Source organism: Trifolium pratense, linkage group LG2 (genome assembly GCF_020283565.1).
Source record: "Trifolium pratense cultivar HEN17-A07 linkage group LG2, ARS_RC_1.1, whole genome shotgun sequence".
Taxonomy (NCBI): domain Eukaryota; kingdom Viridiplantae; phylum Streptophyta; class Magnoliopsida; order Fabales; family Fabaceae; genus Trifolium; species Trifolium pratense.
The window spans coordinates 31,440,526-31,548,554 of NC_060060.1; the positions used below are offsets into that span (position 1 = coordinate 31,440,526).

Below are 108,029 nucleotides of genomic sequence, written 5' to 3' on the forward strand. Positions count from 1 at the left end.
TTTTCTCCCCAGAATGTCCTCTCCTCCAAACTCTTAAATGGAACTTTAGAGTGTGACTCAAGTATTCGGGCAATGGTGATCGGATAGTAGATATAGTTGAATGAATCTTGAATAGATTATAATATCATCTTAATTAAACTTAGATTGAACCTGACTCGGCCTTTATAAAATCGGCTTGTAAAATACTCCTTCCGTCATAAAATATAAGCAAAAGTTGGTCAGCAAAAATGAATGTATTTAGTCCAAATCTTTAATACATCAAGTTTCTTTTACTCATATTTACTTATATATTTTAGGACAGAGGGAGTAATGATTAATCTATCTATATATTTATAACACGTGAAACTTTATGTGACTCCTATTAACATAAATCACGTTTCGAAAACTCAATATTGTCAAACATTCAAGTACTCTATTATCCTCTCTGGTCTTATATATAAGTAAGAATTTTTTTTCAAATTCATTGAATAATTGATGTATCTTATTTATATTATTGACCAGATACATCAATTTTCAATGAATCTAAAAAAAATCTTTGTCAATATATTATATAAGACAGGAGGTTTTTTTTTAACCAACATTGGCTTGACCTCCTTCCTCAAAGTGATTAAATTATTAACAATTTTTGTGCATGCCATGATAATGCACACTAGCTAGTAGTAATTTACAAAATCAAATTCATTAATCATTGATCATAATCATGCTCACCAAACACCAAATCATAATTTGATTGATACAATAGTATCAAACAAGTTTATGTCCAAATCATCATGCTAGACAATTTTAATGCAAAATCAATCATGTAATTGAATTGATGTTTTATACTAGAATCTTGGATATTTGGTTCATAGGATAAGGGATTTGCTCTTTACCTTTTTCCAGCTCTCTTCCTTTTATTTTGCCAACTTGATGCATTGGGGATCTTTTTGAAGTGGCTCCACTGCGATGGCTATGCGTTTTGAATGAGCGGAGTTAAATGTATCACATCACATGTAGTGTCCGATTTAAATGTAGTGTATGTTCCCTATTTGGGTGTATCATATCATATAATATAAGATTAAAAACTATACTTTATATTTATCAACAATGAATGGTTCATGTGATAAAGATTTTTAACAGCTTAAATAGATAGTTAATGTTTCAATTTTTTATTTCTACATGTGGAAAAAATTTAATTGGGAGGGAAGAATTCATTTTGTCTATCTCACAAATCACAAGTTTTCCGGTAGGTAAAATTTTGTACGACATCATGGTATAACGATAAAACATATATATTTTTTTGATTAACGATAAAACATATATTTTATTCTTCATTAAAAGTGAATTCATTAGCCAAGAGGAGTTGATTCTACCGAAAAGACAGGGTGACCTAATATAATTAGAGGCCTAAATCAGATTTTGTTGTGAGACCTTGTAAAAAGAAAATTACGCAAAGTAGTATGAAAAATAAATAGAAAATCTAAATATTGCTAAGATAGTGATTGGACCTGAATTTGAGACTTTCAACTTTACCAACACAACTAAAAAATACGAAAAAAAATAAAATTGTCTTAACATATATTTATAACTAAATTGAATTAATTTGAGGTTTTTTTTTTCCTCAAATCTTGGGGTCTAAAGCTCTTGCATGGGTTGTTGCCCTGCAGAAAAAACAAGACTTATATAATATGACAAATTAAATTTGAATTTGAACTAAAATGTATATTTATATTTAGTGTTTAACACGTTCAATTATATATAATTGAGTTGAGAAAATTTATAAAAGATAAAGAAAATAAAAAATTAGTTATTGTGTACCATAACCAAATAAAGTTCACATGCTAGCACTCAATAAAAAGGATTGGGCATTAACACTTTAGTAAAGGTGTTTGATTCGTGGAATCGTATGAATTCATCATGTAGCTAAAAGTGTTCTAATAACTCAATTATGGGATAATGGGACTTGATATTTTTCTAAGTATACATATTAACTTTTCCAAATTAATAACTTCAAGTACAATTAGTGTTTTTGTCAAAAAAAAAAAGTACAATTAGTGTTACAATAAATATTTAACATAGATATTTTGTCAAAAAAATATTTAACAAAGTTATGGAATATAAATTACGGCTAACAACTAGTCAACAATATATAAACTAATTGTCTGTCTCCTTTGACATGACTACCAAATCTAATTTGTTGGATATGCCTTGAAATCTCAGTTACAAGAAGTCAGAAAAATCTTTGTTGAATCTTTTTGCATCTTTGATGTTTTGAAGATTTTTTGGGAAAAAAATATATTTTTTTGGAAGACATTCTGACTTGGATTTGTTTTATTTTAAAACAGATTTGTTACTAATTTTTGGCATATATTTTTCTATAAATAGGGAGTGCTTTATTCATAGAAAAATTGAGAGAGAGAGAGAAAGAAAGTAGAGATGTAGAGGCAAGGATTAGGGTTTACCACCACACAAGGGCTAGGGTTTTAGAGAGGAAAAAGGTTTTTTTCTCTTGGTACAACTCTAGGGTGAGTGAACTATCTTTGCGGTACACCTTGGAAAACACTTATCAAATTGAGTCTCTTGGCCACGGGAAGAGATTCGGGATTTGGGTAGAATTAGGATTAATTCTTGTAACTCAATTGGAACTCTTTGTAAAGTTACTCGTTTGATATAGTGGAACGGAGGGGCTGCTCTCTCCCCCAGACTAGGTCATTATTGGACCGAACTGGGTAAACAAATTATCGTGTTCTTTCTTCTCCTTTATCTTGTTTATCGGTTATTATTATTATTGCTTATTCCGCTTGTTATTGGTTGCCGTTCTATTGCTCCACACATCAAGTTATTCATTGGTGTGATTTTACGACGAATTCACAACAATTGGCGCCCACCGTGGGGCAATTGGAACAATTTGAAGTGAGCACCATGGGTTTTAAGTCGGATATCGAGGGACTTTCCGAAAACAATTTGGAATTGTTGAAAGTGAAGATGGAAGCAATTTTAATGTTCGGGATGATGGATAAAACATGGAGTGTTGTTATCTGGTGCCTCGAAGATAAAAGGTTAATGGAGATAGCGAAGAAGGTCAGCCTGGAGAGGCGGTGCTAAGAATACTCGGGTTACTTCTGAAACAACAACTTTATTATGAGGATGTGGAGGTGCTAGTGGAAGTTGAGATTCGGTGGAGTGTTGAGTCATGGACGTTGGATGCTTCTATCACATGTGGTCAAAGAATGAATACTTTGAGACTCTAGAGCTAGTTGAAGGTGGAGCCGTTCATCTTGAAGACGGAAAGCTTGAAGTTTCAAGGTATGAGTTTAGCTTGTCTTACGAAGTTTGACAATCGTGAGTTTCTTTACACGATGTGAGGTATGTTTCTGAACTTAGATGCAAAGATATATGGTATGCATCAATAACTAGTGGTGATTCTCATAATGTGGTTGAGTTGTGGGACTTCGGGTGGACCTGTTAGTGACATGAGTTTAGTTGGAGTAGTGAACAAGGTTTAATAGGTGTTGAACTGAACTGGAATTGTTGGAGACTAACAATAGCTTGAAGTATGTTTCAGAGGAGTTGAAGAGGTCTTGCGTGTTACAAGGTGGAGATCATGGTGGGTATACTTTGGTGGAAACTCGGTTTGAGGTGGAGTCTTCCAATAGTGGTAGACAGTCAACATTATCTCTTGGCTATCTAATCGGAGATATGAAAGAGAGTGGTATTGTTGAACCAAAGGGGATTACCATGGAGACCTTGTGGATTATGTTTCAATTGTGGCTGAAGAAGTGCAAGACCTTGAGAGGATCTTCAGGGAGGCAATTGAAAGCAACAGGTGATCAGACTTGGTAACTTGTGAGACTGCTGGAGGTAGTTGGATACAAGGAGAGTTTGATGTTGCAGCTTGTGGAACCACCTAAAATTCCAAGGTTGGTTTGGAGCCAAGCAAAACTTCGAGAGTACGGAAGGCATTCCGGGGTCGAAGAGTGGTGAAGGCTTGTAGGGCTATCGCAAAATCCCATGGATAGTCGGAGGCAAGCGATTCTTCAGGAGGACGGAAAAGGCACAATCTGGGGGCTGAAGAGGGATGGTAGAGCTTGTTGAGCTATCTAAAATTCCGATGATAGTTGGGAGCAAGCGTTTCTTCAGGGAGGTACGGACTTGACCAGTTCGGAGTCTGAAGAGGGTGCGGTGAATCTTGTGGGGCTACCTAAAATCCTATGGTAGTGGGATGCAAGATCTTCATGAGAGCGGAAGGCATTCCGAGGATGAAGAGGGAGGTACAGTCCGGTGATCTTGAATAGAAGATTCAAGATGGAGAGAGCAGCACGGTGGTTGATGGGATCACCATCGATTTAAAGGCAAGGTGGAGAATTGTTGGATATGCCTTGAAATCTCAGTTACAAGAAGTCAGAAAAATCTTTGTTGAATCTTTTTGCATCTTTGATGTTTTGAAGATTTTTTGGGAAAAAAATATATTTTTTTTGGAAGACGTTCTGACTTGGATTTGTTTTATTTTAAAACAGATTTGTTACTAATTTTTGGCATATATTTTTCTATAAATAGGGAGTGCTTTATTCATAGAAAAATTGAGAGAGAGAGAGAGAGAGAGAAAGAAAGTAGAGATGTAGAGGCAAGGATTAGGGTTTACCACCACACAAGGGCTAGGGTTTTAGAGAGGAAAAAGGTTTTTTTCTCTTGGTACAACTCTAGGGTGAGTGAACTATCTTTGCGGTACACCTTGGAAAACACTTATCAAATTGAGTCTCTTGGCCACGGGAAGAGATTCGGGATTTGGGTAGAATTAGGATTAATTCTTGTAACTCAATTGGAACTCTTTGTAAAGTTACTCGTTTGATATAGTGGAACGGAGGGGCTGCTCTCTCCCCCAGACTAGGTCATTATTGGACCGAACTGGGTAAACAAATTATCGTGTTCTTTCTTCTCCTTTATCTTGTTTATCGGTTATTATTATTATTGCTTATTCCGCTTGTTATTGGTTGCCGTTCTATTGCTCCACACATCAAGTTATTCATTGGTGTGATTTTACGACGAATTCACAACATAATTCACCTAAATTATTTTTTTATATTGAAAAAATGCACAGACACCTAAATTTTATTATATAAGAAAAACAAAAAGAAATGTATTTTCTGAAAATAATATGAATGATGGTATGCAGACATCACTATAACATCTGCGATTTCAATTAGTTGGGCCCTTTAGTTACCAATTAATGTAGTAAGTCAAACTTTATCTAAAAAACCAAAAAGGAGGTAAAACTAATAACTCTCAGAATAATGAGCATTATTTTTATTTTATTTTTTCTACCACCAGTCTCCGGTAATCGAACTGTTTAATCTGGTTCGGTAGCAACAAGTGGTTTCAACTTCTTTCTGAACCATTGAATCAACTAACAATTGATTAAGGAGTATTATTTGAATATGCATAAAAGAAGACTTAAACGATGATAAAAGAAATCTCTTTTAATAAAATGATGTATTAAGAGCAAACAAACGAAAAAAACGAGGGACAAACAAAACCAAAACTCTCAAAATAAGGAGCATTATTTGAATTTGTATGAAAGAAGAATTAACCGATTAAATAAAATCTTCCTAAATAAAATCATGTGCTAAATCCCACCACTAAATATCTATAATACATTAATACTACTGCTAAAATTAGTAAACTCATCGATACAAGTGTTTCTTTTGTTAAAAATAATGTTAAGAGACATGAAAATTCATTTGTTGAGTGAGAGTGAGATATTTGCTCCGCCTATTTTGGAGCTTCTCAAGAGACCAAGTCCCTTGGCACACAAACACTTATGCCACTATAAGTAAATCACTATCAAGCCAAGATTGAACCGGCCTTTGGAGAAGGAAATCTCTATTACTAACACGACACCGTGAAATTCAACATGGAAAAATAGTTACATGGAAAGATGCAAAACAATCCATAGCATGATTATCTCAAACAAATATTCCACCATGATCCGTTGTGTCCAGGGAGTCTTGGCTAAACTATCAGAATCACACCTTACTCTTTGGCCTAGAGGAGGATACTGGGAAAAGATCGAGGACGACCTACCACCTTAAAATAATAAGTAGGTAATAAATTAAAGAATATATTCTTCCATAAAAGAATACGTTAATTAATCTTTTAGAGTATACTCTTCTCAAGGAGATGATTGAATTGTTATCCAATGAATTCAATATATTATGAAAATGAATAGCATTTCTGCAAGTCAAAAATTCTTCCATATATATGTATATATTCTCTAATCTACACACACATGATGTTAGTAAATATACCAATTAATATCTAGCTTGCAAAATTTTAAAAGAATTAAGGGTGTGACAAAATTAACAACGACAAACATTTCTATGACTAGTGTTGTTGATGGAAATTGAAAAAAGACAATAAATTAAACCAACAACATTCTAAAGCTAATTATACATGAAGCAATTCATGGTCCTACACACACACACACACACAAAGCAAGCCAGCCAATAATGTTCAATAGCAAATTATGTACATAATCCATATTCATGTAATCTTGCCATTGTCAACTATTGTCTTCCACTGTCCAGTTTTTGTCAGCATAAATAAAGCAAATTAAAGGCAAAAGATTAAGGCCTAATTGGCAAGACGTCCCAATTGACCAACGTGATTTGCACGTGTCTAAAAACTTGTGCATGCTTCTTTTTTTCCCTATATTACGTAAAGATTAACTTATATTTTGGACTATTATATAAGTACTACTAATAATCTTAGTGCTCTTCAATAAGTTTAAAGGTGTAATATATACTTTACGGAATCGGATTTGGTGTGGCTACTGCCTGATGCCGAAATCTATTTGGACCGTCTGATCAAAAGTTAACGATTGTTTTTTTTTATTTAATTTAAGACGTCCGATCATATATCAACAGTTAAAATTCAAAATAACCTAAAATCACGTGTTTTTTCTACGGCAGGCAATTCAAATCCTTTACTTTATGTAAAAAAACTATTATCCAATCATTCTTTTTGGAATCTGAATCTTCAAATATGAAAATATATTCGTGCACAAGGAAGTATAAATACCCCCTTTGATTTGGTGGTGGATATATATTCTACATCTTCACACATCTCTATTACTTCCAATTTCATATAGTTCTTGATTTGTCTCCAATATATTTCATAATTCATAGATAGATATATATCAATTATGAAAGGGGTGTGGAATAGAATGCATGGTTTGAAACCAGTGATGCTTATGGTGTTGGTGCAAATTGCATATGCTGCAGTTAATGTTCTCTATAAGCTTGCCATCAATGATGGAATGACTGTTAAAGTTGCTACTGCTTATCGTCTTGCTTTTGGTTCTGCTTTCACTGTTCCTCTTGCTCTCATTTCTGAAAGGTTTGCTTGCACCTCCTTCTCTTATCTAATTCATTTTATCAATTTGCGACAAATTTAGAGACCGAAAATGTTAAGCAATTGCTAAGATTAGCGATTAGTGGTTTAACCACAATTCGCAAATCAGTCTCTATTTTGGTCACAGACTCATATACTGACTTATCAACAATTACAAAATACGCTCGTTATAGAGACTGAAATAATTTGGTCACTAAATAGCAATTTTTTAGTAGTATACCTAATTACATATGGTAATAGTTAATTAACTTTGATTTGTTTTGTTTTGTTCTGTTCTATATATGAAGGAAGAAGAGGCCAAAGTTGACTTGGAGGGTACTTTTCATGGCATTTCTCTGTGGCTTGTTTGGGTACGTATGTTAACTAAACGATATGTATATGCATATAGGGTACCCTAATTATTAACTATGTAATAGGAAAACTATAAGGTTAGTTAATAAATAATTAATTAATTAATCAAACAGATTATGTAATTATGTTGCAGGGGAAGTTTATTTCAAAATCTTTTCTATGAGGCCTTGGCTTTAACATCAGCAACTTTTGCATCAGCTATCTACAACCTTATTCCAGCCATCACTTTTATCATGGCCGTTTCATGCGGGTAATTAATCATCATTTTCATGCAATTACACTAACTAATTACTTACTAGTAGTATATTAATTACTTTATTAGTATTTCATTAGTGTAATAATTAATTTATTTCAAATTTTGTACATACAGATTTGAAAAATTAAATTTGAGAGCAGCAAGTGGAAAAGCTAAGGTTTTAGGAACTATAATTGGAATTGGTGGGGCAATGATGTTGATTTTTCTCAAAGGTGTAGAAATTAATATCTGGCCTTTCCACATCAACCTTTTGGAACACCAAAATAGCCACGTGGCATCACTAAATGTTAATTCTGGTAGTAAATGGTTGGGTGTTCTGTGTGCAGTAGCAAGCTGCTTCTCTTTTTCTTTGTGGCTAATCATTCAGGTCAGCTTTATTTATTTTATTTTCTTACCTTTGAAATTTTATATTTTTTTTACTTTAAATGAAAGTAAATGAAGTAAACTGTCAAATACCCCCTGAAATTTTAAAATTCGTTAAATATCCCTCTGAAATTATAAAAAATCAGTCAAATTGCCCCTTGACGCTATCAGTTAGAGTCCACGTCAGGGGGTAATTTGATTGACTTTTTATAATTTCAGGAAGTATTTGCCTATTTTCAAATTTTGGGGGTATTTGAGGAATTTTAAAATTTAAAGGGGATATTTGACAGTTTACTCGAAAGGAAATACTATAATTTGGGACTTTTTCTAAGCTTATATAGCTCTTTTGTAAATGCTTCTTGATGGACTTAGAGTTAAGACTTAATAGGCCTCAAATTTGGGCCGACCCAAATGCTTAATTTAGCTTATTTTCATTTTGAAAAATTCTTCTCCCCCCCTCCAAAATTTCTTTTCTCACTTAGAAAACTTCGAAAAACGTTTTTCAAAATTTTTTCCAAACTTTAGTTGAATTTACACTACAAAAAAATTTGGTAAACGTTTCCCGAAATTTTTCGTGTGAAAAAAGAAATGTGAGGGGAGGGGGGAATTTTAGAAATTATCTTGCATTTTAGTGTATCAAAAATATATATGAAGGAGTTGTTTAATTATTGACATGTTTTGACTCTTGCGGCACACAGGCTAAGATGAGCAAAGAATATCCAAGTCATTACTCAAGTACAGCTTTAATGTCTACAATGGGAGCAATACAAGCCACTGCTTTTGGTCTTTGTGTTGAAAGAGATTGGAGCCAATGGAAGTTGGGTTGGAATATTAGATTATTAGCTGTGGCTTACTCGGTATATATACTCTTTTAATTTAAATCTCCAATTAGTTACACTCCTTTAATTGTATAAAATTTCATGTACAAATTGATAAAAGGAATTTAAGTATTTTTTTATGTAATGTTTAATTTTAATATTGTAGGGAATCGTTGCATCTGGATTAGTGGTAATCGTGACTTCGTGGTGCATAAAGATGAGGGGGCCACTATTTGCGTCTGTATTCAACCCTCTGATGCTTTTGTTTGTGACTATCGTCGCTTCTATGACGTTGGATGAAAATTTATATTTAGGAAGGTATGTATATATACTAACCTAGCTAATACATACTAACAATTTACATTGGTTTATAAAAGAAAAGTTGGTTATATATATTGATTATGGTTTGGTAATGTGTAGCTTGATTGGAGCAGTGTTGATTGTGTGTGGTTTGTACATGGTTCTTTGGGGTAAGAGTAAAGAAATGAAAAAGATTGCTCAATTGGCTACATCAAAAATTGCCCAAGAAACTGAAGATATAGAAGTTGTTGTTATGCCCACACTAGAAGTAGTAGATCATGATAAATTACATGTCAACAATAATCACACAGAAGTTGATAAAGATCATGTTGATTATTTATCAAAAAATAGAGAAATTAGTAGTAGTATTAGTGATGATCAAGAGATACAGAAATGTTCACCTAATTAACGTGTCTAAAATATTTCCATTGTAATGCTCCGGACATAATGAAGTTGCAGAGAGCATGTCCCTTTATAGTTTAAATTAATTTGTCCACTAATACTTTTGTCTATAGTTAACCAATTAATGAACTACGGATTTCAGTTTTTATTTTTTCTCAGATAGTATAATGGTTAGAATTTCTCTTTTTAAATATGAGTAAGTAGAGTATTCGTGGTTTGAATTCCGACTCCTACATATAAAATGTGATGTTCTTATCATCTGAACTAAATTCGGGTAACTTCAGTTTACTTTTTCCCAAAATGGCAAAGCCTAATAGCATTTGAAGTTATACAATATCTATATGAACTTACTTAGAGTCAAATTAAAATGGTCAATATATTCTAATAGCATTTGAAGTGACTCACATCACATAAGAAACAACAAATCATTCATTCCACACCACAGAAATCATAGATATATAGTTAAAGTAAAAAAGATATGTGAGATAAACAATAGCCATCTAACAATTGCGAAAACAAGATATAAATGATTGAAAGTAAAATTGATGCCATTTTTCAAAAACAAAATGTTTGTCTATGATTGCAAATGTGCCTCTAACACTCAAATCACTACGAATCTAAAAATGTGAGTGTGTCTTCTTTTCTAAATAGACCCCATTTTCATGCACCGATATTTTTCCTATTTCAAAAGTCCAATATAGCTAACTTCATATTGGGCTTGGCCCATTAGTGCTATTAGGTTATAATAATGTGCATCATTTTTATTCTTAAACGATTACTTGAGTGGTATAGACTGAGACGTTGAATGAGTATTAAGTTCTTTTTCTAACAAATCCTTCCCACTATATGATAATTAATTAACTACTAATATTTATCTATGAAGTATCATTGTCCACTTTTATGTGGCATGAGCCTATAGCAAAGGTTGTGGCAAGTAAAAAGCTCTCGTCATACTAAACCAAGTTGAGACCCAAAAATTGGTTAAAACGATTTTGTACATCCATATAGAAAATATTCTTATAAACTGTTTGATCAAATTTGACCATATAGAATTCATTATCATAAGTCTCATGAGCTTAGCTCAGTTGGCAGAGACATTATTATTATAATTTAGGGTGTCGGAATTCGAACTTTGAACCCTGATCATCCCACTTATTCACTTTAAAGATGAAATTTTTAGCCACAAAACTATTTGACAAAAAAAAATCATTATCATGATAATGGATCTATGATTTCGGATAATAATCAATTATCTTTATACTTCGAACCTAATTTTCCCAAATATTCATTTTTAAAATATGAAATTTTAATCACCAAACTATTTTAAAAAAAAAATACACCGTAAGATTAAGAGTTCATACTTCATATTGAGTATTCAATATAGGCGGCTTAGGATGGATGTTGATTATGGCAGACAGGTGTATGTAATTAGGCAGCATAGTACATGTGCTAGCTTGAGTGTTTTGAGTTGAGTTCTTCTTTTTTGGATAGCTATGCATTTATTATGACTTGGCATTATCGTAGTTTCTCCGTATGATTATGGTCATTTCTTAAAACTATACTAATCAATAAATCTCTCTCTATATATTTTCTATTCTACCTACCAAAACTAACCATAGAAAAACTAGAGAAATTAGTAAAGGGTGTGAAGAAGATGAAGAAAACAGTGGTTATGGTGATGCTTTTATTTCTTATATTTTCACAAATGGATACAGTTGTGCCTGATGCTTCTGATTGCTTAGATGGTTGCCAAACTGGCTGTGTTCAAAGAGACTGTATGTCACTCACTCTCATCCCTTTATTTTATTTTTTGCTTAATTTTTCTTTTACAAAACTAATATATCTCAATTAATCATTCATCTAATTATTATTGAGTCTTAGTTGATTATTTTGCTTCAAATTTTAAATTAATCATATTGTTTGTTTGCATAAAAGCTTCAATGATTTGAGACTTATATAGTATATATAACCCAACATGTATTAATTTGGATAATAGTTTTGATATATGTGTTACATGTGCAGCAAGGCTTCAAGCAAGGTGTGAGCGCAAGTGCCAGATTAGATGCGGTCCAGGTAACTAACAAACATTACCCAATTTTAATTTATGAAAACATAAATATATTTCTTTCTTTTTTTTATAAATATATATATTTTTCATATATTGGTCAACTCTCGTCAACTAGTGCTGAAGATAGATTATGGTTTAATACAGTTTATGGAAGATTTAGTATCAACAAGGTCTGGGTGGTGTAGTCGGTTATCACGCTAGTCTCACACACTAGAGGTCCCCAGTTCGAACCTGGGCTCAGACATTTCTGAATATTTTTATGTATTTTTTCTTTGTATTTAATTTTGCAGATTCTATGGTGGAGAAAGGCATGGATTGAATATTAATCAAAGAAGCATTAACTCACTTCACCAACACCTTATCAACTATAGTTATCATTGAAATAAATATTCTTAACTACCTTATCAATAATTTTCAAATTTGTTCGTTGTTGTAGTAGTATCTTTAAAATAAACTTGTACTATTAGTGCAAAGTTTTTTAAGATCAAATTTGTTCATGTACCATGAGGATAGACATGTTTTGTGATGACTGTCCATAAAAAAAGTTTGTAATGTGAATGAATATTGATATCGATATTTTTTTTTGTCATATAGTCTAGTGATTATAAAATTTACTTTAAATTTGAATAAGTGGAGTGTTCGTGGTTCGAACCCCGATTCTCACACATATAGTGTGATGTCTTTGTCAACTGAGATAAATGAACTAGATAAAATTACTTTAAAAAAAATGTTTAAGGCAATTTTGCTATCGCAACACACTTGTAAAATTGCTATCTATGCTTTCTATTTTTTAGGTTCTGTTTATTTTCTTATTAGAAAAGTTAAGATTAAATAATGCTAACAATATTTTTTTTTTATGAGTTAAAATTCATATTAATTGTACCAAAGTTATACAAAACCAACATATGTATAAATTTTATCCTAATAAAATAGAATGTGTATGTTGTCAACACTCTTGTTTTATAAATCTCTTTGTAATCTCTTTGTGTGTGCAGTGTGTATAAGTGTTATATAGAGACTAATAATAAAATTTAAAATAATTATAGAGTAAAATCAATTTTATTTCTTAAATAAATTATATAGACTAATGAAATATTTTATTTCTTATAATTCAATGTATTTACACTAAGTAGCAGCATGTGTTAGTAGAAAATATTTTGATTGTCATAATTATTTGGCTTTTACTTTACACACCCCTACGTTTTTTCCTTTTTACTCTTCCGCTACTTAAGTAATGGACATTATAAAGTTAAGGTATTTTTTGGTAATTTCATAGGGCGCACGAAAAATGTAATAAGATGAATCTAATTAAACACACTCATTGAAAATAAAAATATATTAATCAGGCCCGGCCCAATGCTTGTGATTATTGGACCCGGAAATTTTGGTGGAATTTTGTGGCCTCTAAATTTTAAGATCATAAAATAATAATTATATACGGTTAACACTAATTTAATTTCAAATCTGCATCAATGGATTATCGGTAAAATATGATTTTTGTGAACTCAAGGCATTGAGTTCGATTCTCAATATTGCCATATTTTTGCCTAATTTTATTCTTAGTTATTTCAAATTAAAATCATTAAATCATTTTTTACAGTCAATTTAATTTTTTTAATCTTATTTACAATGATATTTTTATGTTTTTGCTTCATTTATTTTATTTTAATTTTAAATAGAGGTTATTTTTTCTCATTTTTATTATGGACTTGTTTTAATATTCAAACAGAGTCTCGAAATAGTCAGAGTCAATCTACCTTGATATTAATGAACCAATAATATCTCTAAATAATGGCGAAGGTGATCATGCAGAACTTTTTTGCAATGGTGTGAAGCTTCCATAATGATAAGCGAGCATCAACAAATATAGCTGACCTCAATGTTACAGTAGATTTCATAGATTTTTTTTTTTTAATGGTGTTAGATTTCATAGATTGATCATTGAAGTAGCAAAGTATAAGAGGAAACTTTGAAAGGAAAATATACAATAGGAAACTCATTTGGTAGTACTAGTTTTTTTACTATGGAAAGTAGAAAGATAGAACAATTAACTACGTTTCGGAATTATGTCGAAAATAGAAAAATAAAGTCAACTCTATTTAAATATCTTTTAACTTTAATATTTGTAATGGATAGGTCATTTTTCTTTTTTAAGTTTTAAATGGGTCAGTATGTAAAATTTTATTTTACATTAAATTTAAATCATTTATTTTTTTACGTGAGATCTCACACATGACATGATTATTGCTCTTTCTTGTTTCTGTACTGCTTCTATATTTTTGGATCAATTAACCTAATTTGGCTTCGATGATTATACTCATATCCATAGTAATTCCACTCACTCACTAAAAAAATGAAATTTTAGCCACTAAATTATTTGAAAAAAATATAAATTTAATACTTGAAAAAGTTTAAATAATTAATTTATTACAAATATTAAGCTTAAAAAATACCGGAATATATTTGGCCTAAGATAACAATTTAACGATGCAGATAAGATAATACTAGGAAAGTGCATGACATTACATTCCTTTTGGATCGCCGCAACATTTTCGACACCATTTTGGTTTGGTGGTGGACAACAGGTGGATACGTTACATAAATACTTTATTATGTTTGTACATAAAAAAAAAAAAAAAACTCTTTTTATTTATCATCATCGTTATTTATTTATTTTGGTCAAGATCATCATTATTTTCTTAATCATAAATTCTATATGTCAGAATATAGTTATTATTGTAGTTAGGGTTGAGAATAAACCAGACGGTCTGTAAGTGCCTTCGGCCTGACCTATTTAAGTCTGGTCTGACCTGACTTATTTATTAAAAATGCTAGGCTCAGACTTTGAAAAAAAAACTTATTTACATCAATAGGCCAGACTCAAATTTTTTTAAAAAAACCTACAAAACCTGATAGGCAGGCCTGTTTATATTTAATAATTATTATTTATGTAATATTATTATGTAATATTATTATTTATATAATAATTTTATTATGACATACTTAACTTTGTCGTAATCGTATTTGTTATTTTATTAGCTTTTAATTCTTGTGCTAATCATTTTATTAGTTTTTTTTAATATTGTAGAAATTATAAAAATTTAAATGTGAAATAGGCTTTAAGGTCTGTTTAGCCTATTTAAAAAGACTATATAGAGTGATTAAAAAAAAAAACTATATAGAGACATTTATGTAACACATGTTTTTAAACAGACTACAAGGTCAGATCAGACTTTAAAAAGGCTCAGACCAGGCAAAAAAAAATTGTATTTAATAGGCCGTAGGCCATGCTTAGGCATGAAGAAAAATCGTAGGCCTGAGTCTGACTTGGCCTATTCCCAACCCTAATTGTAGTATAAGATCGTCCAATGGTGATACTATTTTGGATATATACATGTTTTTCCATTAAATAGTTTGGTGACTAAAAATTCTTATGAATAAATAGGCATCCATAATTCAAACTTCAATTTCAACATGTTCTATCCGATCATTATTATAAACAAAAAAAATATTTTTTAAATTTGTTGAAAAATTTAATAAAAAAAATTATCGAAAATTTAATGTATTTAGTCTATATTATAGATCAGATACATTAATTTTTGTTTTGTCTAATGGTCATATACATTAATTTTTTAATAAATTTAAAAAATAAATTTTTATTTATAATAGTAATCAGAAATAGTATATAATGTGATATCCCTACCAAATAAGCTAATTCCCATAGACCAAAACATACATATATTATTTTATAATATATTGAAATATACGAAATTCATACAAAAAGTCTTAGAAATTAATGATTAATTAATTATTTTAAACATGTAGTAAAATAACAATAAAATAATTGAACTTGATTCATTATTCATACTTTTTCATCTAGTTTCATGAACTAGATTCAATGAAATTTTGGAGTCCGGATACAAGAGTGTGAGTAAGAGAGAGAGAGAGAGAGAAAGAGAGAGAGAGATGAGGGAAGTGTAAGAAACTGAGATGTTACATTGTCTGACCTAAAGCTTTAATCTTTCTGTTTTGTTGCAAAGATTTCGTATCTCAGCTCAGCTCAATAGATTCTACTTTAGCTAGATCTATCCATTTTGCTTAGGTTTGTCATCAAAATCCAAACTTTATTTATTAATTTTTATTTTTCATTTAAATTATCTGTTGAACTTTTTCTTCAAATCTTTGAAGTATTTGGTCAACTGGGTTTCTGTTGAAATTACTTAGAAAAAAAGTTCATTTTTATTTCCAGCTTATAAAAATCTCTCTTTTAGGTTTGTAGAATGAAAAGGGTAAGCATAGATTGTAAGATTTGAAATTTGTAGATTATTTGATGATTTTTTCTCTAACATTTGCTAAGATTGTAATTTGCAGATAAAGGGTGGATTTTGATCTAGTTTAGGGGTTTTGATCATCTGAGATTAACTCAAGTTATAAGAGGTAATTTCTCTTTCTGCATCCTTTACATTATGATCCTTAATTCCATGTGTTAACAATTAAAGTTAAATGAAAATTATAAGTGATTTTTCCCCTTTCGTTTTCCTGAAATTTAGCTGCTAAATATCTCTGATGACTTTGCTATATTTGTTGTAATAATTTGTGATTTGTTTGCCTAATAAGGTGATCCATAACCATATAAAGTCTCATCAAGATTTATAGAGCAATGAAGTTATGGTTTATCTCGGTAGAATCAAAACAATGCCATTTTTACTTTAGTAATCTCCACTAACTTATAATGTTTAAACATCCCTTGCATTTGATTCATGTCTCTATGGCTATGTGGATGCTTCAAGTGGATTGTATTGTATGTAAACATTGAAATATTGGATGCTTTCTGATTTGGTTCGTTGCTTCAGATAGTTTTTTCCGTCTGATAATGCACAATAATAGTTGAATTCCATCAATGATAAATAAAAGGTTATTTGACTGTTGAGCTGAAATTTTCCTTTGATGGCAGGCTTATGCTCGCAGTGGTTAGATGGATATTGTTTAGAGAAGAGATATTAATATAGTTATTCTTGGGATCCTCCTGCAGAATGTCATTCCGCAGCATAGTTCGTGACGTTCGTGATAGTTTTGGGAGCTTATCTAGGCGTAGTTTTGATGTCAAACTTACTGGCCAGCATCATAGAGGAAAATCACATGGATCGGTGCAGGATTTGCATGACCAACCTCTAGTAATTCAAAATAGTTGCTGGGCGAACTTACCCCCAGAGTTACTATTTGATGTCATTCGACGGCTAGAGGAGAGTGAGAATACATGGCCTTCACGAAAGCATGTAGTTGCATGTGCTTCTGTTTGCCAATCTTGGAGGAATATGTGCAAGGACATTGTTAAGAGCCCTGAGTTCTGCGGCAAACTTACGTTTCCTGTGTCCCTGAAGCAGGTTGGTTGCATTATTTTGTAGTTCATCTCACTTTTTTATTAACAACTTATTACATTTATGTTGAGATAACAATGATAGTTGATATGGTATTAACATGCTAACATTTCGTTCGTTTCACTTTTCAGCCTGGGCCACGAGATGGAATCATTCAATGCTTTATCAAACGAGATAAATCTAACTTAACATATCACCTATTCCTTTGTTTGAGCCCTGGTAAACGCTCTTCTCTTACACGTAATTATCCTTGAGTTTATATGGTTTTACGTTCCGATGCTTCTGATGTAATTGTGTAGATTTGTTCTGATGTGATGTATCGAAATTAGAACAGCTTAGTTCTTTTTTGTTTTGTTGAAGTTACCGGATATATGAATGTTTTGTGTGTGTATGTTTGCATGGATATTTGATTTGCGCTGATGCAATTAATATTATTGGACGGTACTTTTGGAAATGGTCATTATTAGTTTGTGTTCACAATTTCCATAACAGTTATCACCCTGTGTTTTTTTTCTCACTTTGTGATGATTGATACTACGAGTCCCAGATATCCTTTGTTTGATATCCATTAAGTTAGGGTGAGACTTAACGATCTATTTTGTAGTTTTATATTATGGAGGTATCTTATTATGTAGTCAGCTAAGATTTGATTTTCTTCAGACCGATAAAATTAACAAGTTTTGTTATTTTATACTAATTTTTTTTTCCTACCGTGTGATGTGTGTTATGTTTTTTATGTTGATGTAATGAATCGTCTTTGCACTATTATATTCTAGTACATGCTGAACTTATTAAGTTTTTGTTCACGTTTCTGTTTTATTTAATTTGACTTTGCAGCTTTGTTGGTTGAAAATGGAAAATTCCTTCTTTCTGCTAAGAGGACACGGAGAACAACATACACTGAGTATGTTATTTCCATGGATGCTGACAACATCTCAAGATCAAGTAATACTTACATCGGAAAGCTGAGGTAACTTACTGCTTGCAAATGTTTGTCACCCGGTTTATTCTGTCATTGACTACGTTAAAAATGTCTTTTTGTCGATAAAAATACTGTCAAAACTACTATGGTTTAAGACTTGGACTATCAAAATGCATTCTAAGTTCTAACTCCTAGAAGTATGAAAGAGAATCAATGATTGTGCGAAGGTGTAAAGTAAATTTTTTTACCTTCATAATATTTAGATTCACATATATATAATTATTTAAGAATATGCTGTAATTGTTATTATCAAAGGTAATAAATAGTCTAGGGTTTTTATTTCATAACTAATTTTCCACTTATGTGATGCAGATATATCTTTGTTTGCTATTCATATTTTCAAGACCATTTACCGTTTTTTTTGTTTTATTTATATTATTATTTTGATACACCAGATCAAACTTTCTTGGAACAAAATTCATTATATATGATACACAGCCTCCCTACACTACTGCTCATATATGCCCTCCGGGGACTGGGAAGACGAGCCGCAGATTTTCTAAAAAGGTATCACCTAAGGTCCCATCCGGGAGTTACAACATAGCTCAGGTAACATATGAACTAAATGTGCTCGGTACTCGAGGCCCAAGGAAGATGCACTGCATTATGCATTCAATACCAAATTCAGCACTTGATGCGGGCGGCTCTGTTCCCGGACAGCCAGAACTTATTCCCCGTTCCCTGGAGGATTCATTCAGGAGCATCTCGTTTTCAAAGTCTCTAGATCATTCCATTGAGTTCAGCAGCTCGCGGTTTTCTGATATCGGGGGATCCTATAATGAGGAAGATGACGGCAAGATGAGACCTTTGGTTCTGAAAAACAAGCCTCCAAGATGGCATGAACAATTACAGTGCTGGTGCCTCAACTTCCGGGGACGAGTAACTGTTGCATCTGTTAAGAACTTTCAGTTGATTGCGTCCACCCAACCACCTGCTGGCGCGCCGACACCATCTCAACCAGCTCCACCGGAACATGATAAGATAATTCTGCAATTTGGCAAAGTTGGGAAAGATATGTTCACCATGGATTATCGGTACCCTTTATCTGCATTCCAAGCTTTTGCTATATGCTTGAGCAGCTTCGACACCAAGTTGGCTTGTGAATAGGTTTAATCATGAAGCAGATATTAGTCTTTAAAGTGAACTAATCAAACTTTTGTGATGGTAAAATTCTCTTTGTTTTTATCTCTTTGTCCTATTCTTACTACTAGTGTTTATGGGATTAGGCCATTGTTATTGCTCAGATATTATATGACTAAATTGTAACCGGTGTAATAGGGTTTAAAGCATTTTTAACTTAAATTGTTGCTGTGTTTCTTTCTCGGTAGATTCATGCGTATCGATACTATGTTATCCTTTTACCAACAAACTATCAGGTTGTCAAAAGGAGAAACAATCTACTAGTATTATGTTAAATATGTTTTTGGTCTTTTATAACAACAAAAAAACAGCTACTAAATTTGCTTTTGATTTCTAACAAAGTTTTAGTATATTAATGTGCTTTAGGCTAATGGCATGAAAGGATTTTAGGCTATGACATGGATAATGGAATTGTTTTCTTTGATCAACCACTGCATTTGGTTGCCTCTAGGAACGTGTGATTCAACTAGGAATGTCAATTTTGTTAAGGAAAAAAAAAAAAAGGAATGACAAGGCAATTATTCTAGTATAAAGTCAAACAATTATTAGTCTTTTTGTGTGAATACTGAATAGTCACACAATTATTAGTCACCTATGAAAAAGAAATTTCAATTTTGACATGACTCGTTTGAGTATAATAATCAAAGTCAAAAGTGATATATATCTTAGAGAAGGACCACAAACAATATTATAGGGCTCAAATTGTTATTTATACAAAAGTATTCAAATTGCGTTAAAAAAAACAAACTCAAATCGGCAATGTTATAATCTAGGCTTAAGCAGTAAAGAAAAGAATGATTTTTTTTTCTCACCAACAAACACAAAAAAAACACTCCTTAATACCACGAACTTCGGTCATTCCACTTATTCATTTTAAAGGTGAAATTTTTAGCCAATAGCCTACTTACCAAAAAAATAAAATTGTTGCCCCAAACTTTTTTAGGTGGATCCTTCGCAACTGAATTATTTCCATGCACAGGAACCATAAATCAAATCATTTGCTTAAGGGGCCGATATAATACCCTTACCATTTAGATCAATTTATTGTTGTTATCTCTAAACTTTTTTAATTAACCCAAAAAGAACTACAGCTCGATAAGGAGAAAATGAATTTGGTTTTTCCTGAGCCATCTTTAAGGTAATTTCTTTTATGCTATACATTTATATTAGGATGTTTTCTCTTCCCCTGAATCTTTTATACCCCCAATATTCCAATTTTGCCCTTGCAGAAAAATTCGGTTCGCAGAAACCGAATTTTTTCTAGTGCAAATTCAGAGTAAATTTCGGTTTTTAGAAACCGAAATTTGTTTTCAAGGCAAAAAAAAAACTTCGGTTTCTATGAACCGAAGTTTTTTCAAGGACAAAATTGGAAATTTAGGGGAGATAAAAGATTTATGGGGGGTGGGGAGAGAAAATATCTTATATTAGACCACTGGTCAAGTTAAGAAGAAATTCAAAAGTTGCAAGAATACTTTTTAGGGAATCTCGAGTAATCATTAAATTGGTCAATATATTTGTAACTCACTTTTAAATAGATACTCCATCCGTCCCAAAATATAAGAGTTAGTTTGATTAATGCACGTATGTCAACACACAATTTTGATCACTAATATTTTTAATTTTTCATTAGTAAAAATTATAAAAACTTGATATTTTGAAAATACTCATCAAAATAAATCAAACAAGATCTTATATGTTAATATTTATATGGCTTAAATGCAGTTTTACCCCCTGTTTTGATTAAATCGGAATTTTACCCCCTGTTTTAAAACGCGGACTTTTACCCCCCTGTTTTATAATTTTTTGGATTTTGCTCCCGCTAAAATTCTGTTTTCGAGTCACAACTTTAAAGTGTCGCACACAACTCAATTTGGATTAATAATTCACCAAACGTATACCGAAATGACCGTAATCGAGTTATCTTTCCACAGAATCAAACCTCACTAAATTTGGAGTTACAAAGAGAGATTAATTACTGTTTTAGTGAAGGTATGTCCCTCAAAATCTGCTTGAGTCACAACTTCAAAACTTCGCACATAATTCTATTTGGATCCATAATTCACCAAACTGATATCGAAATGACCGCAATTGAGTTACTTTTACACAGAATCAAACTCCACTAAATTTGGAGTTATAGAGAGAGATTAATTATCATTTTAGTGAATGTCTGTCCAAATCAATTATTGTATGGAACTACTACTGGTATTTTTATCACGTCTCTCACCCTGTAGCTCATTTTTCAATAGTATTTATATGTCCGGAAAGCTAACGAAATTACCCTTGTTGTCATTTAAATTTCGTCAAATTTGGAGTTACAACGTGTTTGGTAGACGATGTTGAATTTGAAGGTCATAAGTAGATTTCTGCAAAATTAGTAATTGGACAGACCTTCACTAAAACGGTAATTTAATCTCTTTTTGTAACTCCAATTTTAGTGGGGTTTGATTCCTTGAAAAGATAACTCGATTACGGTCATTTCGATATCCGTTTGGTGAATTATTGATCTAAATTAAGTTGTGTGCGAAACTTTGAAGTTGTGACTCGAAAGCAGAATTTTAGTGGGGACAAAATCCAAAAAATTATAAAACAGGGGGTAAAAGTCTGCGTTTTAAAACAGGGGGTAAAATTCCGATTTAATCAAAATAGGGTGCAAAACTGCATTTAAGCCTATTTATATTTATATATTATTAAAAAAATATGATCAAAGTAAGATAAATGAATAATGTCATTTTGTCAAATTAGCTCTTATATTTTGGGACGGATGAAGTATTATACTACGGTAAAACATGATATATTATCGTAGAAAACTTTATATATATGTATATTAAAAACGAGGACCCCATAGAAATAACTCTAACTCTGCCACCTATTGCTGATATGATAATTTTTTAATACATGTTAACATTCTCCTTTTAATAATTTATAATATTACTACGAGGAATAAACTTGTTTGATTGAAAATGTATGAAAACCCAAACTAGATTTAAGCAATTGAAACTATCGAACCAAAATTATATATTTCCTTAATATTAAGCCTAGATTAATAGAAACTTTGTTAGACAGACATCATCATTCACCACTTAAATAATTGAGAAAATATACACAAGCTCAAGTAATGAGATCAATCCAAACAAATTGAATGAATAGAGATAGAGCAACTGAATATGGTAGCAAAATTAATGTCTGATTTTGGACCTATATAAAGGTAGTTACATGATTGGAAAACAAATTTTATCTTGATATGGAAGTACTTGTACAACAAGAAAAAAAATCATGATTGTAGTTTGTCATATTCTTACCTTTTGCATAACTGCAAGAAAATGAATGTATTGTACACGAAAAACCTTCAATTTGCATTTAGAAACAGCTAGATCACACTATGAGACAAATGAGAAATGCAACGGCAAAGAAAGTGTGTATATGTGATGACATGAGATGCATCATGGCATGTTCAATTGAAATTTGGGACTGATTTAGGAGTAAAAGTCATTTTGATCTTTGAATGTATACGTGTTGCGCTGTCATGATAGTTCACATACTTTTTTTGGTTGATCACGACATACACATAAAGAAATTAGAGTTTAAATTTTGATCACGACATTCGATCTAATAATTTTAATATTTTCTAACAAATAATTTAAATTCTTTTCAAATTTTAGAATGCTATAACTAATCAATGTAATCCTAAATATTTAACCTAAAATAGGTTGTAAATAGGAGTAGTAAGCATCACTTTATAAATATGACAAGCACAATGTGATATATATGATTTTTAATTCAAAATTGATATTAGAGTCTCGTATTATATGAGATATATATGACAAGAACAATGTCTATAAATAGCAATGGTAATCATTTAGAAATCAATTTTGTAGAGTTTAATTAAGTTACGTCTAACCCAAATTTTAAGCACATCCAAATCATTTTTTGTATTTAATTATTTTTAAATTAATTTTAACATGTATCCATTAAAACTTTATGGTATACTAAGAAAAGTATATTAATTTTTTTTATAAGTCAAAATATTTTTGTCACGTAAACATGATTGATATGCCACGTAATTAGATAGTTAGGGAGGTAAATGATTTTGTGGCACGCTACCTACTAAAAAGAATAAACCCTCATGAACCCTGAATGACTTAATTAAGCATGAATGAAACACAACACTTTCGTTAATAATAACAATTAATACATACTTTGCGCCATTTTTTCTTTTTCTTTTTTATTCCTTTTTCTTTAATTTTTTCCTCATTTTAATTCTTTTTTATTCTTTTTTTTCCTTCTCACTCCGTGTCCATTTGTGTATATATAGCATGAGTTGCTCAACAAAACTTCTTCATTATTCAGTGCTAGCTTGCATGAGATTGAGGGGTTGATTTGGAAGAAAAACCAATCTTAAGGTTTTTCTTTCCTCTTCCCAAATCCTTACCCCAAAACCTTGTGCTAGCATTTTTCTTTTGTTTCATCATCAAAATCTCAAGATCTAGGAAAACGAAGAAGAAGATAATCATGGCTATGATTCCAATGAATCACCATACAGTCCATACTTTAGCCATTGTTTTTGGCATTCTAGGTAAACACATAATACCATTATCATCTTCATCATCTCAATCTTTTACAACTTTCTCATCATTTTCTTTCTTTCTTTCATTATTTTCTTGATTCTTTTTCTATCAAACGTATAAGTAAAATGCTATAATGAATGTGCATGGTTTCTACCACTTTCTCTTCTCTTTTTACTCTAATATTTATTTATTTTGGTTTGTTTTATTATTTTCTCTAACTTTAATTCGGAATCCTTCATAGATGATTCTAAATATTCATAAACAAATTTTGATTATAATTTCTTCCAACTAGTTCTTAATATTTTTTTTTGTATCTTGGGTGCAGTTATGAAGTGATAATCCTACGTACTACCATAGATTATGGTTGACGTATTGGTAGATCATAAATTCCCACTACATATAGTTTGTTGAATTTTTTTTTCTCTTTCTCTTTCTCTCTCTTTTTTTTTTTTATGAAATAAAATATTATAACTCTTACAAAATATTTTAATATACTGTTTTAATTAAAAAACACAAGCGACCGTGTCTCATAATATAATCTATAGTTTATTAAAAAAAAATAAAAATATAATCTATAGTGCTAATTATAACCACCTATATTTCTTAATAAAAAAGTAGTAACAAAATAACGAATTACTACTAACATATTTTTCTTTTGATGTGTAGGTAATGTCATTTCCTTAATGGTCTATTTGGCTCCAGTGTAAGTACATATACTCTCAATTTTCTTTAATCATGAATACTTAGCTAATATTTCTCTTTAACCAGGATATAGTATAAAATAAATCATGCCAATTTTATTTCAATTTTTTTTTTTGACTTAATAATCTAAATTATTACTGCAGGCCAACTTTTATCCGAATATTCAAAAATAAAAGTACAGAAAGTTTCCAATCATTGCCATATCTGGTGGCACTATTCAGTTCTATGTTATGGCTATATTACGCATTGATAAAGACAAATGCTATTTTCCTTGTTTCGATTAATTCATTTGGATGTGTCGTAGAAGTGATCTATTGTATCATGTACATACTCTATGCACCAAAAGATGCAAGGGTAAATTTCTCACAAATTATTGTCACATATTTTATAATTTTTTGTGAAACATTATTGTCACATATTATTAAGTTGTTTAATTTTTTTTAATTGCAGAAATTAACCATTAAACTGTTTGTCTTAATGAATGTGGTTTCATTTGTGATGATCTACTTGATCATACAATTTGCTATTAATGAAAATCATCGTGTCAGTTTCCTTGGATGGGTTTGTACCTTTATCTCAATTGCTGTCTTTGCTGCGCCTCTAAGCATTGTGGTAAGGAAATTAATTATTATTATAATTTCAATTAGTAATTGGTAATTAATCTCTATCAATTATTATTTTTTATATACTAAATTATTATTTATTTATTTATTATGTGCAGGTTCGAGTTGTTAAGACAAGGAGTGTACAATTTATGCCCTTTAATTTGTCACTTTTCCTTACATTGAGTGGTGTGGTATGGTTTGCATACGGTTTCTTTAAAAACGACATTTGTATTTATGTAAGTATATATATTAATTTGGTTAAATAAATTAAATTAACATTATGAAAGAAACTTTTCATCAATTAAATAATTATATGTATTTTTTTTGCAGCTTCCAAATGTGGTTGGATTTGTCTTAGGGATAATACAAATGTTGTTATATGGATATTACTCAAAATATGGTGGTGTTAAGGATGAGAAAATTGAAGCTGGAGTGGTGAATATTGTTGTTGTGAACCCATTAGGGACTTGTGAAGTGTTTCCAATTTCATTGGATGAAAATGAAGATATTATTGAAGATGTTATTAATCAACAAATTCAAGTACAAAAATTAGGTGTGGAAGAGAAGCAAGAGAAAAGTGATGATCAAGCTATAGGATTACAATATGTGGTGTGAATTGTGTGACCATATTATATACATATACATATATTGATATATATAGTATAGTATAGTATACTTTTGCGCATACATACATATGACATTATGATATGATCAATATAATCAAATATGACATTATGATCATAACTGTTTGTTTCATGATAAAAATGTGATGTGCATGATGATGGCTTCGATGACCAGCTAGCCGCTTTATCTCTAATGTTCTTTTATATATGTTATGCATGCATATGAGTGACTTCATCAGCATAATCAATTCATTGATATTATTTCAACGCAATCTTTAAAGTTTGATTAGTTCTAATGTCATCAAGTTTGGTTTAATAGCGAGATGTTTGAATAGTACGTTAGAGGTCGTTGGTACGATCCTCAGTTTCATTATAAAAAAAAAGTTTGATTAGTTCTATAATTAATAAGCTCTGGTATATGAATAATAAGAAATGATTAAATAATAAGAAAAACTTATTTTGTAAAACAAAAAAAAACTTATCATTTATTTTAGATTTTGCTATCCAAAAATTTGTTTGCATAAGTAATAATATTTTTATGTGTTAATACTAGGGCCGACTAGTGTTCAAGAATGAATGAAACATTTTACTGTGAATGAAGTTTAAATATGAAAATGAAAATGGAACTCAATGGAATGAATATAACCCTATCAATGTATCTTCAATTCCTTAACATTTAATTCAATTAATTCAACTAGTTTTTTTTTTTTTTTTTTTATAAGCAAAAATTGAATTATAAAGAGCATAAAATGTACACAACATTTACAATTCGGTGAACCTCCGTTATATACTATGGAAATTAATTCAACTAGTTGATCTACCTATCTCACTCCACCAAAGTTAAACTTAATTGGAAATAAAATGATTTCATAGATGGACGAAAATAGATACAAAGAGAATAACGACGCATAAAAAGTCGATAGAGAAAGTAATTAATCGAGTTTGTTTCTAATTAAAAAATTAAACATATTATTAGTCCATGTGTAAAAGTTTTCTTTAAATTTTGGTCTTCTAAAATTTCAATTTTTATTTTTATTTTTTTATAAAAGTTCAAGGTAACATGTTTCAAATGATTTTTTTATCAAATGTTTTTATTAAAATATTAAAATAATATTAGTTTGTCAAAAAAAAAAATAATATTAGTATATAAATTTAATTATTTAATCTTTAGTTTAATAATTTAATCTGAAATTTGAAGTTATATGTAAATTAATAATGATTAAAAATTAAATATTTAAGATCCTATAACATATCATTAAAAAGTTAGTTGGAACATGCAATGCAAATTTTTATAAAAAAATAGAGACTAAAATTGAAACCAATTTTTTTTAAGGGAACAAAGTTTGATTTTTTAAAAGGTTTAAAAAATAAAAATTGATTTATATGTATTTTAACAATTTATTTAATTTTTTTACAGTAAAAAAACGTGTTGGCTGCGATTAATAAACTTTGGAGGAATGTTGTACCGTTCAAGGGAAATGTGTTCGGATGACGGTTGTTATTAGAAAGGCTACCAACAAGATTAGCGCTCAATCATAGAGGTATTTTGCATAACCCGCATGATTTATCTTGCGTGTTTTGCTTTAATAATAATGAGGATTGCATTCATCTCTTTTTTCTTTGCTCATTTAGTAAAGGTGTATGAGAAGCGGTGTTTAATTGGGTAGGAAAGAGTATTCCAGCAGGATCAGATGGATGATATCACTTTAAGTTGTTCGGTGACATGGTAAAAGTGAAGAAAAACGGGTGTGTTAAACATTTGATTTGGTTGACCATTATGTGAAACATTTGGAAACTTAAAAACAAAGTGATTTTTGAAGGAACGATTCCAAATTCATCTTCCATTATTTTGATATTAGAGTAAACTCTTGGTTGTGGTTTAGTAGTCGGTTTAGCCGAAATTTATCATTTTCTCTTCCAGAGTGGTGTCTTGACCTTCTGAGTTGTTTTCAAAGCTTTTGATTTTTGGCTTTGTGATAAGAAATTGAGTACCTCTTGTACTCCCTTATAACATTATTTGTTTATAAAAAAAGAGTTTAATTGATATGCACTTACGGTGTAAAATAGTTTTATACGATCGTCCAATAAATAACCATCATATTGCAAAGTCATGTCAAGAAAGTGGGGTGACGTGACAGAAAACATGGTTGGTATTAGTTGACGGTGTAAAATTATTTTATACCGTCGGTACATATCAATTAAATCCATAAAAAAAATTAATTTTTTTTGGTGAGGTGAATAATTTTTGTGATTTATAATTAATCAAATAATAATACTATTGTTTGGTTCAGTATAAAAAAAAAAAAAACTATTGTTTGGTTCTGTCAAAAAAAAAAAAAAACACTCCGTACTATTGTTTGGTTGACATTTTTTAATCGAAAGAAAAAACGCCGTATTTATAAGCCATTGTTAAACCCTAATATCTCGTTGCTCAGTTGCAACCATAACCCTTCTTTCTCATCTCTCTCTTCTCAACACAACAAACCAAAAATGGTGAAGAAAAGCAAGAGTAAGTAATTCACTTTTTATCACTTCAATTATCGTTATTGTTCTTTATTATTATTTGATTAAATTGAATCGTTGTTTGTTTTAATTCAATTTGCAGAGAGTAAGAGTAAGAGGGTTCCATTGAAGAAGAAATACAAAATCATAAGGAAAGTGAAAGAGCATAACAAAAAGAAAACAAAAGAAGCTAAAAAGCTTCTTCTAAGTGGTAAGAAGAAGGTTGAGAAAGATCCTGGTATTCCAAATGATTGGCCTTTTAAGGAACAAGAATTGAAATTACTTGAAGCTCGTAGAGAAAAGGCTATTCAGGAATTGGAACAAAAAAAAGCCGATCGAAAAGAAAGGGTATTTTTATTCAACTTTATATTTTATTACTTCCTATGCATTAGGACCTGTTTGGATAAATAACTTAATAATTGTCTTATAGCATAAATGTTTACCATATAAGTGCTTATGTATATAAATTATTTGTATGTACAACAGATAAAATTAAGTCAAACTACTTTCATATAAGTTGTCATGCATATCTTATGAAGCCAAGCTGAAAACAACTTATAAGTTATCATGTCTATATGTTGTTATGATAAACTCTCCCAAACAGTCTTACAAAAGCTCATACTAGTAGATAAGCTTAGATAGGTCAATCCAAACAAAGCCTTAGTTTGAGAGTGCTTGTGTCTTGCTCTGTTTGTTTAGGCATATAAGTGCTTATGTATATAAACTATTCATACAACAAAAGATAAAATTAAGTCAAACTACTTTCGTATAAGTTGTCATAAATATCTCATGAAGCCAAGCTTAAAACAACTTATGAGTTATCATGTCTATAAGTTGTTATGATAAACTCTCCAAACAGTCTTATGAAAGCTCATACCAGTAGATAAGCTTAGATAGGTCAATCCGAACAAGGCCTTAGTGTGACTGTATGCTTGTGTCGTGCTCCGTTTGTTTTTCTTTCCAAAACCTGTTGTCCCAATCATTTGTAATCTTCAGGGACGAAGTTCAAATTACCTCGAAGACAGTAACGTCGATAATTAGAATTGAAATAATTAGGTACACACAAGAAACAAACAACTATTCTTTTGTGATGCTTCAGTGTAGTCAGAGATGTAGGAATATTTATATTATGTGTTATGCATGACACTAGTGGCTTTACAGAATTTAGAAATCCATTATTATAATTTCCAGTGTATGGATGATAACGCTATTCTTTTGTATGCATTGGATGATTTCCATTTTTCTTAGAATTTAGAAACTTTACCATGCTTAACTCTTGTTTCAGGCTCGTAAAAGGAAGTTGGGCTTGCCTGTGGATGATGATAATTCCCAATCAGTTGAAACAGCTTCTCTAGAAAATACTAATAGTGCCCCCACTGTTCCGACGACTAGAGGTATTTTTTATTTTCCATTTGCTGTAAACTTTGTTTAGGTCGAATAGCCTTACTTAATTGCTTGTGTTATATTCATTGTGTTTTCATGTCTTCTTTTTCCACAGATAGTTCAGACAGGGCCTTTTACAAGGATTTGGTAAAGGTTATTGAAGCTTCTGATGTTATCTTGGAGGTCCTTGATGCCCGAGATCCTTTGGGTACTCGTTGTGTTGACATAGAAAAAATGGTGATGAAAGCAGGACCTGATAAACGTCTTGTGTTGCTTTTGAATAAAATTGGTAACTACCATGGTCACTATTTTTGCATCTTTCTGTTTAGGAATACTTTTTTTTCATTGACTAATCATTTGTCCTTCTAATTCAGATCTTGTTCCTCGAGAGTCTGTTGAGAAGTGGCTGAAGTACCTTCGAGAAGAATTACCTACCGTTGCTTTCAAGTGCAGTACACAACAGCAAAGATCAAACCTAGGGTGGAAATCCTCTAAAAAAGTCAAACCAAGTAATACTTTGCAATTGAGTGATTGTCTTGGAGCTGAGACACTGCTCAAACTATTGAAGAATTATTCAAGAAGCTACGAGGTAACAAAAAATCATTTTTATGTTCAATGCTCAAAGCTTTTCATGCCCTTGCCCTTTGTCTTCACTTTTCATGTTCAATTTTCAAGAAGCCATTATGTTTGCAAGTGCTTTTATAATATGGTTGAATTATAGTTCACATTTTCATATTGTGATTAAGTGATATAGCTGCTTGTATAATTAAAGTGAGTTTTACAATTTCTGCGGTGTAAGAGAAGTATCTATCTCACAGCATATTCATTAAATTTGTCTTGAATTATAGTTTCGATGCCATTCAATCTGTCTTGAATTATAGTTTTGAAGTCATGTCTTTGATTTACAATGTCTTCTGCTTGTTTCTTTATCTATGTATGCATGAATTTGATGCTTTATGGATGTAAGTAACATATTCCATGATACTTTTAATGGTACACTGGGCTTGATCATGTAGCTTAATAATGTTGAAAGATCGTAAGTTAGAAGATTATGCTATACGTGCCTCTTCATTCATGTGATGTTATCTATTCAATGGAGATTGTAATTCTACATTTGCCTGATAATTTTATTTGCCCCCCAATTATTGTAGCTTTGCTTCTATGTAGTCTTATAATTTATGGTTCTTATCAATTCTTCCTTAATTATTTTGGCTGTCTTCACAGATCAAGAAGTCAATCACTGTCGGTCTGGTTGGACTGCCCAATGTTGGTAAGAGCAGTCTTATTAACAGTTTAAAGAGATGCCATGTTGTCAATGTCGGTGCTACTCCTGGGTTAACAAGGTCAATGCAAGAGGTTCATTTGGACAAAAATGTTAAGTTGCTTGATTGCCCGGGTGTTGTTATGCTGAAGTCTCAAGAAAATAATGCCACCGTTGCGTTAAAAAATTGCAAGAGAATTGAGAAGTTAGATGATCCCGTTAGCCCAGGTACTTGAAGTCATTTCCTCCCCCCGTTGATTAATCTGCTTATTTAGGTCTTTATATTGGAATAATGCCACGGGCAAAGCTTTATGTCCTCTGTATATCCCTCCATTAATCTGCTCATCTAGATGATGTAAATCAAAGTTTGGTTTATTGAAATGAAATCATTTGGCAAATGCTTTGAAGTCCCCTTATAATCTTAATTCTGAAATCCCGACTTTCAGGTTCCATTGGGAAGTCTAATCATTTTTTCCTTTTTTGTGTACAATGCAGTGAAAGAAATTCTAAAGCTCTGTCCTGCCAGGGTGCTGGTATCTCTTTACAAGATTCCAAGTTTTGATTCAGTTGATGACTTCCTACAGATTGTGGCTACTGTTAGGGGCAAGCTCAAGAAGGGTGGAATAGTTGACATTGATGCTGCTGCAAGAATCGTTCTTCATGACTGGAATGAAGGTATGAATATTCATAATGGAGTATGCTAGATAAACTCAAACATGTTTCTGTTGAAGTTGAAAATTACAAAGAATTTGATGCCTTACCAAAAGTAAGAATAATTTATAAATGTACTGTTTCAGGTAAAATTCCATATTATACTATGCCCCCAGCTAGGGATCAGGCAGAACCTTCAGAGGCCAAGATAGTTTCAGAGTTTTCTAAAGAGTTTAACATTGATGAGGTCTACAATAGTGAAACTTCATTTATTGGGAACCTTAAATCTACTGTTGACTTAGATCCTGTTGAAGTTCCTTCAAGTTGCCCTCTCAACTTTGATGAGACAATGTTAGAGGTATACTCTTGACATTATTCATGTCTACTCCTTTGAACCAAACGACACCCTTTAGTCATAAAAAACTTGTCGTGCGTAAATTTTATTAATCGAAACATCTTATCCTAAAACTTGTAATTTGTAAAATTTATTAATTAAAACATCTTACCTTCTTCAATATGTTTTTCTAGGATGATCAACCTGTTAAGTTGTTAAAACAAGATGAAGAACCTGGGAACATGGAGGACAACGATGAGGATGAATCTATGGAATGTGATAAAGATGAAGTTAGCAAGGAGAAGGGTAAAAGTGCATCTAGTAAACAAAATGAGAAGTTATATACAGCGGATGGTATACTTAATCCAAAGATCAGGCGAGCAGAGAAGAAGAAAAAGAAGAAGGCTAATAAAGCCGACACATCTGATCCCATGGATGGTGATTATGACTTCAAAGTTGATTACTTTAAAAAAGATACAATGGATGACGGAAGCAAGAGTGAAGAAGAAAACGATGGTGATGATGAACAAGTTAACACCGAGGTTCCTATGTCTGGTGTTGAGGTTGATGAATGATTGGGATGTGCACACACTTATAAAATAGACATGATGTACGGTTGTGCTCTTGAACTTTGCTTTTGTTTTTTCAATATCTTAAATTGTTGCATTAGTTGACACGCTTATACAGTTTTGCCATGACAGGAACTATCATTTTTGGATAGATCAAGAATTGAGGCATCTCGTGAAGATGATTTTTTCCAGATATTTTTCTGCCTCTATTAGTTCATTACAACACTCTTCAACAATTTGGTATGGGCACTCTTGTGAATGTCTAAGCCTCTAAGGTGTTGGTAGTTAAGGGGAATGCCAGTTTAAGGAACTATTCTCAACTTTCATTTTTTTTTGTCAGGACTTGTAATTTTATTTATTTAATATCATGCGTTCCTTAGGACTTTATAGTTTTATAATTGTTGTAGAATTCAGTTTTGATATCTGGAAAAGATTGTGTGAATTCTTAAATTTTATACAAGAAAAATGTTTGCAACATATTAGTAGGACTCATTTTCACAATAAAATATGATTTACCTAAATATAACATATTTGAGTGTGCTCAGAAGTGTTGGAGTATTTTAACAAATTCTCTAACAATATTTTGGGACTGCTTTTTATCTCTTGCAAATTGGGGACTTGGGGTTCCCTTATTTTGGATAATGTATTTTTACTATTTCATTAATAACTATACGAGATAATTATACATTAATGAAAGACAAACGGTTAATAAGTTGGACCATTAATTATTTTTTAATAGCAAAACCAATTCTCCTATGACCTCAGAGACATAATATTGCTATGCACGATCGGCCTCTAATGTGCATAAAGTAGACATACCTATCTATAATAATGATTCTACATATGTATCTAAATATTATGGCAGCATGAGACGAAGTTGGAAGTTCAAATAAGAATTGTAGGATTAAGCAAAGCATAGTGTAGCAGCTCCTGATTTTGTTCAAACAATTTCATCTCATCTTCATCAAGAGTAACAAAAGCTTCAACTCCACCACCATCTTTTGTATCCATCAAAGCAATTGTATTACTCACCAAATTATTCACACTACAACTCCACACAGGTTTTCCCCAACCGAAATCAAATTCAAGCAATGGAAATTTACACCAACTTGAACATTTGTAAATTACCAAACTACCCTCATTCTCATTTCCCTTCAAAATCTCTACTCTCTCTTTCAAACTCTCCATCACAACTTTAAACCCACCTTCCTCTTTAAACCTCTCTGCTTTATTCTCTATAAAGTCCATTATACCCTTCCTCATTCTTTTCACCATCTCATCTATTGCCACGTGGCTTTCTTCTTCAACCGTCACCCAAAACGGCCAAACCACATTTCCAACTGCAGTTTCTGGTACGGTGGGTTCCATCCGTGTACGGAGGTTCACTGCTTGGAACAAAATCGAACGCTTAAACGACGTCGTTTTGGAACCAGAAACTGCTATTGATGCCGAAAGAGCACATTTCCAAATCAGAGCTAAAACAACCTCTACCCTAGAAGGATGAAATTCAAATTCAAATTCGATTTTGTTTTTGATATTTGTCTTTAGTTCTTCTATTTTGGATGCTTCGAAAATGAATCTTCTAGTAGTGAATTTTGCATCGGAAGTTTTAACGGAACCAGACATACCGGGAATTTCTCTCGGAGGAAAAAGAGCGGCGGCTACAGTTAAATCAGGGAGTGGAATTTCATTTCCAGTGGTGATCGTGGTCCAAGTGTTGAGAAAAATTATGAGTGTATTAAAGTCAACGATCTTGTGTGTGAGGGATATGGTAATTGCAGTGGAACCGCAACTGAATAACGTGAATCGGAGTAATAACAACATGTTTCGTTTCTCCTCAGTGGTTGGGAGGAAGCATTCTAGTGTATTGAAATTAGGATCGGTGAGAATTTCGGAGAGAGTGGTGGTTGTTTGTGATTCGATGAAGAAAACACCGTCGTCGTTACAGTGAATGGTGGTGGCATCATGTAGACGGCCGGCGAGAGGGTAAAAATGGGATAATGTTTGAGAAAGTGAGTTTTGAAGAATTTTTGATTTATTAATAAAATCAGAAAAATGGTTGTGGTTATTGTTATTGTTGTTGTGATTTGGGTAGAAGAAAGTGGTGTTGCCATGAATATTAGGAGAAAGTTGATCTAGTAATGAGAGTTTGAAATTTTGAAGATGCGATGGTGTGGGTTTTGATGGTTTTATGAGTATTGTGTTTAATTTTTCAAGCTTAATCTCGTAGTACTTGTTATTACTACTATTCTCCATTGTTTTTTGTTATGTTTTACTTGATCATTGATCTTGCTCTATTTATATACATTGCTTCACCGAATTAATAAATGTTTTTATTTGCTGCTTGGCGGTGGCGGTGACTCTATTACGCCATCAAACTACTATAATATATTTAACTTTTTGTCACTATGTTGCATAATCAACTCCACACGTAAAATACTCATGCAATTGTTTAATTTTAGGTGAAGCTTGATTACAAGTAAAGAATTGGACTCAGTGTCACACACCAAAAGAGTAAAGAAAGTGAAAAACATATTTGATTACAATCTATACATTTTCTGAATTTTCAAGTTTGTTCTACTTCTACCTACTGAGCTAATGACACAAACTTTTGTATTCCACTATGTTGCCTGGGTGCGGGTACGGTACCGGTAGGTACCGGTATGAGGTACGTTATTTTTAGAAAAACTAAGGTATGGGTACGTCCCTATATTTTTTTTTTTAATATATATATATATATATATATATATATATATATATATATATATATATATATATATATATAGGGGAGAGATCAAATTACACTGGTGTAACATTTGAGTAATGTTACACCGCTCAATAACGCTTTAACGAATACAAATTTTATAAAATCCACCGTTGGATTAAAAGTTTATATCGTATAGATCATTTATGTTAAGTTTTATAAAAATCTAAAATCGTTTGATATGCTATTGTGATAGATCAAGATTAACGGTATTCAATAAAAACACATAAATCATTAATCTTGATTGGTGTCAATAACATATCAAACGATTTTAGAATTTTGTGAATCTTAACATGGATGATCTATACGATATAAACTTTCAATCCAACGGTGGATTTTATAAAATTTGTATTCGTTAAAGCGTTATTGAGCGGTGTAACATTACTCAAATATTACACCGGTGTAATTTGATCCCTCCCCATATATATATATATATATATATATATATATATATATATATATATATATATATATATATATATATATATATATATATCAAATAATATAGTTATATTGTTAAAACAAATAATTAAACATAAAAAAGATCACACCACACTTTAAATGTAATTTAAATTGTTCAAAACATCAAAATATGAAATTAAAAATCAATTAGCTCAAAAAGAGTCAATTATTTCCCTCTTCATCATCACTAAAAAGAGTGACCTCTAGTTAGGTTCACCGCGAGAAAGACTAGTAATTTCAAGAATATCAACTATATATTAAATAAATCTCATTCATCTCTACGAATATCCCACATTTTTGTTGTACTTTCATTATAAGTATTAATATTTCTCTTTCTTGAGAGAAGACGAAAATTTGTATGAATAAAAACTAGATCTTCGTCTCTATTTGAATTTAGTCTATTCTTTTTCAATGAATGAGTGAATAATTCCAGCGGCTACTTTGTTATTGTTTTTTATCAATAGTTGCTACTTTATATTATAAACAAATAAAAAACGTAAATCTTCTTTTAAAAAAAACTAATAATAAAAGAAAAAGGAGAAAAAAAAACCGTGTTTTTTTGGATTGGTGTACCACGCGTGTACCACAGGTGTACCACGCGTGTACCCATTGCAAAAAACAAAAACAAAAAATAGGTACGGCATCGGCGCGTACCGGGGGAGTACCATACGCGTACCGGTACCCGGTACCGGTACTCGGTCTAAAATGGAGTACCCATGCAACATAGGTTGCCCGGGTGCGGGTACAGTACCGGTACGAGGTACGTCATTTTTTGAAAAACTAAGATACGGGTACGTCCTTATAATTTTTTTAAAATATAATTATATATATTAAATAATAAAATTATATCGTTAAAACAAATAATTAAACATAAAAATATCACATCACACTTTAAAAGTAATTTAAATTGTTCGAAACATCAAAATATGAAATTAAAAAGCAATTAACTCAAAAAGAGTTTTTTTTTTTTTTGATAAGCAACTCAAAAAGAGTTAATGATTTTCCTCTTCATCATCCCTAAAAAGCGCGACCTCAAGTTAGGTTCACCGCGAGAAAGACTAGCAATTTCAAGAATATCAACTATATATTAAATAAATTTCATTCATCTCTACGAATATCCCACATTTTTGTTGCACTTTCATTATAAGTATTACTATTTCTCTTTCTCGAGAGAAGACGAAGATTGCTATGAATAAAAACTAGATAGTTGATACTTTGTTATTGGGCAAAATTACACTGCAGGTCCTTTATCTTATTTTTTTGTAACACTTTGGTCCTTTATCTTTTTTTTGTAACATTTTGGTCCTTTATCTTTTATTTGTAACACTTTGGTCTTTTATCTTTTTTATTTGTAACACTTTAGTCCTTTTTTTGTAACACTTTGGTCCTTATCTTATTTATTTATAAAAAATAAAAGGCCTAAATGTTACAAATAAAAAATAATAAAGGACCAAAGTGTTACAAAAAAAAGATAAAGGACCAAAGTGTTACAAAAAAATAAGATAAAGGACCTGCAGTGTAATTTTGCCTTGCTATTGTTTTTTAGTAGTAGTTATTACTTTTATATTATAAACAAATAAAAAACTTAAAATCTTCCTATAAAAAATACTAATAAAAGAAAAAAAGGAGAAGAAAAAAAAATTGTGTTTTTTTTTGGATTGGTGTACCACGCGCGTACCACACGCGTACCCATTGCAAAAAACAAAAAAAAAACTAGGTACGGCGTCGGTGCGTACCGTGGGAGTACCATACGCGTGCCGGTACCCGGTACGTACCCAGTACCGATACCCTGTCCAAAATGGAGTACCCATGCAACATAGGTATTCCAGCATCAACAAAATCGTGGTCAAGTTAAGTCACTAGGAGGGTTAGTGGTGAGGGATTTGGGTAGTACGCTATAAGTCTCGGGTTCGATCCTCAGCTCATTGTAAACAAAAAAAACGTGATCAAGTTTTGGATATTGACTTGGTCTTGCCAATGTACGGAGTATTAAGAGGTAGGTGAATTTTTCTATCCGGATATGTACAGATACATTTGCTGAGGTGGATGATTCTGATTGATTTACAAATAATATTTATTGATTTATTAAATACTATTTATGGACCAATTGTGTAATTCCTCTTTTATCAATCTCCGTTCATTTTGTGTTATTATTAGTGTTATGATATTAATTAAATGTGGTTACACTTTGTTATCTTTTAAGTAGAATAAAAATGTTGGACCTATTTCTATTGAAGGTCCACTTCTATTTATAGAGATGTACATATTCATGACTGACTCTCCAAAACCACCTCCACTTCTTTCATAGACAGGGAGGGATGATGGGCAGTTAAATTTACATCATGGGGGAGATCATGGAGCAACGACTGTGATGGGAGCTGCTTCCGCCTTTTTTATTGGGCTGCTTTTATTTTTTCACTTTGGACCGTTAAGGATACTTAAAATATATAACCAGTCCAATTAGTAATATATTTGCCGTTCCAAAAAAAAAGTTGAATGCCATATATCATAATATTAAAAGATAAATAAGTATTAGTAAAATATATGTATGCCCTTCTTGGCCAAAAAAAATATATATGTATGTCCTTTGAATCAGTTTTGAAAAATCAATCTGAAATTCAATTCGACGATTTTCACAAAAGAACACCAAAATGCATCGAAAAATATTTGATTTTTTGCGATTTTTGTTTTTTTTATCAATTTGCGGTTTTTATTTGGATTGGTTTTAATTTGAGCACCTCTAACTATCACTCTTCAAAATTTCCTTCTTTCTCTCACCAGTTTTCTCTCAACGCTAATTTCTTCTCCGCATCAACCACCAACACCGACCAACTTCCAATCAAACAAAACCTCCTTCCGGTGACCTTTATGAAAAAAAATTAAACATTGTTCATCCTCTGAATATTCTCTATCTTTCTATCAAATTAGATTTTTAAAATGAGGTTACTTAAAATTCGACTTTTAAAAGTGAGTTTTTCTAGCCACCGTGGTTCACCTTTGGATGCACCAAAACAACCTCATAAATCATCTTCCTCCTTTACAAAACGATCAAAGAAAAATCAAGATTGGACCACCTTTTCCAGCGGCCACAGTGTCTGAAACAATGTCTTTGCAAAGATCAAATAAAAAATGACCAATGATCAAGGGCTAAGACTTTGATAAGCACCGAGCAACCAATAAACACTCCAAGTTCTAAAATTTGAACTAAGTATTTACGAATTTTTTTAGGGGCCGGGAGATTTAGGGTTGAAAAGATATACACTTTGGAATGACTATTAAAGTGGAGTTTTTCTTGGCCTTCGTTTTTCTAGCGCGTCCACTTCACTTCTAATTTTACTCCCTCGTACTTAATCAATGGGTGTGTAAAAATACAATTTTTTGTAAAAAAAAAATTCTCCAGATAACCAGTGAACTCAGTTCGCATTTTAAAATGTGAAGTTGAACGGTGGCCAAAATTCCTAGTTTTGGACAATGGCCAATTTTGACTGGTCAGTCCTTGACTGTTACATGTCTTCGACCAATCACACACAACAAAAAAAAGACACATTTTAATTAGAACTTATGAGATTAATGATAACAAGTCTTCTATTATGCTATGAAAGTTTACATTCTAACTGACGATCCATATTTTTTTCAAAATCATTCATGATAGTGAGGAAAGGGTGAAGATGACCTAAATGATAATATTTTTACGACGCTCACTACCGGCAAACTCAAGAAGTCAATCACTATCTGTTTTTCCTTAATTATTTTGGCTTTGTCTTCACAGATCTAGAAGTCAATTACTATCGGGTTGGTTGGACTGCCCAATGTTGGTAAGAGCAGTCTTATTAACAGTTTAAAGAGATGCCATGTTGTCAATGTATGTCGGTGCCATTCCTGGGTTAACAAGGTCAATGCAAGAGGTTCATTTGTACAAAAATGTTAAGTTGCTTGATTGCCATGTTAGTTTCAACACTTTTTGTATTATTAAGCAAAAATGATGGTGAATAACAACCTGGTATCAATAAAACAAATGAAAATTCCTAACTACTAATCTGCATAGAAATAAAATCTCAAAGTTTACGGGTAGTATATACTAGCATTGTTCCACTAAAAAGGAGCCACCGAACATAACAACTCACATGAAACACACATCATTTGATACTTGTGAAGAAAAAATTAGGCATGACTTCTTATAAAATAAATAAAAAAATTAGGAATGACCGAGTTTAAACAAACGAGTAATAAAGACAAACGGCAATTCTGGAAAATTTACTTGGACACAAAATGAAAAATTACATAATTATCCAACATTTTAAACTATTTAAAATAATAATGAGAGATTATTTTTCTCGGTGCCGAGTCTCGAACTGACTACAAATCCTCAATCAAGTGACGGAAACAGGCAAAGAGAGATTATTAGAACTTTGAAGTTGAAATAAGAATTGTAGGATTAAGCACAGCATAGTGTAGCAGCTCCTGATTTTGTTCAAACAATTTCATCTCATCTTCAACAAGAGTAACGAAAGCTTCAATTCCACCACCATTTTTTGTATCCATCAAAATAATTAAATTAATCGCAAAATTATTATTCACACTACTACACCACACAGGTTTGCCCCACCCAAAATCAAACTCAAGCAATGGATAATTACACCAACTTGAACTGTTGTAAACTACCAAACTACCCTTATTCTCATTATTCCTTTTCAAAATCTCAACCCTCTCTTTCAAATTCTCCATCACAACCTTAAACCCACCTTCCTCTTTAAACCTCTCTGCTTTATTCTCTATAAAGTCCATTTTACCCTTCCTCATTCTTTTCACCATCTCATCTATTGCCACATGGCTTTCTTCTTCAACCGTCACCCAAAACGGCCAAGCCAAGTTCCCAACTGCAGTTTCTGGTACGGCGGGGTTCATCCGTGTACGGATGTTTATTGCTTGGAACAACATCGAACGCCTAAACGACGTCGTTTTGGAACCAGAAACTACTATTGATGCCGAAAGAGCACATTTCCAAATCAGAGCTAAAACAACCTCTACCCTAGAAGGATGAAATTCAAATTTGTTTTTGATTTTTATCTTTAGTTCTTCTATTTTGGATGCTTTGAAAATGAATCTTCTAGTAGTGAATTTTGCATTGGAATTTTTAACGGAACCAGACACGTCGGGAACTTCTCTCGGAGGAAAAAGAGCGGCGGCGACTGTTAAATCAGGGAGTGGAATTTCATTTCCGGTGGTGATGGCAGCCCAAGTGTTGAGAAAAATTATGAGTGTGTTAAGTTCAACGATCTTGTGTGTGACAAATGTGGTAATTGCGGTGGAACCGCATCTGAACAAGGTGAATCGGAGTAATAACAGCATGTTTCGTTTTTCCTCAGTGGTTGGGACGAAGCATTCTAGTGCATCGAAATTAGGATTGGTGAGAATTTGGGAGAGAGTGGTGGTTGATCGTGATTCGATGAAGAAAACGCCGTCGTCGTTACAGTGAATGGTGGTGGCGTCATGGAGACGGCCGGCGAGAGGGTAAAAATGGGATAATGTTTGAGAAAGTGAGTTTTGAAGAATTTTTGATTTATTGGAAAAATCAGAAAAATGATTGTTGGTATTGTTATTGTTGTTGTGATTTGGGTAGAAGAAAGTCTTGTTGGTATGATAATTAGGAGAAAATTGATCTAGTAATGAGAGTTTGAAAGTTTGAAGATGTAATGGTGTTGGTTTTGAGGGTTTTATGAGTATTGTGTTTAATTTCTCAAGCTTAATATTCATCTTGTTCTGCTTCTCCATTGTTTTGTTTTGTGTTCTGTTTTACTTTGATCGATTGTCTTGCCTTATATACAATGTTTTGTTCATTGCAAACCATTACCCCATATATTTTCATTCCACATGGCTATAGAGCAATTATTGTGTTTTTGTCAAGTGTCAAGTGCGTCGTACCAAATGGCATGACTCTTTTGCAAGCTGTCCAAATAATTTGAACGAAGTATTTACAAAAATTTTAGGTGACGAGTGTCTTTAGGTTGAAAAGATATACACTTCGGAATGGCCAATTCTAGTGTGTTCACTTCACTTATAATTTTATTCGCTCACTACTTAATCAACGAGTGTGTAAAAATACAATTTTTGGTAAAAAAACCTTTCACCAAATAACCAGCGAATTGAGTTCGCATTTTAAAATACGAAATTGGACCGTTGCCAAAATTCCTAGTTTTGGACAATGCCCAATTTTGACTAGTTACATGCCTTCAACCAATCACACACAATAAAAAAAGACACATTTTAGTTAGAACTTATGAGATCAATGATAATCTTTTATTATGCTATGAAAGTTTGCATGCTAACCGACGATTCATATTTTTTTCAAAATAATTCATGGTGGTGAGGAAAGGGTGAAGGTGATCAAATGATAATATTTTTCAAAATCATTCATGGTGCTTGATTGCCCTGGTGTTGTTATGCTCAAGTTTCAAGAAAATAATGCTATCGTAGCATTAAAAAATTGCAAGAAAATTGAGAAGTTAGATGAAGATGAACTGAGGCATCTCGTGAAGTCCTAGCTAGACGTAGCATTTTAGTTAGAACTTATGAGATCAATGATAATAAGTCTTTTATTATGCTACAAAAGTTTGCATGCTAACAGGCGATCCATATTTTTTTCAAAATCATTCATGGTGGCGAGGAAACGATAATATTTTGACGACACTCACTACTTAACCGGCAAACTCAAGAAGTCAATCATTATCGGTTTTTCCTTAATTATTTTTGCTTTGTCTTCACAGATCAAGAAGTCAATCACTATCGGTTTGGTTGGACTGCCCAATATTGGTAATAGCAGTCTTATTAACAGTTTAAAGAGATGCCATGTTGTCAATGTTGGTGCTACTCCTGGGTTAACAAGGTCAATGCAATCTCCCATAAGCACACTGCTTACTGCATCCTCATCAAGCTTTACTTATTCTTTTCTTTCCCCGTTTCACTTTTGGGCATAATATTTCTATGTTGTTCTTAATTCCAGTGCTTGGTTTAATTCAAAGTGGAATACAAAATTGAAAGTCCATAAAAATTCAAAGTGGAATAAAATTGATTGAATGTAGAATTCCAATCCCAATATTTATTCTAGCAATACAAGCAACAAGTAAAAAATAAAGAGTTTGAAAGAAGAAATTGAAATAAGAACTTATCAAAAAATAATTCTGGGATTAAGCTCTGTGCCGCAATCAATCAATGCGGTGCTGGGTATGCAAAGAGTTTGTTCAACCTAAAAAAATCTGGAATTGCAGCTCTTGATTTATGAGGAAGTATAATGATATGGAGTTATCTTATAAAAAAATAATAACAAAATAAGAGAGAATCTTTAATCTTTTTATGATTAATGATGTCATTTAAGCAAGTAGGCATTTCCAACAATAATGGTACCAATTCAGAAGTAGGAGCTATTTTAAATTCTTGTAAAACTTCACTCTTTTTTTTTCTTCAAATTTTAAGATAAGTTATTTTCGGCGACAAGCAAACAATGTGGCTCATTCATTAGCAAGAGCGTCATTGTCATATGCTAGTTCACATTGTTATGATCATATGTCATCTTGTATTGAATATATTGTTATGAATGAAATGAGTTAATTTGATTTTTGTCAAAAATAAAAGATATCCATTCATTCAAATTGATAAGAGTACATTGATATCATACAAATTCAAAAAGGATGAATCTGCGAATAAACTCACAACATCCGTGTTAATAGCATAAAAATGCATATTGCATAAGCCTACACATTTGACTATAATGAAGTTTCCTGAATATTCATGCTTCCGGATCTGTATTGTTGATGACACAAAAGTCATTGATTGGATCTGCACTGGATCAACTTTAATCCTTCAACCCATGGGCGATGATGCCGCCGGACATGCCTAACACATGCCTGGGCCGCCTTTTTTTTTGTTGTAATAATAAGAAACAGAAAAAGAAAAAAAAATGCATCTCGTAAAGGTATCGTACGAGACATATTTAGTCAATAATGTTTAGTTTAACTTTCAATTCTGGTTGTTTTGTTATAGGAACTTCAGACATCTCCCCTCTCTCTACCTATCCCCCAGCCACAACCACTGACACTCTGTCTCCGTCTGCTCCACCCTCACCCACCTCCCTCTTCTACCTCTACGAGGCGGCCACCTACCTCCACCAACTCAATGACGGGAGCGCCACCTACTGAATTCTCCCCGCCTCCTCCCAAATCCTCCCGGACAACAACTTTCTCAATGTCGGTTTCCCTCCCGGCCTGTGAATAGTAGTCGTACAGGAGAACCTAAATGACCCCCAGCGTGAGTACGATCACACTGGAAGTTGGGGAAAAAATTAATCAATATATTAATTTGTCAAAAAAATTAATATATAATGCAATTAGTTTAATTTTTTAATAGTCACGTCAATGTTAATATCATATTGTGGCGCTCACTATAAGACAAACGGTAAGTGCAAATGTCATGTATCGTACACTCCTTGTTCGAATGACTTGTACATACACACATGTTATTAATGAAGCATGCAACAAATTAACAATTAAAAATAATAATAGTAATAATAAAGTAGTATGTGTGTGCACTCGCGTGTGCATGCGTGCGTACGTGCGTGCGTCCGTGTGTGTTAAATAAATTATATATTTTTTTTTTTTGAAGAAGCCAAAATGAAATATAATTATTGTACCACCTCCCTATGCTACCTCTCTATGAGGTGGCCACCTACCTCCCAAATCCTCCTGAATAACAACTCTCTTAACGTCGGTTTGCCTACCGACCCGTGAGTAGTAGTTGTATAGGATAACTCAACACTTCTTGTTCGAATGACTTGTACCTACACACATGTTATTGATAAAGAATGCAAAAAATCAGCAGTTAAAAAAAAGTAGTAGTAGTAGTAGTAAAGTAGTTTAAATTATACATAATTAACTTACCATAACGCTCAGCGGTGCCGCAAAAACAACGATGGATAAAGAAGTACAAATCCATCCAAGTACCACGACATGATGCTTCTTAGCTATAGCAAATTGTATAACTAAAAAGATCGATAAAAATAAACCCACATTGATTGCCATAAGCAATTTGAGGGTTAATTGCTGTAATTAAAATACGACACATCCAAAAGCGTTGATAGAAATAATTATAACGCCGTCCATCTGTAGGAAGACATAATACAACCAAAGCACACAAGAAAATAATGCTACCAATTACGGTGGCGAATGAAAGCTTTATGCTGTTCTTCTTTTATATATTGTAATAAAAGAGGGAAAAATGAAAGTACAATGTGAAAGTAAGTCCAACGTGGAATTGAAGGAAAACCAAAACAAAATAAATCAAATGAAATATAGATACAACAACATTAAACATAAAACTTGCTTGTGACTTGCTATAATTTGTACTACAATATCAATGATAACATAGCCTGTACCCATAGACCAAAATCACAAGACCGTTTGTGAACGAAATAAGAAACTATATGTTGCTATCAAACTTAAAACTAGACAATACATAAAAGGGAAACAAAAATAAATGATTTAGCCAAACTTGAATCTACCTCTGAAAAAGAACAGAACACAATCAATCAATCAGATTCAATCACTCATTCTCCCTTTCCTCTCCTACCTACTACCTCACGCATCCAAATTAGTTCACAACGTAGGATATCTATTAGATTCAGATCTGCTGATTTTCTTTGCTTGTTTGTTTGAAGTTTGAAGCTTGCCAATCGATATCTATCAGATTCAGATCGCGCTTCTTCATTTCCTTCAAACAAACTTCAAACAAACGACCAACCAAGCACGCACGCACTTACTTTTATTTTAATGAAGCATGCAACAAATTAACAATTAAAAATAATAATAGTAATAATAAAGTAGTATGTGTGTGCACTCGTGTGTGCATGCGTGCGTCCGTGTGTGTTAAATAAATTAGGGTAAATGATCATTTACCCCCCTGCAAAATAAGCGAATTTTCGTTTACCCCCCTGTGCAGATTTTTTTTCTGTTTACCCCCCTGCAAAACATAGATTCCCTCATTTTGCCCCCCGGGTGTACAGCAGGACATGTGACTGTGCACATATGCTGACGTGGCTTGTACGCGTGGAAAAAAATTATTTATATTTTTTTTAAAAATTCCACATAAGATAATATATTATTTTTTTTTAAAAAAAAATCCTAAAATAAAAAAAAAAAAAAACGAATTTTTTTATTTTGCATCAAAAAATATAAATAATTTTTTTCCACGCGTACAAGCCACGTCAGCATATGTGCACAGTCACATGTCCTGCTGTACACCCGGGGGGCAAAATGAGGGAATCTATGTTTTGCAGGGGGGTAAACAGAAAAAAAATCTGCACAGGGGGTAAACGAAAATTCGCTTATTTTGCAGGGGGGTAAATGATCATTTACCCTTTCTTATATTATAAGCTTGCTAACATAAGCTAACCCTAAACCAAATTTTTCCCCTCTCATTTTCTCTTTCTTTTTATTGCAGCTTTATATTAAAAAAATACAGATTTGTCAATCGAACCTGCATCCCTTACTTACAATAAAACCTTTCAACCGCTAAAACTTGTGCTTCAATTATGAAAGAATTTAGGAATCCTAATATGTTAACCCTATTTTCAATAAATTTGAACGGCAGAATTAATCACAATTTTTATTTATTTATAAATGTCTACTTAAGTTTATGTTCTTGATTATGTCTTTGATTTTTTTTTAATCTTTAATTATCATCAATTTTTTAACCTTTAGTTATCATTAATTTTTTTTAATAAGTAAACAAAACGATGGGGTTCCAGAATTATTTAAAATATAAAATAAGCACATAAACAAATATAGAATAATTAGTTCATGAAATTCCCTATACTACTCTTATTGAAAACGCTCTTAGAATTTTTGTATTTTATTTTTTATTGTTACATATTACACCTAATTAGACTCATGCACCGCATGGGTCAAAGTTCTAGTTTTATATGTTTTTGTTGTTCAATTTTGAAACAATTAATTTATGATTTTTGTTTAAATTATGTTTGATCATCAAATAATAAATTTAGATAAAAATGTTAAAATGAAAATGCAATTGAGGAAACTCACACCCAGTTGTAGAAATTCACATGTCTTATTTTTTTTTTTCACCACCAGTTGAATCTGTTTCGGGTGTTAGTTCTGGTATCAAGTGATTTCAGCCCCTTCCCAATTGCAGTTGCGGGGATCAAACTGCGGTCCTCCCTACCAAGTTCAGCGTCAATCACCACTGAACCAACTATGAAATAAAGTTGGATAAAAGCATTTACTTCCTTTTTTTGGTACATTAAAAGCATTTACTTTAATTACCAGTTATGTAGATGGGGTGTTAAACAGCTATCCATCCAATATTTATGGGTATCCATTAATACTACATGGTTATTGTACCGGGCCATGGACCAGGGTGTGATTTGTTAAGGCCCAATACGAAAAAGCCCAATGGGAGCATCTAAAGGAGAAGCGTGAAAACAACAATGAAAAACACATGATAAGCATGATCCACCATGACTTGGAGAAGAAGGAAGAAACTTGGAGAAGAAGGAAGAAGCTTGGAGAAGAAGGAAAAGTAACCGCCCACTACCCATGAATTCCTCTCCAAGCAAGGCAGTTACTTAAGAAGCAAGGGAAGATTTTTTGCCTATAAATAGGGTCTGTTTCAAGAGAAGAGATATAGAACTTTTTCACTGATTCTACATAGACTCTCCCTCATTCTGAGAAATCACCATTCTTTCAATCTTGTAAAGAGAATCAATTTTTTCTCTGATCATACTTGTATCAATTATCAATCCTGAATATTACAAACCCCCTATGTTCTTCACCAGATCAAGAACAACTTCTGACTTATAAAACTCCCAGGGTTGTTGGGATTGAACCAAGTGTAATCACACCATTTAATCAATAATACAACCCCCTTTGAGTTTTTACCAGAACATTTTGGCGCCCACCGTGGGGCTGCGGTAAAATCATTTGATCCCAGCCTACCACATAAAACTAGACAAAAATCAAACATCTCCACAAACACACAGTGATACTGCTTTGCCGTCATACCAATTTTTCCATTTGAATTCTGATGATGTCACCGTCGTTGTCAATCAATTTGGGAAGTCATGGTTGATTCACGAAATCTTTGTTCTCATGATACTCCCTGGAAGCCATTATAGAAACGAAGAAAAACACCCACTGCGTGTTTTGTTACTTCAAATTAAGTTATCATCTGGGAGTGTGTTGTTTTCTCCCCCAGCATAGTATGGTCGCCGCTGGCCAAGCTTCATGTGGCAACAACGAAGCCGCCGCCGCCGTCGGTTGTGGAGAAAATGGCATCGCCGCAGTCAGACTTGTGAAGGAACCGTCGCGTCGCCGTCGGATTTGTGAAGGAATCGCCGTGTCATAGTTTGATTCGTATAGGAAACACCGCTTCATCACCAAGTTTATGAAGGAATCAGTGTAATTACCCAGGTTCGGAAAGAACATGACGACTGATCAAGACGAGCTCAACATCCGTCTCACAAGAATTCAAGCAACACAGACTCTATGCGGAACAGACTCTATTCAAAATCCTCAGGAAAGTACTCTGAAATGCTTTTTAACTATGAAACTTCTCTGCAATTTATTATCTTTGTTCGTTTAATGACATTATCCTCTTAATGAAAGGTCCATGATTAGTAATGTGTTCTGGATAAATTAAGTCTGTGTGTATATGCTTCTTGAATAAAATAATTTATTGAATAAATAATATTAAATAATATGTGTGTATGACAATCGGTTTTGATAGCCGTATTTTCCAAATTGTTGTGGACTACTAGCTTGCCTATTCAAACATGATGATTGTCACTGTTAGTTTACACAACGTGATATTTTAGAGTCCAATAGAAAAATTGGTTATATTTCTTGCCTTTATATGATAGTAGTTATTTGTCTCACTGATATACAATTATGTCACTTTTACTTGAAAAGAAAATTTGAATCTTCTATTTTTGGAACTACTACTGAATTCGCTATTGACATCGAGTGAAATTTCAATGACATAATGACTAACGATTTTTACGGGAATTTATGATCCAAGCCTAATTAATAAGTATATATAGAATGATACTGTAGATGAAATATACTTTCAAGCAATAGATGCTCCAAGACTGTTAAGATTGTTGGGAACAATCTGGGAATAACGTGTTAATCGAATTGAAATAGTAGCCACTAAATGGCTATATATTTTTCATAACGTTTGTTTGTGTGTCCTTGCATGTGCAAAATACTTTGAGCGCAACACTCCTGCTAAGAGAGGTGATCATAAAACACAAGCAGCTGAACATTGATTGCCACTCGGTGAGATAGAAGTCGCCAACTAATATTTCAGGTTCAAGCATATTCCGCGATAACCACTGCAATGGAATTCAATCTCGCCGCGCCAAAACATGTACTTGTAGTCACTAACCATTATCGGATCATCGGTTAGCTTGAATGATCATAACCCAGGTGATAGCTTTCTTTTCTCTTTAATTTTACTGAGGATGTATTGCTCAGTTACCAGTTCCTTTAATTTCACGGATTCCAGTCATCTTTAATATTCTACTGTTATTGATGATGTGGTGTATGTGCCATGTTATAGTTAAGTTAATTAGTGATTTTGGATTTGTTAATCATAAACAATCAGTAATTGATGAAGAGTCAAAATAATTCAAACTTGTGGACTTGTTGTACTCTGTTTTTCACTTATCCTAATACTTCGGGTTAAAGGATTCTAATACTTCAAGTTTGAAGGAATAAAATGTTACTGTAGCACCCTTGGTAGTTATATGCTGTTATTATTATTTTTGCAATGAGATAACACAGGAAATGTGGTTCTTATATGTCTCTAACGTCATCTCTCATAACGTGGTGTGTATTTTTCTTACATGTGCAAAATACATGGAAAGCAACACTCTCCCAAGAGAAGGCAAAGTATAAGCAATTGGTCATTAATGCCACCCGACGAGATAAAAGTCGCCAACTAATATTTCAGGTTGAAGCATATTCCGCGATGACTACCACAATGGAACTCAGTCTCGCCACGCCAAAACATAATTGTTTTTCTTGCTAGGCGAGGAGCGCCGCAACAAACCGCCCATGGCGGTATCATTTTCGTTTGTTTTATTTTTTCATATATTATTATTGTTGAACTTCTAATGTATCAAAGCTTATTTGCAGCAATCATGATTAAGTTGCGGGCTCTGAACCACATATAAAAACAAAACAAAGGTTGAAAGGCCTTGGCGTCACCTGTAAGTCTTACGAGTTGGGTACGTCAGAAAAAAAAAATTATTAAACAGGGGTTACAGTGCCTTGGCGTCACCTACGAGTTGGGTACGTCAGAAAAAAAAAAAAATTATTAAACAGGGGTTACAGTGCCTTGGCGTCACCTACGAGTTGGGTACGTCAGAAAAAAAAATAAAATTATTAAACAGGGGTTACAGTGCCTTGGCGTCACCTACGAGTTGGGTACGTCAGAAAAAGAAAAATCAAACAAGGTTGCAAGGCCTTGGCGTTACCTGTAAGTCTTACGAGTTGGGTACGTCAGAAAAAGAAAAATTAAACAAGGTTGCAAGGCCTTGGCGTTACCTGTAAGTCTTACGAGTTGGGTACGTCAGAAAAAGAAAAATTAAACAAGGTTGAAAGGCCTTGGCGTTACCTGTAAGTCTTACGAGTTGGGTACGTCAGAAAAAGCAAAATTAAACAAGGTTGCAAGGCCTTGGCGTTACCTGTAAGTCTTACGAGTTGGGCGTCAGAAAAAGAAAAGAAAACAAGGTTGAAAGGCCTTGGCGTTACCTGTAAATCTTACGAGTAGGGGGCGTCAGAAAAAGACAAGTTGAAATGCTTTGGCGCTACCCGTAAATCTTACGAGTAGGGGGTGTCAGGAAAAGATACAGCGAAGAAAGGCGAGATTATCAACACCGCCAGAAAAAGCTTATACACAACCAAAGCAAGGCGATTCATTATAACGCCAAATCATTTGCAACCACCAAAAGGCATCAGGTATAAAGTTATTCATAAATGATATATAATTATATTTAAAGTGCTAAAGACATTGCAGGTGCAAAGTTAAAAATTTCAAAGGCGAGATTATTTTCAACACCAAACACAAAGTACAGTGGAAGGGCGACTCCGAGCAGCGCCAATTCTTTCTAAATCTCCAAAGAAACAATAGTTACAAAATAAGGCGTGCAAGCCTGACAGTACGAAAATCAACTACAACGAGACAGATTACGCTAGACTACTTACAATCTTCAAATATAGAATGTCAAAAGAAAATAAGAAACTCATGTTGAATAGAAGAAGCAGAAGTACAGACCAACAAAGTTACTATCCTCAAAGTTTCAATTTGATTTCAAGAAGACAAGGAGGGACGAATCGCGAGAGATGAAGAGGCGAGATTGGTGACAACGCTAGCTTGAAAATGCAAATACAATGAAAAAAAAGAGGAAGGGCGACTCGCCAACTTGCTCAAAGTCGCCAAGAAACAATGACAACAATATTCAAAGCCACAAATGGCGTACATCAAGATATTCAAAAGTCATAGAAGGGCGTACAAATTAGCTAAGAAATATCAACAACAAAAGGAAGGCAAAGGCGACAAGCAAACAAAGAATATGAGTCAGCAACAAATGGGCGACATAGAACAACATCGAGGCATAATAATTGCCAAGTGACTTCATTCAAAAGCACTTCGCCTTCTTGAAGCCTCGTGCTTGGGGGGCTGTGTACCGGGCCATGGACCAGGGTGTGATTTGTTAAGGCCCAATACGAAAAAGCCCAATGGGAGCATCTAAAGGAGAAGCGTGAAAACAACAATGAAAAACACATGATAAGCATGATCCACCATGACTTGGAGAAGAAGGAAGAAACTTGGAGAAGAAGGAAGAAGCTTGGAGAAGAAGGAAAAGTAACCGCCCACTACCCATGAATTCCTCTCCAAGCAAGGCAGTTACTTAAGAAGCAAGGGAAGATTTTTTGCCTATAAATAGGGTCTGTTTCAAGAGAAGAGATATAGAACTTTTTCACTGATTCTACATAGACTCTCCCTCATTCTGAGAAATCACCATTCTTTCAATCTTGTAAAGAGAATCAATTTTTTCTCTGATCATACTTGTATCAATTATCAATCCTGAATATTACAAACCCCCTATGTTCTTCACCAGATCAAGAACAACTTCTGACTTATAAAACTCCCAGGGTTGTTGGGATTGAACCAAGTGTAATCACACCATTTAATCAATAATACAACCCCCTTTGAGTTTTTACCAGAACAGTTATAATTCGTAACTATTAGTAACAATGGAAGGATTTGGCAAAAGAGAGTGATTAACTTGAAGGGAGAATAAAGGAAAGCTGGGTGAAATTCAAGGATAAAAATTCAATGGGTGGTGCAAATTGAATTTATGTGGGGTCTGGGGTCTATTTTAAAATAAATGTTACAGTTACTAATAATGAATTAGTTTAAATAAATTATAAAAGTTTTTGACCAATAATGAATTGGTTCAAGTGATAAGGATTTTGATCCCCTTAAGCATATGGTCAGGGGTTCGATTCTTAGCTCATGCCCTTGGACATCAGAATGTTCAGGTTGAAGAAGAAAAATAAGATGTTGCTGAAGATTTTGAGGAAGAGAATGCCAGCAATGATAATGAAGCTATCCATGAACATCAAGTTGTTCATTCAAGTTGATAAAGATGAATATGTTCTTGATCATCAGATTGTTGCATTGAAGAAGAACCTGTCACTATATACATGTTGTTAGTCGTCAGCATAGGTGAGCTACAGTGGAAATAATTTCTAGAAGAGATGTCCTCACCCTACTTGAGTCTGAAAGAGAAGCAAGAAGGATGCGCTAGAGAAACCCCCAATGGTTTGGTGCAAGATTTTATGAAACATTGTTTTTTTTGGGGTATTTTCCAGATGGAATTTTTTGTCTTCAACACTTAAATTGTGCACTTGTTGACATGGCCTTTTATTTGGCCGAGTTTTGAAAATAAAGATTCATTACATGTACTTTTGGTAGAAGATGAAAACTGAAACTTCTTTTCCTATTGTTTTTACGGTACTTTTTCTATTTCTAGGGCAAATAAAGATTCTATTTTTTTTAATTAAAAAAGATTTGAAAATAAATTTTTAAAATTTTTATTTTAAAAATAAATTTTATTTGGGAGTAAATCTTGGAGTAAATCTTTATTTTTGATGCAAAATAAAAAAATTCGTTTTTTTTTTTTTTATTTTAGGATTTTTTTTTTAAAAAAAATAATATATTATCTTATGTGGAATTTTTAAAAAAAAATATAAATAATTTTTTTCCACGCGTACAAGCCACGTCAGCATATGTGCACAGTCACATGTCCTGCTGTACACCCGGGGGGCAAAATGAGGGAATCTATGTTTTGCAGGGGGGTAAACAGAAAAAAAATCTGCACAGGGGGGTAAACGAAAATTCGCTTATTTTGCAGGGGGGTAAATGATCATTTACCCAATAAATTATATATATTTTTTTTGAAGAAGCCAAAATGAAATATAATTATTGTACCACCTCCCTATGCTACCTCTCTATGAGGTGGCCACCTACCTCCCAAATCCTCCTTAATAACAACTCTCTTAACGTCGGTTTGCCTACCGGCCCGTGAGTAGTAGCTGTATAGGATAACTCAACACTTCTTGTTCGAATGACTTGTACCTACACACATGTTATTGATAAAGAATGCAACAAATCAGCAGTTAAAAAAAAGTAGTAGTAGTAGTAGTAGTAAAGTAGTTTAAATTATACATAATTAACTTACCATAACGCTCAGCGGTGCCGCAAAAACAACGATGGATAAAGAAGTACAAATCCATCCAAGTACCACGACATGATGCTTCTTAGCTATAGCAAATTGTATAACTAAGAAGATCGATAAAAATAAACCCACATTGATTGCCATAAGCAATTTGAGGGTTAATTTGTTGCATGCTTCATTAAAATAAAAGTAAGTGCGTGCGTGCTTGGTTGGTTGTTTGTTTGAAGTTTGTTTGAAGGAAATGAAGAAGCGCGATCTGAATCTGAAGTTCCTGCCATAGAAGCACCAACAACAGAAGAACCAACACAAACAACAGAAGAAACTCCAGTTGAGACTCCAAAAGCATAAGATGGGGAGGAGGGAGACTGAGGGTAGGCGGCAGAGGGAGGCGGAGGGGAGATTTTTTAGGACAAAAAAGAGCGCTGCATAGAGGATCGAGGTATTTTCTGCTATTTTATCTATAGCACCTAACACACAAAATAATTGGCATAGAGCTGTATTTTTTCATGATATAAATTGTTTTGTTACATGATATTTTGTTTTTATATACATTTGTGACTTCATGTGATCACTTATAGTAAAGTAGTATGTTTTATATTGATTAATTTTTTCCCCAGCTCCCCAATGTGATCAGACTCGCACTAGGTACTATTCGGCTTATCTTGTATAGCTACCACGAGCTGGTAGGGAAATCGACGTTGACAGAGTTGTTGTCCAGGATGATTTGGGAGGAAGCGGGGAGAATTTAGGCGGCATTCCCGTCATTAAGCTGGTGGAGGTAGGTGGCCACCTCATAGAGAAGTAGCATAGGGAGGTGGTACAATAATTATATAATTTATTTATCACACACGTACGCACGCACGCACGTACAAGAGTGCACACACATACTACTTTACTATTACTATTATTATTTTTAATTGTTAGTTTGTTGCATGCTTCATTAATAACATGTGTGTAGGTGCAAGTCATTCGAACAAGGAGTGTACGATCCATGCCATTTGCACTTACCATTTGTCTTATAGTGAGCGCCGTATGATATTAACATTTGTGTGACTATTAAAAAATTAAACTAATTGCATTATATATTATTATTTTTTGACAAATTAATATATTGATTAATTTTTTTTCCCCAGCTTCGAGTGTGATCGTACTCACGTTAGGGGCCATTTAGGTTCTCCTGTACAACTACTATTCAAGGGTCGAGATGGAAATCGGCCTTGAGAAAGTGGTTGTCCAGAAGGATTTGGGAGGAGGCGGAAAAAATTTAGTAGACAGCATTCCCATCATTAAGCTGGTGGAGGTAACACAAGGAGTGGTACAATAATTATATAATTTATTTAACACCCAGGAACACAGATTACCTCATCTATAATTTATTTAACCCTCCAATTTGAATAAAATTACCTCATCTATTCCTTTGTCTGAAAAATTAATTGATTCTATACAATCATGCATAAGTTGTGATTTAGCATTTGGAATAGGGAGTCTCAATACTGAAGAGGAGTTCAGCTGGTTTAGTTCTTCACATGGTGCTGAATGTTCGGATGAGGCATTAATGACTGGCTGACTTAAAGCTTCATGCAGACGAGTCCATTGAAAAAATATATCTGAATACAATATGAATATTTCCACAAGGACAATATTGAAGTTCTTTCAATCAACGATATTCAAACAAAAAGTCATTCTCCGATGATAAGAAGACAAGATCTCAAATGGATGTGGATGACAATGGTAGCCGTGCTTCGTTATTAATGTTCATTGTGTCCAAAGAAAAGTTCTGTTAGTTGCCTTCTTTTTAACTTGTGTTTTGAATTCTTGAATTTCAAATTCGGAAGCTAAAATTCAATGTGAATTCTTTATGAAAACACGGGGGCTCGTACAAATTTTCATATGATAATCCTCTTTAATTTTCATATGATTAAAATTTTAAACTATTTAATTAGGTGTTAATTGACACCTCGTGTTAATGGATATTATCTCATATGTAATTTGTTATATAATCGTCAAATCGTAAAGATATATCTTACTCTATTTTGTAAAGTGAATATTCACTTTATTAATAGAGTAAGGTCCATAGTTATCATGTATGCTATTAAATTATGGAATTCCTTCAACATGACAAACAACAAATTACTGATCATTTTTCTCTGTTTGAACTCAACAGATCAATTCTCATTGATCATTTTTATTGGAGGGATAATTATACATCAACCTTTTCTCTCATATTTTGAATTCATGTTATTATATATATACTTACAAACTATTACTATAGGATTTAAAAACATTGGATAATGATAAATTCTCTACCCATCCATGTTTGTTTTTCACCTCTTGGATTTTTCGTTTTTGCCCTTGTATAAAAAATCTGGATTCTGTTTACCGGAATTTTTTGCCTTGATAAAAAAATCCGGTTTTTGTTTACCGAATTTTTCCTGAATTTGCACTAAGAAAAAATTCGGTTTTTGCGTACCGAATTTTTCTACAAGGGCAAAATTAGAATGAATTTTGGGGGTTAAAAAGAATCACGGGGTGTTGGAAGAGAATTTATCTTGGATAATTATGAAGATGGTGGCCAAGTTTTAACGGGAAAAAATATAAAAAAAAACGAAAACGAAGGATAAATTGGGCTAAGATATTCATTGGGCCAAATTATTAGGCCGAGCTCTAAAGATGAGAATTTTCTACCCCAACAATTGTCCATCTACCCCAACATTAATTTTGAATGGATGAATTTGCCCTTATATATAAACTAAGTGTTTAGGTATATAAAATTTTTCCAAATTTATTTTGTTACCTACACACTTTGGGAAAAAGTGTTCAGGTATATAAAATTTTTCTAATTTTTTTTTACCTGAACACTTTGGAAAAAAGTGTGCAGGTATGTAAAATTTTTCCAAATTTATTTTGTTACCTACACACTTTGGAGAAAAGTGTTCAAGTATATAAAATTTTTCTAATTTTTTTTGTTATCTGAAAACTTTGAAAAAATATGTGTAAGTATGTAAAAAAATAGTCATATTGATATTTCCGTTATTCAATGAAACCAAGTATGGCTATTGTTGCATTGTGGGATAGAAAACTCCCGGAAGACAAAATCTGCTTTGCTTTGGAGGTATTCCTATCCTGGCCAGTGTGATTCTAGATACAAACATTTGAACCTTCGCGAAGTGAAACGATATGTTTCCCGTCAGATGTGAAGGAAGCATGCATCCGTCCTGACTTCTCAGGCCTGAAGGCAAAACAAGAAGAGATATAATACCGGAAATCGGTTCTAGATCCACCGGTTCTAGAGATCTTTGAAATTAGAATCGTTGAGAATTTCGGAGAGAGTGGTGGTTGTTTGTGATTCGATGAAGAAAACACCGTCGTCGTTACAGTGAATGGTGGTGGCATCATGTAGACGGCCGGCAAGAGGGTAAAAATGGGATAATGTTTGAGAAAGTGAGTTTTGAAGAATTTTTGATTTATTAATAAAATCAGAAAAATGGTTGTGGTTATTGTTAATGTTGTTGTGATTTGGGTAGAAGAAAGTGGTGTTGCCATGAATATTAGGAGAAAGTTGATCTAGTAATGAGAGTTTGAAATTTTGAAGATGCGATGGTGTGGGTTTTGATGGTTTTATGAGTATTGTGTTTAATTTTTCAAGCTTAATCTCGTAGTACTTGTTATTACTACTATTCTCCATTGTTTTTTGTTATGTTTTACTTGATCATTGATCTTGCTCTATTTATATACATTGCTTCACCGAATTAATAAATGTTTTTATTCGCTGCTTGGCGGTGGCGGTGACTCTATTACGCCATCAAATCAAACTACTATAATATTTAACTTTTTGTCACTATGTTGCATAATCAACTCCACACGTAAAATACTCATGCAATTGTTTAATTTTAGGTGAAGCTTGATTACAAGTAAAGAATTGGACTCAGTGTCACACACCAAAAGAGTAAAGAAAGTGAAAAACATATTTGATTACAATCTATACATTTTCTGAATTTTCAAAATTGTTCTACTTCTACCTACTGAGCTAATGACACAAACTTTTGTATTCCAGCATCAACAAAAACGTGGTCAACTTAACTCACTACGGTTGGTCTAGTGATGAAGGATTTGGGTAGTATGATATAGGTCTTGTGTTCGATCATCAGCTCATTGTAAAAAAAAAACGTGGTCAAGTTTTGGATATTGGCTTGCCAATTTACGGAGTATTAAGAGGTTGGTGAATTTTTCTGTCCGGATGTATACCGATACATTTGCTGAGGTGAATGATTCTGTCCTAATTATAGCTTTGAAGTTGAAATAAGAATGGTAGGATTAAGCACAGCATAGTGTAGCAGCTCCTGATTTTGTTCAAACAATTTCATCTCATCTTCAACAAGAGTAACGAAAGCTTCAATTCCACCACCATTTTTTGTATCCATCAAAAAAATTAAATTAATCGCCAAATTATTATTCACGCTACTACACCACACAGGTTTGCCCCACCCAAAATCAAACTCAAGCAATGGATAATTACACCAACTTGAACTGTTGTAAACTACCAAACTACCCTCATTCTCATTATTGATTTTCAAAATCTCAACCTCTCTTTCAAATTCTCCATCACAACCTTAAACCCACCTTCCTCTTTAAACCTCTCTGCTTTATTCTCTATAAAGTCCATTTTACCCTTCTTCATTCTTTTCACCATCTCATCTTTTGCCACGTGGCTTTCTTCTTCAACCGTCACCCAAAACGGCCAAGCCAAGTTCCCAACTGCAGTTTCTGGTACGGCGGGGTTCATCCGTGTACGGAGGTCTATTGCTTGGAACAAAATCGAACGCCTAAACGACGTCGTTTTGAAGGTCCACTTCTATTTATAGAGATGTATATATTCATGAATGAATCTCCAAAACCACCCCCACTTCTTTCATAGACAGGGATGATGGGCAGTTAAATTTACATCATGGGGAAGATCATGGAGCAACGACTGTGATGGGAGCTGCTTCCGCCTTTTTTATTGGGCTGCTTTTATTTTTTCACTTTGGACCGTTAAGGATACTTAAAATATATAACCAGTCCAATTAGTAATATATTTGCCGTTCCAAAAAAAAAAAGTTGAATGCCATATATCATAATATTAAAAAGATAAATAAGTATTAGTAAAATATATGTATGTCCTTCTTGACAAAAAAAAAAATATATGTATGTCCTTTGAATCGGTTTTGAAAAATCAATCTGAAATTCAATTCGATGATTTTCACAAAAGAACATCCAAATGCATCGAAAAATATCTGATTTTTTGCGATTTTCGTTTTTTATTAGTTTGCGGTTTTTATTTGAATTGGTTTGAATTTGAGCACCTCTAACTATCACTCTTCAAAATTTCCTTCTTTCTCTCACCAGTTTTCTCTCAATGCTAATTTCTTCTCCGTATCAACCACCAACACCGACCAACTTCCAATCAAACAAAACCATCTTCCGGTGACCTTTATGTAAAAAAAAAAATACAATATTGTTCATCCTCCGACTATTCTCTATCTTTCTATCAAATTAGATGTTTAAAATGAGGTTACTTGAAAATTCGTCACTTTTAAAAGTGAGTTTTTCTAGCCATTGTGGTTCACCTTTGGATGCACCAAAACAACCTCATAAATCATCTTCCTCCTTTACAAAACGATCAAAGAAAAAATCAAGATTGGACCACCTTTTCTAGCGGCCACAGTGTTTGAAACAATGTCTTTCCAAAGATCAAATAAAAAATGACCAATGATCAAGGGCTAAGACTTTGATAAGCACCGAGCAACCAATAAACACTTCAAGCTCTAAAATTTGAACGAAGTATTTACGAATTTTTTTAGGGGCCGGGAGGTTTTGGGTTGAAAAGATATACACTTTGGAATGACTATATTAAAGTGGAGTTTTTCTTGGCCTTCGTTTTTCTAGCGCGTCCACCTCACTTCTAATTTTACCCCCTCGTACTTAATCAATGGGTGTGTAAAAATACAATTTTTCGTAAAAAAAAATTCTCCAGATAACCAGCGAACTCAGTTCGCATTTTAAAATGCGAAGTTGGACGGTGGCCAAAATTCCTAGTTTTGGACAATGGCCAATTTTGACTGGTCAGTTCTTGACTGTTACATGCCTTCGACCAATCACACACAACCAAAAAAAGACACATTTTAGTTAGAACTTATGAGATTAATGATAACAAGTCTTCTATTATGCTATGAAATTATGTTTGCATGCTAACCGGCGATCCATATTTTTTTCAAAATCATTCATGATAGTGAGGAAAGGGTGAAGGCAACCAAATGATAATATTTTTATGACACTCACTACTAGGGGTGATCGTATCCGAACCAATCCAAAAGTAAAACCGCAAATCGAACCAAACCAAACCGAAAACCACAAAAACCGCATTTGGTTTGGATGTATTTGGATGGCTTTCTTACTGAACCGCAAACCGCAAAACCGCAAACCGCAAAAACCGCAAAAACCGCGGATAACCGCAAAAACCGCATTAAGTTACTATTATATATTTATATTCCAATATCGTAAAAGAAAATATATTTATATTCCAATATACATGCCCAATTACCAAGTCAGTCGACCAAATTAATCGAACTTCAAGTTGTTTTTATTTTTTGTACTGAAATTTTATTTTGGTGTTGTAATGTTATTTTAAATAAACAAATTTTATCGGTACCGTGATGTTATTTTAAAAATTCAATTTTTTTATATATTTAAAATTGTAAGTTACTATAATGTTATTTTGGATAAATAATTTTTGTTGGTACTACAATGTTATTTTGGAACTTCAATTTTTTATTTTTTTTTTATGCTTAAAATTGTTCGGTACAATCGTTATGTTTTAAACCGCACCAACCGAACCGATCCAAACCGCATTGGTTTGGTTTGGTTTGGATGACTTTTTATAAATCAACCGAACCAAACCGAACCGCATGCATTTTTATCTCGCGGTTAGGATGACTTTTATGCTCAAAACCGAACCAAACCGCACCGCGATCACCCCTACTCACTACTTAACCGGTAAACTCAAGAAGGCAATCACTATCCGTTTTTCCTTAATTATTTTGGCTTTGTCTTCACAGATCTAGAAGTCAAGTACTATCGGGTTGGTTGGACTGCCCAATGTTGGTAAGAGCAGTCTTATTAACAGTTTAAAGAGATGCCATGTTGTCAATTTAAGTTGCTTGATTGCCATGTTAGTTTCAACACTTTTTGTATTATTAAGCAAAAATGATGGTGAATAACAACCTGGTAATTAACTAAGAATATTATCAATAAAACAAATGAAAATTCCTAACTACTAATCTGCATAGAAATAAAATCTCAAAGTTAACGGGTAGTATATACTAGCATTGTTCCACTAAAAAGGAGCCACCGAACATAACAACTCACATGAAACACACATCATTTGATACTTGTGAAGAAAAAATTAGGCATGACTTCTTATAAAATAAATAAAAAAATTAGGAATGACCGAGTTTAAACAAACGAGTAATAAAGACAAACGGCAATTCTGGAAAATTTACTTGGACACAAAATGAAAAATTACATAATTATCCAACATTTTAAACTATTTAAAATAATAATGAGAAATTATTTTTCTCGGTGCCGAGTCTCGAACCGACTACAAATCCTCAACCAAGTGACGGAAACAGGCAAGGAGAGATTATTATAGCTTTGAAGTTGAAATAAGAATTGTAGGATTAAGCACAGCATAGTGTAGCAGCTCCTGATTTTGTTCAAACAATTTCATCTCATCTTCAGCAAGAGTAACGAAAGCTTCAATTCCACCACCATTTTTTGTATCCATCAAAACAATAAAATTAATCGCAAAATTATTATTCACACTACTACACCACACAGGTTTGCCCCACCCAAAATCAAACTCAAGCAATGGATAATTACACCAACTTGAACTGTTGTAAACTACCAAACTACCCTTATTCTCATTATTCCTTTTCAAAATCTCAACCCTCTCTTTCAAATTCTCCATCACAACCTTAAACCCACCTTCCCCTTTAAACCTCTCTGCTTTATTCTCTATAAAGTCCATTTTACCCTTCCTCATTCTTTTCACCATCTCATCTATTGCCACGTGGCTTTCTTCTTCAACCGTCACCCAAAACGGCCAAGCCAAGTTCCCAACTGCAGTTTCTGGTACGGCGGGGTTCATCCGTGAACGGATGTCTATTGCTTGGAACAAAATCGAACGCCTAAACGACGTCGTTTTGGAACCAGAAACTGCTATTGATGCCGAAAGAGCACATTTCCAAATCAGAGCTAAAACAACCTCTACCCTAGAAGGATGAAATTCAAATTTGTTTTTGATTTTTATCTTTAGTTCTTCTATTTTGGATGCTTTGAAAATGAATCTTCTAGTAGTGAATTTTGCATTGGAATTTTTAACGGAACCAGACACGTCGGGAACTTCTCTCGGAGGAAAAAGAGCGGCGGCGACTGTTAAATCAGGGAGTGGAATTTCATTTCCGGTGGTGATGGCAGCCCAAGTGTTGAGAAAAATTATGAGTGTGTTAAGTTCAACGATCTTGTGTGTGACAAATGTGGTAATTGCGGTGGAACCGCATCTGAACAAGGTGAATCGGAGTAATAACAGCATGTTTCGTTTTTCCTCAGTGGTTGGGACGAAGCATTCTAGTGCATCGAAATTAGGATTGGTGAGAATTTGGGAGAGAGTGGTGGTTGATCGTGATTCGATGAAGAAAACGCCGTCGTCATTACAGTGAATGGTGGTGGCGTCATGGAGACGTCCGGCGAGAGGGTAAAAATGGGATAATGTTTGAGAAAGTGAGTTTTGAAGAATTTTTGATTTATTGGAAAAATCAGAAAAATGATTGTTGGTATTGTTATTGTTGTTGTGATTTGGGTAGAAGAAAGTCATGTTGGTATGATAATTAGGAGAAAATTGATCTAGTAATGAGAGTTTGAAAGTTTGAAGATGTAATGGTGTTGGTTTTGATGGTTTTATGAGTATTGTGTTTAATTTCTCAAGCTTAATATCGTGGTTGTTATTATTACTACTATTCATTTTGTTCTGCTTCTCCATTGTTTTGTTTTGTGTTCTGTTTTACTTTGATCGATTGTCTTGCCTTATATACAATGTTTTGTTCATTGCAAACAATTACCCCATATATTTTCATTGCACATGGCCATAGAGCAATTATTGTGTTTTTGTCAAGTGTCAACTGCTTCGTACCAAATGGCATGACTCTTTTGCAAGCTGTCCAAATAATTTGAACGAAGTATTTACAAAAATTTTAGGTGACGAGTGTCTTTAGGTTGAAAAAATATACACTTTAAAATGACTATTAAAGTAGAGTTTTAATTTTCTTGGCCTCCGTCATTCTAGTGTGTTCACTTCACTTATAATTTTGGTAAAAATAACCTTTCACCAAATAACCAGCGAATTGAGTTCGCATTTTAAAATACGAAATTGGACGGTTGCCAAAATTCATAGTTTTGGACAATGGTCAATTTTGATCGGGTACATGCCTTCAACCAATCACACACAACCAAAAAAGACACATTTTAGTTAGAACTTATGAGATCAATGATAATCTTTTATTATGCTATGAAAGTTTGCATGCTAACCAACGAACGATTCATATTTTTTTCAAAATAATTCATGGTGGTGAGGAAAGGGTGAAGGTGATCAAATGATAATATTTTTCAAAATCATTCATGGTGCTTGATTGCCCTGGTGTTGTTATGCTCAAGTTTCAAGAAAATAATGCTACCGTAGCATTGAAAAATTGCAAGAAAATTGAGAAGTTAGATGAAGATGAACTGAGGCATCTCGTGAAGTCCTAGACGTAGCATTTTAGTTAGAACTTATGAGATCAATGATAATAAGTCTTTTATTATGCTATGAAAGTTTGCATGCTAACAGGCGATCCATATTTTTTTCAAAATCATTCATGGTGGCGAGGAAACGATAATATTTTTACGACACTCACTACTTAATCGGCAAACTCAAGAAGTCAATCACTATCGGTTTTTCCTTAATTATTTTTGCTTTGTCTTCACAGATCAAGAAGTCAATCACTATCGGTTTGGTTGGACTGCCCAATATTGGTAATAGCAGTCTTATTAACAGTTTAAAGAGATGCCATGTTGTCAATGTTGGTGCTACTCCTGGGTTAACAAGCTCAATGCAACCTCCCATAAACACACTGCTTACTGCATCCTCATCAAGCTTTACTGACGCAGTACGGAAGCGTGAAGGAAAAGCAAGCGCTAATCCTTTTAGATAAAGGTTCTGGAATCCACCAGAAAAAGTAACTAATCTAGAATCCACTAGACTTCCGGAATCCACCAGAAGGAATAATTTGGAATCCACCAAACTTGAGAAAAATCTCTGTATTTTTATTGAATCAAAAGTTGCCTTCAAGGCTACAATAGTTTTTATTGAATCAAAAGTTGCCTTCAAGGCTTCATTTGCTTCATCGAATTAATGATTGTTTTCAACTGTTACGGGAAGAGACAAAGTTTTTAAAGATGGGTCCAATTGCATAGAAAAAGACAAGTTATTATTAAATTTTGTTGATACGGGAAGAGATTCTCTCCCGTGATATGAGAGAGCAGTGAATTATCAGCCATACATTTAGATGGAGATAGAAAGAAAATACCGACAAAAATGAGTTTAATGGTGGAGATGTATTCACTGCAGAAAGAAACATGATGAGTTTAATGAGTTTTTTGGCACCACTTTGCAATGATTTGGAACAAATATTGCAGCACAATTTTGAGAAAAAACACATAATCAAAACAGTAAAATTGAAAATCAATGATATCTACAGTATGGCTAAGCGGCAGAACACTATTGAAACAGACAGAGAAGAGCGGCGGAGCACCCTTGAGCGTAAAGGGAGAAGTGAGAAAACGGCGTAACAGGCTCACGTTTCTCTTTCGTATTTTTCCTGAACAAAATTCTTACAAAATCTCGGTTTTGGATGACAACATAAAAAAGTTTGATTCAATCCGATCTAATTTGAATTGATTTTTGAATATTCAAATTAAAAATTCTAATATTTTTTATTAAATAATAATAATTAACATTATTATAAAAATTTGATAAAATAATATGTTTGATGGAAAATATAACTTAATATATTGAAAATTAATATTTTGGAATGACAGATTGATTATATTTGAAACGTATGAAATAATAAAACCAACAAAACAGTGGTTGAAGGCCATATTTATAGGATAAACATCTTTGTTTTTGCTATTTTCTTCTCTGCATCAACCACCAACACCGACAACCTTCCGATCAAACAAAACTTCTTCCGGTGACCTTTATGAAAAAATAAAATATTGTTCATTCTCTGACTATTCTATATCTTTCTATCAAATTAGATTTTTAAAAGAAGGTTACTTGAAAATTCGTCACTTTTAAAAGCGAGTTTTTCCAGGCACCGTGGTTCACCTTTCGACGCACCAAAACAACCTCATAACTCATCTTCCTCCTTTACAAAACCACCAAAGAAAAATCAAGATTGGAACCTTTTTCAGCACCCACTGTGCCGAAAACAATGTTTTTGCAAAGGTCAAATAAAAAATGACCAATGATAGGCGATAAGACTTTGATGAGCACCGATCAACCAAAAAAAGCTCCATGTTCTAAAATTTGAACAAAGTATTTACGAATTATTTATGGGACGGAAGTCTTTGGGTTGAAAAGATATATACACTTTGAAATGACTAGTGATGTGGAGTTTATGGTCAATATGGCAAGGACAACGACCAATTTTGACTGGTCATCGACTGTTACATGCTTTCAACCAACCACTCACAACCCAAAAAGACACATTTTAGTTAGAACTTATGAGATCATTGAAAACAAGTCTTTTATTATGTTATGAAAGTTTGCATGCTAACTAGCCAACCATATTTTTCTCAAATCATTCATGGGGGTTAGGAAAGGGTGAAGGTGACCAAACAATCATATTTTTACAACACTCGCTATTTAATCGGTGAACTCAATTCTCTGCCTAGGCAACAAAGGGATATTTTAATCATTTTAGGAGGTGCTGGATAAACTATGGAGGTGCAAAAAGAATACCTCTTTAAAATGACCATTAACCATAAACAAACAAAAGCCCAAGCCTAACAATAAGGAGGGTGGCAATTTTGAACTAAATAAAACGGGATCAAGAGAAAAAACATTAACGCGCGAAAAAACTATCTTTGGTATTCTTTTCTTTCAGTTTCAGTCTTTGTTTGTGAAAGAATCTTGAAAAATGAATTCAACTTTTTCTCTCCGTGCGGTGTTAATTGCGGTGGTTCTTCTTGTTTCCAACGCCGTCACGGTGGTGAATTGCATCCCCAACAGAGAGTTAGATTCAATGCTCACCACTCTCCGATCAAGAGGTTACCATCTCTTCTGCAACGCAATCGTCACTTCCGATCTCCGAATCGATCTTCTTGCTTTCGAAGATGCAAATTCAAAAGAAACTCATTCTTTCACTTTCTTCGCTCCCACCGATTCTTCACTCTTCGCACTCGACATGGCTCAAACGGCGTCGTCTTATACAGATACGCTTCGTTATCACATAGTTCCTCGCCGTCTCTCTCTTGCAGAGCTTCGTCGTCTTCCAAACGGTTACACGCTCCCTACACTTCTTTCCACGCGCCGGATTCGTGTCACGCGCCGTGCTGGATCTTCTGTTACTGTTGTCGGCGGTGTCGATGTTGCTTTCCCTGGACTCTTTTACGGTCGTCATGTTGTGGTTCATGGACTCGCTGGAATTCTACATGTTAGATCGAATAATCCTACTTCTCCGGCGCCGGTGATTTCTCCGATTCGGTCTCCAGATCACCGCCGTCGTTTCTCTCCAAGAAGGAATTCATCTTCGCCGGAAAATCAAACCGTTCTTGATCCGATTCCAAGGTCAGTCTCATTCAACTTTACCGGTTCTCATCATTCAGTTGAATCTCCGGTGCCGGCATCGGTACCGGAAATTGGAAAGGTTAACGTTCATTCTCCGGTGAATTTCAGTAACGCACCTTTTGTTGCACCGGATTTGCCTCCAAAATATCCTGATTCAAACATATCTTTTCCGCCGGAAGGAATTTCCAATACGGCATCTCCGGCACCGGCACCGGTGGATCTAGAACCGGTGGTGCAGAAGAATAGTAGAGTTTCATTGCTGGAAGTGGAGGGAGTGATCGAAATGTCCGAGAAATCTGAAGTGTTGGATGGAATCAGAAAGTGTGAGACTGAAGCCGTTGGATTGAAAAACCGTATTGGTGATATTGATCGTGTGGGCCACATGCAGTGCAATGCAGCATAAGCTAGCTTAGCTTGTGTACTGGATACATCAATCATTTGATGTAAAGAGTTCCAATTTTTTTTTGGCATTTTGTGTTTTTCTTTTTGCATTTAATTTCATCTAACATTTGAAATTGTATCAGTCTCTACAGGTTGAAAAAAAAACCAATAGTTAGCTGTTAGATAATATCATCATAAAATCCTGAAATATGTACAAACAAAAACTTTTCAATTACTTCTTGTTAAATGCCAATGTATGAATGAATTTTTTTGATATGAATTCATTAGGAGTGACTTTGTGTATTGTTATATCCATATTAGAAACATATGCTGTAAATGGAATCAGTCCTAACTCCTAAGTAAGGACTACATTGAATATTTTGTAAACATTTTTAATACTTCTAAAGAGAAAGAAAAAATATTATTCTTAATTTCTAACCATGTAAAAAAGAAGACTCGCTAATAGCTAGAGATAGACCAAATTAAGATATGGAAAGAATAAGGTGGAGTGGTGACTACTTTTTCGCTCTAAATTTCTGTCTTTTAAATTGTTTTCGATTTTTTATTTAACTTCGTTGTGATTAGGGATTTTGTTTCCCCGTTTCCACACTATCATCGGGGAAACTCTCTTTTCCATTCCCAATTTTGTGAGAAAAAAGTTTTTGCCAACGGCTTTTCAATTGAGACAATTTCTACAACGATAATCCCCATTACTGATAATAATTGACATATCGTATATTAAAGACTATGCTCCATTGGTGGAAAAAACTTTATAATTACTTTCGAGTAGTAATTTATTTAGTACTTCTTGAGGGATTCACCTTCAAATGCAAAATTTATAACGGACCAATATGGCCTAAGTTGAACTGTTTTAAACTATAAAGAAAAGAAGATTAGTTTGACCTTTATTTATTCATGAATAAATTCCAAACGGCCACAGATTCTTTTAAGAAAAAAAAATTCGTACTATATGTTACTAATAAGAAGGCGATTAATTAACACTAAATAACGTTACCTGTGTTTAATTAATTAATGTACACCAAGCTTCGCATCATGTTCAGTGAATATTTGAAGGACGCAGAAGGAAGCAAGAAGTTTCAATGTATGGGACAAATTTTGTTCCTTGACCGACAAAGACACAAGGAAGAATGAAAGAAGTTATATAATGAAGACTCCTTAAAGACCCAAAGTCAATAGGATAATAACACCATTTTGAAATTGAAAAAACAAAACGCTTGAGAAATTTAAATAAGTGGCTGTCATAAAAAAAACTCTTACTATTTTTTCAAAGATTTATCTCACTATATTTGATTTAGTAATAAAAAATTTGGGTGGATTTGATCCTCTGCTTAATTGTAATCTTTTATATTATAAGCTTGTATACACAAGCAAATCTTAAACCCTAATTTGTTTTCTCTATTTTCCCTCCATTTTATCTTGCAATTTTTATTAAAAAATAATACAATTTTGTCTTGACTAGGATTCGAACCTACAACCCTTCAATGCAAGACAATATTTCCAACCACCATGGCAAGTATACCAATTATGATTAAAATTATGTGCAATAATTGATAAGCACCATCAATTTTAAAAGTATATCATATTAAAATTATTGTTAACTATATTATTTATCACGAAATATTTTTATGTCTTTTCTGATCAATGATTTTTTTTTACTGGATCATAAATTTAGAAAATAATTATCATGTGAGATTTGAAAAGTTATTATCACGTGTAATTTGGCAAGTTATTATCAAACTCAATTCTGCTAAATCAATTTTTTTTGCAATACAACCAAACACAACCATGGTCATGTCACTAATCACATTATTTATTTTGATTTTAACATTGCAGATTTAATATTAACCGATGATCAATTGATACAATATGCACTAACAGACCAATTGTGATTTAAATTATGTCCACAAAGTGTTAAGCTCCATCAACTTTCGTAGGAAAGATTTCATACGACAATTAAGCACCATCAATTTTCATTGCACAATTTAAACAATTAAAAACCGATAATCTTTTATCTCTTATATTATAAGCTTGCTAACATAAGTTAACCCTAAACCAAATTTTTTCCCCTCTCATTTTCTCTTTCTTTTTATTGCAGCTTTATATTCAAAAAATACAGATTTGTTTACGATAGGAATCGAACCTGCATCCCTTACTTACAATAAAACATTTTAACCGCTAAAACATGTGCTTCAAATTATGAAAGAATTTAGGAATCCTAATATGTTAACCCTGTTTTCAATAAATTTGAACGGCGGAATTAATCACAATTTTTATTTATTTATGGATGTCTACTTAAGTTTATGTTCTTGATCGTGTCTTTAATTTTTTTTTAACCTTTAATTATCATCAATATTTTTACCTTTAGTTATCAGCAATTTTTTTTAATAAGTAAACAAAATGATGGGGTTCCAAAATTATTTTAAAAATATATAAAATATAAAATAAGCACATGAACAAATATAGAATAATTAGTTCATGAAATTCCCTATAATACTCTTATTGAAAATGCTCTTAGAATTTTTATATTTTATTTTTTATTATTACATATTACAGTTAATTAGACCCATGGACCGCATGGGTCAAAGTTCTAGTTGTCAAAAAAAGAAAAATGAAAGATCTCATGTTTTGAACTACGACCGAAATATATAAAATGAATATCGCTATTGAGTTATGTTCACATGAACACTCTTTTTAGCCATTTGACCTAACTTTTTTCCCTCTTCTTTTGAGCTTATGCAAACAGCTTATGCAATATAAATTATGTTTTATGTTATTTTATAAGTTCATACTAGTCAAAATTGTATTTTTATAAGCTATTTTATCATAAATTACATTGAAAAACTTATAATAATACATAAAAGTTGCATAAGCTATTTGCATAAGTTCAAGAGAAGAGGAAAAAAAACTAAGTCAAACGGTACCTTATCATTATTATTAAGAAATTCAATTAAATGGCTGTCAACAACAACAAAAATTACGTCAGTGAAATTGATTTTATAGATTTCATGTAAACTTAAGTAAAAAAAAAAAAATTATAAAAAAACTTAAACGAAATTTGTTTCTTAGTCAAAATAAATAAATAATTATTACTTGTACCAAAAAAATAAATAATTATTAGTACTATTTATCTAATTTTTCCTATTAGTTATTCATAAAATATAATAGAATAGAAAATATATAATAAATAAAAAGTTGATAGAAATATATTTAGTCAAAAAAAAATTAATATACAAAAAAAATGATTTTTTTTAAATTAAAATAAATGAAAAGTTATAGTTTTTTTGGTCAAGAGTACGTTTTTTTTTATCATGTGCATATCAGATTATTATTTATCTTTTTAGTCAAAAATATATAATAATTATCTATCTATAATAAATATTAGTCAAAAAAAATCTATCTATAATAAATCAATAATTTATATCCTTTATTAGAGATTTAATAGCAAAAATATAAAAATCAGAATCCTTATCAATTAAGGACTAGTTAAGATAACTTGGTGAAAGGTGTTTAGAACCCAACACGTTAACGTGTGGTTCAAATACAGAAAGCATGACAAAGACATAAATAGAAAAAAATAATCACAATAATTAAAATTACCATAAAGCAAAAATATCAAATAGAGAAAGTCTAACAAAAAAAGGAAAAAGCCCCTATCGTGTGTCCAAAAAAATAAAATAAGGATAAAAGTATAAAACAGAAAGAAGATTACACCAAAAAAAGATATCCCTATAAAAGATTTGTCCAAAACAAAAAAACAAAATCACTATAAAATAACCTTCGACCCTTGTTTTTGTTGTACACATAATATTCTCTGTTGTTGTCCTTTTCAATGGCATGCGAAAACAAGAATACCCAGAAAGAAAAGTTTGGTTCTTTTTCTGAAATGGAGATTGATGTAGCGAAACATCTAATACAACTTAGCAATAGCACAACCAACTCGGATGAAAATCGTCAGAGCAATAGCAGCAACAGCGTCACCTTGCAATTGAAGGGTAGTGATGATATTTCACCACCATCGTCACCGGCGGATTCAATTGAGGATGTGTTGGCTGATATAGAAGAAGATGAACGATTAAGGAGGAAGAAGAAGAGGATTCGTTACGTTGAAGATTTATATAGAGTTACAGTTCCTATAGTTAATTATAAGAAATAGGTTGCATTAATAACTGACTTGTGGTAGAAGCTAACTTTAGTTAGATACAGGTTCCATATATAAAATGTAATAGTCTTCAAATACTTTACAATTACAATAGCCTATGCTGAGAAATTATGTTAATTTAATCTTTCTCTTTTTATTTTTTGTTTTTTTATATAAACATTATATTTAAATTTTTGGTAAAGATTTTTGTTGCGAATCCTTCGAGTAAAGAGATAGAGAGGACCAAATTGTTTAGGTTATCTTTGAGTACGAGTGGGGAACAAAATTTTGTTTTCACAGTCTAGTAGTGTTATGTATATTACTACCAGTGTGTGAGGTAGGGTTTGGAGACTCAAATTTTTGGCTGTATTTCTTATTATTCTTCTAAGTTCAAATCATGGATAGTTGCAGACCACGATTGCATAAAATTCTTTGTAAGAAACCCTATTTAAAATATGATCAATACAAAGAATCAAGGTAAATGTGCTACAAATGTTAACTAATTTGTATTTTTTAAATGCAATCTAGTGAGTCAATTTACTTCTTGCTGGCAACAAGGTTGAACTTCATATGCTTAATTGCCATGGATTCGCGCACTAATCGCATGTTTGCAGGATTAGCAAGGCAACAGTATTCTTGGTTCAAGGCCAAGTTCAACAAATCATACTATTTGTTTTTGTAAGAACTATTGTAACATAAAGCAATGATGTGAAGTCATAGCTTTCTTTATTCAACTCGTTAACAACTTCCGATTCCAGTTTTTTAGAGTTATAAAGTAGCAATCCTAAATTCAATTCTGACGAAAATACATAAGCATTATCCTCCGATAAATAGCAGATTAATACGATGGAAAAAAAAAATCAGTATACTAATATACAGAGACATTGGATCTCTCAAAAGCCTGTCTAATTTGCAATTTCTTTAGTGTTTCACTGTCATACAAAATTAAGTATGTTCAATAACTACTGAGTATGTGCGAATCATAGATCAAAGTTAAAACATGAAAATTTGTTTTCCAAAACTATCAACAGCTTCAATGCTAGTACAGAATCAGTGCTCAAGATGGAAAACATATTCTGTCAGCTGTTGCAATTTACGGGGGTCTAGTTTCTGCTCGGTCACAACAGGTTGCTTCTTCACAGTAAGCATCCGAGAGGCATAGTCCACAGTCCAACCTTGCTGTAGCACATCTGCAATCATACAATCAAACAGTCTATAATGATATCACAGAGAGGTGGTTGATGAAATTTTCAAAAGCCGGCAAAAATAACACAACACTGGTGAGGTTTCAGTTTCTAAGATAACTGTAAGTTATTGACATGTTCACCTCTAGCCAGCAAGATTCAACACAGCTAGTACAGAATCAGTGCTGTCAAATAGTAGATTGTTCAAATTCCACCATGCAACAGCGTTAGAGTGCTGCGGTTGCTGCAATTTGACAACACTAACTGCTAAAACGTGCATTGTGAAACAACAGCGGTTTGTCATAATTCTGTTACATTATAATCGCTATTTGACAACACTGATTAACTATCAAGAGACAATAATCATGTTGGCTTGGGCTTCGAGTATAATTTTTGAGAAGTTTCCAATTAGTACTCTTTCTAGGAGAGGAAAAATTTAAAACTAGTAATATTTGATAATGCAGAGAAAAGTTGTAATCTTTAATTCATTTTTAAATTCCTTTTGGTTCCCTTTTTAGCTATCAGCTATGACTACATAAATTTCTTTGATTACATCACATGGTGAATGATGAACCTTCTAACACATTCTCTTATTGGCCATCACATTTTAGCTTACCATTTTGATGCGCTACTTTACAGTCTACATAGGAAACTACCAATACTTAATTTAATTATATACGGTAGATATATTGTCAGTAGTGACATGGAATATATGAAGGGAATTGGAATCCACTTTCACTAAACACAACGTGTATCATAGTCCTCCCTTTACAGTTAATATCCAAGTGCAAGATTCAAAGGAGTATTTCCAGTAGAAGAGTAAAAGAATAGGTAGGTGCCATGTGCCAAACATTACTAATAAACTTCATATATACAGCAGAAAAATGTTTGCCTTCAAATGTTGACCCAATCAGGGTATATTAAAAACAATATTGCCTTCAAATTATCAGGTCAACATTGTTTATGATCCAAGAGGTGCTAACACAAATAGATATGCATTGTTTAACTGAAAAATGAACATAAAATTACTTACAACTTGAAGCATCTTCCTCACTCATTCCCAGAAATAAAGCAACATCTTCAACAGTTATTGTAGAATAAGCAGATACAAGCAGCTGAAAAACCTCCTTTGTGTAAAGCTCTGGAAACACCATATTGGTATTAACATTTACTATGTATTAGAAAGAAGAAAAAATGCAAAATACTTGTGCACTTAATATAAAAATTACAGAAGTGGTACATTACAAGTTGACTGTATTGAATGGTATCCATGGCACCATTGTCAACAGTACATGTTAGCCTAAGAAATTACATTGTTCAACTACTTCTTTTCGTATTAGATATTTGTATATGCAAAGGAAAGTCCAGCCAAGACAAAAACAGGTGAGAATCACTGCTCTTCCCAAATTCAAACTATAATACTATTTTTCCCATCAAACTAATAAAACTTTTTGCAAATTGTTTCCATCCATTACATACTAAGGCACCATGTAACTATCACAAACACTATATACAGCAATGCAAACAACCAATAATATTTTTTTTATCCAACAGTTTCCGTCCATAACATACTATGGCAACATGTCACTATCTTGAACACTATATACAGCAGTACAAACAACCAATAATACTAAAAATTAAATGACCAATACATTATACATCCATGTTTTAGTGATCCTCCTACAGAGAAATGACTGACTTGGTTTCAGCATAATAAAAGCAAGGGCAACATTAACAAGATAAAACGGGCTATAATAAAAGCAAGGGCAACATTTTGATAAATTAGGAGTCTATGATAACAGCTAGATTTTTAAGATATTCAAAGTTTAGATAGAGGGAAAAGAATCATGCATGAAGATCCAAGAGTTTTCTTCCTACAGAACTTTCACAGCTCTGGTAAAAAAACAAAACAAAACAAAACCTTAAATGCTTACCTGAGAAAGCAGCAACAAAATCCTGGAGACCCTGACTCCACTCAAAACCACGGATTGCCTCATGTACTCCACCATAGTTCCGTAACCAAAGTTGTTGACCAATTTTCCACACAGCATTGACTTCAGGGTTGCTTTCTTTGATTGAGGAAGGTATAGTTTTCCATAGAAAACGAGCACTGTTTCTGCAATATCACAACAAAATACATGAAAACCTAAAATCAAAAAAAGAAAGTGAAAGACATAACTATAACCAACCCCATCCCTTCCAAAATATTGGTCCTATTAAGCACTTGTGGCAAAAGTAAACACTAATCATATGAGTACTTATATGGATAAGCTATTTCTATAACAAAAAATAAAACAAAGTCAAATCGTTTTCATATAAACTACCTATTTTCATAAATCATCATTCCTATACAACTTATCGAATTAAGCTGAAAACACCTTATGGACATGTCATAAGTTGTAAAACTATAGTAGTCTCACAAGTAGTTAAACTCAAATAAGTCGTCAATCTAAACCGGCTAATTGTGAATTGTAAAACAGATTATATCAGTCCAAACATTATTAAACCAATTCAACTTTGAAACACATTACACATATAATTTCCTCTTGATTAAACATTATATACTGATGCATAATAAAATATGAATGAACATAAATATAATAAGAAAGAGTGAAAATAGATTACATGTCATGAACATAAAAGTGAGAGAGAAGATGAATTGCGTAGGGCCAATCGTTGTGAAAAGCAGCACCATCAGCTGCAACCTGAATCAATAAAAAAAATCAAGTAAGCGATGAAATACACACAAAAATCTAACGAAACGAAACAGTGACAGTGAAAGAAACTAACCTGAAGCATGAGATTATCGCAGATATCTGCAATTTTCTCGTATGATTTCGATTCCAATGCTGCCGTCACCGCCGATAAATCCATTATTATCTTCTCACTCTCCTCAAATACTACTAGTTTCAGATCAAATACCTAACCGTATAATAAATATTCAATTTGAGAAAAATCATAACCTAAAAATTGAAACAAGAAAAAATTCCACATTCATACCTCGATTTGATGTGATGCGATGCGATGCGATGATGGATGAAAAATTCAGTTGAACCAAACTAGTGAGGTTTCTGCGTGTTGCTCTTTGTTTATATATTCCGTCCTAACGACGTCGTTTGTTTTCTACGACAAGAGAAAACCCCAACTAGAACCATGTTTTCTCTCCCCAACTCACATTTATCTTTTATATTCCGAATATTCCAATTTTGTCCTTGCAGAAAAATTCGGTTTGTAGAAATTGAATTTTTACTAATGCAAATTCAGAGTAAATTTTGATTTTTAGAAACCGAAATTTGTTTTAAAGAAAAAAAAAACTTCAGTTTCTACGAATCGAAATTATTTCAAGGGCAAAATTGGAAATTCAAGGGGATAAAAGATTCACGGGGTGGGAAGAGAAAACATCACTAGAACCAATATGAAGCCTAGCGAAATCAAGTTTTTGGGCTTTGTTCATCTAAAGACCCGTGCGAACTGACTTTTGTCAGTATACAATATTGTTAAAATTTATTTAGAATAAAATATTTAAAATTTTTTATATAATATTGTTAATATTTTGGTCCTTTATCTTATTTTTTTGTAATACTTTGGTCCTTTATCTTTTTTTTGTAACACTTTGGTCCTTTATCTTTTATTTGTAACACTTTAGTCCTTTATTTTTTTTTATTTGTAACATTTTAGTCCCTTTTTTTATAACAGTTTGGTCATTTATATTTTTTTATTGGTAACACTTTGGTCCTTTATTTTTTATAAATAAATAAGATAAGGATCAAAGTGTTACAAAAAAAAAGACAAAGGACCAAATTGTTACAGAAAAAAGATAAAGGACCAAAGTGTTACAAAAAAATAAGATAAAGGACCTGCAGTGTAATTTTGCCTATTGTTAAAATTTATTAAATGAATAAATTTGATTATATTTTTTTTTTTGACGAAAAATTTAATTATATTTATCAATGATAAATTATCCTATTTTTTATGTATCCTTCACAAATAAACATTTAATTTGTATGCACTATCGATGTAAAGTTTTTTACACGTGTATCATGTTTGAAATGAAGTGACATGTGATCCGATGATGTAAAATAATCGCCATATTAATATCATTTAAAACATATTATATTATATTTTTTAGTCCATGAATCTAAGAAAGACTCAAACTAATAGATTTTTAATAGGAAGACAAATTCCTCGACAAAGGAAAACAAATTGGAGAACAAAAACAACAATTAAGCCAAATATAACTTTTTGATAAAAATTAGGTGTCTTCCGTACATAACACCAGAGATTAATTCTTCAAAAATTAGGTGTCTGTTTTAAATTTTATTACCGCTATTATCTTTTTTTGTTTTTCACCACCAGTTTAATCTGGTTTGAGGGTCAGTTCTGGCATCAAGTGGTTGCAGCCCCCTCCCGATCACAGTTGCGGGGGATCGAACCGTGGTCCTCCCTACCAAGTTCAGCGCCAATCACCGCTGAACCAACTAATAATTGTGCTACCGCTACTATCTTTCATTACACTAACTTTGGTCGTTTAAAATAAAATAATAATGTCATCTCATCTAAAATCTCTTGAATTGTTGATAAATTAATTTATTGAAAGGGAAACATCAAGATTTGATTAAAAAATTTATTTAAAAAAAAGGCAAAACAAGATTTGATTAAAAAAAGATTTGTTTTTTTTAAGAAAACTTAAGATATATTATTGCATCAAATCAGAAAGATTTGATTATCACAAGATTTGATTAAAACAAGATTTCTTTTATTTTTTGGGACATTATCACACAGAAAGCTCAACACCTAACTCAATCCAATTCAAATGCCTATAAATACAAATACCTCTTTATTTATCTCTCATCTTTCTCCTCAACCTATAAAATAATCATCTTTTCAAATTCCTCGCGCTCTATTTTTCCAGAGACACAAACCCTAATTTTTCTCTCCAAAAATCAAGGTCTGATTCTGATTTATCTAAATCATCATTCATATATACATACATAAATACCTAATTTTGAGAAAACTTTTGTGATTTCAATTAGATTCATGAAAATTGAAAACCCTATTTCTTCAATTGATTTCTGATTTTTTAAACCTAAATTGATCGTTTTTGTGATGAGATGAAAGTGAATAATTAATTATGAAGATGGTATTTTATTTTTTGTTGATGATTGATTAAGCTTAATTTAATTTGTTGTTTATAATAATATATTAGGGTAGATGGCTGATCAAGTATTGGAAGGGAGCCAACCTGTAGATCTAAAGAAGCATCCTTCTGGGATTGTGCCTACAATTCAGTGAGTATCTAAACTATTAGTTAATATATATGTTATTTCTTAATCAAGTGTTTTATTGTTAAAAAATAGTAACTAATTATTGTTTGATGGGTATGGATAAATATTAGGTTTTGTTTGTTTCATTTAATAACAATTGGAGAATTTTGAGTTATGGGTTTACTCTTTTTTTGGGTGAGATTATAAGTGAACTGAAATTGTTAGTATCCAATAGAAGAGTCCATGGACATGTATGATGATATTATAGACAATACTTGATACTTTAACTCACCTTGATTGTTACCTTGTGATTTTTCATGGAGATAATCAATGATGGATTTACCTGGATTGAGGCTAAAATTTTATTTTTCAATGTCTTTTTCTTTTACATTGTATATAGCTAAGTGGCCGTTGGAGAGGCTATTGTTTGTATCCTTATTTATGCTTATTTGTTGTGTCCGGGTTGAGTTTTAATGTATTTGTTGGTTGCTGATTTCACAATGATTGTAGCAAGTTCATTAATTACTATACGCGGCCCATAAATAGTAGATTGTCATCTTAAGTGTATTTAGTGTACAGATAAGATGGTAGATTCTCATCTTAAGTCCATTAATTACTATACGTGGCCAATAAAAGATGGTAGATTCTCATCTTAAGTGTATTTAGTGTACGGATAAGATTTTTAGAAATCATTGTACAAAGAGTCCAACAGACAGGCGTTAGCCTTACAACATCTATTAATTTTGCTTTTAGTTATCACGTGCTTTGTATATCAGATAGCTTCCCCCCCCCCCCCCCCCCCTATTTACTTTAGCATAAACTAATTACGATGTGTTTTTACTTTCAGAAATATTGTTTCAACAGTCAATTTGGATGCTAAGTTGGATCTCAAAGCAATTGCTCTCCAAGCTCGTAATGCAGAGTACAATCCCAAGGAGGAAGAAGAAGATGATTCAATTGAGGATGTGTTGGCTGATATAGAAGAAGATGAAAGATTAAGGAGGAAGAAGAAGAGGGTTCGTTACATTGAAGATTTATACAGAGTTACAGTTCCTATAGTTAATTATAAGAAATAGGTTACATTAATAACTGACTTGTGTTAGAAGCTAACTTAATTAGTTAGCTATATGCTGAAATATTATGTTTAATCTTTTAATCTTTCTCTATTTTTTTGTTTTGATATAAACACTATATTTGATTTTTTGGTAAAGATTTATGTTGCTAATTATTCGAGTTATCTGAGTACAAAGATAGAGAGAACCAAATTGTTTAGGTTATCATTGAATATGAGTGGGGAACAAAATTTTGTTTTCAGTCTAGTGTTATGTATAATTTACTACCAGTGTGTGAGGTAGGGTTTGGAGACTCAAATTTTTGGCTGTATTTCTTATTATTCTTCTAAGTTCAAATCACGGATAGTTGCAGACCACGATTGCATGTAATTCTTTGTAAGAAACCCGATTTGAAATATGATCAGTACAAAGAATCAAGGTAAATGTGCTTCAGATGTCACTAATTGGTATTTTTAAATGCAGTGAGTCAATTTACATCTTGCTGGCACCAAGGTTTAACTTCGGCTTAATTGCCATGGATTCGCGCACTAATCGCATGTTTGAAGGATTAGCAAGGCAATAGTATTCTTGGTTCAAGGTCAAGTTCAAGAAATCATAATACTATAGTTTTTGTAAGAACTATTGTAACATAAAGCAATGATGTGTACTACTCATAGCTTTCTTTATTCAAGTCGTTAACAGCGTTTCCAGTTTTTTAGACTTATAAAGTAGCAATCCTATATTCAATTCTTAAAAAAATACGCATGCATTATCCTTCGATAAATAGCAGATTAATACCATGAAAAAACAATAAAAAATCGGTATCCGAGACACTGGATTTCTCAAAAGCATGTCTAATTTGCAATTTTTTTACCATTTCACTGTCATACAAGAGAAAGTAACTACTGTGAGCAAGAGTTTTAGAAAACAAGATTAAAAGCTTCAATGCTCGAGACGGAAGACATATTCTGTCAGTTGTTGCAATTTACGGGGGTCTAGTTTCTGCTCTGTCACAACAGGTTGCTTCTTCACAGTAAGCATCCAAGAGACATAGTCCAACCTTGCTGTAGCGAATCTGCAATCATACAATCAAACAGTCTTTAATGATATCACAGAGAGGTGGTTGATGAAATTTAATGCTTGATGAATTTTTCAAAAGCCAGCAAAAATAAGACTACACTGGCAGAGGTTTCAGTTTCTAAGATAACTGTAAGTAATTGACATGTTCACCTCTAGCCAGCAAGATTCACCACAACTAGTACATTGAATCAGTGCTGCTGTTGCTGCAATTTGACAACAATATGTGCTAAAACGAGCATTGTGAATTTGTGAAACAACAGCGGTTTGTCATAATTCCGTTACATTATAACCGTTATTTGACAACACTGATTAACTATCAAGAGACAATAATCATGTTGGCTTGGGCTTCGAGTATAATTTTTGAGAAGTTTCCAATTAGTACTCTTTCTAGGAGAGGAAAAAGTTAAAACTAGTAATATTTGATAATGCAGAGAAGTTGTAATCTTCAATTAATTTTTAAATTACTTTTGGTTCCTTTATCAGCTATCAGCTATGTATCAATTAGTTTGTTTAGCCAGTCCTACCTAGAGGGAGGACAAAGTTTGGTCGTTGTTAAAAGATGACATCAGAATTTTCCATGTAAACTAAATTAGTTAAAGACATTAAAGAAATCCTGAATACCACTACTAATCCATATTGATTTATTATGTTTGAAGAGAAAAATCATGAAAATTAGGGTAGCATTTAAAAAGTAGAATTTAAACATATGGTAAGTGGGTTTATGCATTATCCACGCTTCAAGTCTAAGTGGGCTCTTGCCTGATGGGCGTGTTAGAAATAATATAAAATTATTGATATGACTCTATCCTAACAGCTTAACCTTTTGGGATAATCGGTTATTTGACAACTTAAGACCTCTTTTCTATTTCTTCATTCACTCATTAATTCTACTAAACATATATACGACACATTTGTTTTGTAGTTCCGTTATTCCCGGTCTCTGTCCGTCTTGTGCAGAGACTGATTATTATTAATAATATATTTTGCCGATAAAAAAATAAAATTTAATTCATGCTATACAACGGATGAGTGTCATAAGTCATAACACTTGCAAAAAGAAAGTAATAGAATAATTTTATTAAGAGTAGAATAACAGAAAACTATAAACTACAAGTTATCATCTACATGAAGCAAATCAAACGAATCATAAATTAATCAAAACACATTATAGGCCAAAGAAATTATAGAAATAAATTACATTAAATTATAATAATCAAACGGGAAAAACTTTAAAGCTATTTACAAAAGCAAAAACTGTGACAAAAAAGGTTGGAAGAAAGAAAGTGTGGAGGTTGGGCTGAGAGTGTGTATTAGCAAAAGATATAACTCAGATGCCTCACCCTCATTTGATTAACTTTACAGTTTGCAAGTTGTTCCACAAATGTATTTTTTCTTCCAATGGAAGTAAGCAAAAAAAAAGTTTTCCAAAAAACCACATTTGACTATGGAGTTAACAATTTGTTGAGACTCCTTTGACAGCAATTGTAAATTCAGTATCTCCGTATCTCCTCCAACTATTTTTTCCTATACTCATTTCTTCTTAAAATTAATCGAAGAAATGAGAGTCGAGGAAAAAATTAAGTGAAAATTAAGGACATTTGATGGTGTCAACACAAGAATGATATTACACACTCAATCCATCGAATCCACACTGCTTGTAAGTTAGAGATTGCTTTCTTGGACTGATCGCTATAGCACAATCCACGGAAACCTGTGTATTATAGTTCACCATCGTTAATTGAACGGTAAAACATAGCTTAGTTAAAACAAAACTTGATTAGTGCTCTCTCCGTACTAAAATATAAGTAAAATATGGTCAACAAAAGCGGATGTATTTGGTCCAAATTTTTAACCAAATACATCAAGTTTATTTGACTCATTTTTGCTTATATTTTGAGACGAAAGGAGTAATATTTAACAAGATAGATGATAGATAAAGAAGGTTCTATCAAAAAATAAAAATAAATAGGAAGGTGGTGTAAATAGTAACTTAAAGGGTACAGTTTCATTTCTTAAAATACCGTGAAGAAGATGGGTAGGGAGTAGGAGGTGTCAAAATGGATGGATTGGATTGCTAATTTATGGATCAAAGTAATCCATTATCCAATCCTTTTTTTTTAACAATAAATGCAGGTGATGGTGGTCGCCGGTCAACAACCGGTCAACTACGGACCTCCGGCGCCGGTGCGGCGGTCCACAGCGATAGACCCAAACTTTCCGGCGACATGTGGCGGTGGTACGGTGGCGGTGCTCTGGCGGCCGGCCAACACCGTCCACCACTTTTTTATTTTAATTTAATAATAAATATAATAGAATATTTAAATTATTATTTTATTTTGAGAGTTAAAAAAACTGTTTTTTTATTTACAAATTCTGTTTTTTTTTTAATAAAAAATTCTGATTTTTTTTATAATAAAAATCAGTACTTTATTTTAAAAAAAATAGTTTTAAAATTACCCATTTTTTAAATAATAGAAAATGTTTTAATTTGTTAAGAAAAAAAAGAAATTGCTTTAAAATAATAGTTTTATTAACACTTTAGTGGTATTTTTTACCTTTTTTTTTAATTTATTAACGGTAGCAACACTTTATTAGTCAAAAACAGTACTAATATTTTAGTGGTCATTTTTTAACTTTTTATTTTTTGAATTTTTACTTTTCTAAAAAAAGTGGTGATCCATTGGATTTAAAATTAATAATAATCAATTATTCTTTGGATTTTAAAATATAACTGGATGGATTGGATCCATCCATTTAATTAAATTCATTTAATTAAATGAAATTCATTTAATTAAATGGATGAATTGGATCCATTAATTAACTAATTTTTTTACTTATGAATGGATTGAATGAGATTAGTGAATGAATTGGATGAATAATGGAATCAACCCTTGATTTAAGAAAAATGAGAAAAAAAGTGATAAAAAATTAAAGAGAATCCATATTCAATTTTGACGAATCTAGGAAATAAAAATTGCAGGTTCACATTACCATAAGATGATGCAACTGTTACCACCACATGTGCCCCCACAAAGAGGATAGTCGCATACTCACATGGTGAAGACTTTCCTTGTCCTAAAAAGTTTAAAAATATTTGTTTGACATTTGTATGTTTTGTTTTGGTATATTCTAACTTGATTTTTTTTAAGTTACATAAAATGTGCTTTGTTTAATCTAACGATCACAAAATAGAAGTAAACTATTTTTGCCATCCTACTAATTACTTGCACGCTTTATTACGCATATGCTACTTAAGTTGCAGATGTTATAAAATCAGAAATTTCGTGAAAAAATATCGTCCGCGACTTAAGTAGCGGACAATATTTGAGTAACCAGTAGAATGACAAGAGTAACTCCCAAATAAAAACTTATAGTATCAATATAGATGAAATTGAATCTGGATTATCTATAGTTATGAGAGGAGACATGTTCACGAATTAAGTCCAAAAGTCAAGCCAAAAACTTCAAACTCTAAACTGCAAACCCTTTAGGTCCAAACCAGTCCGACGCTCGGCCATATTTCTAACTTTGTCCGTTTAAAAAAATAATAATGTTATCTCATCTAAAATCTCTTGAATTGTTCATAAATTAATTTAATGAAAGGGAAACATCAAGATTTGATTAAAAAATTTATTTAAAAAAAAGGTAAAATAAGATTTGATTAAAAAAAGATTATTATTTATTTAAGGAAACTTAAGATATATTATTGCATCAAATCAGAAAGATTGATTATCACAAAGATTTGATTAAAACAAGATTTCTTTTATTTTTTTGGGCATTATCACACAAAAAGCCCAACACGCCTATAAATACCGAAGACCTCTTTATTTTTCTCTCATCTTTCTCCTCAACCTATAGAATAATCATCTTTTCAAATTCTTCGCGCTCTATTTTTCAAAGACTCCAACCCTAATTCTTCTCTCCAAAAATCAAGGTCTGATTCTGATTTATCTAAATCATCATTCCTATATTATATACATACATAAATACCTAATTTTGAGAAAACTTTTGTGATTTCAATTAGATTCATGAAAATTGAAAACCCTATTTCTTCAATTGATTCCTGATTTTTTAAACCTAAATTGATCGTTTTTGTGATGAGATGAAAGTGAATAATTAATTATGAAGATGGTATTTTATTTTTTGTTGATGATTGATTAAACTTAATTTAATTTGTTGTTTATAATAATATATTAGGGTAGATGGCTGATCAAGTATTGGAAGGGAGCCAACCTGTAGATCTAAAGAAGCATCCTTCTGGGATTGTGCCTACAATTCAGTGAGCATCTAAACTATTAGTTAGTTAATATATATGTTATTTCTTAATCAAGTGTTTTATTGATAAAAAATAGTAACTAATTATTGTTTGATGGGTATGGATAAATATTAGGTTTTGTTTGTTTCATTTAATAATAATTGGAGAATTTTGAGTTATGGGTTTACTCTTTTTTTGGGTGAGATTATAAGTGAACTGAAATTGTTAGTATCCAATTGAAGAGTCCATGGACATGTATGATGATATTATAGACAATACTTGATACTTTAACTGACCTTGATTGTTACCTTGTGATTTTTCATGGAGATAATCAATGATGGATTTACCTGGATTGAGGCTAAAATTTTATTTTTCAATGTCTTTTTCTTTTACTTTGTATATAGCTAACTGGCCGTTGGAGAGGCTATTGTTTGTATCCTTATTTATGCTTATTTGTTGTGTCCGGGTTGAGTTTTAATGTATTTGTTGGTTGCTGATTTCACAATGATTGTAGCAAGTTCATTAATTACTATACGCGGCCCATAAATAGTCGACAAATCACGTGGTTTAAAGATGGTAGATTCTCATCTTAAGTGTATTTAGTGTACGGATAAGATGGTAGATTCTCATCTTAAGTCCATTAATTACTATACGGGGCCAATAAAAGATGGTAGATTCTCATCTTAAGTGTATTTAGTGTACGGATAAGATTTTTAGAAATCATTGTACAAAGAGTCCAACAGACAGGGGTTAGCCTAATAGTCAAAGGTAGAAAGAAATTCAGAAAAACTTGTCTTTAGACGTAATTTGCGATAAGAAGTTATTCCGTTGCTTGAATCATTTTACTAATTGCCACCAAATTGTGAAAGGCCGTTTTTGTTGTTTACTTCATTTTACATTACAACATCTATTAATTTTGCTTTAGTTATCATGTGCTTTGAATTTTGGAACATGTATTAAATTTTCTTCTCTTTAGAATGGTATATCAGATAGCTTCCCCCCCCCCCCTTCTATTTACTTTAGCATAAACTAATTACTATGTGTTTTTACTTCCAGAAATATTGTTTCAACAGTCAATTTGGATACTAAGTTGGATCTCAAAGCAATTGCTCTCCAAGCTCGTAATGCAGAGTACAATCCCAAGGAGGAAGAAGAAGATGATTCAATTGAGGATGTGTTGGCTGATATAGAAGAAGATGAAAGAAAAGATTAAGGAGGAAGAAGAAGAGGGTTCGTTACATTGAAGATTTATATAGAGTTACAGTTCCTATAGTTAATTATAAGAAATAGGTTACATTAATAACTGACTTGTGTTAGAAGCTAACTTAATTAGTTAGATGCAGGTTCCATACAAAATGTAATATTCAGATACTTTACAATAGCTATATTCTGAAATATTATGTTTAATCTTTTAATCTTTCTCTATTTTTTTGTTTTGATATAAACACTATATTTGATTTTTTGGTAAAGATTTATGTTGCTAATTGTTCGAGTTATCTGAGTACAAAGATAGAGAGAACCAAATTGTTTAGGTTATCATTGAATATGAGTGGGGAACAAAATTTTGTTTTCAGTCTAGTGTTATGTATATTACTACCTGTGTGTGAGGTAGGGTTTGGAGACTCAAATTTTTGGGTGTATTTCTTATTATTCTTCTAAGTTCAAATTATGGATAGTTGCAGACCACGATTGCATGAAATTCTTTGCAAGAAACCCGATTTGAAATATGATCAGTACAAAGAATCAAGGTAAATGTGCTTCAGATGTCACTAATTGGTATTTTTAAATGCAGTGAGTCAATTTACATCTTGTTGGCACCATGGTTTAACTTCGGCTTAATTGCCATGGATTTGCGCACTAATCGCATGTTTGAAGGATTAGCAAGGCAATAGTATTCTTGGTTCAAGGTCAACAAATCATAATACTATAGTTTTTGTAAGAACTATTGTAACATAAAGTAATGATGTGTACTACTCATAGCTTTCTTTATTCAACTCGTTAACAGCGTTTCCAGTTTTTTAGACTTATAAAGTAGCAATCCTATATTCAATTCTTAAAAAAATACGCAAGCATTATCCTTCGATAAATAGCAGATTAATACCATGAAAAAAACAATAAAAAATCAGTATCCGAGACACTGGATTTCTCAAAAGCATGTCTAATTTGCATTTTTTTACCGTTTCACTGTCATACAAGAGAAAGTAACTACTGTGAGTAAGAGTTTTAGAAAACAAGATTAAAAGCTTCAATGCTCTAGATGGAAGACATTCTGTCAGTTGTTGCAATTTACGGGGGTCTAGTTTCTGCTCTGTCACAACAGGTTGCTTCGTCACAGTAAGCATCCGAGAGACATAGTCCACAGTCCAACCTTGCTGTAGCACATCTGCAATCATACAATCAAACAGTCTTTGTTTCAGTTTCTAAGATAACTGTAAGTAATTGACATGTTCACCTCTAGCCAGCAAGATTCACCACAACTAGTACATTGAATCAGTGCTGTCAAATAGTAGATTGTTCAAATTCCACCATGCAACGGCGTTAGAGTGCTGCTGTTGCTGCAATTTGACAACAATATGTGCTAAAACGAGCATTGTGAAACAACAGCGGTTTGTCATAATTCCGTTACATTATAACCGCTATTTGACAACACTGATTAACTATCAAGAGACAATAATCAAGTTGGCTTGGGCTTCGAGTATAATTTTTGAGAAGTTTCCAATTAGTACTCTTTCTAGTAGAGGAAAAAGTTAAAACTAGTAATATTTGATAATGCAGAGAAGTTGTAATCTTCAATTCATTTTTAAATTCCTTTTGGTTCCTTTATCAGCTATCAGCTATGACTACATAAATTTCCTTGATTACATCACATGGTGCATGATGAACCTTCTAACACATTCTCTTATTGGCCATCACATTTTAGCATACCATTTTGATGAGCTACTTTACAGTCTACACAGGAAACTACCAATACTTAATTATATACGGTAGATGAAGGGAATTGGAATCCAAGTGCAAGATTCAAAGGAGTATTTCCAGTTCAAGAGTAAAAGAATAGGTGCCAAACATTAATTAACTTCATACATATAAGCAGAAAAATGTTTGCCTTCAAAGGTTGACCCCAATCAGGGTATATTAAAAACATCATTGCCTTCAAATTATCAGGTCAACATTGTTTATGATCCAAGAGGTGCTAACACAAATAGATATGCATTGTTTAATTAAAAAATGAACGTAAAATTACTTACAACTTGTAGCATCTTCCTCACTCATTCCCAGAAATAAAGCAGCATCTTCAACACTTATTGTAGAATAAGCAGATACAAGCAGCTGAAAAACCTCCTTTGTGTAAAGTTATGGAAACACCATATTGGTATTAACATTTACTACGTATTAGAAAGAAAATAAAAATGTAAAATGCTTGTGCACTTAAACTGCTTAAATTTAATATAACAATTACAGAAGTGGTACATTACTAGTTTACTGTATTGAATGGTACCCTTGGCACGGATATGGATATGCTGCAGTAATAAATGCACGCAGTTACACGCTGTAATCGATCTAGGCCATTGATTTATCATCGGACGGTTTATATTACATATACATTAAAATAATCCTGACCATTGATCGACATCCAACGGCTGCTGCTGTAACTGCGTCAACGCAGTTACAGCAGGAAATCTGCTTCCCCCTTGGCACCATTGTCAACGGTACACGTTAGCCTAAGAAATTACATTGTTCAACTACATTGTTAGATATTTGTATATGCAAAGGGAAGTCCAGCCAAGCCAAAAACAGGTGAGAATCAATGTTCTTCCCAAGTTCAAACTATAACACAATTTTTTCCACCAAACTAATTAAACTTTTGGCAAAATGCTTGCCTGGGAAAGCAGCAACAAAATCCTGGAGACCCTGACTCCACTAAAAACCACGGATTGCCTCATGTACTCCACCATAGTTCCGTAACCAAAGTTGCTTTCTTTGATTGAGGAAGGTATAGTTTTCCATAGAAAACGAGCACTGTTTCTGCAATATCACATCAGAAAACATCAAAACCTAAAATCAAAAAAAGAAAGTGAAAGCCATAACATATAACCAACCCCATCCCTTCCAAAATATTGGTCCTAACCGCTTGTAGCATAAGCGCTACTCCATATGAGTACTTATGCATAAGCTATTTCTATAACAAAAAATAAAATAAATTCAAACTGTTTGCATATAAACTACAAATCTGTGAACCATAGAGACTCCTCGAATTAGGCGTGTCCCGGTGTCAGACACTGCGTGTCCCGGTGTCAGACACGCGTCAGTGTCTGACACCGACACAACACCGGAACTTATGATTACATTGAATTGTCTTTTTTTTTTTTTCAAATTATTATTGGTGTGGACGTGTCAGTGTGTCGTGTCCGTGCTTCATAGCTACAAACTGTTTTCATAAACTATCCTAGACAAATTTTGGAATTAAGCTCAAAACAGTTTATGGATGGTTTCATAAGTCTCACAAGTATTTATGCCGGTAGTTAAACTCAAATAAGTCAAACGCATGGATACTTTAGGTTTTACAAAGAAAAGAAATGATTCACGAATTCATACATTTTCTTCACTTCACCATTTTCTCTCGAACGCATGGATACTTTAGGTTTTGTGAATTTTGTTTATGAATTGTGACCCTTATTCCAACCAAAGGAACTACTATTTATAGGCACAAGAATGGACAACTGTTTGTGCAAACGTGTTTCGCCAGCTCTCTGAACGCATGAACCCACGATCTCTTGATCACGCTTGAAAAGAGTAACTGCTTTTTTAGCTCCAACTGTCGCTCGAATCCAGCCTTCGAACCCTTGTTATTTCCTGCTGAAAATAATGAAAATAATTCTAAGTCCAAAACACCTTTGAATACTAAGATTCGAAAACCCCATTCGATGACAATTTTACCTTTTTGTTAATAAAAGATTTTATGAAATTAAGACTTTAAATAAGCTTAATTAGGTAATTTAATCACATTTTCATATCTTTTATTAACTTATTTAATACGTTCATTTTGGACCGTCATGGATACATTCCATTTATTATTTCCATTCATTTAATTTAGTCGCGTATTTAAGATGACGCACCAAATTAGCATTAAATTCATATGGACAAAAATTCGAGATAACACTTAAACTAAATAAGTTGACGTAAAAACTCAATTCTGACAACCTTAGTCATGTTGAACAGTGTCTATGAGACACTTGTTAAACATACTAAAAATAGAAATAAAAAATAAATTAATGTTGATAGACAACTTTTTTACACTTTCATTGTATTGAATACATCAATTTCAAGACATAATTTCTTTGTTTATATGGTTAATTAGTGTCTTGGGGGTATTGTTTAGCATTTAAAAAAAAAAACCTTGAAAATGTGCATGAGTATATAACAAAATTATACAAAATTAGGAAAGTGATTTATTCAACACGATGGTCAACTGTTCCTTTCTTTGCATTAAGTGTATATGATCCACAGTAAAATCAAGTGTATATGATCCACAGTAAAATCTATACATTTGCTCAATCCAATGGTCCACATTAAAATAAATAAACTTGTGCATCATGCACATATTTTATGCTAAACCCCACCGAAAATTAGAAGTTACAATTATCCTATATGGTTTCATTAAAATTTCATGAGTTTTTTAAACGGGGGACTCCGCACACACCGTTAACTATCACATACGCGCCGACGTCTGATTGGTTCGGGTTGGGCCTAGCTTGGGCCTTGGAAATTTTTTTTTTTTTTTTTTATTATGTGTGCGCATGTTTATCCGTTTTATTTTCGTACATGTTTCTTGTGCTGCAAGACCAAGTCAAAAATATCTATATGCTTCACTGTGTCAACACATATCCGTTTGCGCTCCATTCAACTGAAGTCAGTTACGACATGCGGCCTAAAAATCTGATCACGTTTTCACTTGGTCCTGTCCGATATGCGTTAACTGGTCGGCTTAAGCTCACACGAATTCCTCTCTTTCAGTTTCCTCACTTGCTCCATAAATAGCAGACCTCCGTTCTCATAATTTTTTACTCCAGATTTCCTACATTTCGAAATATATCTCTCTTCCTTTCTCTACTCACTTCAACTCATAAAAAATTTCTTTTTTATTGTTTCATACAGTGACTTTGTCATATCGAATTGATCTTCGTATCAATATTAGAGTGGTTCATCGAACCATAGAAGGTGTATTTCCGCTTGATTTCTATCGTGCAGTAGTCAATCAGTATTCGGTTTGAACTAGACTAGTGCTGTGAAACGTCTTAAAAAGAGGGACCTAGTCTACGACTCAACCCGGTAATTTTTTCGGTGGCTGATTTTTTAAAATGAATTTTTCTAAATTCAAAAACAGCAAATATTGGTTTATTAAAATTGTTTACTCCTAATACACTCACTTGTGCTCTTTTGGACATCCATAATGCGACTCGAGTGACTTGATATTGAAGAAGAAAATTATGCAAAACTACATTGTGCAAAGAAAGACGGCAAAGGATACATTCCTGATCAGGGGTGAGATTGGAATGCAGAGCATCCCCAATGCGGTCCACAATAGCTGAGGTAGTTAAGGAGTAATAGCACATAAGAGGCCTTTTATTATAACTGGGCTTACTAGGGGTGCTCAAATTCAAACCAATCTAAATAAAAACCGAAAATCGATCCAAAAAACCGAAAATCGCAAAAAACCGAAGTTTTTTGGATGTGTTTGGATGTTCTTTTGTGAAAACCGCGGGATCGGATCGGATTTCGGATTGATTTCTTAAAACCGATCCAAACCTAACCAAACCGCATACATATATTTTAATATTTATTTATCTTTTTATTAGTATAAATATATATTGCATTAACCTTTTTTTTTCATTTTAAATTTTGTTAATACTATATGTTAGTTTAATTTAATCTAATTTTTTTTACTTTTTATATGTTTCGAATATAATTGGTAATTGTCATTCCAAAATATTATTTTTCAATATATTATATGTTACATTAAACTTAATATTTATTTTGTTAAAAATGTCAAACTATTATTTTGTAGCGTTTTTTATAATATTTATATTTATTAAAAAAAATTACAATTTATAATTTGGATATCCAAAAACCGATCCAAATTAAACCGCATAATATTGGATCGGATTGTATCGGATTTTTTTTATTTGTCATCCAAAACCGAAGCAAACCGCAAATGAATTTATTTTTGGATCGGATGAGTTTTTGCCTCAAAACCGATGGTGACAATTATACTCTCACCCCTACAAATTATTTTTATTTCCATCTTTACCCTTTTTATCATGTGAGTTCACTCCTGTACTAACCGGGAACACTTATAACCAATATGAGTTAGGAACCGGAAAAATCCAAGAAAAGAATTCCAGAAGGTTGGCATCTAAACCAGAACACTTCAAAACGTTAGTGATACTGGTCTTTGGAAGAAATGCATAGCCCCCAAACGTTAGTGCAAATGGCTTCCCTATGGAGCCTTCTCAACTCAAGATTTAGCGTCGGAAAGAGAACTCAACGTCATGAGAGAAGAAGAAAAAAGAAAGATGGGTCTTAAAATAACATGACCCATCAATTGAATCTGACTTTGAAAGTGTTGTGGCTGATGCAAGTATGCAAGAAGTAGCTTCATTGATCCCTGAAACAAATAATTTTGATGTTTTATGCTAATAAAAATATACTAATAAAAATATATTTAACTTTTGAATGCTTCCAAAGACCAACGGCAGCAAGCCGTAGCTTGGTGGAAGCCACAAGATTTACCTAATAAAAATATACTAAACATGAAAGATCTAGCGGATGATATCAGATCCAAATAAAAAAGCAATGAAAACCTAAAAATGTATACCAGACCTCTTTTGTCTATGTGTTCCGGTAAAATAGTATTTTTTCAAAAAAATTGCATACTGAAAAGTTTTGGAAATTTGTAAAAAAAGTAGAGTTTTAATTTATATATAAGGGTAAAATTGTCAGGACACTCAAAATGTAGGGGTGAGAGTATAATTGTTGGGATAGAAAGAAAAAAAAAATTCTATTTTGAGATTGTTTTTGCCGTTCCACGTGTTTCTATTTTTACTCTTCCGCTACTTAGCAGACATTATAAAAATAATTATAAAAATGAGAAATTTTTGAGAAGTTTTATAAATGTCGTTCGCTGCTTAAGTATCGTATGTTATTAAAAAAGAATTTGATATGGTGATTTTGGGGGTATAAATGTCGTTCGCTGCTTAAATATCATAAGTTTTATAAATGTCGTTCGCTGCTTAAGTATCGTACGTTATTAAAAAAAAATTATTTAAAAAAAAATGGCAAAACAAGATTTGATTAAAAAAAGATTTTTTTGAAGGAAACTGAAGATATTATTACATCAAATTAGAAAGATTTGATGATTATCACACAAGATTTGATTAAAACAAGATTTCTTTTATTTTTTTGGGCATTATCACATAAAAAACCCAACATGCTAACCCGATCCAATTCAGACGCCTATAAATATAAAGACATCTTTATTTCCCTCTCATCTTTCTCCGCAACCTATAAAATAATCATCTTTTCAAATTCCTCGCGCTCTATTCTTCATAGACACAAACCCTAATTCTTCTCTCCAAAAATCAAGGTCTGATTCTGATTTATCTAAATCATCATTCATATATTATATACATACATAAATACCTAATTTTGAGAAAACTTTTGTGATTTCAATTAGATTCATGAAAATTGAAAACCCTTCAATTGATTCCTGATTTTTTCAACCTAAATTGATCGTTTTTGTGATGAGATGAAAGTGAATAATTAATTATGAAGATGGTATTTTATTTTTTGTTGATGATTGATTAAGCTTATTTTAATTTGTTGTTTATAATAATATATTAGTGTAGATGGCTGATCAAGTATTGGAAGGGAGCCAACCTGTAAATCTAAAGAAGCATCCTTCTGGGATTGTGCCTACAATTCAGTGAGCATCTAAACTATTAGTTAATATATATGTTATTTCTTAATCAAGTGTTTTATTGTTAAAAAATAGTAACTAATTATTGTTTGATGGGTATGGATAAATATTAGGTTTTGTTTGTTTCATTTAATAATAATTGGAGAATTTTGAGTTATGGGTTTACTCTTTTTTTGGGTGAGATTATAAGTGAACTGAAATTGTTAGTATCCAACTGAAATTGTTAGTATCCAAGTGACCTGAATTTTGTCAATGTTTTTTCTTTTACATTGTATATAGCGAAGTGTCCGGGATGAGATGTATTTGTTAGTCGCTGATTTCACAATGATTGTAGCAAGTCCATTAATTACTACTATACGCGGCCAATAAATAGTCGACTAAAGATGGTAGATTCTCATCTTAAGTGTATTTAGTGTACAGATAAGATGGTAGATTCTCATCTTAAGTCCATTAATTATTATACGCGGCCAATAAAAGATGGTAGATTTTCATCTTAAGTGTATTTAGTGTACGGATAAGATTTTTAGAAATCATTGTACAAAGAGTCCAACAGACAGGCGTTAGCCTAATAGTCAAAGGTAGAAATTGAGAAAAAACTTGTCTTTAGACATCATTCGCGATAAGAAGTTATTCCGTTTTTGGTTGACATTACAACATCTATTAATTTTTCTTTTAGTTATCATGTGCTTTGAATTTTGGAACATGTATTAAATTTTCTTCTCTTTAGAATGGTATATCAGATAGCTTTTTTTTTTCCTTCTATTTACTTTAGCATAAACTAATTACCATGTGTTTTTACTTCCAGAAATATTGTTTCAACAGTCAATTTGGACACTAAGTTGGATCTCAAAGCATTTGCTCTCCAAGCTCGTAACGCAGAGTACAATCCCAAGGCAAGTTTTATATGTTGATTGTGAATTTCTTTCCTATACATCTATGATAAGTATGAAAGTGTGCATTGCCTATGCTTCCTTTTTCCTTTGCATTGGAATTGGAAGTGTAGATTAACTTGATGGTTTTACTGTTCCTACTATTTGAAAATTCTCGTGTTCCTTTCTGGACTAGAGATGCTTAGTTGTTGTCGCTCTTTTGTTATTAATGTCACTTTTGATATCTATTACTTGTTGTCACTCTTTTGTTATTTCCAATTCAATATTCTGCCAATGCAATGAATATGCCTGTTTTAGTGTCACTGATGTTTGTGATGCAATTCTTTGCAGCGTTTCCCTGCTGTCATTATGAGGATCAGGGAACCAAAAACAACTGCACTTATTTTTGCTAATGGCAAGATGGTATGCTCCTTTGTTGCACTTGCTGCTTCTGTCATATAAGTGTGTTTTGTTTGTGTTTTTAACATTGTATTCAAATAAAAATTATTGGGAAGTTCTGTGTTGCTTATTATTATTTTTTAGCTGTTTGATTCTCTTTTAGAATCCTGGGAGGAGGGTCAATAGACTCTCTTCTCTTAGCTATTTTTAATTTTTGCAGAATTATTATATCTTGTTATTTTAATCATTTATTACTAACCTAATTCTTGATTTGATTCACTTCATATAACCATGGTTAATAATTTAAAATTTCTGTCTATTTGCTCATGTCCCTGATGTTCCTTTTGCGAAACCATAATAAATTGACATAGTACTTGTGAAGGTTTTCTCTTTCTTTTTATGCTGTTCTGATTTAACTGGTATGCCTAGGTTTGTACTGGAGCTAAGAGTGAGCATCAGTCTAAATTGGCAGCAAGGAAGGTGCGTTCTTGTTCTTTTATTTGTTAATAACGTCATTCATGCTATGTAAATTATGCTTGATAACCAAGCCATTTGTGTTAGGTAGATTTGAACTTTAATTCATTTTTTTCAAAATTTATGGTATTTTCTAATTGGTTATTTACTCATGCTTTCAGTATGCCCGTATCATCCAAAAGCTTGGTTTCAATGCCAAATTTAAGGTACAATATCTACCCTTTCAGATTATCGTAACTGAAAACGTTTCATTAACTTTGGTTAATTTCTGTTTTTTTCTTAGTACCTAAGTAGTTGCATCTCGATAGTAGTTGATTCCTTCAGCTTTATTTTATAGGATTTCAAGATTGGCAACATTGTCGCCAGTTGTGATGTCAAGTTCCCCATTCGGTTGGAGAGTGTTGCATATGAACATGGTGCTTTCTGCAGTGTAAGCTATTTTATTACCCCCTCCATTCCTTTTTAATTGTCGTTTTCCTATAATACTCGTAACTAGTATTTGTTATCCTATTCCACTCATTTCTCTATCTATAATAAATAGTTACCGGTGTTATTGTCAACAATAATTACTGTCGCATTGAACTTTGAAAATGACAAATAATAAGAACACAATTCTTCTGCAAAATCGACGCTTAAAAAGGAACTAAGGGTGTGTTTGATTTGCTAAAAAATAGTATCTCTCTGTCTCTCTCCCTTCAGTACAATTTACTCCTTTGTTCTGTCTGGTATCTTACTATTTTACGAATCAAACGCACTCTGAAGGAGTAAATTTGAGTTTTTAAAATTGGTTTGGGCTTCTGTTGACTTTTACTTACAATCATATCATCATGCTTGGTGATCACTTGACATAATTTGTATGTGGAGTGAAATAATCTATTATAGAAAAATTGTGTTTTGTCTCGAGCACTATTTCAAACTATTGAAGACATTCACTTGGCTGATTCTAAACTAGAGATGCAAAGCCTTTCTCAGGAAGCTAAACAATCTTTAAAGCTGCTTTGATTTATTTATATATTTGTTGTTTAGCCTTATTCGCTGAATTGCCTAATTGAATTATGAAAAGGTTTAGGAAGCTTTCTGAAAATTCATATTTTGTATTAATGTCTATAAGTTGAAGAAAATATGCTGAACTCTCTTATATGGGGTGATAGTATGAACCAGAGCTGTTTCCCGGATTAACCTACCAGATGAAGCAACCAAAGGTAGCTTTGAGTATCTTTGTCTCTGGCAAAGTTGTTATAACAGGAGCAAAGGTAATATTTCTATATATAATATAATTCCCTTTTATTATCCCCCCTGAAAATTCCGGTTCACTCGATTTTATGCATATGTTTTTCATTTTAATAGGTGAGAGATGAGACCTATGCAGCCTTTGAGAACATATACCCTTTGCTCAGGAAAAATCAACAATGGTATGGATATATTCTATTATTTGTATATACCGGCTACGCCATCTGTTATGATTTCAATGAATCGCCACCATTTTGTGTACTGACATTTCGAATACTGATTTTATGGCAGATTTTTGTCAAAAGCAGGAGCAGTTTTCTCGTGGAAAAGCTTGATGTCGAATTGTATATAACTAAGACAAAGGAGATAGCCGTTGAATTGATAAAATTAAAATTTTCTGACAGTTGACTCTCATGAAGTTTTAAACCGTTTTCATATGGTTTTACTTTCAGTTACCAAAGTTAAAACCATTATTTGAATGGCGTTTAAACATTTGCTCCTGCATTACAGTTTTGTAGTTGATTTGAACTTGTAAAAAAAAGCACTTTCTTTTTGAACTATGAAGTTTATAGATTGTTTAGTTCTAAATCTTTTGTTCAACTTGTAGCTTTTATTTCTTTAGTATTAAATCTTGATATTTCTTATATTGTAAGACTAAGTAAGATATGATACAATCCATCAACTTTGAATCGTGAAGGGATCTTTCATTTCAAAATTTTGGATACATTTTTTTATCTTTGTTTAGGGTGAACCAATAAAACAATGAAGTTGACCCCAGGAGTTGGACAAATATCCTTTTGAAATTTTAAATCATGTCATTTGAAATATAGAGACAATGTATTATTGCTTATAGTTGGCTATTTAGACATGTTCACAAGTTATAAATCTCATCTTTAAAAAACTATCACCAACTTTGTTATATTGAAGCTCTACATTGAATCTAAGCAAAACCAAATTACCATTGTAAATTCAATATAGAGCTATTTAATGATTTATAACCAAATTACCACTATAGTACAAAGTAACGGAATAATTTATCAATGTCAAAGTTATTTAGCTAAGCTAAAAATATTTTGCTAACCAATGTCAAAGACTACTCAAGACCTGTTTTTATTTTTTGGTACATAAAAAAAGTAACGGAATAATTTCATTAAATAAATAAACTACAACTAATGGAATAATTTTATTAAATATACTAGTACAATTTATCATCAACATGAAACAAATCAAATGTACCATAATTTTTTCTTGATAGATCAAATGAACCATAAATTAATCAAAACACATTATAGTCCAAAGAAGTTATAGAAAAAACTTTAAAGCTCTTTACAAAAGCGAAAACTGAAGGTGACAAAAAAGGTTGGAAGAAAGAAAAGTGTGGAGGTTTGGCTGAGAGAGTGTGTGTTTTATCAAAAGCTATAACTCAGATGCCTCACCCCACTGATTTGATTAACTTTACAGTTTGCAAGTTGTTCCACAGATGTGTTTTTCCTTCCAATGGAAGTAAACAAATAAAAAGTTTATGCAAAATTCTTATAACAAAATGTTTAGGGACATAATTTAATATATTTTCCAAAAAACCACCTTTGACTATGGAGTTAAACAATTTGTTGAGACTCCTTTGATAGCCATTGTAAATTCAGTATCTCCTCTAACTATTTTTCCTACTCATTTCTTCTTAAAATTAATCGAAGAAATGAGTCGAGGGAGAAATTAAGGACATTTGACAGCGTCAACAAGAATGATATTACACACTCAATCCATCGAATCCACACTGCTTGTAAGTTAGAGATTGCTTTCTTGGACTGATCGCTATAGCACAATCCACGGAAACCTGTGTAATATAGTTCACTATCGTTAATTGAATGGTAAAACATAGCTTAGTTAAAACAAAAAACTTGATTAGTAATATTTAAGAAGATAGATGATAAATAAAGAAAATAGGTACTATCAATTAATAAAAATAAATAGGAAGGTGGTGTAAATAGTAACTTAAAGGGTACAGTTTCATTTCTTAAAATACCATAAAGAAGCTGGGTAGGGAGTAAAAATGCATGTTCACATTAGCAGAAGATGATGAAACTATTACCATCCCATGTGCCCCACAAAGAGGATAGTCACATGGTGAAGACTTTTCTTGTCTTAAAAAGTTTAAAAATATTGGCAGTAGTGTTTGACATTTGGAATTTGGATGCTTTGTTTTTGGTATATTCTAACTTGATTTTTGAAGTTAGATAAAATGTGATTTGTTTAATCTAACATGATATACTATAATGTGATCATAAACTAAAAACTTATAGTGTCAATGTAGATGAAATTGAATCTGGATTCTCTATGGTTATGAGAGGAGACGTGTTCACGCATTTAGTGAATTTACACTTCGATTTCTCACCATTAATTCTTGATTTTAAGAGAAAGATGACGGTAAATGATTAATCTATGAGCGTAAGCTCGCTAAATAGGCTCGCATTGCTGTAGGGAATCTAAATCCAACTCAAAAGGGTAGACAAAAATTGTACATAGTATTCCTATAGGGAAAAGCAACAGAAAAATTGGAGAAAAAATGAACCATAGGAATGACATTATTGAATTGAGCTTGAGCTGGCCATAAACTTAAAGGGTATCGATAACATGGTGCAGTGGTTGGTTTCCTGGTCTTGGAATCCAGATACCTGGTTCTAATCAAGTGGGGCCTAACTTATTGTCTCATTTTATTTGTACCTTCTAATAATAAGCTTTCGATATTGTTCATTCAACCCTCTAAAATCCGGCATTTTATCTAAGTATATTTTCGAAGATTTAAGCGCGCGCGCACACAAGTTATTTAGCTACCTATGTGCTTTGGAGCATATGTTAAGGCGACCCTTTAAAAAATACATATTACTTAATTATTATTTTTTTTTTCATTTTATATTTATTGTTGTGATTAAAAAATGTGTCTAAATCTCTATGTCCACTAAAGAATTATTTCAACATGAGGCTATTGGAATGTCTTGCCATTACACAATGCTGCTGCTACCCAAACGAATACATAAAAGAGTGTGAAAGAAAAGCACTCTAGACAAAAGCATAATCAAGTATTAAGAAAAGGCACATATATCAATTTTTATGGACTAAAATACATGTAGTTGATTAATATGAATAAGTGGTTTTGCTTTTGGGACTAGCTCTTTTTTTTTCCACCATAAAAATAATATGATGAAGGGTTAAGGAAAAGGAATATAATTGTACCATATGACTCATATGGGTAAACATAAAACCAAATCTTTCTACCAAAAAATCACTCAAATAAGCATTTGAGGTCAACATTGGATTCAATTATATACTTTAAGTTTGTTTTTTTTTGGCAAAATTATACTTTTAAGTTAATAAATTTTATTTTACTAATTACTATTATTTCATGGAAAAAACAATTATTTTTGGTATTATAACTTTTTATTCAATTTTTCAAAACAAAATTGCAAATAACACCACTAATTGCAACGAGACATATATATATATTTTACGGTTACACTCTAATTATGTCCTAACTTAACCTCCCCATATTTCCTATGTAGGACCCAAAAAGTCCCGCAAGTAAAATGATTCCTTTCACAAAGAAAGAATTACCTAAACGCACACATTGTCAATTATGGGGAATTGCAAAAAATACAAAACCCAATATAGAACCATGCCAAAAAAAACTAAAGTGTGAGAAAAAAGGAATCAAATAAAACTAGACTAGATGGGAATGAGAACGGATCAAGTGAGAAACTCCTAGAATTTTCAACACAATTTATTGAGACTCAAATCCTTATTGTACATTTCAATTAAAAAATCTTTAGTAGGATATATTATATTATATAAAATACACATATTTTATTTAATTGGTAACGCTAACAAGTGTCCAAGGCACTAGTTAGAAGTTAGAACTAATCAAAAAAGGAAAAAAAATTGTTAAAACATGAAAAAGTACAAGTTTTATATTGAAAAATGAAAACAACAATTTTCAAACTTCTGAAAATATTGAATGTACTATTTTCAATACAAATTTTTGTAGTTTTCTTAACCATTAATCAATGTCACAAAGATACTATACTCCTCTTTATCATTTTCTTATTTAATTTAATGAAACAAAAACAAGATAACTTTCGGCGCACGTTAGCATGAGGAAGAAAAATAGTAGAAAAAGGACAAAGAAGAAGTAAAGAAAAAGCAGAGTGAGTGAGGTCAGTGGTTACACAGTCACAAACAAGCCAACCCACACCCTCCCTCTTCCCCCCACTGCACCGCCACACTCACTCTCTCTACCCCAAAAAAAAATAAAAAATACAATCCCATAATCCTACATTCTACATTAAAAACACAAAATTAAAGTGAACATTTAATCTTAAACATAGTTTGAACTAGTATAAGCTTATAAACTAAAAATAGCAAGAGAAAATGTGATACATGTGAATCACAGACATTCCTCGGATTAGGGTATCCCATGTCAGACACTTATTACATTGAATTGTGTCATTTTTTCAAATTATTATCGGTGTGGACATCTGAGTAGTGTCTGTGTGTCCGAACCCAATTCTCGAAATAAAATAAAAATAGAAAGAGTAGCTAGTATAGTACCTGAACATTGGGTGAATCAAAATTCATGACCCGGATCTTAGCACCAACATCACCCAAAACCCGAAGTTCAACCCGATCATTCAAGGAAGCATCTCTAATCAAATCAGCAGCATCAGCTTGTAACAAATTAACCCTGTCAACACCAATTGTAGCAACAACTTGTCTCATAGTATGAGCTTCTTGATAAAATCCAGGCACTGAAGCTTTCCCTAACGGAATTCCACGGTACATCACAGTAAACCTGGACTCTCCGTACTTGATCCCTACTTTGTTCGGATTACTCGCCGTGAATAGAAGGCGAATCGTTAGGGAAAGTGATGCTGTTGTTCCGGTAGGGTTGTTTGGTGTGATTCCGACGTATTGAACGCCGACTGATTGAAGATCGAATTGTGGTTTTTTTGGTTTAACAGCGAGGAGAATGATGAGGACGATTGCGAGGACGAGAAGTGCCAGGAATGATAAGAGGAGGAAGAGGCAGCAACAACAGCCTTTCAGGGAGGCGGAGGAGGATGAACGTGCTGGTGTTCTTGGGTAGTATTGTGGATGTTGTTGGTGGTAGCCGTTTGAATAGGATGATGGTGGTGGTGGTTGATGTGATGGTGGTGGTGGTGGTCTTAGTCTCTGTTCACCACCGCCGTTTGGTTGCGGATGTGGTGGTTGATGGCCTCTAGTTGTCATTTTTTTTGTGTCTGTTAGTGAATTTTACTATTTCTGGGATTCAAAGAATGAGTGTGATGTGAGAGAGTGTGAGGGGAATGAAGACTGAATTTGACATGAACAAGACTTTTATTATTGCTTCTCAAAGTAAATGATAATATTTATGTCAAAAGAAAAGGTGAATAATAATATAATTAAATTTTTTGCTCAAAAAAAATATAATATAATCAAATTTCACGGAATAAAAATGAAGACTAAAATACCGTCAATAAATCATAACTCAACAAATAGAAATGTCGAAATTACTAAGTAGGACGTCAAAGATCGGAGTTCGAATTCCGATCACTCCACTTTGTGTATGTTGAATTTCTAATGATTTGTCATTTCGTCTATCTAAAAAAAACTAAAATATCAATTTTGGTACTAAAAAAAAATTCTTTCATACCAAATTTTTTTGTGACTAAGATTTATGTGAAGAGAGATATGCGGGTGAATTTTTTGACCGGTCTACAAGAAGACAGATCTACATTTCGTTCAACAAATGTTTTAGCGTATGGATGGATAAGAGGGAAACATGTTTGCGTAGACTTAATTGGAATTTTTTCACTTGTGGGACTGTGGGTTAAACATTTTATTGTGGGACAAGCTACCTTCAAAGCACTAGAGACAGTAGACCTTTTGAAAAAAGTTAAAAGAGTCATGCATATCAATGTTGTGTCACTTAGGTCTATAGATGTAACTTTTCGAATAATTGATTTTGCTATACATAAAGGACTAACATTATAATTTATTGTGTATTTACCTTTTCTTTCACGTGTAATTATCTTACATATATATTTTCACATATTTGAATGAAAAAAATTATAAAATAATATGAAATTAGTTTATGACATTTTTATAATTTATAGATTGACACTTTTTTAATATTATTTTTATTATTCTTTAGAGACTGAATTGAGTTGAAACAAAATCATGAGTATCAAAATGTGTGTTGAACTTGAATTTTTAACTCGTAAAATGATGATTTTTTTTATCTCAATTGTAAATTTTTATGATACATTAGGTTTGTAAAATCACTCTTCTCAACAAATTTTGCTTAAAAAAAAACATGCATATGACATTTTATTACACACATAAACATGCTATTTGTCACTTTCCATTATCTATACACTTCTTTTTCATTTAAATCTAAACTTTCAAATAAAAAATCTTATATAATTAGAGTATCTAATTTTTTACAACAATATCTTCATTCAATAAAAATATGATTAAAATTCACCAAAATAATGATATGATCTGTTGTTCATCTACTTTGATGAATGAGCACATAAATGTTGCTCATCTCTTCTAGTTGCACAATATAATAGTTGTGGCTACAATCACATAAATGTAATATAAATGACAACAATACAATATGAGTATAATTTAAAGACCAATAGTACAAATATACAGATAAAAATAAAAAAAATAAAAGATTGATTTTTTTTTTTTGAATGTAAAAATAAAAGATTGATGCAAAAACACAATTTTGATTAAATTTAATATTAATATAATTCTTTACATATAGTCTTATATATTTAAAAAATACAGTGTGTTTCATACACATAATTCAGTTAGTATAAATATCATATTTTATATGTAAAGAATGTGGTTCGAACTCTGAATACCTTCATTTATTTACTTTAATATGAAATTTTATTAAAAAAACATATAATGCCAAATATATATATTCAATCAGCAATTAACTTGGGATTTTTGGAAATTAAAGTTGCTCTGTGCTTTTAACAAGATGACTGTAATTGTTTCTCAAAAAAGGATGACTGACAGTAACTGAAACCAAAAGCATGTCCTCTTCTTAGGTAAATTTCACGTTACAAAAATTGTACTTTGACATCTTCGTAGTATATATCTCATCTCATTGTGATATTCACACTATAGGTTTGTACACATCATTCATGTCATTGACGTCAAGACCAATCCTCATAGGATGAACAATCTATTATATTATGTTGTCCTAATTTATTTTATTTTTTTTGAAAAGATGTTATACTATATCCCTAAAGCTAAAAGCATACCTTTTAATCATTCAATTATAATTGAGTATGAGGGAAAAAAAATCATATACATTTTTTTACAAACGTATCCACATAAAATGGAACTTAGTCACGACGATGGAACTGTATCCACATAAAATGTTTTTTAAAATTCAAATGTGCAAAAAATCCTGAATTGTTCAATCCACACAAATTCCGTCTAAATTTTATAATGGGGGTAAATTGAAATTTTGGGGGGAGTTGGGAGAATGTAATGGGGGTGAGGAGAAACAGTATAAGAACAGATCCAAAGAAGCAATGAGGGAAAGTTATGGTGTGTTTGGTTGAGTTGCGGACAATAATCACCGTGAGATTTTTTTTCAAATAGCAAATAATTTATTAATCGCAACTCAAGGCACTGGAAGGGCCTAGAGAGGGGAAGAGAAAAAAGATACAAACAGGTACGGAACACTTTTAAGTTTTAACTCTAAACAAGAGACAAAGCACCACCCCACCTAAACAAAGAAAAACCCACGCCCCTAAAAAAACAACAGCACCAAAACAACAAGGCCATAAAGAAAATCAGCTATTGATACATATTCCAAGCTCCCAACTCCATTCATAATAGAGACAAGGAGAAATTTTCAACCTCTCCTTATGAGAAAGAGTCGCATTTTCAATGGTGGCCAACAATTGAACAACACTCTCCTCCTCCCATTGAAAAAGAGACCGTCTCCAAAGCAAATTCCAACTATATACGGCTCTCTCCCTCTCCAAAAACCACCACATCACTGATACACTCAAGTTTTTGCAAAGAGTGGGAAAATAATTGTGGGAATTTAACAAAAAAGGGGAGTCTCTCCAATCCACTTATCCATCCAAAAACGAGTTAACCTTCCATTACCAAGCCTTCTATCAATAACATCCACTAGCCAATTTCTCGATTCAACACAAGCTTCAAGATCATGGATATCTTTCCACCAAAGAGAAGCAAAGGACGGAGAAGTACCAATTTACCTCATGCAAAATGTGAACTCCATATTTCGTCACAAAAACCTCCTTCCAAAGAGCCGTATCATTACTTTGTAAAAGTCTTCATCTCCATTTCATATTGAAATTTTCATACTTTAATTTTTACACATCCATGGTAATTTTAGTGTTTTGCTAACACATTTATTTATATTTATTTTTTAAAAAATAATAGTCTAGTAGTCTAGTGGTTAGAAATTTCACCCTTAATAAAAATAATATTTATTTATATTTATTTATGATGGTACAACTTTTTCTTTTTGTCAAGTAGTCTAATGGTTCAAATCTCACCCCTACATATATAATCCGATGTCTCAATCAACTGAGCTAAACTCACATATTGCAGCGTATAGAATAAGGCATTACTATAATTCAATATTGCAGGGTATTTAAAATTAAGATCACTTTAAGACTTTGATTTTATATTGAGATCACTTTAGGCATTTTTGAAGTATATCATACAACAAAGGAATGTACTCTATATATAATTCGAAGTTTTCCAGAAGTGGATCATTTTGTGACACTTTATTGAATTAATTAAAGCCTACAAGCCAAAACTATAAAGATTGGGCCCCAACCACGTACATGACACATCTTTCTTTCCCACTAAGAAAACCCTTGAAGAGATTCATTCTTTAACAATTCGTTTTTTTCCCCTTCTCTTTTTACATGGTAACATCCGAGAAATTATATAGGCAGGATATAAATTGAGAATGTCATTAATATATGATTGGAGGAGGAATGTTTTTAACATGATAATGACCCAAAGTGAGAATATATATATTGGACACGTGAATACGAAAATAATTTGCTTCTGAAACATGGAGAAAAAAAAATGTTAGAGGCAAAGCACTTTACCAAGCTTTTCTTATTAAACTAGCTACCAATGAAAATATTAAATGACAATATCAAGCTGTGGAAGTCAAAGAAAAAAAATATGGCACCTTTTGAAAAAAAAAAGCTAGCTGTTCTTTCTCATCTCACAAAAAGAAAAAGATTGATCCAACAATATTGATTCATGCATTTGCACAACGGGTATGATAGATTTTAAGAATAAAATGGGGTCTAGATTAGAGGCACACGGTTACTGATTCTAATAATCCGATCTGCAATTGACGTTTGAGATGTTTACAGTTGATTTTATTAATATATAGTATGGGCCGTTTGATTATAAATGAAATATCAAAATTCAAAACAGCTTGTTTTTAACAGCAGATTAATAATGATCCTAAAATGGGAAGAGAAAAAGAGTTGGGAAAAATTGTGTGACGAGAGAAAGAATAATTAAACAAAAAACTACTAAAATTTTCAATAGTACACAAACACTTTATCCACGTATGTCTCTTCATTTTTTAGTAGAAAACAAATGTAACACACAAATACATTCAGTCAAAAGGAATTTGACTGAGGTGTTTGATGAAGGAGGGAGGATTCTCTCGTTTAAATTTAGGGTAAATTTGTTTTTGAACCATTGATTTGGGAGGAGAAAGAAAGAGAAAAAAGGTGGAGATTGATGTACCAAAAAAAAAGATGGAGATTGAAATTTTTGTTGTTGAGAGAATCCATTCTCTTGATGAAGTTGCTTAGATTGACAAAATTTATGGATGGTTGAGCTACATCAGCGTCAACAATGTCAGATGAATTAACAACATTTTCAACAACAGATTCAATGCCATGAATTAGAGTAGGAACCGATATGACCCAGATTCTGTGCAGTCAAATTTTTCATGCAGTCATGCAGTCGGTCACTTTATGGTCGTACGATCAAAATCGGACGATCATGATTTAACAACTGTATTTTTTTACTGTATTTATTTAAATTGTCCGATCGTGATCTGATGACTATCAAGTGACTGCACTGAAAATTCGAATGCACCTAATCCAATTCTGAAACCAGTAACATATATCTATGGGAGATTTTGGAACCACCGACATCAATAATGGGACGTTAAGAAATAGCTTGAGTAAAGAAAAGTTTGAAGAGAAGTGATAGTGATTGCATGAGAGAATGGTTTGAGATGGATTATGGGTTTGATGAGGCGTTGAAGAGAGAAAGAAAAGATGAGAGTGTTGAGTGAATTTGTTTGGTGATGATCCATGAATGTTGGTTCAACAAGTCGAACCGATCGTTCCGGTTCAATTTTAAAACATTGATCTATCCACCAAAACTTGAAAAGACTAGTGACAAGACTGACCGGTGACAAGCCTGGTAGACAGTGGCGGAGCTAGACTAAAGTTTTTTGAAGCATGCGTGCGTGCATGCGTGCGTGCATGTGTGCGTGCGTGTGTTCGCGCGTCAAAAAGGAAATTTATTTATTTAATATTTAATTATGCAGTTAATACCTTTATTTTTGTTGGGTAGAAAATGCTACTTTTGGCTCCGATGTAAGTATATTATATTTAATTTATTATATATTAATTTTATATTAAATTTATCAACTAAATTAAATATAGAAAAAAAAAGAAATAATTTAGGTTATGTCAAAAAAAAAAAGAAATAATTTATGTTGTTGTGAATATATTATTGCAGGTCAATCTTTCATTAGAATATATAAAAATAAGAGTACCGGAAGTTTTCAATCGTTGTCGTATCTGGTAGCTTTATTGAGCTCATCCCTTTGGTTGTACTTTGGGTTCATCCAAATGGATGTTATACCGGTGATCTCAATCAATAGTGTTGTATGTGTCATGGAGACCATCTACATCATTTTGTACATGCTCTTTGCACCACCGAGAAATGTTAGGGTAAATTTTAACCTGTAAATTCTAAATTACTTATGTTTATAAATTATATTCCTCATCAAAATTCTAATTATTGTAAAAATATTTGTATATTTTATAATATTACAACGATCAACCCTCACATTGTTTACAGTAATGAATGGGGGTTTATTTGCCGTGATATTTTTAGTTATGCATTTTTCCATAGCTAAGAATGATCGTGTGACACTACTAGGAGGGATTTGTACATTTGTATCCATCCGCGTCTATGTGGCACCGCTTAGCATTGTGGTAAGTGAATTAAATATAATTTAAATTTTATTTATTTGATATCTTCTGTATATATTTTTCAGGTGCAAGTTATTAGAACAAAAAGCGTGGAGTATATGCCGCTTGCTCTATCACTTTGTCTTACAGTTAATGCGGCGGTGTGGTCTCTCTTCGGCCTATTTAAAGATACTTATCAAGATGTTAACGTTTTTGTAAGTAACAACAATTTTATTAAATTATTAATTACCACTTACGTATATTTATTAATTAAACTATTTTTTCTTTTTTATTGCAGTTCCCCAATATAATTGGATTCATATTGGGGACATTCCAGATGTGCATATATTGGTATTATTCGAGGGCCGATAGCCGAGCTGTTGATGTTGAGACCGGTGGACAACTGTTAGAGGACGGAGCAGCTCTGGGATGTGTTGGCCCCGTTGTGGAGGCGGTAGGGGATTGTGTCACCCAGTTAGTGGAGGACGGTGGTCGACTCATTGAGCTGCCGGTCGGTGGTGGTATAGGCAAGGCGGAAGAGGAGAGTGGAAGGGAGGGGAAAGAGGGTGGCGATGTTGTTGAGGGCGGTTCCAGGGAGGAGGAAGATGGAGGTGTCGGTGAGGTGAGAGTGGGTGGTGTCGGCAAGTTGGGAGAGGGAAAGGGTGGCAGATGCGAGGTGGGAGAGAGTGGTAACGATGAGATGGTAGAGGGAGGCAGCGGTGACAGGGAAGAGGGTGGCATCGGTGAGGTGGCAAGGGGAGGTGAGGTGACAGAAGGGGGTGGATGTGGTGGAG

At 32.5% G+C, this 108,029-nt stretch overlaps 12 protein-coding genes and 1 non-coding gene across 16 annotated transcripts; 8 read left to right on the plus strand and 5 right to left on the minus strand.

Moving 5' to 3' along the window:
• The first annotated feature begins 7,097 nt into the window (after window positions 1-7,097).
• LOC123908591 (WAT1-related protein At1g68170-like) lies at window positions 7,098-10,025 on the plus strand. The gene is made up of 7 exons (XM_045959272.1): window positions 7,098-7,374; window positions 7,677-7,739; window positions 7,874-7,990; window positions 8,111-8,363; window positions 9,058-9,216; window positions 9,344-9,495; window positions 9,598-10,025. Exons 1-7 carry the CDS (start codon window positions 7,181-7,183, stop codon window positions 9,884-9,886), a joined length of 1,227 nt encoding a protein of 408 aa, XP_045815228.1. The 5' UTR covers window positions 7,098-7,180; the 3' UTR covers window positions 9,887-10,025.
• Window positions 10,026-12,117: 2,092 nt separating this feature from the next.
• Window positions 12,118-12,191, plus strand: TRNAV-CAC. The gene has a single exon. It is a non-coding gene; the product is annotated as a tRNA-Val (tRNA).
• A 3,613-nt stretch (window positions 12,192-15,804) lies between these two features.
• LOC123908251 (tubby-like F-box protein 8) lies at window positions 15,805-19,609 on the plus strand. Of its 2 annotated transcripts, XM_045958828.1 has the most exons (6): window positions 15,805-16,049; window positions 16,319-16,384; window positions 16,902-17,331; window positions 17,457-17,544; window positions 18,163-18,295; window positions 18,703-19,609. In XM_045958828.1, the coding sequence occupies exons 3-6, from the start codon at window positions 16,981-16,983 to the stop codon at window positions 19,412-19,414; spliced, it is 1,284 nt and encodes a 427-aa protein (XP_045814784.1). In that variant the 5' UTR covers window positions 15,805-16,049; window positions 16,319-16,384; window positions 16,902-16,980; the 3' UTR covers window positions 19,415-19,609. The 2 variants fall into 2 exon arrangements, with proteins under 2 accessions (XP_045814784.1, XP_045814785.1); XM_045958829.1 differs by having other exon boundaries at window positions 15,843-16,049; window positions 16,319-17,331.
• Window positions 19,610-23,774: 4,165 nt separating this feature from the next.
• LOC123908999 (bidirectional sugar transporter N3-like) lies at window positions 23,775-25,934 on the plus strand. Its single transcript, XM_045959766.1, has 6 exons — window positions 23,775-24,020; window positions 24,679-24,715; window positions 24,858-25,068; window positions 25,165-25,326; window positions 25,436-25,555; window positions 25,650-25,934. Exons 1-6 carry the CDS (start codon window positions 23,957-23,959, stop codon window positions 25,932-25,934), a joined length of 879 nt encoding a protein of 292 aa, XP_045815722.1. The 5' UTR covers window positions 23,775-23,956.
• Window positions 25,935-28,274: 2,340 nt separating this feature from the next.
• On the plus strand, window positions 28,275-32,673 carry LOC123910409 (guanine nucleotide-binding protein-like NSN1). Its single transcript, XM_045961505.1, has 9 exons — window positions 28,275-28,451; window positions 28,548-28,792; window positions 29,730-29,838; window positions 29,943-30,116; window positions 30,202-30,416; window positions 31,052-31,316; window positions 31,584-31,763; window positions 31,886-32,097; window positions 32,268-32,673. The coding sequence occupies exons 1-9, from the start codon at window positions 28,433-28,435 to the stop codon at window positions 32,646-32,648; spliced, it is 1,800 nt and encodes a 599-aa protein (XP_045817461.1). The 5' UTR covers window positions 28,275-28,432; the 3' UTR covers window positions 32,649-32,673.
• Window positions 32,674-33,350: 677 nt separating this feature from the next.
• On the minus strand, window positions 33,351-34,967 carry LOC123910412 (vinorine synthase-like). The gene has a single exon (XM_045961508.1). The coding sequence runs from the start codon at window positions 34,896-34,898 to the stop codon at window positions 33,528-33,530; it is 1,371 nt and encodes a 456-aa protein (XP_045817464.1). The 5' UTR covers window positions 34,899-34,967; the 3' UTR covers window positions 33,351-33,527.
• Window positions 34,968-40,029: 5,062 nt separating this feature from the next.
• Window positions 40,030-41,688, minus strand: LOC123910411 (BAHD acyltransferase BIA1-like). The gene has a single exon (XM_045961507.1). The coding sequence runs from the start codon at window positions 41,638-41,640 to the stop codon at window positions 40,270-40,272; it is 1,371 nt and encodes a 456-aa protein (XP_045817463.1). The 5' UTR covers window positions 41,641-41,688; the 3' UTR covers window positions 40,030-40,269.
• Window positions 41,689-61,190: 19,502 nt separating this feature from the next.
• On the minus strand, window positions 61,191-62,824 carry LOC123910410 (BAHD acyltransferase BIA1-like). The gene has a single exon (XM_045961506.1). The coding sequence runs from the start codon at window positions 62,757-62,759 to the stop codon at window positions 61,365-61,367; it is 1,395 nt and encodes a 464-aa protein (XP_045817462.1). The 5' UTR covers window positions 62,760-62,824; the 3' UTR covers window positions 61,191-61,364.
• A 2,776-nt stretch (window positions 62,825-65,600) lies between these two features.
• LOC123910414 lies at window positions 65,601-67,409 on the plus strand. The gene has a single exon (XM_045961509.1). The coding sequence runs from the start codon at window positions 65,956-65,958 to the stop codon at window positions 67,006-67,008; it is 1,053 nt and encodes a 350-aa protein (XP_045817465.1). The 5' UTR covers window positions 65,601-65,955; the 3' UTR covers window positions 67,009-67,409.
• Window positions 67,410-72,034: 4,625 nt separating this feature from the next.
• On the minus strand, window positions 72,035-75,484 carry LOC123910415 (COP9 signalosome complex subunit 8-like). The gene is made up of 6 exons (XM_045961510.1): window positions 75,330-75,484; window positions 75,120-75,251; window positions 74,955-75,034; window positions 74,264-74,445; window positions 73,363-73,470; window positions 72,035-72,335 (listed from the first exon to the last, which is right to left on the minus strand). The coding sequence occupies exons 2-6, from the start codon at window positions 75,201-75,203 to the stop codon at window positions 72,196-72,198; spliced, it is 594 nt and encodes a 197-aa protein (XP_045817466.1). The 5' UTR covers window positions 75,204-75,251; window positions 75,330-75,484; the 3' UTR covers window positions 72,035-72,195.
• A 1,653-nt stretch (window positions 75,485-77,137) lies between these two features.
• On the plus strand, window positions 77,138-78,905 carry LOC123910416 (TATA-box-binding protein-like). The gene is made up of 3 exons (XM_045961511.1): window positions 77,138-77,277; window positions 77,536-77,617; window positions 78,441-78,905. Exons 2-3 carry the CDS (start codon window positions 77,541-77,543, stop codon window positions 78,667-78,669), a joined length of 306 nt encoding a protein of 101 aa, XP_045817467.1. The 5' UTR covers window positions 77,138-77,277; window positions 77,536-77,540; the 3' UTR covers window positions 78,670-78,905.
• Window positions 78,906-83,523: 4,618 nt separating this feature from the next.
• Window positions 83,524-96,524, plus strand: LOC123910417 (TATA-box-binding protein-like). Of its 3 annotated transcripts, none has more exons than XM_045961513.1 (10): window positions 83,524-83,659; window positions 83,923-84,004; window positions 93,760-93,847; window positions 94,175-94,246; window positions 94,652-94,702; window positions 94,858-94,902; window positions 95,034-95,126; window positions 95,848-95,949; window positions 96,044-96,108; window positions 96,218-96,524. In XM_045961513.1, coding segments are annotated over exons 2-10 (594 nt in total). In that variant the 5' UTR covers window positions 83,524-83,659; window positions 83,923-83,927; the 3' UTR covers window positions 96,219-96,524. The 3 variants fall into 3 exon arrangements, with proteins under 3 accessions (XP_045817469.1, XP_045817470.1, XP_045817471.1); XM_045961514.1 differs by lacking the exons at window positions 83,524-83,659; window positions 83,923-84,004 and adding exons at window positions 92,510-92,621; window positions 92,879-92,960; XM_045961515.1 differs by lacking the exons at window positions 83,524-83,659; window positions 83,923-84,004 and adding exons at window positions 92,516-92,621; window positions 92,884-92,960.
• A 762-nt stretch (window positions 96,525-97,286) lies between these two features.
• On the minus strand, window positions 97,287-101,301 carry LOC123910418. The gene is made up of 2 exons (XM_045961516.1): window positions 100,529-101,301; window positions 97,287-97,760 (listed from the first exon to the last, which is right to left on the minus strand). Exons 1-2 carry the CDS (start codon window positions 101,204-101,206, stop codon window positions 97,674-97,676), a joined length of 765 nt encoding a protein of 254 aa, XP_045817472.1. The 5' UTR covers window positions 101,207-101,301; the 3' UTR covers window positions 97,287-97,673.
• Between the last annotated feature and the right edge of the window lie 6,728 nt (window positions 101,302-108,029).

What these genes read in the sequence shown, in the direction of transcription:
- LOC123908591 (XM_045959272.1), top strand. Translation starts at nt 7,181, where the DNA reads ATGAAAGGGGTGTGGAATAGAATGCATGGTTTGAAACCAGTGATGCTT. An exon ending in CTTTGTGGCTAATCATTCAG is followed by an intron (nt 8,364 to 9,057) that starts GTCAGCTTTATT and finishes TGCGGCACACAG; the next exon opens with GCTAAGATGAGCAAAGAATA. An exon ending in TATTAGCTGTGGCTTACTCG is followed by an intron (nt 9,217 to 9,343) that starts GTATATATACTC and finishes TTAATATTGTAG; the next exon opens with GGAATCGTTGCATCTGGATT.
- LOC123908251 (XM_045958828.1), top strand. Translation starts at nt 16,981, where the DNA reads ATGTCATTCCGCAGCATAGTTCGTGACGTTCGTGATAGTTTTGGGAGC. An exon ending in ATTCCTTTGTTTGAGCCCTG is followed by an intron (nt 17,545 to 18,162) that starts GTAAACGCTCTT and finishes TTGACTTTGCAG; the next exon opens with CTTTGTTGGTTGAAAATGGA. An exon ending in ACTTACATCGGAAAGCTGAG is followed by an intron (nt 18,296 to 18,702) that starts GTAACTTACTGC and finishes TTGATACACCAG; the next exon opens with ATCAAACTTTCTTGGAACAA.
- LOC123908999 (XM_045959766.1), top strand. Translation starts at nt 23,957, where the DNA reads ATGGCTATGATTCCAATGAATCACCATACAGTCCATACTTTAGCCATT. An exon ending in ATGGTCTATTTGGCTCCAGT is followed by an intron (nt 24,716 to 24,857) that starts GTAAGTACATAT and finishes TTATTACTGCAG; the next exon opens with GCCAACTTTTATCCGAATAT. An exon ending in AAAACGACATTTGTATTTAT is followed by an intron (nt 25,556 to 25,649) that starts GTAAGTATATAT and finishes TTTTTTTTGCAG; the next exon opens with CTTCCAAATGTGGTTGGATT.
- LOC123910409 (XM_045961505.1), top strand. An exon ending in CACTGTTCCGACGACTAGAG is followed by an intron (nt 29,839 to 29,942) that starts GTATTTTTTATT and finishes CTTTTTCCACAG; the next exon opens with ATAGTTCAGACAGGGCCTTT. An exon ending in TCTTCATGACTGGAATGAAG is followed by an intron (nt 31,764 to 31,885) that starts GTATGAATATTC and finishes GTACTGTTTCAG; the next exon opens with GTAAAATTCCATATTATACT.
- LOC123910412 (XM_045961508.1), bottom strand. Translation starts at nt 34,898, where the DNA reads ATGGAGAATAGTAGTAATAACAAGTACTACGAGATTAAGCTTGAAAAA.
- LOC123910411 (XM_045961507.1), bottom strand. Translation starts at nt 41,640, where the DNA reads ATGGAGAAGCAGAACAAGATGAATATTAAGCTTGAGAAATTAAACACA.
- LOC123910410 (XM_045961506.1), bottom strand. Translation starts at nt 62,759, where the DNA reads ATGGAGAAGCAGAACAAAATGAATAGTAGTAATAATAACAACCACGAT.
- LOC123910414 (XM_045961509.1), top strand. Translation starts at nt 65,956, where the DNA reads ATGAATTCAACTTTTTCTCTCCGTGCGGTGTTAATTGCGGTGGTTCTT.
- LOC123910415 (XM_045961510.1), bottom strand. Translation starts at nt 75,203, where the DNA reads ATGGATTTATCGGCGGTGACGGCAGCATTGGAATCGAAATCATACGAG. An exon ending in CACTTTTATGTTCATGACAT is followed by an intron (nt 74,446 to 74,954) that starts GTAATCTATTTT and finishes GTGATATTGCAG; the next exon opens with AAACAGTGCTCGTTTTCTAT. An exon ending in TTTTGTTGCTGCTTTCTCAG is followed by an intron (nt 73,471 to 74,263) that starts GTAAGCATTTAA and finishes TGGTGTTTCCAG; the next exon opens with AGCTTTACACAAAGGAGGTT.
- LOC123910416 (XM_045961511.1), top strand. Translation starts at nt 77,541, where the DNA reads ATGGCTGATCAAGTATTGGAAGGGAGCCAACCTGTAGATCTAAAGAAG. An exon ending in GGGATTGTGCCTACAATTCA is followed by an intron (nt 77,618 to 78,440) that starts GTGAGTATCTAA and finishes TTTTACTTTCAG; the next exon opens with AAATATTGTTTCAACAGTCA.
- LOC123910417 (XM_045961513.1), top strand. Translation starts at nt 83,928, where the DNA reads ATGGCTGATCAAGTATTGGAAGGGAGCCAACCTGTAGATCTAAAGAAG. An exon ending in GTTTCAATGCCAAATTTAAG is followed by an intron (nt 94,903 to 95,033) that starts GTACAATATCTA and finishes TTTATTTTATAG; the next exon opens with GATTTCAAGATTGGCAACAT. An exon ending in TTGTTATAACAGGAGCAAAG is followed by an intron (nt 95,950 to 96,043) that starts GTAATATTTCTA and finishes TCATTTTAATAG; the next exon opens with GTGAGAGATGAGACCTATGC.
- LOC123910418 (XM_045961516.1), bottom strand. Translation starts at nt 101,206, where the DNA reads ATGACAACTAGAGGCCATCAACCACCACATCCGCAACCAAACGGCGGT. An exon ending in TTGATTCACCCAATGTTCAG is followed by an intron (nt 97,761 to 100,528) that starts GTACTATACTAG and finishes TATATTACACAG; the next exon opens with GTTTCCGTGGATTGTGCTAT.